Source organism: Camellia sinensis, chromosome 5, assembly GCF_055761805.1.
Source record: "Camellia sinensis isolate YWXY chromosome 5, ASM5576180v1, whole genome shotgun sequence".
NCBI lineage: Eukaryota > Viridiplantae > Streptophyta > Magnoliopsida > Ericales > Theaceae > Camellia > Camellia sinensis.
In genome coordinates this window covers 15,736,568-15,880,746 of record NC_138965.1, presented here as the reverse complement: position 1 = coordinate 15,880,746, position 144,179 = coordinate 15,736,568, and the positions used below count along the sequence as shown (strand labels likewise).

The window sequence follows — 144,179 nt, the reverse complement described above, 5'->3', positions numbered from 1 at the left end:
GCCGGCCAGTAAGTCAACTTGACCCTTTTGACCCCCTCTTTCCGAGCCATTGTTGAACCCCTTGGGCCCACTTTCTTGGAATTTCAATTACATGGTTGTGTTGTACACACATAGGGCTACCTCCCCAATATCTGGCCGGCCAGAAAAGCTCGTTGACCCTTTTGACCCCTAGCCGGCCGGCTAGGGGGTGTGGCCGGCCGGCCACCTCCAGCAAAAGTATGAGGCCGGCCGTATTCTCCTCACTGTACCCTTTCCAGCTGTTGGGCAATATCCCCCAGATATTTTCTGTATCCGGGGGATATTTTGGGAGAGAGTTATGCTCTCCAATTCACCCCCCTTTTACACCCCTTTCTTGACCTTATAACCAGCTGGTGGCCTCCTTTGTTGGGGTTAGAAAAATTATTCTTAAAAGCTCCATAGCCAACTCCATCTTCTTCCCTCTCAATTCTTCAAAAAACCCTAAGTCCCTAACCTTCATTCCTTCTACACCACCAAGCTCTACCACCACCACATCACTTCCAGCAGCAAGGAAGGTTTCTAGAAGGCAAAAGAAGCTGCAAATCCATCCAAGAAGCAACAAAAGCTTGAATCTTCAAGGGTAAGTTACACTTTTACCCTTTTGACCCTTTTTCTTGATCTATTTCTAAGCCCCACTTCTTTTTGGTTTCAAGCTCCGGCCCTAACTGAAAAGGGCCATATTTTGAGCTCATCTTCACTTCTCATTAAGGGCTCAACCCTGTTTGAGCCCTCCATAATACACTTGTTTCATTGACCCTCTTGTATGTCATGATTTTGCATGCTATTTTTGGCCCATGAGAAATTTATTTTCGAGCATGTTGTAAACTGAAATAAGGCTTATTTTGAGCCCCTCTTCAACATTGGAGAAGGGCTCAACATTGTTTGGTGTCTCTATGTGTCACTTGTAGTTATATCCCTTATTTGGCCCCATTTTTGCATAAATTAGTAGCCCTCTTTGCTTCTGTTTTTGGACCTTGGTCCGAACTGAAAGTGGCCTTGTTTTGGCCTATAATTCATGTTTCATTCACACTTTTTTTCTGTTTGGTGATTATTTTGTATACTTCATGTTTTAGCACCTTTTGAGCCTCATTTTGCATCATATTTTTAGCATGTTTGTATACTGATTTTGAGGCTGCCATATACTGTAAATGTTCATATTTTTGGTCCATCTTCAGTGTTGTAGAAGGAAATTTTTCAGTTTGGGTTTTGCTCATACCACTTGCTTCATTACCCCTCTCTTGGCCCCTATTCTTGCATGCTATTTTTCCCCTACCTATGCTTGCTGTTTGGCCATGTTTATAACTGTAAAAGTGCATCTTTTGGGACTGTCTAGCTTCTGTCTTTGCATTGCATATCCATATTGTGCATGTTTGGCATAGCTATAGGTCATTTCGGGTGCCTAATGTTGCATTTCGGGACATTTCCTTGCATTTCATGTCATTTCGCCTCCTTTCGGGACTGTTTTCCCCCATATTTTAGTGCTGAAAGTCCATTGGCATGCTTGCATATCATTTTTGCCACATTTCATCACATTTTATCATTGCCTCGGTTTGCGTGCCCGTGTGCACGCATTTCGAGGCACTCCGTTTTTATCCGTCGGCATCTTATGTGAGTGTGGCTGAGGCTCTCTCATGTTAGTATAAGTCCATTTGTCAGTTTCCATGTCATTTGCATTGCGTATGCATTACCTCGGTTTGCGTGCCCGTGTGCACGCATTTCGAGGCACTTCATTTTCTGCCATCGGCATCTTATGTGAGTGCGGCTGAGGCTCTCTCATGTTAGTATAAGTCCATACTTCATTTTCCATGTCATTTGCATTGCGTATGCATTGCCTCGATTTGCGTGCCCGTGTGCACGCATTTCGAGGCACTTCATTTTCACCCGTCGGCATCCTATGTGAGTGTGGCTGAGGCTCACTCATGCTGGTATAAGCCCATTTGTCATTTCCATGTCATTTCATCATATTTTACCATTGCCTCGGTTTGCGTGCCCGTGTGCACGCATTTCGAGGCACCTCATTTTCATAGCATTTACCATTGCCTCGGTTTGCGTGCCTGTGTGCACGCATTTTGAGGCACCTCATTTTCATAGCATTTACCATTGCCTCGGTTTGCGTGCCCGTGTGCACGCACTTCGAGGCATCTCATTTTCATTGCATACCATTGCCTCGGTTTGCGTGCCCGTATGCACGCATTTCGAGGCATCTCGTACTTCATAGCACATATCATTGCCTCGATTTACGTACCCGCGTGCACGTACTTCGAGACACATATCATTGCCTCGGTTTGCGTGCCCGCGTGCCCGTACTTCGAGACACATATCATCGTCTCGGTTTGCGCGCTCGCATGCACATATTTCGAGACACATATCATCGTCTCGGTTTGCGTGCCCTTGTGCACGCATTTCGAGGCACCGCATTTTCATAGCATTCTGTATTTTCTCGGTTTGCGTGCCTGCGTGCACGTATTTCGAGGCATTTCATTCCATAGCATAATATATACTAGGTTGTATCTTAATTGCATTTCATGCATATCATGCATATTGCATCGTGTCCGGAATATGAGTTAGCCCGGGCACGGGAAACGAGGTATGTTTCGTACTCCGAGTGACGGAATGTGTCTCAATTCCCCAGTCACCGACACTCCGGATTATCCATGATGGAGTTAGGTTTTAGCTGTAGTTTCATCTGCATTCATCCTATATTGAGTTGCGCATTTCGGCTCCTCGGCCATCATGCCTCGGTATGCGTGATTGGTGGCACGAGGATCGAGACATGCATATATTTGTGCAAATACATTGCTATGCCCCTTTCCTGCTCTCTGTTGCAGCAAAACGCAGAATCAGCAACTTTTCGAGGCTTGGCACGCATTTCAAGAAACAAGTGTAAACAGAGGCCAATTGGGGCATTCCGGTGGATTTCCGCGCAAGACAATCCGGACATGCATCATCCATCAGAAACAAGGCAGTCCCTGGCCTGCACGCCAGTTTTATTTGCTTTCTTAGTTAATTCTTTAATTAATTAGAATTCTGTAATATTTTGGACTGTAATATTCTTTTATTTTGGGGACTGTAATATTTGGACTGTATTATTTATTCGGACCCTCCGAGTGAGGGCACAACTGTAATAAGTGTGCGTGAGTGTGATGTATGTCTTACAACCCCACGTCTTTCTCCCTTTTATTTATCCGCTTATGATGGTTAGATTAGGGCATGTTTAAATTAGCATACAGTATGACAGCATGTTTGCATCATTCATCTGTTTTGCATGCACCGGGCTCGGCGCATCATACTAACTGCATTGTATTTTCAATTCCAAGTTGAATACATGTTAGTTGTAGCATTTCATATGCCATCTTAGAATAGCCGAGCCTACTATAGTTGCATTTTGCATGTGTTGCATTAAGCATTTTTGTATACTTAGGATCATGCATGATTTCTAATGTAGTTCCTATTTTGGCTTGGAGTACTCGGTAAGTTCTATGCTTTAGCATCCTCGCATGCGTGTGAGTGACTGCCATGAATAGCATGCTTACCATGAGGCTATGTGCTTATGTGATATATCTGCCTGAATGCCTGTGGGTGAAGGTTGAGTTGTTTAGATTGGAATAAATCATCGACTGTTTGTTTTAAGCCCACTAGATAGTGGCAAAACCATCTTTTCTAAACCCACCTGCAGGTGGTAAAATCTGCATTTTAAGCCTACTTGCGAGTAGCAAATCATCTTTCAAATAAACAAGCATGAAATGTTTTGTTCCAATTCGGGCGATCCAGTCTATACTTATATGCTGTGTGCATCACATAGTAACCTAGGCTAATAACCGGAATAAGAACTCACAATGTTTTCAAAAATTGATATCATGGTTAGTAGAGGCCGGCCTATGACCGGGCGAGCGGGGGTGCTCACGAAGTGACCTTCCCCAATCGTACCCAAGTTCCCGAGCCGAGGCAACTTTGGTGATGACGGACACGTGGCCTTTTGGCACCGAGTCAGGGTTTCCTAAATTTCCCAAAATAAAATATTTAGGTGGCGACTCTGTATCTGGCAAAGCAGTCCATGTTTGGCACTTCTTTCAAAAATCAGTTTTCCTAAAATGATTTGCCGGATTTGGACTCTTTGGTTCAGATTTAGAACCGTGACTGCGAAAAGTCGAGTCCGAGCTGTAGCGAGGTCCCCCGCGGGCTTGTTATGGAGCTCGGTTGGGTGGACACTGGGACTCGTTATGCAGCCCGGTTGTGTGAAGCCGAGGTGATGTCGCCGGGCTGCCAAGTTCCCGGTAATGTTATCTGGCGGTTTGGTTAGGTGGTGTTCGTTGGATTTGTGCTGACAGATAGGAGAGCAGCTCCACGTGTCAAGAGACCAATGAGTGCAGAGTTGAGCACAGAAAGTATATAAGCATGACTGCGGCCCCCATGCTGGGGATGGAACATCATTTGGTGAGATAGACTTACATTCATTGAGTTTTTTTTTTTTCTCTCTCTCTCTCTCTTTCTTTGAGTGTGTGCTAACTTGGCCTTCGGAGGGGTTTCTGGCAACACACCACCGGGTAGCTCACCGCCGTTGTGCTTTCAAGTTGATCGGATAGACACGGAGCTTGGACGAAAGGAGTACGGACAACGACGAATATTTGCTACCCGTACAATTGGCGCCGTCTGTGGGAATATTTACTACCCGTATAATTTGCTACGAATATTTGCACAACTCAAAAGGTTTAGCCGAGATGCTTTACCCCGGCTAAAATAATTGACATTTTGTTAAAGGTTTTTGCCGAGATGATGAAACACAGTGCAACATGCAGTACAAAAGTTAACGAAATCAAAACTTTTCATTGATGTAAAACCGAATTACATAAGGAGGGGCAGGCAGCCTGGTCACATTGTTAAAAAAAAAAAAAAAAAAACTAAACTAAAGGGGACTGGTCGGCGAAGTCATCCCCGGTTGCAGTTGCCTCCAAGTCGACCGTGATTGTGGTTTTTTTGACGCCGATCTCAACTTGCCCGGCCTGGTTATCTCCCTCGACAGTTTCCTCGGCCTCCTCTGCACCTTCTTTTTCCTCAGCCTTAGCCTGCAATGCGCTGAAGACGTCGTTGGCATATGGCACCGTATATGTCGGCAGAAAGGCAATGGGGGGAGAGGCAAACACGTCGGTCCCAAATCCTTGGCCGAGCTGTTCACAAGCAGCTTTCCCCCCGAACTTGAAGAAAATGTCCTTGGTGGCCTCCACTTGCTTGGTGTAGTTTTCCTTGGCCTCATTGAACCCTTCGTTGTTTGCCTTGTCCAGTTCGTCCTTCCTCAATTGCTTCAATGCTTCCAGCTCGGCCCGAAGAGCGTCCCTTTCTTTCTCGGCGGCTCCCAGTTAGCCGAGCAATTTGGAGTTGTTTGTGTTGGTAATCTCCAAAGAGGTCTTTGACCGTCCCAGCTCCCTCTTCAGATGCTCGACCTGGCTGGCAGAGTCGGTCGCCTTTTGCCGGAGTCTGTGAATCCGCTCCATTACAAGGTGTTGTTTTTGGATGGCCTGCAAGAAGAGAGTTTGATTAGAGAGAGGAAACTGAGCAAACACTTGAAAAAATTTGAATAAAGCATGCAAAACTCTTACCCGGGTCATAGACTTGACCGAGGACTTCACCAGTCAGGTGTCGGGCACGTGGCCGCTGCCGATCACGTTGCTCGGCAGTAGGAGGGCTTTTGTCAGGTCGAAGGCTAGGAGGTGTTCCTTGTCGCCTTTGACCGAAGTAGTTGTCGGGATCTCCTTACCCCAGTACTTCAACTGGGGCCTCCAAGGTGGTGTTAGCTTGGTTGTGACTGCGGGTTGCTCGGTGTTCAGCTCCACGACGAGCTCAGCTGAGGGATCGGTGGTTCGATGGCTTTTCCTAGTTTGGCGGGTGTCCTTGTTGGCCTGTGCTGGGAGGGTTGATGCCAAGGCAATAACAGCCTCAGATGTTTGTCCGGCTCTTGAAGTGCGAGGTGGGATGCTTGGTAGCTTGGTGGATGTGGCGGTGATGAGATTTTTGATGCGGTTTCATTTTGCCATCTCATCTTCTTTGGTCAATCGGATTAGGGGCACGTCCGGTAGTGTTGGGTCAGGTGGTGGAGACGGTGCGCGAAGAAAGTTGGTTACTCTACTTCAACGGGGAACAGAGTATCTGTAGGTCGGTACGTAGCACTCGGTTTGGGTACCGGAGCACGGTTCTGATGGCTGCTTCGTTGGGGTTATAGTAGTTGGCTTGCAAAGCTTCGATGGCTGCAAAGGGGAAAAGAAAAAAAGATATTAAGTACAGAATAGCGGAGAAAAGTAATTTGACCGAGTAGTTAGCACAGCTTACATGTTGAGCTGAAGTTCTTACTGATATACCAGCCCGGTACGTCGACTGTTTCATAATTACCGAACACCCAGAAAAAGTCGTCGTCATGCATGTCTTTGTCTGGGGTGCCGGTCATTATCTTCTCTTTGCCCGGTCTGATCTTTAAATAATAGGCAAGGTCGTCGCCTGTACGCCCGAGGGTATACTGGCGGAGTATCTCGGCTAATCCTAGGTTGGTTCCTAGCCGGTTGTTCAGCTCGGCTATCCCATTAATTATCCTATAGGTGTTGGTTGAGACTTGCGTCTGTGCTAGCCCAGTGCGCCTCAAGAACTCACACATGAGGGGATTGACCGGGAAGCGAAGGCCGCCTTCGATAATGGAAAGAACGGTGAAAGGGCATTAATAAAGTTTGACCCAAGGGGCTGTGTCCTCCTCACCGAGCTCGAGGTGTACGTCAGCAGGGACACCATATTCTTCCTAAAACGCGGCTAATACGACTGGCGTATCAACCAGGAAGAGGTAGCGCCCCATGGTAGTCGGCTGTTTTTAGCACGATTGTGTTGGTTTGTCAAAAACTCTCGTTTGATGGCTGCTCGGTCTTTGAGAGCCTCAGTGTTCGTGTGTGGTCCCCTTGGACTCTGTAGGAAAAGGAGAGTAAGTGTAAGTGGGAGCGCGGTCGCGCAAAACGAGCTTGACTTTAGCCTGATCAGATGGAGTGTCAGATCACCTCGGTCATGGAGGTAAATCAAGAAGCTCGGCCGCTCAAGGGGACCAGATGTTAGCCCGGTCGAGCGGTCAAGTCCACTGCCTACCTTGGTTCCTACAGGAGTTTTTGCAAACTCACAATTTGCTCGGTTTAGGTGTTTTCTGGGATCAAAAAAAGACCTGGAGCCCGATCCGCTCCAGATCTTCGTGTGTTCATCACTGGAGTTGAAGAACAGCAGAGAGAGCAGGGCCTAAGAGGTTTTTAGGGGGTTATATCCTAAAACCAATGGTTTTTGTGCCCTAGAATGTGAAATACGAAATCTAAAAACAATAAAAAGACTCGTAGAACTTACCAGAAGGAGGCAAAGGTTGAATCTTCGAAGAGCAAGAAGGGTGCTTGATAATGGGGAGAGCCCTGCAGCTTTGGGTCGTTTGGAACGAGTAAGAGACAGTAAGAAGAAAATGTCAAGGGATAGGTGGTGTATTTAAAGGAGAAGAACCGCCAAAATTTGAATATGAAGGGATGGCTGGGTTGGCTGCTCGAGGCCAATCAATGATCGACGCGTGTCCATAATGGCGGCGGCGTTAGTACTGAAGGGACACGATGGCAAGTTGAGGCGTCGACCAAGAAAGTCTAGAAACTGAGCGTGGGGATTAGCGTGGCTGACGCCTTGCGAACTAAGGACCAAGGGAGGATCTACCCCGGTCAGATCGTGTAATCCCAGTCACGCTTGCGCGGACGGAATTAAGGGGCAATTGAGAGGGAGATTTATAATCTGGCTTTGGGTCGTAGTAGAAGCCGAATAGAAGATGGCCAAGCACGTTTGGGCCGAGCTAACTTGGGCCTATTTAGAGGTGGTTTTGCTCGGTCGAGGTCCAGGACCGAGTTGGGGCCGAGCTACTTGGGCTTGTCTGTGTCCAGAATTAGTCTTGATCGGCCGAGGGTCAAGCCCCATGTATGGGCCGAGCTTACTTGGTCGAGTTGGTCACCTGCCAACCCGGGTTCCATGGTTCACACGTTTAGCTCGACGGAAAGGCTTTCTGTTTGCCAGCTCGACCTATCTGGAACTCTGCTCTACTAGAATACTACTGAGCTCGGTTGTTATAGAGCTCGGCGAGTGGACACTGGGACTCGTTATGCAACCCGGTTGTGTGAAGCCGAGGTGATGCCGCCGGGCTACCGAGTTTCCGGTAATGTTGTCTGGCAGTTTGGTTAGGTGGTGTTCGCTGGATTTGTGCTGACAGATGGGAAAGCAGCTCCACGTGCCAAGAGACCAATGGGTGCAGAGTTGAGCGCAGAAAGTATATAAGCATGACTGCGCCCCCCATGCTGGGGATGGAACATCATTTGGTGAGATAGACATACATTCATTGAGTTTCTCTCTCTCTCTCTCTCTCTCTGAGTGTGTGCTAACTTGACCGTCGGAGGGGTTTCTGGCAACACACCGCCGGGTAACTCACCGCCGTTGTGCTTTCAGGTTGATCGGATAGACACGGAGCTTGGACGAAAGGAGTACGGACGGCGACGAATATTTGTGTAGACACCCCATTTTTGACCGATCTTAAGACTCAGATGTCACCGATTGAGCGCTCGGTGATAATGCATATTGTGCTGGTTCTGAAGTTGCGGAGTCTCGGCTGAGAGCCTTACCTCCGGACTTTAGGGCTCTTTTGTGTTTTGTCTCGGTTTGCGAACCAGGTCCTGTTTTCTCTGTTTTTCTCTTCCCAAAGGGAGGGAGAGGTCTCGTGGACCATGTCTTAGTGGCCGTAGGCTACGTTTCGTGGTCGTAGACCACTTTTCCCGTTTGGAGACTAGTTTTCAGTTTTCAGAGCCGTCGGCCGCGCGCCTCGGTTCGGGACCACTTAACTACCTCCGTTTGCTCCGGTTTTCGGCACACACCTTGTTTCCTCTCCCTAGAGGGACACTGTGGCCCGGGAGACCACCTTCGGGGTCCCACGCCACTTCCGGTGCTTAACAGTCAGTTTTCGGGGCCCCCGGCTGTGCGTTTTGGCCCCCGAACCCTCGTTTTGCATCGGTCAGGGTTCATTTTTGGCATGGACCTTATTTTCATTGTTAGAAAGGTAGTACAAGGGTGGGAGACCACCTTTTCTTCTTGGAAACCAGCTTTCTCCTCGGAGACCACTTTTCTCTCTCCTCTAGCCAGTTTTATTGTTGGGAAACTGGTCTACCTCACTTTTGGGCCATAATTTCTGGTCTCCCATACCACCATTGTGTTGCATTCATCTGGGAGGCCACTTATTTGGTATGGCCGACCACCTTTGGTGATTGACCCTTTTGAACCTTATTTGAAAGCTGGTTTTTCTTACTTTTGAGCCACATTTTCTGGTCTCCCATACCACCACTATGTTGCACTCATTTGGAAGGCTACCAATCCGATATGGCCGACCACCTTTTCAACTTGACCCTTTTGACCCCTGGTCGGCCGACCAGGGGGAGTGGTTGGCCGACCACCTTGGCTGGTCGGCTAGCCATCTGCTTTTTGCCCTTCCTGAGTGCAACACAGCTGTGCCAGCTGGGAAGCATTCGACCCATCCTCCGAGATTTAACCCTATTGTTTGTCTTCTTAAAGAAGCTTTGGCCCTTTTTGCTTAGCTTCTAAGGGAAGCTTGACCTTTTGTCAAGCTTCTTGAGGAAGCTTGACCCCTTTGGTCTAGCTTCCTCAAGAAGCTTTGACCCTTTTGGTTAAGCTTCTTTTAGAAGCTTTGACCCTTTGTTGAAGCTTCTTAGAGAAGCCTTGGCCCTTTGTATTTTATAAGAGAGGGTCTCCTCTCCTTTGGCAGAGGTTGAACATTTTAGCCAAGGCCTCCATAGCTCTCTACTTCAAGCTTCAAACTCTATTGTTCTTGCACCCATTGCACTACACCTCCTAGCACAACACCTCCACCATCCACCCAAGCATCTTGGAGCTGATTTTTAAAGGTTGAAGACTCACTTTCTTGGTCCAGAGCTTGCTGCATTGCTGTGCTACAAGGGTAAGTCTCTATTTCTCCCATTTTGACATTGTTTTGCTCCATAGTTTAGCTCTATTTGCAAGCATTTTTGGACTTCGACATAAACTGAAAAAAGTTTTATTTTGAGCTTATAAACATGTTTGCTTAAGGTCATTTTTCTGTTGGGGGTCATCTACCCCTTTGCATGCTTCATTTCCTCATGTTTTGAGCCATGCATTAGAGCATTTGTGTTGGTCTTGGTTTGGCCCTTTAGCCACTAAAATATAGTGGATTTTCAGTGGCTAACAGGTGTTTTTGAGCCTCAAAATCAGAGAGGAGTGACCCTCTCACTCATTGTTTTGTTTACTAGTTTTATTGGCCTTACAAAGGAGCTCCATTTTTCATGTTTTGAAGCCATGTTTCAGGCCCTATTTGGTGAGTTTTAAGGTCTGTATAAGCTCTGTCCAGAGCCCTTTTGGCCATTTTGAATGTCTATTATGCATGTGTAGAACAATCATATTCAAGGCCTTTCAAAGGGACTTTCACTTGCATGTTTCCTAGACTAATTTCAGGGCCTTTTGGGTGGGTTTTAGGACCCTCATAACCTCTGTCCAGGGGTGGTTTTTCCATTTTTGATGTCTATCTTGCATGTGTAGAACAACTCCTTGCATGGCCTTCCAAAGGAGCACTTCATTCTTGCATGTGTTGACTGAGTTTCAGTGAGTTTTTGGGCATATTTTGGCATGGCATACTTCTGTTTTTGGCTGGTTTGGTGACCTCTCTTGTGCTTCATATACATGTAGTGTAAACCATGCTTACTAGCCTATGTTGCATGTTGTTTTGGCCCTTCATGTTAGCACTTTTTGGCCATGCCTTAAACTGATTTTGTGCATATTTTGGACTTCCCTAGCTCTGTTTTTGGGTCTCATGGTCGAATGATACTTGTTTTGCATACTTGTAGTTCAATGTCCATCTCTAGCTTTGAGATTTGAGGTGTATTGCATGCATATACTGAGGTGTTTTCATGCTTTGGGGTCATTTTGCATCATATTTCAGAGCCTATATGAATGCCATATTCTCATGTTTTCTACTCCTTAAGTGTGCTTGAGAGTTGTCCATGAATGCCTTGTTTTCGGACCATTAAATGAGCTTCATTTCTTTGCATGTTGAGCCTTCATTTTAGACTATTTTCCCACTGTTTCAGACCTGCCTAGGGTCTGTTTGGGGTTGGTTTTGCCATTTGTGCATTGCTTTGGGTTCCTCTGGTGTAACGCACTTCACTAGTTTCGGTACTCGGGCCATCTAGCATGCATTGGGTGACATATTTGCATGTTTCGGGACCATCTTTTATGCCATTTCAGAGCAGTATCATGTGCCATTCTATGCCACATTTCATCCTTTGCCATGCTTAGTTAGAGTTGCATGTTGTGCCTTAGGATCGGTCCTTTGCATTCGTGCATATTTGCATGTATCTCGGTTGTCTCATTTTCATCACATGGCCACTGATTTGAGTGTGGCTGAGGTCCACTCATATTGGTTTAAGTCCACCTTGCATTGTGTATGCCATTTGGTTCATGTTGTTGCATGTTTGACCATCGCATTGTGTATGCTTTGATTATGACTTTGTGCATGTCCATCTTCGTGTGTGCATTGCGTATGTTAGGTTGTTAGTCGCATTGTGTATGCCATATAGTTTATAGCATTGTGTATGCTAGTAGCATGTTTGCGTCTCATCCTTGCATGTTTGCATGGTTAGGTCGCATTGCATTAGGATTGCATGCTAGTTGCATTTGTGCATGTCATGCATATTGCATTGTGTTTGGAGTATGAGTTAGTCCAAACACGGGAAACGAGGGACGTTTCATACTCCAAGTGATGAAATGTGCCTCGATCCCCGGTCGTCGGTATTCTTGAATACCCATGATAGAATTGTTGGCTTCATGTGTTCATACTTGCATTCATTCCATTGAGTCGTGCAATTCGACTCCTCGGCCATTATGTATCGAGATGCGTGATTGGTGGCACAAGGATCGAGGTCTACACTCCCTTGAGCTTGTGCAAGGATGGAGATAGTGGTCTTGCACACATATGTTGAAAATACCTTGCTTTCTCTCCCTTTTGCCTTTGTTGCAGAAAAACCAGAATCTAGGGGCAGAAAGTGGTCAGCTGACCAGGTTTTCTGGCAGGCCGACCACTTTTTTTGGTTTCCACCACAAAGGGTGGTCGGTAGGTGTTTTCCAAGCCAATAACTGGTCGGCAGCCTTCCCAGGGTGGAGTTTCAGCCTCTTGGAGCCTTGTGCAAATTTCTAAAATCAGTTGCAAACAAAGGCGAGACGAGGCATCGCGATGGAATTTCCTGACGAGGCAACTCGAGCATGCAAGCATCCATCATCACCCAAAACAGAACCGAGGCAGTCACATTCATGTAGTTTACATGCTTACTTAGTTAGTTTGTTAATTAGTTAATGTTGTGTAATAATTAGCTGTAACTGTTATTTATTCGGACTGTATTATTTATTCGGACCCTCCGAGGAGGGCAATTTTGTAATAAGTGTGCGTGCATGTGATGTATGTCTTCCAACCCCACGTCTTTCTCCCTTTTATTTACCAGCTTATGATGGTTAGTTTAGGGCATGTTTCAATTAGCATACTTATGCTCGCATGTTTGCATTCATTCATCTGTCTTGCATGCATCGAGCTCAGCTCATTATACTAACTGCATTGTATTTCAATTCCAAGTTGAATACTTGTTAGTTGTAGCATTTTACATGCCATCCTTAGAATAGCCGAGCCTACTATAGTTGCATTTTGCATGTGTTGCATTAGGCATTTCTGTATGGTTAGGATCATGCACGGATTTCTAACATAGCTTTTGTTTTGGCTTGGAGTACTCGGAAAGTGTTTATGTTTCAGCATCCTTGCATGTGTGTGAGTGACCGCCATGATAGCATGCTTACCATAAGGCTATGTGCTTATGTGATATATCTGCTTGAATGCCTGTGGGTGAAGGTTGGGTTATTTGAATTGGAATAATGCATTGACTGTGAGTTTTAAGCCCACTTGAGAGTGACAAATCATCATCTTTTCTAAGCCCACCGGAGGGTGGCAAAATCTACATTTTTAGCCTACTTGCGAGTAGCAAACCGCTTTAAAAAACAAACATGAAATGTTTTGTTCCAATTCAGGCGATCCAGTCTATACTTGTATGTTGTGCGCATCACATAGTAAATCTAGGCTAATAACCGGTTAAGAACGCATAATGTTTTCAAAACTAGATATCATGGTTAGTAGAGGTCGATCTTTGATCGGGCGAGCGGGGGTGCTCACGAAGTGACCTTCCCCAATCGTACCCAAGTTCCCGAGCCGAGGCAACTTTGGTGATGACAGACACGTGGCCTTAGGCATGAGTCAGGGTTTCCTAAATTCCCCAAAAATAAAATATTTAGATGGCGACTCTGTATCTGGCAAAGCAGTCCATGTTTGGCACTTCTTTCAAAAAAATCTGTTTTCAAAAATGATTTGCCGGATTTGGACTATTTGATGATTCATCGGTCTTGCATTGCACTCTGCGAAATTAGATACAGGATCGTGACATTGAGTCCTGAATTGTAGAAAGCCCAAATGAACAAAACGGGGGTTCCCTCCCGGGACGTTCGGGGACGTCTACAATTTGCTACCCGTACATTATGTATTATGGTATTATTATGATGTTATGTATTATGATATTATTTTCAAATTATGGTATTATTTGAAAACTAATCTGATGATTATATATTTATAGTTTGATATTTTAGCCTCATATCATGTCTCTAATTAAGGCTTATTTATTACACATGTGCTAACTTATGTATTTAGAAATGAATTCAGGGAGCATGACTTGAGGGGGAGCTTTTCTTACTCCCAAATCAAATCAAAATATCATTGTGTGCCATCATCAAAAAGGGAGAGATTGTTAGACTTATTTATTTTGATGATTTATTTAATTATATTTTAAATTTATTTGGAAGAGAAAAATATAATCAAAATTTATTTTGATGATTTATTTGAAAGAGAAAAATAGAATCAAAATTTATTTTGTCCAATTATTTCTCACCTAAACCTTTATCCTAAATGTTGCTAGAATGTATATTCAAATTAGTAATGATGGAGTACAACAACTATAAACGGCTATAAATTTAAATGAATACAATGACTATAAATTCAAATGAATACAATGGCTATAAACGGTTATAAACGGCTATAAGTTTCATTATATATACCAAAGCCTCTAACGTAAACAAGTAACAAAAAAAACCAGAAAATATTCTTTGATCTATAATCACTCACATCTATTCTTTGAAATATTTTCTGAGAAGTGTTCTTTAATTTTTGTTTACATCATCTCTAAGAAATTATACACTGAGCCTTATAGCATTAAGCTCATCTTTCCTGTGTGAGGTTTACAGAAAATCTAGAGCTTCATTTTTATATCTATCTTTGAGAGATAATTCTTGTAGCTTTTTGTGAAAGTAAAAATGCCTTCTTTTCAACCTTGTAAGAGTGTAGTACACTCAATGTTCTTGACTTAGAAAGTCTGTGTAAAATCTGTGGAGGATTGCTCCATCTTTGAAAAGGTTGCTAGCATCCTGTGAAGATAGAGTATAGTGGAAAATCTCAAGTGAAGGTTGAGGAGTGGACGTAGGCCGAGTTGAAGCTAAACCACTATAAATTTGTTTGCCTTTCTCTCCCTTATCTCTTTATTTTATTTAAATTGCCATAACTATATTTCACATTTTTACTGTACTAAAATCATTAACTGACATAGTTGTTAGAACACTTATTTTAATTATTTTTATTTCATTAACTATATTTATCTATTGTGCTAGTCATAATTTTTATTAGGGTATTATTATTTTTATTTGTAAAAACCTAATTCACTCCCCTCTTAGGTTGTCTTTTAGGTAACACAATCGAATATATCACTCATACATGATTGGAATTCGAGAGCTAGTCTGTATTGACATCACAATCTATAAGAGTTTCATTCTAACATTGTTAAAATAAAAAATACAAGTTTAGGTCACTTCGCTAGGAGTGACTAGTCGCCTCCTTTCCTCCTCCAAAAGATGATCAACCAGAAGCGACGAATGAGGGCTAGGGAAGGCCGACGACTACATGAAGGGGAAAATTGTCATAGAAGCTTTGTCCCATGCTTTAGAGAGATTGTTATGAACTAACTAAATGTCTAGATTCTCCGGGAACACTAGCTAAGCTAATAGTCTTAGTTGCCTTTAATTAAAAAGAAAAGCTTTTTGATTGCGGCGCCCTCATTTTTAGAACCCATTGAGGGGGGGCATTGGCCTGAGAAGGGGAGACTCTTGTTCTAAGGTGCAAAGAAGACCAACTTCATTGAGAATGCAAAAAGGATTGCATTCTCAACTAACTATCTGAACTCACACTACAAGAAAAATGGGCTTAAAAGACGGAAGCATTTGCTACGACACACTTATTGTCTCAAAAAAATGACTTTTTGCAACGGCACAACTTGTTGTCGCGAAAAAGGTGAATTTTTGCGACGGCACAATTTGCTGTCATGAAAAAATAGAGTATTTGTGTCAGCAGAAAATGCTGTCGCACGAACAAATAGAGTTTTTGCAACAACACCAGCTATAGTTGCAAAAAAAAAAAAAAGAGTTTTTTGCGACTGTAATAAGTACCGTTGCAAAAAAAATAAAAAAAAATAAAAAAAACATATTGTAGCTTTGAGATGGCTTCACATATATACAGTTATAAAATGGTTTGAATAAATGCAACGGTATTTTTTTGTCGTAAAAAAAATTTAAAAAAATGACGTCGTCTTACTCTTTTGATATAACATTTCTCTTTTTACCCATTTTTTCATCTTCATGTCTCTCTGTCTCTGTCTCTCTTTCACTCTCTTCTCTTTCTTTCTCTTAGTCATCACTCTTCTCTATCTATCTGTCTGTCTGTCTCTCGCTCATCTCTTTTCTCTCTATCTCTTTCTATCTGTCTCTCTCGCTCATCTCTCTTCTCTCTCTTTTTCTATGTCTCTATCTCGTTCGTCTCTTTTCGCTGTCTTTCTCTCTCTCTTTGTCTATCTCTTACTCATCTCTCGTTTCTTTCTCTTTTTTTGTCTCTCTCTCTCTCTCTCTCTCTTTTTGTTTGTCTCTCTCTATCTCACACATCTCTCTTTCTCTCTTTGTTTGCTTGTCTATTTGTCTGTCTGTCTCTTTCTCCCCCACTGTGTTTGCCTTACTCACTCTCTTCCTTCCCTTTTCTCTATATACGGAGCTCTCTCTCGATTCATCGATCCACTACAAGAAAATGCACTTTTAGCGACCACTTTGTCTCTCTCTCGCTCATCACTCTGTTTCTGTGTCTGTGTCTGTCTCTGTCTCTATCTCTCTCTCTTCTCTATCTGTATCTCATTCATCTCTCTCTCTCACTACCCATCTTTTCTACCACCTTCACCACTATTGCAAATGCCATTCCATTACCACCACTACTACCACTATTGCCACTCCACCTCTACGACTACCATTACTACCACCATCGCCACCACTTCACTACCATCACCACCACTACTGCCACTACTGCTACCGTGGCCTCTCCTCTACCACCGCCACTCCATCTCCTCTACCACTACCATAATTTCACCACTAATCTCCTTCTATCACCATCACCACCATCACCTCTTATCCACCACATTCACCACTACTGTCGCTCCCTCTCCTCTACTACAAAAAATTAGTTCATGATTTTTAGTAACTAAAAAAAATGGGCTACATGAAAATATTTTTTATTGACCCCAAAAAATTAACTTTATTTTAACAAAAAATATTTTTCATTAAAATATTTCCCCTACTTTTACCATATAAAAAATAATAATTTTTTTTTTCATTAAAATAAAAATGAAACAAATAAATTTTCAACCTTAGTAACTAAAAAAAAAAAAATCAAAAATGAAAAAAATTGCATTAACTACAAAAAAATAAATTCATTTTAACAAAAAATAAATAAAACGACATCATTTACACCGCCTATCCTAACTCTTCTCTTCTTTTCTTCTTTTTCTTTTCGTTTTCCCGCTCTTTCTATCCGAATTCCCCCATTTCTTCCCCCCATTTTGTTTCTCACCATCTCAAATCCCCAATCCCTTAAACAAAAAAATCCCCAATTTCAAAAATCCCTAAAATACTCTCTCTCTCTCTCTCTCTCTCTCATGACTGCAAGCAGTGGCAGTGGCAACAATAGCAATGAGGGACGACAGCAAACAGTGAGCAGCGAGCAACGAGCAACGACGGTGAGCAGTGAGTGACGACGGCTAGTAACGGCAGCGGCGGTGCGGCGTCTCAGATATCTTTGCCAATACCTTTGTTGTTGGGTCGTTCGCCGTGGTCGATATTTTTTTTTTGTTCTTCTCTTTGGTAAGCCTTCTTCTCTCATGATATACAGAGTTTGGTGGCATTGTTCTCTAATTTTGATTTGCACAATATATCACAATGGGACGTCATTTGGGGTTTGATTTGGGATTGATTCTAGGGGTTGATTTGGGGTTATCTCTTTTTATTCTTGCTTGATTTTTTTTCCCTCTGTATTTTTATCAAGTAATGCTCATTGATTTGGGGTTTGTCTCCGATACCATGGGGCTTGAATGTATCACAATGGGGCCTGATTTTGGGACTGATTTGGGATTGAATTTTTGGGTTTGATTTGGGGTTTGCTAGCCTGTATTTTTATTCAAAAAGCCCAATTTGAAAGCCCTAATTTGTTTGTCTCTTATGCAAGTTGCTCATGATGATCTTGTTTGCAACTTGAGTGCCAAGTTAGCATGAGTTATGTGTACGGTGTTACTGTACTTATGCTTTTCCTTTGGTATTAGCTTTTTGACGCATATTTCTTTGTTGAGACAAATGTTACCTATATTGATTTGTAAACAGTGAAATATTTTCCATTTTGACCCTGCCTAATTAGTTTTATTTTCTGCTTTTGTTTTTCAATATTTTGGTAATGGAATGGTCACATGGTTATCTTTTACAGACAATTGGCAAGAACTTGTGGCATTAAAGCCTGGAACTCTTATTGAAGATGTGTATCCACTGGTAAGAATTTTCCCTAGTCGTTGTTCTTTTAAGTTCTCAAGTTTTGCTATTTACCTGGTATTTTTCCTTTAATGAAGTGGAGTTAAACTGAAGTATTTAAACTAAAGATTATTTGACACATGTGTTGGAAAGTAGAAACAAAATGCATGCTTCTGTAATGGAGTAAAGTTACACCATAATTAAAATAAAAATTGTTTGATACCTTACATTTGGCACTTATTTTCTCTTTCCTAGTCCACAGCTTGATGGTGAAAATCCTGTGGAAATGGTTATTGTGATGACTGTGGAACCTGGATTTGGTGGACAGAAGTTCATGTTAGAAATGATGGATAAGGTGCGTGAACCATCTTTATTTATATTGATGTTGTTATTCCATCATTCTCATTTCCATAGTCCATAAATGTAGTTTTCAAGTACACGCACTCAGAAAGAAGTACCCGTCACTTGATATAGAGGTAAGCCCATTTCTAACTGTGATGCTTTAGTTATCTTATATGTGCTTGTATTCATTATCCATGTTGCTGTTTCTCTACTCTGCACCAAAGTTACCCAAAACTCTTTTTCCAAACAACAAATGTAATTTAGGATTTTTTACCCTAAATGTTATTGGCAAACATCTAGGGATGGATTCTTGAAACCCATAAGAGATGTTTTGGAAACACTTGACACATTGTGTTGCTGTTACAATTTTTATGAATCCAGAAAAAACGTTATGAAGTTGTTCATAAGGAGAAAAGACCTATCTCAATACATGAAGGCGAGTTTCAACTAGATTTTATTATATATGCTATATGAAATAGTTCAAGGATTTAAAGTTTAAGATTCATAATTACATTGGAGATTGTAACATCTCTTGATCTTAATTAAGACGTCGCTGCATTCAAGAAACTTAAAATTCGAGATGTTGACGCCCTAAAATCACCAAACGATATTGGATTACCACGAAACCTGGCAGACAAGACCGCCTAGGGACGAGAGACTTGTGGGAGAAGACAACACTCGAATTGGGTTTCCATTTTGGGAGTTAGAACTAGATTTCGGTCTAAGCAAACTAGTTTCTTAAGAAACTTAAAATTCGAGGTGTTGACGCCCCAAAATACCAAACGGCGTCAGATTAGCACGAAACTTGGCATACATGACCGCCTTGGCATAAGAGACTTGTGAGAGAATAGACGGGACTCGAATTGGGTTCCTAGTTTGGGAGTTAGAGCCGGATTTCGGTCTATGTAAAATTATTTACTTAATTATTTTTGTAATTGTATAGTAGTTAAATTTTTATTTTTTTTGTAATTAACATATTAACACATAATTATATTGTCATTAATTATTTTTATTTTTTGTTTTCAGATATTTTCCGAGTAGGAGTTTGCTTCTTGTGGAATGCATGCCCGTGAAGAATGCGACTAACTTTTTTTTTTTTACTCATGGAGAATGATGAGGAAAACTTTTTTTTGTTTGTTTTTGTTTATGTTATTTTGAATTATGAACAACATTATGTATTTAAACATTATATATGTATTATGGAACATTATGTAGTGAGGTAATTTTGCTGATGTGTATGCAAGAATATTTTTATTATTGAGAAATTGTTATTTCTATACCGAAATTTTTATATTATTATGCAATTATTGGTTTCTTTTTCAATTTTTTTTCATTTAATACAAGTAATTTTAATATTTTTAATAATTTTATTACAGTTTTTTTTTTTTTTAGCAACGGCACTACACCGTCGCAAAAAAACATTAGAACTAAAATGTATTTTTTTTGGCGAAATAGGCAATGTCGTCTTAAAAGAAATTAGCGACAAAGGTCATGCCGTCACAACAAAAAACATTTCGCAACAGCATTTTTTTGTCATCTCAAATAAAACTTTTAGCGATGGTACAACATTGCCGTCGCAAAATATCTCAATTTTTTATATATTATAGGTGATAGTAAAATGTCGCCGCAAAATACAACATTTGCCGTCGTAAAAAAAAGTCGACGGCATCATACCTTCGCTAAAATGTTTTAACAATGCCCTCTGTTATGACTTCGTTTATCATCACTAATTTTTTTTTGAGACGGCATTAAAAATCCGTGGGCAAAAATTAAAATTTTTGTAGGCTTATTAACCGGATTCCTATGAAACTACCTCGGTCCTTCTTTAGCTAATGATATCACAATTTTCTAGTAGTTTGCGTGAACGCGTGAGTTGATAGTTGATGTGCATTGTAAAAACTTTGAAGTTAATTCAATATAATTCAGTAGAAAAATCAATACTATACTAATGTCATACGTGGTACAAAAAATACTATTGTACAAAGAAATATACTACATAATTACTCACTTTTACCAAATTCATTTTTTTATCAACAGGCACAAAGTAATGAATTTTGCTTAGTTAGGGGCGAATTCAGTGTAGCAAAAAATGACCTTTTTGAAAATGATAATTACTTAGACAAGCATTATTAAAAAATTACTAAGAAAAATTAATAAATGTATGTCAATCATTTCTTAATAGTTATCTCTCAATTATTTCATACAATTTTGGGGCTATAATACAATTAGTATTTAGTGTATAATTTATTAGATTGTTATTTTAAAAATATTTTATTGATAAATATAAAAAATGAATGACCTACTTAGGAAGGAGAGTCCATCCACACAAAAAGATGTGTTGAGAGTATTTATGAGTACAATAATATACAAACAGAATTTGTATACAAAAAGTGTCGCATTTATATCTATTAATTGAAGTCAAAATGGCAATCATTGTGATTCATAATTGTAAATATTATTATTACATCATTACCATAAATTATGTCTCAAAATCACATTCTTATATATAAAGTTATCTTTATGTAACAACTTAAACTTTTAAATAAATTGATAATTTACAATTTAATATTAAAGTAATGCTACAATGATGACAATTTTTTTTATCACATTTCGTCTAGTATTTGATGTGACACACATACATGAGTTAGTTATTAATGATAATAATATACCTAAATCAAATATTGAGAGTGCAATTTATCTTTCAATCCACAATCAGACTAAAGAGGTGTAATTTGGCCTATTGTGGGATCACATAGAGCCCGCCTCAACGATCTAAACCATTAATCTTGTAAGGCTCATTGAGTATATTATTCATATCAAAAAATTATATTAATTAAACATTAATAATCACTTAACTACATCACATCTGTTTGACAAATGTAATCTATCTTCAAAATCACATGGTCTGTCTCTAGTATTTATTTATTTATATTTTTGATTAAATGTTATTTAGAACTAGGCATCACGATCTTCATTTAAGTATATATATATATATATATTCAAGACAACTAGATCCATAAATAATTTAAGAGGGAGATGAGGAAAAGGACGAAGGTGGAGAAGATATTTTTTTATATGATTGTCTAAGACTGTGTTTGTTTTGCTGGATAAAGGAAGGGGATATTGGACTAAAAAATATATGTCGATGACACTGACATGACAATGTCATATATGATATTTTTACATCTCAACTTCTCATCCACATTTCATATTTGTTTTTTTATATTATTATTATTACTCTTTTTTTTTTGGCCAAAGAAAAAAGAGGAGTTTTATTCATTAAATGGAGAAGAAGTGCCTAACGGCCCAATGTCAAACTGATAGGAACGTAAACACTAGGCTGGGAAACAAATATATATCAAGGGTGCAACTTTTTCTTTACAAAGAAAATACAGCAAAAATTACATCCCACCTTTTAACAGATAATTTTTAGTCTTTCCATTATTTTGTAATTTCTTCAAACAAAAAGAGGCAAACCAATGCTTTAATAGGAAGAGAAGACCAGCTCACCAAGGGCTCTCTTTGGCTCTCTTGTAGTATGGTTCCCCAATATTTTAAAAAGCTGGTACTTCTTCAAAGATTACATAAATATAAAGTTGGGTGCATGGCTATTATGGTGAAAAAAAATGATTTTATTTGTTTTTTTTATTGTGACTTGTGAGAGTACACGAGTGTGAATGTTATGGAATCGGAAAAAAAAAATAAAAATTGTGCTAAAGAATATGACTCATAACATATAGTAAAAAGAATCAATAAATAAATTAAAATTTAGTCAAAAAATAAAGAAAAAAAAATGTGCATTTGTATTCATTCTGGATGTGACTAGTAAATTTACACACACTCAATAGTAAGAAGAACTAATTACATATAAGAAAGGCACGGCCCACAAATTACAAGAGTCGACTAAATTACTTACGTTGACAGCTCACACGAATTTTACTATACTAAAAGAATAAAAGAGTATAATATAATTGTTTGTGTAGAAAAACAATATATATGTTAAAGGTTACATCAACGAATTACTTTAAAACAATTGACCTCTAGGCCCCACCTTCAAGCAAGGTTAAGTGTATGGTATTAGTGAGGATTCACACTTTCATTTTTAACTCACTTTTCAAACAATTTTTTTTTCTTAATTAATAATGCTACACTTATAACATTTTTATAATTATATGTTACATTTATTACTTACTTGTCAACACAATATTAGTGTAATGAATCCCACTACTAATGACGAAGAGAGGGAAGGACCAAGGGTGGCTATGGCCTTTCTAAGTTTGGCTTGTTCTGGCAAAGAGATTAAAAGTTACTTTTTGACTTTTAATCTCTTTTAGGTCACATCACTACTCTAGTTTTTTTTTTTTTACAATTTTTTTTTAAAAAAAAGTTAAAAAAATCAAAAAGTTAGCTTTCAACATACTTCTCAAAAAAACCAAAAATTGTATTGATACCCCTATTATTTATGGAGATTTTTATTATGTATATAGAATGGTCCTCTAAATTTTTAAAAAAATCTTAAATTTATTCTTTATTTTATAAGTATTTGTGACATAACCTCTAACTGTTTCATACATTATGTAATAGTATCAATTATATTGATTTGATTATACAAATTATATCAACGGATAAAATCATTTACACTGACAGTCTAACAAGTTTTATACAAATTATATCAGCAGATAAAATCATTTATAATTACAATCTATTGAGAATCTCATAACTCTTTTTCATTAATCAAAACTGTAGCTTAGTCTAACCAATTATATAACAAACTATCTAACCACCACAACTGATTCCATTGTAGCATGCCATCTTAACACTATTATTATAGGCCTGTGATGAACAAGCTATATATAAAAGAAAAAGGCTGCTGCTCAGGTTTGCTATGAGATGGTGATGGAGGCTGCAGCTCAAGTTTGCTGTGAGATGATGATGATGAGATAACTTCTTCATCCCTCCTCAAGCTGATAGAGCAAGGAAGCACTAATAGCTTGTCACGAAGATAATAAAATTGAGAAGGGGAAAGAGGTTTAGTGAAAATATCAGCCATCTGATCAATTGTAGGAATATATTTAAGCTCAATCTATCTGGCAACCACTTTTTCTCGAATAAAATGGCAATCGATCTCGATGTGCTTGGATAGAGAATGAAACACAGGGTTGGACGCTAAAGCCATAGCAGACAAACTATCACACCAAATAACAGGAATAGCAGAAGAGGAAACACATAAATCCTTGAGAAACTGCTGAATCCAAGTGAGCTCAGCCGTGGCATGAGCTAAGGCTCGATATTCAGCTTCAGTGGATGACCGAGAGATAGTAGCTTGCTTTTTAGCTGACCAAGAAATCAATTTTGAGCCAAGATAAACACAATAGCCAGAGGTAGATCTTCGATCAAAACTGTCACTAGCCTAATTAGAGTCTAAAAAAGCATAAAGAGAAAAAGGCCTAGGTATGAAAAAGAGACCATGAGACAAAATCCCCTTAACATACCTAAGAAGCCTCTTAACTGCTTGAAAATGAGCATTGGTGAGAAGATGCATAAACTGACAAGCCTGATTGACAGCAAATGAGAGATCATGTCTAGTGATAGTCAAATATTGCAAACCACCTACTAAACTTCTATGCAGAGAAGGCTGAGAAAATGGCAGAGAATCAGCTGCAGAAGGCACTGTGTTAACAACCATAAAAGAAAAGCATGGTTTGCAGTCTTTCAAACTTGATTTGTGCAATAAGGCAGCTACATACTTGCCTTGAGATAAGAAATAACCATGCTCATGAATATGAACTCAAAATTCCCAGAAAATAGGACAGAGAACCAAGCTCTTTCATTGAAAAAGCCTTGTGCATTTGCTGAAGAAGTTAAGCAACTAGAGCAAAATCATTACCAGTTAGTAAGATATCATCAACATACACCAAGAGAATGGTAAGACTAGTAGAAGATTTCCTGATAAAGAGAGAAATATTAGACAGACTGTTTGTGAACCCCTGAGAGAGCAAGAAGACTGGGCTTCCTTGAGACCATATAAAGTCATCTTGAGTTTGCAAACATGAGTAGAAGATTGCACTGGAGGCTGCAGCATATAGACCTCTTCTTGAAGGATGCCATGAAGAAAGGCATTGGAAATATTAAGTTGTTTGATAGGCCATTGAAATTGAAGAGCAATACTTAGGAATATCCTGATTGTGGGTTGTTTAGCCACCAAACCAAAAGTCTCATAAAAATCAATTCCTTCTTGTTGCAAAAACCCCTTTGCCACCAATCTAGCCTTATAACGAGCAATTGTACCATTGGAATCTATTTTAATGCAAAAAACCCATTTGCACCCAATGACAATCTTATGAGGTGGAAGGTCAACAAGGTCCCAAGTGCCTTGTTGTTGAAGAGCCTGATATTCTTTCTTCATGGCTTGAAGCCACACAGGAGATTGAAAAGCAACCTAAACAGAGGTAGGTTCAGTGTCAAGAAGAGAGGCAGTAGCAGAAAGGCACTGAGGAAGTTTGTGTTTGGATCTAGTAAACATAGGATGTGTGTTAGAGACAGAAGTGAGAAATGAAGAAGGTGGTAAGTCAATGGTAATAGAAGAAATAGGAATAGGTTAAGCAAGAGAAGCAGAAGCAAGAGGAGAAGAAGAAGGCTCAGAATGAGCAGTAGATGTCATAGAATGAGAAGGAATAGAAGAAGAAGAAGAAGAAGAAGAAGAAGAAGAAGAAGAAGAAGAAAAAGGCTTAGAATGAAACATGGATGAAGAAATGGATGAAGAAGGCCAAAAAAATGAAGTAAGAGCAGAAAAATCCGAAGATGAAGGAGAATGAACTAAGGACTGCTGAGAGAAAGGAAAACAGGATTCATTAAAGACTACATACCTAGAAATGTAGACTTTGCCAGAAAGAGGATCTAGACACCTATAACCCTTAATAGTAGGATGGTAGCCCAAGAAAACACAAGAAATGGATTTAGGTGCCAGCTTATGAGGAGTATAGGGCTTTAACCAAGGGAAACATTGGCAACCAAACACTTTGAAAAATGAAAAATCAGGTAAGGTACGGAACAACATTTTAAAAGTCTTTTGATGTAAAACACTAGAGGACATTATGTTAATAAGAAAAGTAGTTATGACAATGGCATCAAACCAAAAAGTAATTGGAACAAAAGAGTGATGAAGCAATATTATTGGAGTTTCAGTAATATGTCTATGTTTGCGTTCAGCTATGCCATTTTGAGCTTGAGTATAGGGACAACTACTTTGATGAACAATGCCATGAGAAGACAACAAAGTATCAACTCTTTTATTAACAAATTCAATACCACAATCAGTCCTAAAGATCTTAAGAGAAGTTTGAAACTGAGTTTCAATATAGGCTTTGAGTACAAGCAATTTATCATATACATACTCTTGTAATTCCAAGGATAAACCCAAGTGAATCTACTACAATCATCCACTAACAAAACATAGAAATGAAATGGGGCATTAGCCACTGTAAAAGGACCTCACACATCACTATGAACCAAGGCAAATGGACAATTAATAGAAGTATTGGACAATTTGAAAGGAAGCCTATGAACTTTAGACACATTACAATCAATACAAGACAAGTCCTTATTCAATGAAAGTTTATTTGGTAAAAGAGCAGCCATATGTTGAAACTTTAAAGAAAATGGATGGCCTAATCTGTGATGCCAAAGCATATCAGACACAGGAGCAGTAGTGCTAGACTGAAAAACTTGGAGAGAGAATTGCTCAGAAGATGGAATGAACTAGTAAGGGCCATTGACATTAACACCTTTATGTAGAACCTTGTTCGTGCATTTGTCCTGAATGACAAAAGTATTAGCATCAAAAATAACAAGACAATTATGATCTTTGGTAAGTTGATGCCCAAATAAGAGATTTGAAGAGATAGTAGGTACATGAAGAAGATTTGAGAGGTGAAAAGAATAATGTGGAGTAGGCAAGAGACCTTTATCTATGTGACTGACTGGTAAAGAGGAGCCATTACCAACTTGAACCTATTCATGACCTTGATAAGGCTGAAACTGTTGAAGATTAGTCAAGTCATTTGTCAGATGGTTGGTGGCAACAGAGTCAACATACCAAGGAGATATGGGAAGATCGGAGGAAGGCTGGGGCACTGAAGCAGCATAGGCCTTTGACTGAGATAGAGAGGACTGTGAGGAATTGTTGTGAGAAGAAGATTTGAGAGGTGAAAAGAATAATGTGGAGTAGGCAAGAGACCTTTACGTATGTGACTAATTGGCAAAGAGGAGCCATTACCAACTTGAACCTATTCATGACCTTAATAAGGCTGAAACTGTTGAAGATTAGTCAAGTCATTTGTCAGATGGTTGGTGGCAACAGAGTCAACATACCAAGGAGATATGGGAGGATCGGAGGAAGGCTGGGGCACTGAACAGCATAGGCCTTTGACTGAGATAGAGAGGACTGTGAGGAATTATTGTAAGAGGAAGGCTGAAAATTAAGATCCAGTCGATGCCAACATTCAAAAGCAGTATGACTCAGACCTCCACAAATCTGACATCCAGAGTTAGAATAAAATGTGCCTTTGGGTCTATTATTGTTGAGCCTATTACTAGATTTGCCTCCTCGAAAATTATTATATCTGTCTCCTTTAGAACCTCGATATTGACCTCGGCCTTTTGCAGAATGAAAACCTCGATATTGACCTCGGCCTTTTGCAGAATGAAAACCTCGATTAGAAGAACTTGAAGATTCATAACTAGACTGAGAGGAATATGATGATCCTCGTGAAGCAGAGTAAGCAACATGAAGATCAGTTCCAGTGGAATGTTTAAATTTTTGTTCAATATGAATGGCCTCTGAACATAACAAGGACCACAAATTTTCCATTTTGACAGTCTCAAATTGAGCATGAATAGAGGTTTTAAAAGCATCGTATTCTTCTGGTAAACCATTCAAGGTTAGAAATTCCAGATCCTTGTCGTCAACTTTTGCAGAGGCTAAAGCCAGTTGATCTGCAAGTTCTTTGATTTGAGACAGGTAAACCTCCATTAAAGATGATTTCTTACAGAGTGTTTGGAGTTTGGTTTTCAATTGATGGATATAAGAATGTGAAACAGAAGTAAACTACTTCTCCAAAAATTGCCATACATGATCACTGTGAGTCAGATGAAGAGCAAAAGAATAAATAGATGAAGATAGAGTTGTAGTCAGACAAGTGAGCAAATGTGTATCAATCAGTTGCTATTTTGCATAACTTGGATTTGGAATAGATTTTCAGATGCATCAATGAGTTCCAAAGATGGACATGGATTTGATCCATTTACATAATCAAGAAATCTAGTTGCTCTAAGCACATTTGTCATTTGTGACTTCCATATGAGAAAATTATTGGATTCGAGCTTCACTGTGATGAGAGAATTGAAATTTGAAATCAGTAAACTGAGATTTGGTGGTAGAGAAGAATCTGTCATTGAAAGGCTATGGATCTTGCTCACGAGAGCTCAAAGCTCTGATACCATATTGAGAGTCTCACAACTCTTTTTCATTAATCAAAACTATAGCTTACACTTGTATTTATATTGTAAACAAAGAGGTTGTTTGGGATGACCTAAATAAGTGCACTTTTTGTCTTTTTACGAAAAGATGTGCAGAAAAGTGGAGAGGTGATGTGATGGAAAAAAGATAAAAAAATAAAAAGATGGATTATTTCTAACTTCCCAAACTTGGCCAAAATATCTAATCCTAACTAACTCTCTTTAACCATATGTTTAGTCTAACCAACTATATAACAAACTATCTAACCACCACAACTGATTCCATTGTAGTACGCCATCTTAACACTATTATTATAGGCCCGTGATGAACAAGCTATAACAGGCAAAGGCTGCAGCTTAGGTTTGCTGTGACATGGTGATAGAGGCTGCAGCTCAGTACTGTGAGATGATGATGATGAGGAGATAACTTCTTCACAATCTAACAAGTTTTAAGTTTTACACTAAGATCCTAATTATATATCTCAAAATTGTGTATAATAATTGAGTTAATTATTACAAAAACTACTAATATAAATATATTGACTCTTCTGCTAATTTTTCATGATGTTTATGTAAGAAATTATGATTGCGTTTGGTAGAGTTTTTTAAATATGATTTGAGAATAGAGTTGTATTTTGAGTTTGTGAGTTTTGGAATTATGATTTGAGTGTGAAAAATTTGTTTGGTAAATGAGTTTTGAAAAGAGTATAGAATTGAGTGGGAAATTTTTGATGTGGCATATGATATTTGATATAAAAACTTACAACTCATAACCAAACACATAACTCAAAATTCTATTCAAAACTCATAAAAAATTTTAAAAATTTTGGAAAATATTTTTTATTGAATATATAAAAATTAACATGTTCAATTGCACACAAAAAAAAAGAAAAAAAAATATGCACTGTTCCGGTCAACCGATGGGACGACCGGTTAGCTCAAATTTTTCCGCCTTAAACCGAGTTTTCAAAAGTGAGTGCGAAATTAATTTTTGAACGCCACAATCAAACAACATGCAAACTAAGAGCTGGAATCACAATTTCAAAGCACTTCCACATAGAGTCTATAATTTTTGAATTACTTTTCTTCTTCTCTTTTCCTCAATACTTACCTTGTCCCCCAACAGAAAAATTTCTAATTTTGTCCCTTGATTACTACTAATGTATATTTTTAATACAATACTGACAATAAAATTAACATATCAAATAATAAGAGAAGATGATAAAAATAAATGATGATTTTTATTCTTTTTCTAAACTTTCATAACTTTTTGAGAGAGAAGGAGAGAGTCGCATGCATCTTGCAACCTAGGCAGAGGTTTGTTATTTCCTTCTGAATCCGAAAAGTATATTTAGCTTTTAACTGTTCCACTTAGGAATGCAGAGAGAGAGAGAGAGAGAGAGAGATAGATGAAAGGCTATTACAATAACCAACTTATTTTGATGATGATGCTCCTTTGTTTCACTTTCCCCAATTCATTCTAATCGTTCGATCATTGCATGGTTGATGAGAGATTTGGTCCATAGGACTCTTGCCCACTATTTCCATCAACTAACTTCTCACTAGTTTTCCGTTTAAAAAAAACTTCATACTATTTTGACAACTCAATATTCAATTTATAAAATCGATTAATTTGAGATACCAATCATATTGATCACTTACAGATATTCCAAATTTTAAGAGACCAATCACATTGACCACTTGCAGATGTTCCAATTAAAGCCAACGCACAACTCTGTATAAACGGACTCCAAAAAATTATTTACACCTATGAGATTTTGAAGCTAAAACCTTAGAGGGAGTACAAACCCTATAAGCAGCAAATGGGCGGATATGAAAGGATTTGGAAGGATCAAAACAGGTTATATATCTAAAACAATTCATCCCAAACCAAACCAAACCAAACCATTTAATAAATGAGCTTAAATGGGTTGGACAAATAAACCTAACCAATTCATTTATTTCATCTCTCTCTCTCTCTCTCTCTCAAAAATATTTATTTTTATTTTAAAAATATTTTTTATTTAAAAAAAATTATTTTCATCATTTATTTTTAAAAAATATTTTTATTTTTTAAAAAATATATTGTTATTTATTTTTATTTTTTAGAAATATATTTTTTCTATATTTTTTTATTTTTTTGTAAAATTATTATTATTATTTTAAATATATTATATTATTTTTTTATTTAAAAAATATTAATTTTTAATTTAGTTTTATGTTTTATTTTTTAAACAAAAATAATATAAAAGGGGGAATTACTTAACATTGGGACAAGAAAAAAAAATTACAAAAACATTGGGGTGCAAGTGATTCTGTGATGATGTGCAAGTAAAAAACTATGGAGGTGCAAGTGATTCCATGTTTGGGTTTTTATTTTTTATTTTTTATCTGTCCAACTCGTAAGTAATTCCCCCTATAAAAAAAATTAAGAATTGATATTAGAAGTGGTGCCCATTTAGACGGACTTAAATGAGTATCCATGTCCAACTCATGTAAATCTAATTTTGATTGGATTGACAATGAGTAGCCCATTTAAGCCCATTTGTTGATTTCGGTGGTTTAATATGAGTTTTAAATGGGTATGATTGAGAGGGTTCATGGATTTGGGTTGGGTTTGCCACCTCTACCCAAGCCAACCCTTTGAGGTTAATAAGTTATCACCGTAAATAAATTACGCAAGATTTTCTATTTCTAAATATCATTGTTCATCTGTCTCAATAATATACTTTCAATCATTGAATTAAGCAGCGAAATTCTTTATATCTTCAATTTTTCACATAATTTTATGAATGACAGTACTTCAAGACATAAACAAATGATCTTTAACCTAATTAAATAAATTGAATCAATAACTCTACATACTTAGAAAAAAAAATGTCTACAAAAATATTCAGAATTTGAAACATATGAATCAAATTTATTTTAAATATGCTCCAAACTCACAAAATTTCAATATACTATACATTCAAAATTTAAATATTTTTCTGAGTGGATAGCATTCGTTTGGTTCCAGTTAATCAGTGGGGATCAAGAACGCAACTGAATGAAAATATGGTTCCATGCATGCAATCAACTTAGTTTATTAATTGACTTTATTCCTTAAGAAGACAATATGGTACACTGTCGGTGACGTTATACAAGGAATTGTGTTATTTAAATAAATAATGTTTAAAATTATGAGTGAAAAACATACAATTATCTAATCTCACATTTTAAACATAATTACACTATTTTTTTTTTAATAATGTTAAAGTGAGTAAAACTAATGTAAATGGCAGGTAAAAAAAAATGTTTTTTCAACCATTCCACCAACGAATTGGTGATGAAATGACTTAATTGTTATATAAATTAAAATCTTAAAAAATATCTACTTGCATTTTTTCCTAGCCCCAAGAGAGGTAAGTGTGATTTATCCTGAAATTATTATACAAATATCATATCGTCTACTGCTTTCATTATTTTGAAAACATAAAAAGCTGGTTATATAAAATTTCTCATTGTTTAGCATGTTTTCTTATAGTGTAATCATTGGTGTCTCACCTCACCTTGGCTTGAATGGCTCGAATTTTTATTTACTGGTCGTCCGACAAAAAGGCTGACAGCTGCGGTTGTCACTTTGTCGACCGCGGCTGTCATACTTTTTGTCGGACAATTGGCCAGATGATCAGTCAAACGACCGATGAACAAAAATTCGAGCCATTCGAACCAAGGTGAATTCGAGGCAGGTAACATTGCTCTTTCTTATATCATATGACATTCTTAATTATACTTCTTTAAAAAAAAAAATGACAGTGTTACATATGGTACTAATGATGGAATAAATGCTTACAAATTTAACATGATTAAACGTACGGCACAACGGTGTGGTACACATTGGAAGCCTTATCATGTTGCCATATATAGAGGGAGGATATGATTGAGACAATAATACCAACAACAACAGCCCTTCGATTATACTTGGCAGATTGAAATTTTACATTTCCATGATTATCTGTACAATACTTGTATATTCTTTTACGCGTACAGAATTCGATAAATGTCCTACATATCTGATAAAATAGAATTTATGTGATGTGACTGAATTTTGTACATTTAATATTTAAAAATATACGTATATATTATACCTATACCAGTTTTGCACCTTTTTTTTTTTTTTTTTTGCTGCATATAGAGAGCAAGGAATTAGACTCAAGTATACTCATTAAGAGCAATGTTTTATAAAGTTTAATTTTTTATATAAAATTTTTTTTTTTTTTTTTTGTTACTTCTAAACACAGAATAAAGGAGTCCATAAGTTACACTAATAGTAAAAAATTAAAAAAAATTACTAAAAAACCAAAAAAACTAAAAAACTATACAAAAGAATTCTAAACCCTAAGCCTTAAAAAAGTCAAATTAAGACTTGGTTTTCTCTCTATTTTTGTACTTTTTTTCGTAAAAAATTAAAAAAATCATCCTAATTATATTAATTTTTGTCACCTTATATTTTAATTAAAAAATTAAAAAGTTCCTAAATAACTTATTTCCAAGCCAACCTAAGTGAAAAAAATAAGTAAAAAATAAAATTAGATGTAATTTTTTCATTGATTAATGTGAACTTCATTGCCAAAGTGTCCATTTATGTACACTACTCCTCCTTTTTCTATTTGATATTTTTCCATCACAGGTTTCAAACCAAAAAACGAAAAAGTTCCAAGCAATCAATAGGTCTAACAATTCTTTTTTTTTTTCTCAGTCAAAAGAACATAAAGGGGGTGTTTGTTTCAACTTTTCAGGGTCAACTTATGACTTTTAGTTTTGAAAAAGTTATTTTGGACTGTTTGGTTAAACTTATTTCAAACAGCTTCTGATTCTAACAGATTATTTTAACTCAAAAAAGTTGATTCTGAGAAGCTGCTCACCCCTTGCTTCTGATTATCAGCTTCTGCTGTGGATATGTTAATTTATGGTTATACTCTTAAATTTTTTTTTATTATTTTTTAAAAATAGAAAAAGACTCAAATGGATTATAGGTTATTATTATTATTTTTTATGAGAAATATAGACAAACAAAAAATAAAAATTAATTAAAAAAGCTACTTCACAGCTTATTTAACAAACACTACTCAGCAACTTAAATCTATAATCCAACAGCTACACCAAACAGGTTAACAACTTCTAATTAAAGTCATAATCTATAATCTGTTAAATTATAATCTATAAACTATTATAACAATTACACCAAACGGGGCCAAACATTATTAATACGCCAAAAAGAGTTACACTGACAAAGGGGAAGAAGGCAAGGCATAGAAAATGCACCATAGCAAAGATAGCTCATCCAACTAGGTTGGTACTAGAAGAATTTACACCGATTTAACAACTTATTACTTAATTTCACACAAGACAGCAAGAAAAAGAGAGAGAGAGAGAGAGAGAGAGAGTAAAAAGAGGCTAATCACCCCAGCTTCAACATTAAGCTCTCTCACAAGGTGTGTAACACTGTAACTACACCTCTGTGAGGAAAATCTCAAATTTTTCTACAACTCCAACCCATAAAAATATATTCATGAATTTTGGGTTAAAAAAAAAAAAAAAAACCTACAATAATAAAGAAAGATGTTAAAAAAAAGAGAAGCAGTAATTCAACAGCTTCATCTTAGCCATCTCTCTCTCTCTCTGCGCAAACAATTTATCAAACAAGAACACAATCTCTCTCATCTGAGCATTGAAGTTAGAGATCGAAAAACCACTTCTTCACAAGGAATAGTGAGACCCATATCATGATCAAAGCCAAACTCTTCTTCGGCACAGCGAAGAAGGCACTGGAACTCAGGGTGAGTCAAGAATGAGATTGGGACTATGTATCTGCTTCTGTTCTCTCCAACATACACTGCAAAATGGCCTTTTGGCACGTCGAGAGGAAGCCCGGTGACACTGTTGTCGTCGTCGTAGATGTGTTTCTTTCCCAAGCTTGAGCATCTTCTGAGGATTTGTTTGAGAACTGTTGGTTGAGGTAGTTTGTTTGGTTTTCTGATGGCCATTTCTAGGGGTTTTTTTTTTTTTTTTTTTTTGGGAGTTTTAGACAAGTTGTGGGTTTTGCGACTAGGAAGGTACAAAAAAAGGGAGTTTGAGATGGACCAGTGAGGGAGGAGTGGAGGTGGTGGTGGTGGTGGTGGTGGTGGTGGTGATGAAGGGGTAGAGGGGTGTGTGAAGGGTATTTATGAAGAAAGTTGAAAGAGAGAGAGGGGTCCTGTGGGGGTGTGGCATCTGTGGGGGAAGAACAGAGCAGGGGTGTTTTAGGGGTTGTGTTTAGGGGGGACAAACGTCGGACTCAGTCCGTATTACATAATAATGTTTTGAAAAGTTAATAAAAAAGTTAATTTTTTAACATATTTTATTTTATTTTATTTTTTTTTAAATAAAAAATGTAAGATGTGATGGAATTTAAGATAGGTAAAAAATTAAAAGTTGATTTTTTTATTTTAACTTTTCAAAAAGCTAAATAATAAGAGATCTTATATCTGTTTAAATTTAATTTGGTTCTATCCAAATTCGGTTTAGAAAATAATTATAAATTCTAAGCTCGTTCATCAAGTTATATATTTAAAAAAATTAAAATATTCTATAATTAAATTTAATTACATATTATATTTTTTAAAATAAATATATTGACATCAATATAAATTGAAAGATTTTGCTTATGAATTGAATGATTTCTTAAATAAATTCAATCACATTTCACTATAAATGTGAGTTTTAATAAAATCAATAGGGATAAAATTTAAATTCTAATTAAAATATATATATATATATTTTAATGTATTATAAATAATTAATTAATTAATTAATTTAATAATAAGCCGAGTTCAGAAAGTATAAATTATCAACCCAACCCATTAATATTTCGACCGAAAATATTAATCTAGCCCGACTTAAGTGGTGTTTTATAAAGTTGATAAAAAATTAATTTTTTAATTTTTTTAATAATTTTTTTTGATAAAAAAAAACTGAATTAATTTAGATAAAAGGCTAAATTTTTTAATTAAAAAAATTAAAAAACTAAAAAATTGATTTTTTTTTTTTTTTTTTTTTTTACCCGGTTGCCAAAACGGCCCTCTATAAACCAAAACAACTTTCTCCGATTCTAAAAAAAAACACCAAGGATCCTCTAGAGTGAAATTTCCTTAAAGTTTTCTAGAGTGTTATATTGTGTGGTTGAGATTTATTGGCAAGTCATATCAGAAAAATTGATGTGACTTGCCAGTAAATCTCAACCATACACTGTAGCACTTTAGGAAACTTTAGGAAAAAATCACTCTAGAGGATCCTTACTCCTAAAAAAATCAACAATGATTCATCCTACTAAAAATATCACCACTAATAGCACTAATGCATTAAAAAAGTAAAAAAAAAAAAAATACAACTCCAAAATTAAAATATCATATCATTAATGACGGGACCCACTGCCACATAATTAGTGGGAGCACTAATTAGTGCTCCCAAGCATTTTTTTAAAAAAATAAGATTGAATCGATGTGACCATTGTGGTGTTTGTGTGCAGGGACATGGTGGGGCCAAACCTATTGGGTTACCCTTCCTTTGTAGGCCCGCCAAATGACAACACGGACCACTTAGCTTTGATATCTCTCTATCAATTTAATGTTCTCTAAACAAGTGTGAAAGAAAAATAATAATACGCATATATGCACTATATAATACACAAAAATATTAGGTTGCTTGAATTTGATTAGTGTTCAATTTTTAAAAAAATTATTTAAAATTACTTTATTAAGTAAACAAATTAAATTTAAATACATTTTGAAACTTATTAAATTTTATTCAACTTAACTCGTTTACGACTCAAATATTTGATGTAATTTCAAATTTTTTAGAGACCATGAACGAAATATTTAAAATTAGGCAAAAAATTAATTTTATTTTAACGAAAAATATTTTTCATTAAAATATTACCCCTACATCTACCAAATAAAAAAATATATAATTTTTTTTCATTAAAATAAAAATGAAACAAATAAATTTTCAACCTTAGTAACTAAAAAAAAAAAATCAAAAATCAAAAAAAAAATTGCATTAACTACAAAAAAATAAATTCATTTTAACAATAAATAAATAAAACGACATCGTTCACACCGCCTATCCTAACTCTCCTCTTCTTTTCTTCTTTTTCTTTTCTGGCTCTTTCTATCCGAATTGCCCTCTTTCTTTCCCCCTTTTTATTTCTCACAATCTCAAATCCCCAATCCCTTAAACAAAAAACTCTCCAATTTCAAAAATCCCTAAAATACTCTCTCTCTCTCTCTCTCTCTCTCTCTCTCATGACTGCAAGCAGTGGCAGTGGCAGTGGCAGTGGCAGTGGCAGTGGCAGTGGCAGCAATAGCAAGAAAGGACGACAGCGAGCAACGACGGTGAGCAGCGAGTGACGACAGCTAGTAGCGGCAGCGGCGGTGCGGCGTCTCAGATATCTTTGCCGATACCTTTGTCGTTGGGTCGTTCGCCGTGGTCGATATTGGGCCTTCCTCACTGCTTTGCGAGTGTTTTTTTTTTTTTTTTTTTGGTGCTTGTTCTTCTCTTTGGTAAGCTTTCATCTCTCATGATATACAGAGTTTGGTGGCGTTGTTCCGTAATTTTGCTTTGCACAATATATCACAATGGGACATCATTTGGGGTTTGATTTGGGATTGATTCTGGGGTTGTCTTTTTTTATTCTTGCTTGATTTTTTTTCCCTCTGTATTTTTATCAAGTAATGCTCATTGATTTGGGGTTTGTCTCCGATACCATGGGGCTTGAATGTATCACAATGGGGCTTGATTTTGGGGATTGATTTGGGATTGAATTTTTTGTTTTGATTTGGGGTTTGCTGGCTTGTGTTTTTATTTAAAAACCCCAATTTGAAAACCCTAATTTGTTTGTTTCTTATGCAAGTTGCTCATGATGATCTTGTTTGCAACTTGAGTGCCAAGTTAGCATGAGTTATGTGTACAGTGTTATTGTACTTATGCTTTTCCTTTGGTATTAGCTTTTTGACACATATTTCTTTGTTGAAACAATTGTTACTTATATTGATTTGTAAACAGTGAAATATTTTCCATTTTGACACCGCCTAATTAGTTTTATTTTCTACTTTTATTTTTCAATATTTTGGTAATGGAATGGTCACATGGTTATCTTTTACAGACAGTTGGCAAGAACTTGTCCAGCAGATTAAGTCAAAGGGCATAAGGCTTGGTGTGGCATTAAAGCCTGGAACTCTTATTGAAGATGTGTATCCACTGGTAAGCATTTACCCTATTTATTGTTCTTTTAAGTTCTCAAGTTTTGCTATTTACCTGGCATTTTCCCTTTAATGAAGTGGAGTTAAACTGAAGTATTTAAACTAAAGATTATTTGACACATGTGTTGGAAAGTAGAAACAAAAAGCATGTTTCTGTAACGGAGTAAAGTTACACCATAATAAAGATTGTTTGATACCTTACATTTAGCACTTATTTTCTCTTTCCTAGTCCGCAGCTTGACAATGAAAATCCTGTGGAAATGGTTATTGTGATGATTGTGGAACCTGGATTTGGTGGACAGAAGTTCATGTCAGAAATGATAGATAAGGTGCGTAAACCATCGTTATTTGTATTGATGTTGTTATTCCATCCTTCTCATTTCCACAGTCCATAAATGTGGTTTTTAGGCACACACACTCAAAAAGAAGTACCCATCACTTGATATAAAGGTAAGCCCATTTCTAACTGTGATGCTTTAGTCATCTTATATCTGCTTGTATTCATTATCCATGTTGCTGTTTCTCTAGTCTACACCAAAGTTACCCAAAACTCTCTTTCCAAAACAACAAATGCAATTTAGGATTTTTTACCCTAAATGTTATTGGCAAACATCTAGGGATGAATTCTTGAAACCCATAAGAGATATTTTGGAAACACTTGACACATTGTGTTGCTGTTATAATTTTTACGAATTCAGAAAAAACATTATGAAGTTGTTTATAAGGAGAAAAGACCTATCTCAATACATGAAGGCGGGTTTCAACTAGATTTTCTTATATATGCTATAGGAAATAGTTCAAGGATTTAAAGTTTAAGATTCATAATTACATTGGAGATTGTAACGTCTCTTGATCTTAATTAAGATGTCACTGCATTCAAGAAATTTAGAATTCGAGATGTTGACGCCCCAAAATCACCAAACGATGTTGGATTACCATAAAACTTGGCAAACATGACCGCCTAGGAACAAAAGACTTGTGGGAGAAGACAACACTCGAATTGGGTTCCCGGTTTGGGAGTTAGAGTTGGATTTCGGTCTAGGAAAACTAGTTCCTTAAGAAACTTAGAATTCGAGATGTTGACACCCCAAAATCACCAAACGGTGTCGGATTAGCATGAAACTTGGCACACATGACTGCCTTGGCACGAGAGACTTGTGGGAGAAGACAGGACTCGAATCGGGTTCCCAGTTTAGGAGTTAGAGCCAGATTTCGGTCTAAGCAAACTAATTCCTTAAGAAACTTAGAATCACTACAAGAAATTAGTTTTTTAGAGACTAATATTTAGGGACTAGTTAGATTTGGCCCCTAAAAATAATCTTTTGGAGACAAATCTAAACTTATGGTAATTTACTTATAAAAATACAAAAATGACTTCCCTGTTATGCTGTGTAACTTTTTGAGACTAATAATTTTGGTTGTCAATACATATTATTGATTTTTTAGGGACCAAATAATGAAAAATTACAAAATCTCACCTGATGCAAATACACGCTCTTATGCTTTACAAAACACGATGCGTAAAAACTTCTCTTTCTATATGTCAAGCTCCATCGCAAGCTTCATTGTAGCTTGCAGCTTCATTGTAGGTCTCTCTATATGTCAAGCTTCATTGTAGATCTCCATTGTAGATCAGTTTGAGATCTACAAGCTTAATTATTCATCTTCACATTTTCTGAACCTCGATTATACAGAGATCAGTTTGAGATCTACCTTGTTCTTCGCATTTTTTGTATATTTGGTGCGTCTCTCTCTCTCTCTCTATATATATATATATATTGTAGATCTATGAAGAACATAATAAGTAGTTCACATTTTTGTTTGACTGGCCTGCACATTGTCATGGATGCAGTTTTTCTATAGGTTGATTCTTCATATTCTTCTTCATTTTTTGCAGATTTCTGCTACTTGGAAGACATCAATTGGTTAATTCACTCTCAATCAAGGTATTTCTTGATCCTTTAACTAGTATTGAGTTTTTAATACAAATTGTAGCCAAAAATTAGTTTTAATGTTCAATTAATAAAATTAATTTAACTCATCCTGTTTAATTTTTGTTTACTTCATCCTTTTGATGTGAATTTTAATTATAGGTATTTTTCGACCCTTTTGATGTGAATTTTAATTTAACTCAGGTTTGTTAAGGGAACCAGACCATATATGTTCCTTGTTCTATGTTGGCCGGAACATCTTTTGTGTGCAAAAAATGATTGTTCTGTGTTCCCTGTTTTGTGTTAGCTGGAACATCTTTTGGCTGGAACATTTTTTTCAACTCCTGCATGGTAAGATTGTTGTTAGAATTCTAGGGGGGGAGGGGGAATGTGCTACTGGAACAAGTGGAGAACCCAATTGATAGACACAAAGCTAAAAAAAATGTTTTAAGTCTCTTGATAGTAATAATTAGTCTCTTTGGAGACCAATCAAAGAGTGCTTTGTTCACAAACTAGTGAACAAATTTAAATTTGTAAAACTATTACATTAAGCCATACATATATAGGCATACGTACTATTTAATTAGGAAACTAAGAAATAGGAAACAACTAATATAGAAATAAAATCCCGTTCAAACCTAATAAAATAAGAAAAAATATAGCCATTACACTTGGACTTAACATTGCCAAACCTTAAAACATTTAAAAATTCTTGTCCTTTCCATCTAGGGAGGTGCTGAGGCAGGGTGAAATCAGATTTGAAGCAGGTCCCAGTAGGTAAGAAGAATAAACCATCTTGCTGTTTGAATAACATGAACTCCTGATCTCAACTATGCTTTTCTCAGTAGACTACATACTTATATCTTTTGATTTATTCTCTACTTCTATTATCTACGATTGGCCTATGAGTGTGTTTGTTTTTGGCTGAAGGCTTGGATGATTTGGGTTTATGAGTTTCTGTTTTTGCCAACATAGCAATGTTGTTTCAAATTCTTTAAAATGAACTATGGAACCTTTGAGTCACATACCAATGTATTACATATACATGCACGAAAATGAAGGTGACTCTGTTCAGGTTTACTACATAATACAGGTGACTCTCTTCACAAGAGGAAAAGCTCCCATCACCCAACAATTGCCTGGTGAATCAGAGAAGGATTGTGCTGATTTTTCTTCCAAGGTTATTAATTATGACATATACACTGGAAAATTCTATTTGCCTTTTTGATCAATTTCATATTTTTCTTTGTTGAGGAATGAAATATTGTATTCTAAGTGTAGATCTTGCACTTGAAAGGAGACATGACGAACATTGAATTTGTGAAAGCCAGTCTCTCAGCCGAAGGCTTTGATGTTGTTTATGATATTAATGGTATGCATTGCAATAACTTTTTGCTCCTTATACAATCCACACAATGTGTCCTATCTATGTGTTTATTTTAGACTTGTTAATTATGTTCTAGTTTTTGTTATAAATTTGGAGTGTTTATATTGTTTCAATTGTTCTAGTTAATTACTTTGATAGCCTTCTTAATATCATATATGGAGTTTGTGGTGTTACGTTAATTGGGTATTGTCATTCATGTCTTGTTCATCATCTATGGCCAGCATTTTACCTTTTAATCTTGGAAAAGTAAATTACTAAAGTTAAAATTTGTGTGTGATAATTCTTTCAAGATATGGCTTGCGACACATTCTTGAAAACTGTTCAAAAGTACAAGCGTAAATTTGTTATTGTACAGGTAGCATTATTTTAATCTTGTTGGTCAAATGTCAATTTTCTATATTGGATATAACGTTGAATGTGTCATTCTTTTCTTCTATTGTTTCCAGATTGGAGAAAGCAAACCATTTGTATATGAGTTTCTAACAAGCCTTCCTACAATTATAGCTGATCTTGAGGCCCATCAGATTCATTCATTTTATGAATCAGTAATTTTGGTGGAGTTTTCTATGAACTATAACATTGTTGGAGCATTCTCAACATGTAGAATGCTGATTTCAGTAAAGTATTTTTAGATCTATAAGGTTACCCAGTTTTAATAATACTTTGATAGGTTGGAATTTGTAGAAGTTTGAATTGCTTTCTTCTTGCAGGAACTCATAGACATCAAAGGTGATGGAATGGCTGACATGGTATTTCGTTGTATTCAGGAAATGGACATTAATAATCGGATGATGGTATGTAGGTCATTTTGTAAGCAATAATTCTTATAGTTTTTTACTTAAAAGCATTTAGTATTATCAATCTTAATAGTTATAACAATGACATATATATCCTACAACTTTGATGAAGATACACTTGTCTTGCGATATAGATTTTTTCTGTACCATGTGACCACTTCATGCATTGTACAATATACACTTTGTAATGTATTTGAATTTATTTTCAAGTATTTTTTAACCCCTAATTTGTTTTGTTTTTCGTAGCTCTACCAGCACATAGTTTTAAGTGGAGGGAGTACTATGTATCTTGGATTGCCTAGTCGGTAATAAATTTAAATCATTTTTGCATAAATTAAAATCATTATGTTGCTTTCTTCTTGGTGATATCATGAAACCATGTTAATTTTGGAGTCAGCCCTCGTAAACCCACATGAAGAATATCGACAAAGAGGTTTGGCGATACCTGTGTCAATTATGGGATGATAAGGCGTACCAGTTAATGTTTTAAATTTTAAATATTAAAGTATAAAACACATGCTGAAATTGATAATAGAAGTTAATACCTTTGCATATGCTACAAATTAGATTTAATTGTTGAATACACTTGTAATGCAATCGCACACACTTGTGTTGAGGCTGCAACTCTTGTGTAGGCTGCTTGTACTTGGGCTGCTGATAATGCTACACTTGTAATAGAAGTCAAATATTTTTTTTTTTAAAAATTTTCTTTCAATTTGCCCCAAAATCTGAGCTTTTATTTGCTTCAAATGCCTTAGTTAAGTTCTTCAAGGTTGATATCTATTTTTGGATTTCATCTACATCTCTTTTACATTTTTTAACTTTGTTTACACTTTTGATTATGATCATGTGTGCAGGATTTTCATCCTTTCTCTATGACTATAGACGGTGATAAGCTTTTGTGGTCGTGGAACAATTAATTGTTTAGGGCATGTTGCTCTTGTAACTGAACTTGTGAAGAGGTGGTGCGAGAGAAAGACAAAGTTGAAGTCGTCATAGAGTTCTAACTCATACAATATTGAACTATTTTGATCTTGTTTTGGGATTTAACTCATATAATGAACTATGTTGAAGTGAATTTGGATACTTAGAGTTTTGATTTTTGTAATTTGCTTTTTGTATATACAAGAATAGATTTGATCTTGTGCAAGATTTGATCTTGTTTTTTTTCTATATACAGAGATAGATTTGGGTTGTGGATGTCAATTTGTAGCTATGAAATTGAATGTTTTCAAAATGTTATTTCAAACCTTTAGCGACCAAATATATTTGTTGTTAAAAGGGTCACTATTTTGCTTTTTGCAACCAAATGGAGACATTTTGTGACAAAGTATTAGCGACAAATTATTTTAGTTTTGTAAAATCAAACATTTTGTGACAATATAAAATTGGTCGCTAATTGTCATTTTCAGTGACATTTTCAAAAATTCGTCGCTAAAGACTTTTCTAGACGCACTTTTAGTGACGTTTTTAGTAACGAATTAATTTTGTCACAAAAACCATTTAAAGACCGAAATAATGGTTTTAGGGACCAAAATAATTGGTCACCAAAAGTCTTATATGTTGTAGTGAATTCAAGGTGTTGACTCCCCAAAATCACCAAACAGCGTCGGATTAGCACAAAACTTGGCACACACAACCACTTAGGAACGAGAGACTTGTGGGAGAAGACGGAGACTCGAATCGGGTTCTCGGTTTGGGAGTTAGAGCCGGATTTCGGTCTAGGCAAACTAATTCCTTAAGAAACTTAGAATTCAAGGTGTTGACGCTCTAAAATCACCAAACGGCATCGGATTAGCACAAAACTTGCCACACAAGATCGCCTAGACACGAGAGACTTGTGGGAGAAGACGGGACTCGAATCGAGTTCCCGATTTGGGAGTTAGAGCTAGATTTCGATCTAGGCAGACTAGTTCCTTAAGAAACTTAGAATTTGAGGGGTTGACGCCCCAAAATCACTAAACGGCGTCGGATTAGCATGAAACTTGGCACACACGACCGTCTTGGCACGAGAGACTTGTGGGAGAAGACGAGATTCGAATCGGGTTCCCGATTTGGGAGTTAGAGCCGGATTTCGGTCTAGGCAAAATTATTTACTTAATTATCTTTGTAATTGTATAGTAGTTAAATTTTTATTTGTATTTTTGCAATTAACATATTAATACATAATTATATTGTCATTAATTATTTTTGTTTTTTGTTTTCAGATATTTCCCAAGCAGGAGTTTGATTCTTGTAGAATGCATGCCTGTAAAGAATGCGACTAACTTTTGTTTTTTTTACCCATGGAGAATGATGAGAAAAAAAAAATTTGTTTTTGTTTATGTTATTTTGAATTGTGAATAACATTATGTATTTAAACATTATGTATGTATTATGGAACATTATGTAGTGGGGTAATTTTGTTGATGTGTAATTATGAATGTAAGAATATTTTTATTATGGAGAAATTGTTATTTCTATACAGGAATTTTTATATTATTATGCAATTATTGGTTTCTTTTTCAATTTTTTTTCATTTAATACAAATAATTTTAATATTTTTAATAATTTTATTGCTTTTTTTTTTTTTGGCAACGGCACCATACCGTCGCAAAAAACATTAGAACTAAAATGTATTTTTTTGACAAAATAGGTAATGCCATCGCAAAAGAAATTAGCGACAGAGGTCATGCCGTCGTAACAAAAAACATTTCACAACAATATTTTTTTACCGCCTCAAATAAAACTTTTAGCGACGGTACAATATTGTCGTTGCAAAATATCTTAATTTTTTTACATATTATAGGCGAGACAACATTTGTCGTCGCAAAAAAAAAGGCGACAGCATAATACCTTTGCTAAAATGTTTTAACAATGCTCTATGTCATGACTTCCATTTATCGTCGCTAAAAATTTTTGAGACCGTGGTGGCAAAAAACTAAAATTTTTGCAAGCTTGTTAACCGGATTCCTATGAAACTACCTCCACTACAAAAAAATTGACTTTTTGCGACGGTAAAATACCGTCGCTAATACTCCTAATGCCGTCGCTAATACTTTTTGCGACGACAAAATAACTTTTTGCGCCGGCAAGAGGGGGGTCGCAACTGCAGGGGTTGCAAAAGAGTTTTTGCGACGGTAAGTGCCGTCGCTAATGTTTTGCGACGGCATTTTTGCCTTTTTGCGACGGTACCATGCAGTCGCTAATAACGTTTGAAATTTCTTGACTTTTTTGCGACGGCCCTATTTTACCGTCGCTAAAAACGTTATTTGAGACGGCAAAAAATACCGCCGCCAATAGTCTTTTTTTAAAAAAAAAAAACACTGTTTTTTGCGACGGGTGGTGCCGTCGCAGAAAGTATAAAAAAATGAAATTTTCTATTTTTTGCGACAGTGTAATGCCGTCGCAAAAAATATTAAAAAAATAAAATTTCTAGTTTTTGCGACAGTATAATGTCGTCGCAAAAAGTAAACCCTGTAACAAAATTAATAAAAATATTAAAATTTTCTATTTTCTATTAACAACTGATGAATATTCAACTAAATTAGCAACATTATTAGCAGCATTTAAATCTTCTGATCCAATTAAAATATCATCACCAAATTAATTAAACCTAAGATCAAAAACATAATGCAACCAATTGTGTAATGGATCATGATATTTTTAATTGCCAAATTAAAACAGAGAGTACCAAGTCAGCAACAAAGCATATTCTTAAGAATAAAAGAAGGACCAGATGTAACATAAGATAGATAAGGAGACAGGTGAAGGGAAACGTCATAGTCCTAGAAAGGCATGTAAACCTCTTGTTCTTCTCCCTCCATGGTTCTTCTATATTGATGAACATTTATTTTTTATGTCTTTTAGTGACATGGTATCAAAGCAGGTTGATCCTTGATCCATAGCAGATAATATTTCCCCCATTGATCGATGAGACTCGCTACCAGGTACAATACTAGGACTGTCCATCTCATTTACGCTTGGATTCTGTTGGCCTTGTTGCTCATTTAATTGAATGTCAGACTCTCTAAGTGACTGAGAATCTACAGGAGGATTTGATTTTGCTGTTGCTGTGAGATTAATCCTGGGGGATCCAACATCTGAATCATCACCTCCAAAAGCCTAAATGAACAAAAAAACAAACATAATAATGAGGAAATAACAATGTCAGACATGGTTAAATGTCTAAATAATAAAGAACAAATCACATTTTTTAAAGAAATAAACGAATGTTAAAAACAAATTATTACATTTTAAATAATTGTTGTTTCTATTCTTTGATCTGTGAAACTATTCAGCTAATCATTCAGCTCATATAATCTCTAAAGTGAGCACTAAATCCCTAGTCTTCCTCTTATTTAGTTTCTCAACCAAACCTGATCTTAAGGTACTGTTCTGAAGGCACTGTTCACAGCATCCCAAAGGACCCAAACAGTCCTTTCCTTCTTTGTTCAATTAATTCTCCAACCCTTGACCTTATGATATACTCTTAACCCCCACCCACCCCACCCCCCAACATCCCTTCAAATATATTTCTTAAGAAATCATCATTCTCTTATTTTCTTTTCTTATTTTTATTTTTATGTTTTCAATCTATGTAAAGGACGTCAAAAAAAGGTTTCTTAATTTAAAGAGAGAGTTTTTAACTTACAGATGAAAAGAGAATCTATTAACAACACAATCTGCTTAAAGGATTAAGACTTGCCTTAGAACAGAAAACCTCAATCCATATCCATTCAAAGCTTCATGGGTTTCAGATCACAAGTCTCAGAGCACATAAGGAAGTACAGAAATGAATATAAAAAAGCAATCTGAGAACATTTCCTTGGGTGACTTTGTGTTTCATAGTTTTCAGTATATTATAAACTAAAGTAACATTTATTCTCTATCTCACTGTGTATGTGTGACAAGCACATGTGGCTGGGCTATGTCCAAGTGAATCCAAAATGTTGCCCCCTTTATCCTTGATTAATGATTGGGTAATGAAATAAACATAGAGTTTAACTTTTCATCATTTAATTTTTCTTCAGCTCTACCCAATTATTTATTACTTGTTCTGTTTGGACTCTTGAGGTTCCTCACTAAATAGGAGCACCATAAAATTTTTACTTCTTGAGGTTCCTCACTATAAAAGTATAGGTTATGGTTCAATTTGCACCAACTTCACAAAGTGTCTTTCTCATTCTCTTTCAAGCCTCTTTCCAAATAAGACACTTTCGCATGTTCTACCATTGATTTCCATTTGTCTCCACTAACTTTTTCAACAACATCATATTTAATATTTTGATGATCTCCGTCAACTGCCTCATAAAAATGAAAATTAAGAAGGCACAAACAAGCTTCTTAATTTCCAGATTTTTCCATCTAGCTCCTCTTTTATCTACATCAAAGTTGATTTTTGCACCTTCAACCACACCAATAGATGTTCAGCATGACAACCAAAAATTCTAAATGAATCGTGACTTGCAGCGAACACTTTGGCAACTTCCAAAATTATAACTAAAAAAAAAAATAAAACTATAAACAGCATTATAAGCTACACCAAACGACACATATATCTCATATAAAATGGGACTAGTGAGAAAATGGACACATGCACATGCCCCAAGACCCATGATGTATGAAATAGAAATAGAAATCACAAAGAAGGTATTTAAACAGCTGCACCTTTATTAAAAAAAATAAAAAATCACATTAAGAGCAACTTACATCAAAAATGTTCTCATACTCCTCCAAAAGTGTTGTGATGATGGCTTGAGCATTATTAGCAGCATTTGCGGCTGCAAGAAGCTGGGCAGAATTATCACCGTTGACATCAAAATCATCCTCCAATTCACATTCACCAGCTAAAAGAGGGCACAACAGCAATGGTGCCATAGAAATTGAAGGTAGAGGCTAAGGATTTGGGTTTCAAATGTTAAGAATGATAGTAGAATTGAGATTTAAGGATGGTGTTCAAATTAGGGCTAGCAGGGTTGGCTTGGACGGGTTGAGGAGTGGCAAAAAATGTGGGGAAGGGACTGCCAAAAGTGAAAGTAAGTGCTAGGATTAGGGTTTCAAATGTTAGAGATAATGATAGAATTGAGATTAAGGTCGGTGTTCAAAGTAAAAGACAAATTTTTTAAATTTTGAGGTGACAGTTCAAAGAACATAACGGTCCAAGGTTTAAATATAGACAAACATGTATTAACCAATTCAAAATACGATTAACATCAAATCAATGGTAGTGGAAAGTTGGTACATGAAAATAGTTGTTACAGGTCAATGGTAGTGGAAAGTTGAAAACTGTGTAGTTAAGGTTGCTTTCAAGATTTTGTGAAGCTTCAAGTTGCATACATGTAAACAGAGACGACGAAGAAAAAAAAAAAGAATACAAAAGAAAAAGTGCACCAATTGTACTTCATTATATTATATGTACAGTCATTTATATTGAGTGAGGTGGGTTTGGACAGGTCAAAATTGATTATGTATTAAAATAATTTAACTTAAATTCTTGCTTATTTAACTAATAAATGGGTTAAGTTCAATTGTGTAGCTCGACTAACCCATTTATTTTATCGATTTCTCTTTCCAGGTTTTTGTATTTGTAATTTTGGTTAAGTTTATCACCTTTAGTTGAGCATGTACGTTACTATTCAATCTAATAAAATTAGAGAAATTTTTAATCCTATCACTAATAATGTAAAACAAATATATGATTGGAATTATATATCTCTGTATCCATTGCAAAGTAAAACATGAACAAGAGGGGATTGTTTATTCCACCAATCAAGTTGGATAACTAATCTTATCTATTGTTAATTCTCTCACTATTAATTCCAATAATCAAACAGAACCAAAGAGCTTTACAAAGAGGAAGAGTAAGGCAGTCATGAGGGGAAGTATTAGCAAGAGATATATTGCCTTCTTTACCTTGCCATTGAAGGCTGCATCATACAAACCAATCTTGTCCATTACAGTCAGCACAACAGCCATCATTTTCTGGCATAAAGAGACAAGAGAAGAAAATCCATTAAAACCAGTTGATCGTAATACGATTTCTCCAACAAACCTGTAATTTAAACTTCCGGCTCACCAATCGAAGGGGTTCAATGTGAAGAAGTGGTTCCATGAACATCTCAACATTCCTGAATCATTTCATGTATCAAAGTAATAAAATAAAAAATAAATAAATAGTATAGGAAATTACTTTGCTATTAATATTTACTATGTGCGTGCATGCGATGATCAAATCTTTTTTATTCTGCAAATTAATTGTTCACTAACCTTATCACTACCTTCCCTTGGTAGATATGGCATGTGTAGAAGCCGAAGCCCTTTCCCAGAAGTACATTAGGTGTGTTCCATTCTGCACCAATAAACAAATAAATAATAAAAAAAGAAAAAAGATGCCAAATGGAGTGGAGCAGGCCATGCAAGAATATCACTTGGAGGCAAGGAGGAGAAGGAACAAACCTAATCTCCAAGCAACACTAACATTCATTCCATCATTCCATGTTGGTTGCACCACAAACTGAATGTTGTTTCCCAAGCATTTCATCAAGGTAGGGAAGAAATCCACTACTTGCTGCAATAGCAATCCAATGCAAATTAGACAAGATCATATCCACATTCAAGGTAGAGAAGAAATCCACTACTTGCTGCAACACTTTCTTTTTTATTTTTGCAGTTAATGATATTTTAAAAAGGAAAAAATTATAGTAAACTCCCTTCAACTATGGCATGTTTTTAAGTTACCAAATCTCTGAATTTCTAATAAGATGATCTCCTTTACCAAATACTGTTATGGTAAACTCCCTTCAACTTTCTTCTTTTAAGTTACCAATCCACTCAATACTATTATAATGCAACTAATAAGAATTCTTCTTCTAATACAGCTATTTAAAAATTTGATTCTAAAGAAATAATTTCTAATGTACCTTTCGGATATGGAGCGCTTCTCGAACTCTATCATTGTTATTCCAAAAATAGGAAAGTTTGTACGCATTGATCTACAATCAAGGATGGCAAACAAATAGTCATAAGATGATCTCCTTATCAAACCAAACTCGTGGGATCATTGGGATAAAATCAGTGCAATTTCAAATGCTATATTAGAGCATCCACAATGTTGAATGTCATTGTCAAATTTTAGCTATGCCATAATACAAAAATGTAAAAGTTTGGCAACCTTGCTCCAAACATGTGGCATGGTGAAAGGTTTCCATTGGGGTTTGCCCTTCTGTTCTTCTCTAAAATTTAGCATGCTTATCAATTAACAATCAGAATCAATTTTCAGATCAAACAAAACAAATTCATATTTCAGATTCAGATTTAGATTTCAGAATTAATAAAATTAACATACAGATTTCAGATTTCACAACTAAGATCAGCATTACACAGTGTGAGACACAACTAAGATCAGATTTCAGATTACACAGTGTGATCAACTAAGATCAACATTTCAGATTTAGATTAACATACAGACATTACAGACATCATTGAATGAGGGAGACATTACACACACAGATTCGATCGGTGCAGTGCAGAGATGAGAGATCAGGGAGAGAGAGAGAGAGAGAGGCTTATCTGTGAGACAGTATGAGTCTATCGGGGCGATAGAGGGAGGGACAGAGATGAGACTGATTTGATGAGATGAGAGAGTGAGGGAGACAGATTAGATCAGAGATATATCTGATATATATATATATCATGTTTCTAACTGCTTTGCTACTTCTGGTCAATATATATATGAAGGAAGATGGATTACGAAATCAAAATAAGAACATCAGATAAGAACTAAGCACTGGAATGGGAAAATCAGCATATATGTTTAATCACAAAACATTTTTAATATCAAAACATTTTTAATAACAGAAAATAACTTACAATTACAATTGTAGCAACTGCAAGGATCTTAAACATTTTTAATATCAAAACATTTTTAATAACAGAAAATAACTTACAATTACAATTGTAGCAACTGCAAGGATCTTAACTAGGTGCAAAGGGAAAATCGGAAGGAGCACTCAGCACACTCTGGTTTTTCTTACAACAATGAAGGGGAAGAAAATTTTCGAATGCCTGAATGCTTACAATTGACTACAATATAAAGGAATAAAAAGCAGAACAGTGAGCATGTGACTTCTGAAAGCAGCTGGCAGATCATGCAGCAAAGGAGATGCTGTCGGATGCTTTCGGTGGAGTGATTGCACAGCTAAGCAGCCTTTAGCAAAAGTTGATTGGGTGAATAGTGACGGTGAACAGTAACTTTTACTATTCACTACTTTAGGTGGAACATGTGAATAAAGGAATCAATATAAATATAAATTAGCAGCTTTTCTCAAAAGAGTATTGATTGAAGCTAATTTGTATTTATAGGGAATCCTATGTTGATTATGCAAATGGGTCCTGCGCATCTTGAAACTCTGGGCCTGAATACTGATTAGTTGACTCTTCAGAAGAATGTATGCTGGTTGAACCTTCTTCTGACTGGTCTGAACTGGAAGTAGATTGGGCTTCAGCTTGATCTGTAATTTGTCGTGCTAATTGGAGCAGTTCATCTCTGGATAACTTGGGCTTGACCTTTGATTTAGCTTTGGGCTGAGCAGGAGGTGAAATGGGCTTAGCCGTAGCTTTGGATTTTGATTTGGATTTGGACTGGTCTTTGGGCTGGGCCGGAGCTGTAGAAGCTTTGGTCTTAGCCGTTGATTTTGAATGTGTTGATTGAACTGTGTTGGATTTGGGCTTGGAACCACTGGATGAGGGGCTTCCAAGATTGATTGGAGGAAGGCTAGGCTGATTTCTTTGACTGATTGCAGCAGTTGGGATCTGCTGGGCTTTGACCATTGCAGGGGTTGGAGCACATGGAAATTCTTCATGAACAATTTCAAATATGCGGGGCAAATTGAATTTAGCCCACCATTTGACTGAGTGATGTCGGATAATTATGTTACCATCAATCCCATAATGCCATTTAAATATCCAAGGGATTTTATACTTGGCTATAAAAATTAACAATAGTGGGAATGATCTCTGATGAGTGGTGAATGGGTAAACAACAGCAAAATAGTTGATTAATTCAAGCAGATTATCAGGGAGGATATCTGAAATGGCACCATAGTGATTTCACCATCTCAGAAACCAGGAAGGTAATTTAGACTTGAATTTTTGATCAAATGAAATGAACCAAGAATGGCTAAAAGTTTCATTTTGGTACAAGAAAATCTTGAACCAGGCATCAATGTAATCATGGTAATTATACTGAATAGAATGACCAGGCAAATCACGAAGCTGGTATGGAGGACCCCATTCAGCTAAGGAAACAATGTTGTGAATGTAAATGGAATGGTACAGAATCTTATAAGCATAAGTGCGATCTTGGATTGGTTTGATCAGGATTGATTGATGATGAAGCAAAATATCTTTGTAATAGGAGAGTGTTTTCTCTGGATGTGAAAGGGTGAAATGGCATCCAGGACCAAAATAGGATTTAGCAATGTCATTAAGGATTTGGCTCTTTGGATGACTGGGTTCTTTAAAGAATAAGTTGGTAATATGTGATTTGGTGTATTCAGTTTTGGATGACCGGACTGGGTTAGCTGGGAATGGAGTGACTGAAATTGATTGACTAGGAACAAAAGGATCAGAAGCCAATGCAGTAGAGTAATCAGGGCGACAAAAGTTACCAAGAGCTTGGTAACGATTAGCCATATCAAGTGAATAGGATGGGGTGATTGACTCCAAAGGAGAAGGGACAATAAGTTGATTTGGTTTGCTGGAAGATGGGACCAAAGCCTTGGAAGGAGGCTTTGGACGAGACATCTGTGAAATAATAAACAGTGATTAGCAACCAGAAAGAAGATCTAAATAATCTTGATGATGATGTAAACAATTGTAGTTGTGAGCAAGTAAATTGCGGCGAGCTTGAATCTGTTGGTAATTGATGTATTGGGCTCTTTTGGTAGTTGGTCGAGCTAATTTGAGGCGGTGAATGCGATGAGTAAGTTGTTTAATGAGGGTTTTGAAATAGGTGATTCGGGATTTATGGTAAGCAGTAAATGGTGTAGTCATCCCTTACCCCTCTGTAAAAATTCCCGGGTAAGAAAATCAGGTAGGGAATTTTGACAACCAGGTATATAGGTAATATCAAAATCAAAAATACTTAAAATAGCTTGCCAACGAGCAAAAATTTGTTTACTAGCAAGATTTTGAACATCTTTTTCAAGAACATATTTAGCAGATTTGCAATCAACACGAAGTAAGAATTTTTGATTTAAAATATCATCTTGAAATTTTTGAATACATAAAACAGTAGATAAAATTTCTTTTTTAATAGTACTATAATTGAATTGTGCTTTATTCCAGACACCAGAATGATAGCGAACAATTTGTTCAGATGATTGAGGAGTAAGTTGCTGAAGGAGAATGCCACCATAACCAATATCGAAGGCATCAGTTTGAATAATTTTGAATGAATTTTCAGTGGGAATACCAAGACAAGGAAGGGACTTGACATATTGTTTGACTTGTTGGACAATAGAAGTATGAACAGAAGACCAAGGAGGAGGATTATCCTTTAACCTATCAAATAGAGGTTGACAAATTTTCCTAAGGTCTTTATAGAATTCAGCAATGTAATTGAGGGAACCCTAAGAACCTTTGTAATTGAGTTTTATCAAGAATTTCATCAGGAAATTTGGATGCAAATTCAATGGATCGACTAATGGGTAGGATAGTATTATGATGAATATCATATCCTAAAAAGCGAATTTTAGTTTGAAATAATTTAATTTTAGGAGCAGAAATAACAAGACCATGACTTTTAATTGTGTAAAAGAATGCAGTTAAATGTTTCCAATGTTCACTAAGTGATTTTGAAAAAATTAATATATCATCAATGTAAACAGAAAAATGACTAAAAGGGTTGAATATGTCATTCATGATATGTTGAAATTCGCTAGGAGCATTTTTTAAACCAAATGGCATGACATTCCATTCATATTGACCAAAGGATGTGTTGAATGCAGTTTTATATCTATCTTTAGGATGAAATTGTATTTGCCAAAAACCACTTTTTAAATCGAACTTACTAAAAATAACGGCTTGACTAAGTCGTTTAATTAAATCTTTTTTATTAGGAATAGGATACCGAATTCATTCTAAAACATCATTCAAAGGTTTATAATTGATAACTAGGCGAGGAACACCGCATTCTAATTCAGCATTTTTATTAACATAAAAAGCAGAGCAAGACCATGGTGATTTACTTGGACTAATGATTCGATTTTGTAGTAAGTCATTAATTTCTTGTTTGCACATTTCAAGTAATTCATGATTCATTTGAATTGGTCTAGATTTAGTAGGGATATGTCTTTCATCAAAATTTTTAATATATGGTAAGGTAACTACATGTTTTTTCCTATGCCAAAATGCAGTAGGTAAAGTGGAGCAAACAGTTGATTCAAGTTTTAATTTAAAATCATTGATTTGGGAAACAAGAACTGGATTAGTTAATTGTTGGTCAATGCGTTTGTGATTTCTTTCTTCTTTAAGAAATTTTAAATGTCGAGTCAGGCGGCTAATTTGATGAGAAATAGAACAATCTTTTAATTGGTTTAAGTGTAATAGTTCAGGAGGAGATAAAAATTTGAACGTAACAGGTTGTCCTAAAACATGCGTAGTGATTCCTGTACTAGATGTAGTAAAAGGATATAATAAATAGATAAATGGAGATCCTAAAATAATTTTATCAGTCATATTGGTAACTAGAACAAAAGAGGTTTTAAAACATACATTGTCTTGGCAAACATGTACTTTTGGTAATTTATATTTGATATGCATTTTTAGCAGAAGTTAATTTTTCTTGACATTTTTCATAATATGTAGTAGGAAGTAATCCTTCCTATATGCAATTTAAATCAGCACCAGTATCAATTAAAGCAATTAATTCTAATTCAAAATCATTAACAATTATTTTGATTTTAGAATACCACTTTTGAATGTAAAGTTTGTTGATTAGACTTAATCGTTTTTCTTCAGGATTATTGGATTGAGATTGACGTGATTGGTTATCAAATATTAAGTTATCTGGATTAGGATCAGAATCATGTTCAGATTCATGTGGAGATTCCTGATTATTAGGTTGGAAATTATCTAAACTTTTATTAATTTTTAAAGTAATAATTTCATCTTCTAGTTTTTTATCTTTATGTTGTAATTCTTTGATTGTTTGTTTAATGTGATTGATTTCTTGTTGTAAATCTTTTAATGTTGCTTCTTTTTGTTTAGTTTTAAATCTTTCTAAAGTTTTGGATAGACTGATTATTGGTTTATCAAACTTTGGTTTGGTATCCGAATGGATTAATAGGGATTTTAATTTATCAGTATATTTTTGTTTTAACTTGGGATCGTCTAATTTACTAATTAGATCGATTAGAGCGGATTCTTCTTGAGTACTTTTGGTGAGAACAGTAATTTGTTTAACCGGTTTACAACAAACATCATTACAACCTATTTTAATATCATTATCGGAATCATCACTAGGTGATTGGGAATTAGATGAGGTATCTGGATGATCAGAAGAAGAACTACTAATAGTTTGATTTAATTGAAAGATTTCATATAATTGATTTTTGGAAGTATCATCAATTTGGAGTTGATTAACTTTGTCTTTTAATTTTTGTTTGTCTTTACATTTATTTGAATAATGTCCTTTTTGACCACAATTATAACAAGTAACATCTTTAGTTGATTTAGATTTTGGATGGGATTTGGATTTATAATATTTCTTTTTGGGTTTAGTATAGAATTTATCAGTGGATTTGGAAGGTGTATAGTTCTTCTTATATTTATATTTATTGGAATGTTTGTATGATGATTTATGTTTGGAGTATTTGTGTGATTTCCTACGAGAGGGTGCAACAGGAGGTAAACCATATTGTTCACAAAAATTGCCTAATTCATATTTAGCTTTATGTTTATCTTGATTAGCTTTGTGAGTAAGTTTAAGATCAATACACATTTTTAAACCTTCTTTTTGTATAGTGCTAATGATATCACCATATGTTAAATTATCATATTCAATAATACCAGTACGTTGACTAAGAACATCTCTAATTTTGTGAGCAAATAAGCTAGGTAATCCATTAATAAATTTCTCTTTCCAGAAGGGTTTAGTACAGTCGTCTCTTAACATAACTCTAGAGGTGAATACATCTTTATACCATCTAAAATCACTTAAGGTTGGACAGTTAAGATTACTTAGTTGATCATGGATTCGAGAATAAATATTCGTAGGTGTACCAATAAAATGTCGAACTATTGTATATATTAGTTGATTAATACCATCAGGGTGACAACATCCTATAGATTCATCAAAGATGGGTAGACCATTTTCATCAGTTTGATTAGCATAGATGATTGTATCACGTTGTTCTTCAGTAAGGTATTTTTCCCACCAAGATTTGAGCATACCAGTAAAGCCAGAGGTGAGTAAGGAAACAATTTCAGGTTGAGAATATTGAGGATAATTACTAAGATAACTATTTGCTACCATAGATAAATGATTTAATTTTTGCAGGATTTGATCTTCACTTTGACCATCAATATTCCATTCATATAATCGTTTAGCAGAAACAGAAAATTGATTACTAATGTTAGTTTCTTCAAATTGGAGGTCAGGTGGAGTAGGTCGAGAATACCAATTTTTAGTAGTTTGAGGATTAACTGTGGGATAATGAATTTTATTAAGATTAGAAGGTTGGAACTGTTGGGCTAATTGATTTATTTCATTATCAGTAGTGTCAGTTTCGGAGTGATCAGAAACAGTGTTGGTAATAGGTTGTTGATTTAAAACAGTAAGACCTTTATCTTTAGATGTAGAAGTATCATTGGAAGTTAATTTAGTAAATAATTGTTCAATAGCTTTGACGGTAGACTGATCATTAGTAACTAGGCTGGTTCGTTTAGAACGATGACTGGGAAGATTTAGTAAAGGTTGATCTAAGGTTTTAGTAGTTTTAGCAGATTGTTGTTCCTCTAAATTAATTTCTAGTTTATCTAATTGCTTACCAATTGTTGTTAAATATTGATTAGTATAATTATTTTGTTCAATAACTTTTTTCATTTCAGAATCAGTACCAGGTAATTTAAAAGGAGAGGCTGGAACTTCAGAACCCTGATGATCAATAATTATAGTTGCCAATGGAGGATGATTGGAGCTAACCGAAGTATTAGGAGAAGTTTTCCATTTATGTTTGGTGATTGTGTTAATCTTTTTGTAATATTGATCCATATAATCAAAGAAGGATAATTCAAAACCATATTGAACCACAAAATCATACCATTCTCTAGTTATTCTGGATTGCTGAGCAGAATTATATTTAGCACGGTAAGCATGTCGTTTAGTTCTGTTTTCTTTAGATCTAAATTCAATAAGTAATTTATCTAAATTAGGTTGAAAATCCTTTTTAATTGTCATTAACTGGGGATTCACAGGTGGTATCAATTCTTCGAAATCAGTTTGAGTTGGGGAATTATTTGAGGCTATTTCTTCTTCAGGAAAATGTGTAGTCGTAGTATAAACAGGTTTACTAATCTGAGAAGTGGTAGAATTATCAATGCCTTTGAGTTTATTGTGGGAAGTTTGAGTGGTTTGACCTTGATGGATTTGACTATTTTTTCGAAATAAAGGAGTATTAAATATTTCATCTTCAGTTGTAATTTCAGAAGGAACACTAGATGTACTATGCCTAGAGGATTGACTCCGATTAAATTTGATTCGAACAGAACCATCATTATATTGTTGAATATCTTGGACATCTTGAATTGAAGATTGTTGTTGACTATGTTTATAATTTTCATTAGTTGTAAGCCATTGATCGGGAAGAGTAATGTTTTTCCATTCAATCATTTGGGGAACATTAATATGTGATTCATTATTACTACTTTGAATTAACAGAGTTTTATCTTTTGGACTTTTGTGTAAGGCCTGAACATTTAAATTCGTTTTCATGCATTTATAATGAACACGATAAATGAGAGCAATATTATGAACTTTTTCTAACATATTAGTAAATGAACCATTTAATTGAATATTTAAAGTTAATGCTTTCAAAATATGTGGATCACGTAAACTAAGTGTGAAATCAGGAAAACAATCAAAATGAACTGGACCTTTATGTAGACCAGTTTCCATCATTCCCATTAAACTATCATTGTAATCAATAAAATGAGCATCTCTTAAACATAGTAAAACAGAAGCATCTTTTCCTTGTGGGGTTAATGGCTTAACACCGACTTGGATTAATCCGAGATGAATGAAATTCTTACCATTTTTTAAATGTCTTTTGATTAGATTAGAATCAAATAATTGACAGGTTTCTCTAGGTTTTGCTAAGGCATAAACTTGTTCAATGGTTTTAACATGCAAATTAACATGAAAAGTATTCTGCAAAAAAGTAGTTTTATAAATTTCTTTAATTGGTAATTTTGGGATGTTCCAGTTTAAATTAATGTTATCATTTTGTATTTCAACATCTTCTTCATTAATGACTAACCCTTGATTAGGTATGGAGGGCAAAGTTGTTGACCTAGAACTTACTGATGAGTTACTTCGAAATAATCGACTCATTGTTGTGTTTAATTAATCAGTTTTACAGATATCTTAATACATACCCTATTCTTGTCAGTTTTACCTCATACCTAGTATACATACATACCCTATTCGGAAGACCCCTAAGTCCGACACGGCCTAATTCTAAGGACTTACTCAGGACAGGGACGAAAGTGGGTGACTTAAACTAGGTGGATAAAACAGACTGATCTTGTGGGTGATTAAGATGAACTGAAAACAAGATTAATCAAATAAACAATAGAGAAGATTGACCAGAAGTAGCAAAGCAGTTAGAAACAGGATACAACATAACTTGGCTCTGATACCAAAAGGCAGGAGCAACATTAAAAGGCGGGAGCAACATATATATATGAAGGAAGATGGATTACGAAATCAAAATAAGAGCATCAGATAAGAACTAAGCACTGGAATGGGAAAATCAGCATATATGTTTAATCACAAAACATTTTTAATATCAAAACATTTTTAATAACAGAAAATAACTTATTATATATATATATATAAAACAACCATCGGGCCGAGAGAGAGAGAGACAGAGATTGAGAGAGAGAGTTTACCTGTGAGTAGATCGGCGGTGCGATGATCGGTGCGAATCGATGAGATGAACAACGAGAGAGTGAGAGAGTGAGAGAGTAATCGGTGCAGAGATGAACGAGATCTGTGCAGAGATAAACGAGAGGGTGAGAGAGAGAGAGAGAGAGAGAGAGAGAGAGAGACGACTGAGAGAGTGATGTAAGGGAGACGATTAGATTTAGGGTTTTTTTTGGTTCTAAAGAGATTGGGGATTTTGGGGCGCGAGAATGAAAAAAATGAGGGGAACCGAGCGGGCGGGATGAGAAAAAAAAAATTCATCATAAATAAATATTTAAATAATAAAAATAAATAAATAATAACTTTTTATTTTCTTTCCGTTATTAAGGTTGATTTGTTTCATATATATTTTAATGAAAAATATTTTCACTAAAATAAAAGTTAATTTTCTGTAGTCAATGAAAAATATTTTTCTGCGGCCTATTTTTTTTTATTACTAAAAATTATGAACTAATTTTTTGTGGTAGAGGAAAAGGAGCGGCAGCAGTAGTGAAGGTGGTGGATAAGAGATGATGGTGGTGGTGGTGGTGGTGGTGGTGGTGATGGCGAAAGAGATTAGTGGTGAAGTTGTGGTAGTGGTAGTGTAAATGGAGTGGCAGGGGTGAAAGAGAGGTAATGGTAGTAGTAGTGGTAGTGTTGGTAGTGGAGTGGTGGCGATAGTAGTAGTAATGGTAGTGGTAGAGGTGAAGTGGCTACAGTAGAAGTAATGGTGGTGGTGGAATGGTGTTTGCAGTAGTGGTGAAGGTGGTACAAGAGATGGGTGGTGAGAGAGAGAAATGAGTGAGAGACAGATAGAGGAGAGAGAGAAAGACAGAGTGATGAGCGAGAGAGAGATAAAGAGAGAAAGAGATATAGAGAGAGACAGAGAGAGAAATAGATAGAGAGACATATAGAAAAATAGAGATAAACAAGAGATGAGAGAGACATATAGAAAGAGAGCGAAAAGAGATGAACGATAGAGACAATAGAAAAATAGAGAGATGGAGAGAAGAGAGATGAGCGAGAAAGCAGAGAGAGAAAAGAGATGAGAGAGATAGAGAGAAGAGAGATGAGCGAGGGAGACATAGAGATAAGACAAATGAGAGAGATAGAGAGAAGAAAGATGAACGAAAGACACACAGACAAACAGATAGATAGACAAACAGACAGAGAAATAAGAGTGATGAGTGAAAGAGAGAAAGAGAAGAGTGGTGGTAGTTGAATGGCATTTGCAGTGGTGGTAAATGTGGTAGAGAAGATGGGTAGTGAGAGAGAAAGATGAGTGAGAGACGAATAGAGAAAAGAGATAGAGAGACAGAGTGATGAGCGAGAAAAAGACAAAATGGTCGCTAAATGTGCATTTTCTTGTAGTGGATCAATAAATCGATAGGGAGCTCAATAAATAAAGAAGACAGATAATTCAAAACTCTGTTCAAAACTTAATTCAAATCAATTTTTTAAATATTTTAAATATTTAAATATTTTAAAAATATTTTAATTTTGTGAGAGACAGATAAAGAAGAGAGATAGAGAGAGAGACACAGAGATAGAGTGATAAGCGAGAGAGAGAGAGATAGACAAAGTGGTTGCTAAAAGTGTATTTTCTTATAGTGGATCGATAAATCGAGAAGGAGCTCGATAAATAGAGAAGATAGGAGTAAGAGAGTGAGCAAGGCGAACATAGTGAGGGAGAAATAGACAAATAGACAAGTAGACACAGAGAGAGAGAAGAGTGATGAGTGAGAGAGAGACAGGGAGAGAGAGATAGACAGAAAAAGAGATAGAGAGAGAAAGAAAGAGAGAGATGGAAAGATAGAAAAAGAGAGAGAAATAAGAGATGAGCGAGAGATAGACAAAAAAAGAGAGAAATAGAGCAAAAAGAGATGAGCGAGAGAGAGAGAGACACAGAAAAAGAGAGAGACAGAAAGAGAAGAGAAATGAGCGAGAGAGATAGAGAGAGATAGAAAGATAAGAGAAAGAGAGAGAAAAAAAAAGAAATGAGAGAGATAGATAGAGATAAGAGAGATGAGCGAGAGAGACAGAGAGAGAAAACAGATGAGAGAGATAGAGAGAAGAGAGATAGGCGAGAGACACAGAGAGAAAATGAGAGAGAGAGAAACAAGCAGACATAGAAAGAGAGAGAGATGGAGATAGAGAGAAATGAATGAAAAGAGATAAAGAGAAGAGAGAGAGATAGAGACAGAGAGACAGGAAGATGAAAAAATGAATGAAAAGACAAATGTTATATCAAAAGAGTAAGACGACATTGTTTTTTTTAATTTTTTTTGCGACAGAAAAATACCGTTGAATTTATTCAAACCATTTTGTGACTGTATATATATGAAGCTATCTCAAAACCACAATCACCAAAATCTTTTAAAAATTCACTAAATACCAAAAATACAAAAAAAATACCATAATTCAATACATTTTTTTTGTATTTTTATGTATTTATTAATTTTTAAAAATATTTTTTCATATTTTTTTTATTTTTTAAATACATCTAAGTAAGGTACATCTAAAAAAAATATTTAAAATTTTAAAAATATTCACTAAAAAAAAAAACACGAAAGCCACTTTTTGTGACGGCAGAAAATGTCGTCTCAAAAAAACAGAGTATTTGCGACGGCACCATTTGCCGTCTCAAAAAAGTAGAGCATTTGCGACGGCACTATTTGCCATCTCAAAAAATGAGAGTATTTGCGACGGCAGAAAATACCATCGCAAATACTCCCATTTTTTGAGACGGCAAATAGTGCCGTCACAAATGCTCTGCTTTTTTGAGACGGCAAATGGTGCCGTCGCAAATACTCTGCTTTTTTGAGACGGTATTTTCTGCTGTCACAAAAAGTAACTTTTTGAGACGACAAGTGTGCATCGTAAATAATTCCGTCTCATATACCCAGTTTTCTTGTAGTGCTCGGTCCTTCTTTAGCTAATGATCTCACCATTTTCTAGTAGTTTGCGTGAACGCGTGAGTGACTATCCTTTCTCTCACATGTGCCTGCTTTCAACTCAAGTTGATAGATAGTTAGTTGCTGTGCATTGTAAAAACTTCGAAGTTAATTCAATATAATTCAGTAGAAAAATCAATAATATACTAATGTGATACGTGGTATAAAAAATACTAATGTACAAAGAAATATACTACATAATTACTCACTTTTACCAAATTCATTTTTTTATCAACAGGCACAAAGTAATGAATTTTGCTTAGTTAGGGGCGAATTAAGTGTAGCAAAAAATGACCTTTTTGAAAATGATAATTACTTAGACAAGCATTATTAAAAAATTACTAAGAAAAATTAATAAATGTATGTCAATCATTTCTTAATAGTTATCTCTCAATTATTTCATACAATTTTGGGGCTATAATACAATTAGTATTTAGTGTATAATTTATTAGATTGCTATTTTAAAAATATTTTATTGATAAATAAAATAAATAAATGACCTACTTAGGAAGTAGAGTCTATTCACACATGAAGAAATATGTTGAGAATATTTATGAGTACAATTATATACAAACAGAATTTGTATGTAAAAAGTGTCGCATTTATATCTATGACAATCATTGTGATTCATAATTGTAAATGTTATTATCACATCGTTATCTTAAATTATATCTCAATATCACATTCTTATATATAAAGTTATCTTTATGTAACAATTTAAACTTCTAAATAAATTGATAATTTACAATTTAATATTAAAGTAATGCTACAACGAGACAATTTTTTTTATCACATTTCATCTATTATTTGATGTGACACACATACATTAGTTAGTTATTAATGATAGCAATATACCAACGTCAAATATTGAGAGTGCAATTTATCTTTCAATCCATAATCGGATTAAAGAGGTCTAGTTTGACCTATTGTGGGCTCACATAGAGCCCGTCTCAATGATCTAAATCATTTATCTTGTAGGGTTCATTGAGTATATTATTCATATCAAAAAATTATATTGATTAAACATTAATAATCACTTAACCACATCATATCTGTTTGACAATATAATCTATCTTCAAAATCACATGGTATGTCTCTAGTATTTATTTATTTATATTTTTTAAAAAATATTATTTAGAACTAGGCATCACGTTCTTCATTTATGTATATATATATATATATATTCAAGACAACTAGGTCCATAGTAAATAATTCAAGGGGGAGATGAAGAAAGGGGCCAAGGTGGAGAAGATATTTTTTATATTATATGATTGTCTAAGGCTGTGTTTGTTTTGCTGGATGAAGGAAGGGGATATTGGACTAAAAATATATGTTGATGACACTGACGTGACAATGTCATATACTATATACTTACATCTCAACTTCTCATCCATATTTCATAAATATGTTTTTCTATATTATTATTATTACTTTTTTTTCTTTTTTCTTTCCTTTCCCATATTTTTTTTTTTTTTTTTTTTTACAAAGAAAAAAGAGGAGTTTTATTCATTAAACAAAGAAGAAGTACCTAACGGCCCAATATCAAATTGATGAGAATGTAAACATTAGGATGGGAAACAAATATATATTAAGGCCTCGTTTGAAAAGCGATCGGTTCAGTCAAAAGGTTATTAAAAAAGTTAAAAAGTCAACAACTCATACCAAAAAGTTAAAAATTCTCCTTTCTCTCTACTTTTTACACATCTTTTTGTAAAAAGTCAAAGTCATCCTAAATATACTAGTTTTTTTAAGTTCATATTTTAGCCAAATAACAAAAAAGTTACTAAATTAGCATGTTCTCAAACGAGGCCTAAGGGTGTAACTTTTTCTTTAAAAAGAAACTACAGTAAATACACTACGCCAAAATTGGGCTTTAGCGGCGGTTTTTTACCGCCGTTAAAGAATGTAAAACCACTGTTAAAGCCTTTAACGGGGGTAATTTAGGACCGTCGTTTATACTCGTGTCGGAAAAGATACAACCGTCGTAAAAGGGTAAATTACCGTTGTTAAAAGTCGACCAAAAACGACAGTAATGTAGGACAAAAAACGGCGATTCTTTACCGCCGTAAACAAGTTCAAATTTAAAAAAAAATAATTTTCTCTTCTTGCAGCCCCCAAGTCTTGAACCCTTGACCTCTAATCTATGTACGCCAACCACTCCACCATAGCCACTCTATATGAAATATATTCCCTAAATAAATATTTAAACATTACTTTTGCTTTATTGTAGATGGTCATGTTCAACCTCTAGCCGCGCGTGGTCACCACTCGCCGGAGTTTCGCCGAAGCTCTGCCGGCAAAGACCACCGTCATCAACGGCAGTAATGAGAGGGCTTTAGCGGCGGTTTCATTACCGCCGTTAAAAGAAGGCTTTAGTGGCAGTTTTTTTAACGGCGGTTTCATTACTGCCGTTAAAGATACTTTAGGGGCGATTTTTTAACGGCAGTAACGAAACTGCCGTTAAAAATACATTAACGGCGGTATTAACAGCGGTTTCGTTACCGCCATTAATAGTATCTTTAACGGCGGTAACGAAAACTTCTGTTAAAAAAACCGTCGTTAATGCCCTGTTTTGGCGTAGTGATATTACATCCCACCTAGGGATGGAAATTTGAACGCAACTCGACGGGGACTTGCCCTCCGACCCTGATTATAGTGGTTTTTCCCCCAAAAAATATCCCTGACGGACAAGGGATAGTATTCGAAAATGAATCCCCGATGATTTTCGGGTCAAAGATGGTGATACGTTTTCCAACCCCGTCCCTGGCCTCGATCCCCGCTCTTTTTTTCCCTGAAGTAAAATTATTGTTTTAGCCCTGTCTATATATATATATATATATGTATGTGTGTGTGTGTGTGTGTGTCTTTATTTTGTTGATAGACACTCACACAACTGCTCCCTCACACTTACACACGGTTAATTCGCGTGAGAAAAATGGAGAGGGAGAAAGAGAGAGAAAGAGAGCAGAGAGCCAATCCTCCGCCAGACCAGCGATCTCCTCTGCCGAGAAAAGAGAGTCGTCCTCTTCATAGCGCCGATCTCCTTCGCTTCTCTACCGACTCTTTCTATCTCTCTCTATTTCTCTCTCTTTCTCTATTTTATACACACACACACACACACACACATATATATATATATATATTATAGATTGCAGCTCAGATCTGTGAGATCTATGATGATGATAATATGTTGTTGTTGATCTGTTGCTTTTTTTTTTTTTGATCTGTTGTTTTGTTATTTTTTATTTATTTATTTTGATCTGTTGTTGATAATGATCTATGATGATGATGATCGGTTGTTGTTGATCTCTCTCTTTCGCCATGTGTAAAATAGTTTTCAAAAAAAAAAGGTTCTAGGGATCAGGGACGGGGGTGGGGGTAGTGCTGGGTTCCCTGTCGGGGATCGAGGGCAGGGGCGGGAACAGGAAATTTTATATCTTCAAGGATGGGAAGTGTGATCCCCGAACCCATCTCGGCCCATTGCCATTCTTAATCTCACCCTTTAATAGGTAATTTTTAGTCTTTCCATTATTTGTAATTTCTCCAAACACAAAGAGGCAAGCCAATGCTTTAATAGGAAGAGAAGACCAGCTCACCAAGGGCTCTCCTTGCCTCTCTTGTAGTATGGTTCCCCAATATTTTAAAAAGCTGGTACTTCTTCAAAGATTACATAAATATACAATTGGGTGCATGGCTATTATGGTAAAAAAATTGATGTTATTTGTTTTTTTTTATCAGTGGTGATTAGGACCTCTAATAGTAGAGCTCTAACAAGAGCTTTTATTGATGTGGCAACCTCAAAAAAAAAAAAAAAAAAAAAAAAAACAAAGGTTAAAATATCAAATCACCCAGTGAGACTCACAATTTAAAGCTTTCCTATAGCTCACAATTTAGAGGTCTGAAATATTTTTCTTTTTTTATTGTGACTTGTGAGAGTAATCAAGAAAAAAAAATAAAAATTATGCTAATGAAAATGGCTCATAACATATAGTAAAAAGAATCAATAAAAAAAATGTGCCATTATATTCACATTGATAAGAGTATAAAATTGGCCATCGGCCCAGGGCCGGCCCGACCCGACCCGTTGACAATGTGAATATTCACATTGACATATTAACATTCACATTAATAGGAGTATAAAATTGGCCAGCGACCTAGGGCGGGCCCGACCCGGCCCCGTTGACAATGTGAATATTCACATTGACATGTTAACATTCACATTGATAAGAGTATAAAATTGGCCAGCGGCCCAGGGTGGGCCCGACCCGGCCCGGCCCGTTGACAACGTGAATATTCACATTGACATGTTAACATTCACATTGATAGGAGTGTAAAATTAGCCCGTGCCTCGTGGCTGTCTGAAACCCACCCACAGCCCATAGGCGGGCCCGGCCCGGCCCGGCCTGGCCTGTTGACAATGTGAATATTCATATTGATATGTTAACATTCACATTGATAAGAGTATAAACTTGGCCCGCGGCCCATGGGCTGCCCAAAAGCCCACCCGCCGTCTAGGACGGGCCCGGCCCGGCCCGTTGACAATGTGAATATTCACATTGACATGTTAACATTCACATTGATAGGAGTGTAAAATTAGCCCGCGCCTCGTGGCTGCCCGAAACCCGCCCACGGCCCATGGACGGCCCGGAGCGGGCCCGACCCAGCCTGTTGACAATATAAACATTCACATTGACATGTAAACATTCACATTGATAAGAATATAAAATTGGCCAACGGCCCAAGGCGGGCCCGACCCGGCCTGTTGACAATGTGAATATTCACGTTGACATGTTAACATTCACATTGATAAGAGTGTAAAATTGGCCCGCAGCCCCTGGGCGGCCCGAAGCCCGACCGCAGCCCGAGGCGGGCTTGGCCCGACCCGTGACAATGTGAATATTCACATTGACATGTTAACATTAACATTGATAGGAGTGTAAAATTTGACCGCTGCCCGAAGCTTGCCTGCGGCCCGGGGTAGGCCCGGCCCGGCCCGTTGATAATGCGAATATTCGCATTGACATATTAAAATGCACATTGATAGGAGTGTAGAATTGGCCCGCGGCCCGTAGGCTGCCCGAAGCCCGCCCATGGCCCGGGGCAGGCTTGTTTCGGTTCAGGCCCGAGCATGTCTGAGACCCCAGGTTAGGGCCTAAGTCATCACTTTGAAGTCTGGCCCGGCCCATCGGCCCGCTTAAGGCCCATTCAAGGCTCGGTCCGAGGCACAGCCCGCCCGAGGCACAATGTATTGTTTTGTCGAAAATAATAAAATTTTGGTAGAAAAAATTAAAAAGAATTAAAAAAAATGGCTAGGCCCGCCCAAGCTCGAGGCTAGGCCCAGGCCCACCGACCCTACCCGAGGCTCGATCCATCGGTCCGTTCAAAACCCGAATACCCTTGTGTCAGGGCTAGGGCCTGGGCCTGATTTTTGGCCCGTGGGCCAGCCCGACCCGGACCGGGAAAGGCTCGTTTGGGCCTAGGCTTGAGCCTAGTTCGAGACCCTAGGCTAGGGCTTGGGCCATCACTTTGAAGCCTGCCCCCACCTATCGGCCCGGTTAAGGCCCATTCAAGGCTCGGTCCGAGGCGTAGCCCGCGCCGAGGCCTAGTGTCTTTTTGTGAAAAATAATAAAATTTTGGTAGAAAAAATTAAAAAGAATTTAAAAAAAATGGCCAGGCCCGCCCCGTGGCCGCCCACGGGCCGTGGGCAGGTTTTGGGTAGCCACGAGACACGAGCTAATTTTACACTCCTATCAATGTGAATGTTAACATGTCAATGTGAATATTTACATTGTCAACGGGTTGGGCCAGGCCCGCCCTGGGCCGCTGGCTAATTTTATACTCTTATCAATATGAATATTAACATGTCCATGTAAATATTTACATTGTCAACAGGCCGAGCCGGGCCCGCCCGAGGCGCGGACTAATTTTACACTGCTATCAATGTGAATGTTAACATGTCAATGTAAATTAAAAAAATTACTAATTTTACACTAATAGTAAAAAATTTAAAAAATTACTAAAAAGCCAAAAAATTAAAAAACTAAACAAAAAAAATTCTAAATCCTAAGTCTTAAAAAAGTCAAAGACTTGGTTTTCTCTCTATTTTTGTACTTTTTTTTCGTAAAAAATTAAAAAAATCATCCTAATTATATTAATTTTTTTCACCTTATATTTTAATTAAAAAATTAAAAAGTTGCTAAATGAACTTATTTCCAAGCCAACCTAAGTGAAAAAAATAAGTAAAAAATAAAATTAGATGTAATTTTTTCATTGATTAATGTGAACTTCATTGCCAAAAAGAAGTTCCAAGCAATCAACAGATCTAACAACTCTTTTTTTTTTTCATCAGTCAAAAGAAGATAAACATTATTAATGCGCCAAAAAGAGTTACACTAACAAAGGGGAAGAAGGCAAGGCATAGAAAATGCACCATAGCAAAGATAGCTCATCCAACTAGGTTGGTACTAGAAGAATCTACACCGATTTAACAACTTATTACTTAATTTCACACAAGACAGCAAGAAAAAGAAAGAGAGAGAGAGAGAGTAAAAAGAGGCTAATCACCCCAGCTTCAACATTAAGCTCTCTCACAAGGTGTGTAACACTGTAACTACACCTCTGTGAGGAAAATCTCAAATTTTTCTACAACTCCAACCCATAAAAATATATTCATGAATTTTGGGTTAGAGTGAAAAAAAAAAAAAAAAAAAAAAAACCTACAATAATGAAGAAAGATGTTAAAAAAAAGAGAAGCAGTACTTCAACAGCTTCATCTTAGCCATCTCTCTCTCTCTCTCTCTCTCTCTCTCTGCAAACAATTTATCAAACACAAACATAATCTCTCATCTGAGCATTGAAGTTAGAGATCGAAAAACCACTTCTTCACAAGGAATAGTGAGACCCATATCATGATCAAAGCCAAACTCTTCTTCGGCACGGCGAAGAAGGCACTGGAACTCAGGGTGAGTCAAGAATGAGATTGGGACTATGTATCTGCTTCTGTTCTCTCCAACATACACTGCAAAATGGCCTTTTGGCACGTCGAGAGGAAGCCCGGTGACACTGTTGTCGTCGTCGTAGATGTGTTTCTTTCCCAAGCTTGAGCATCTTCTGAGGATTTGTTTGAGAACTGTTGGTGGAGGTAGTTTGTTTGGTTTTCTGATGGCCATTTCTAGGGGTTTTTTTTTTTTTTTTTTTGGGAGTTTGAGACAAGTTGTGGGTTTTGCGACTAGGAAGGTACAAAAAAAGGGAGTTTGAGATGGACCAGTGAGGGAGGAGTGGAGGTGGTGGTGGTGGTGGTGGTGGTGAAGGGGTAGAGGGGTGTGTGAAGGGTATTTATGAAGAAAGTTGAAAGAGAGAGAGGGGTCCTGTGGGGGTGTGGCATCTGTGGGGGAAGAACAGAGCAGGGGTGTTTTAGGGGTTGTGTTTAGGGGGGACAAACGTCGGACTCAGTCCGTATTACATAATAATGTTTTGAAAAGTTAATAAAAAAGTTAATTTTTTAACATATTTTATTTTATTTTGTTTTTTTTTTAATAAAAAATGTAAGATGTGATGGAATTTAAGATGGGTAAAAAGTTAAAAGTTGATTTTTTTATTTTAACTTTTCAAAAGGCCAAATAATAAATTCGGTTTAGAAAATAATTATATCTTATATCTGTTTAAATTTAATTTGGTTCTATCCAAATTCGGTTTAGAAAATAATTATAAATTCCAAGCTCGTTCATCAAGTTATATGTTAAAAAAAATTAAAACATTCTACAATTAAATTTAGTTACATATTATATTTTTTAAAATAAATATATTGACATCAATATAAATTGAAAGATTTTGCTTATGAATTGAATGATTTCTTAAATAAATTCAATCACATTTCACTATAAATGTGAGTTTTAATAAAATCAATAGGGATAAAATTTAAATTCTAATTAAAAAATATATATATATTTTAATGTATTATAAATAATTAATTAATTAATTAATTTAATAATAAGCCGAGTTCAGAAAGTATAAATTATCAACCCAACCCATTAATATTTCGACCGAAAATATTAATCTAGCCCGACTTAAGTGGTGTTTTAGAAAGTTGATAAAAAATTAATTTTTTGATTTTTTAATTTTTTTAATAATTTTTTTTGATAAAAAAAAACTGAATTAATTTAGATAAAAGGCTAAATTTTTTAATTAAAAAAATTAAAAAACTAAAAAATTGACTTTTTTTTTTTTTTTTTACCCTGTTGCCAAAACGCCCTCTATAAACTAAAACAACTTTCTCCGATTCTAAAAAAATACTAAGGATCCTCTAGAGTGAAATTTTCCTAAAGTTTTCTAGAGTGCTATATTGTGTGGTTGAGATTTATTAGCAAGTCACATCAATTCTGATGTGACTTGCCAATAAATCTCAACCATACACTGTAACACTTTAAGAAACTTTAGAGAAAAATAAAGATGGAGGATCTTTGCTCCTAAAAAAATAAGATTGAATCGATGTGACCATTGTGGTGTTTGTGTGCAGGGACATGGTGGGGCCAAACCTATTGGGTTACCCTTCCTTTGTAGGCCCGCCAAATGACAACATGGACCACTTAGCTTTGATATCTCTCTATCAATTTAATGTTCTCTAAACAAGTGTGAAAGAAAAATAACAATACGCATATATGCACTATATAATACACTAAAATATTAAGTTGCTTGAATTTGATTAGTGTTCAATTTTTAAAAAAATTATTTAAAATTACTTTATTAAGTAAACAAATTAAATTTAAATACATTTTGAAACTTATTAAATTTTATTCAACTTAACTCGTTTACGACTCAAATATTTGATGTAATTTCAAATTTTTTAGAGACCATGAACGAAATATTTAAAATTAGGCAAAAAATTAACTTTATTTTAACGAAAAATATTTTTTATTAAAATATTACCCCTACATCTACCAAATAAAAAAATATATAATTTTTTTCATTAAAATAAAAATGAAACAAATAAATTTTCAACCTTAGTAACTAAAAAAAAAAAAATCAAAAATCAAAAAAAAAATTGCATTAACTACAAAAAAATAAATTCATTTTAACAATAAATAAATAAAACGACATCGTTCACACCGCCTATCCTAACTCTCCTCTTCTTTTCTTCTTTTTCTTTTCTGGCTCTTTCTATCCGAATTGCCCTATTTCTTTCCCCCTTTTTATTTCTCACCATCTCAAATCCCCAATCCCTTAAACAAAAAACTCCCCAATTTCAAAAATCCCTAAAATACTCTCTCTCTCTCTCTCTCTCTCTCTCTCTCTCTCTCTCTCATGACTGCAAGCAGTGGCAGTGGCAGTGGCAGTGGCAGTGGCAGCAATAGCAAGAAAGGACGACAGCGAGCAACGACGGTGAGCAGCGAGTGACGACAGCTAGTAGCGGTTGCGGCGGTGCGGCGTCTCAGATATCTTTGCCGATACCTTTGTCGTTGGGTCGTTCGCCGTGGTCGATATTGGGCCTTCCTCACTGCTTTGCGAGTGTTTTTTTTTTTTTTTTTTGGTGCTTGTTCTTCTCTTTGGAAAGCTTTCATCTCCCATGATATACAGAGTTTGGTGGCGTTGTTCCGTAATTTTGCTTTGCACAATATATCACAATGGGACATCATTTGGGGTTTGATTTGGGATTGATTCTGGCGTTGTCTTTTTTTATTCTTGCTTGATTTTTTTTCCCTCTGTATTTTTATCAAGTAATGCTCATTGATTTGGGGTTTGTCTCCGATACCATGGGGCTTGAATATATCACAATGGGGCTTGATTTTGGGGATTGATTTGGGATTGAATTTTGGGTTTTGATTTGGGGTTTGCTGGCTTGTGTTTTTATTTAAAAACCCCAATTTGAAAACCCTAATTTGTTTGTTTCTTATGCAAGTTGCTCATGATGATCTTGTTTGCAACTTGAGTGCCAAGTTAGCATGAGTTATGTGTACAGTGTTATTGTACTTATGCTTTTCCTTTGGTATTAGCTTTTTGACACATATTTCTTTGTTGAAACAATTGTTACTTATATTGATTTGTAAACAGTGAAATATTTTCCATTTTGACACCGCCTAATTAGTTTTATTTTCTACTTTTATTTTTCAATATTTTGGTAATGGAATGGTCACATGGTTATCTTTTACAGACAGTTGGCAAGAACTTGTCCAGCAGATTAAGTCAAAGGGCATAAGGCTTGGTGTGGCATTAAAGCCTGGAACTCTTATTGAAGATGTGTATCCACTCGTAAGCATTTACCCTATTTATTGTTCTTTTAAGTTCTCAAGTTTTGCTATTTACCTGGCATTTTCCCTTTAATGAAGTGGAGTTAAACTGAAGTATTTAAACTAAAGATTATTTGACACATGTGTTGGAAAGTAGAAACAAAAAGCATGTTTCTGTAACGGAGTAAAGTTACACCATAATTAAAACAAAGATTGTTTGATACCTTACATTTAGCACTTATTTTCTCTTTCCTAGTTCGCAGCTTGACAATGAAAATCCTGTGGAAATGGTTATTGTGATGATTGTGGAACCTGGATTTGGTGGACAGAAGTTCATGTCAGAAATGATAGATAAGGTGCGTAAACCATCGTTATTTGTATTGATGTTGTTATTCCATCCTTCTCATTTCCACAGTCCATAAATGTGGTTTTTAGGCACACACACTCAAAAAGAAGTACCCATCACTTGATATAGAGGTAAGCCCATTTCTAACTGTGATGCTTTAGTCATCTTATATCTGCTTGTATTCATTATCCATGTTGCTGTTTCTCTAGTCTACACCAAAGTTACCCAAAACTCTCTTTCCAAAACAACAAATGCAATTTAGGATTTTTTACCCTAAATGTTATTGGCAAACATCTAGGGATGAATTCTTGAAACCCATAAGAGATATTTTGGAAACACTTGACACATTGTGTTGCTGTTATAATTTTTACGAATTCAGAAAAAACATTATGAAGTTGTTTATAAGGAGAAAAGACCTATCTCAATACATGAAGGCGGGTTTCAACTAGATTTTCTTATATATGCTATAGGAAATAGTTCAAGGATTTAAAGTTTAAGATTCATAATTACATTGGAGATTGTAACATCTCTTGATCTTAATTAAGATGTCACTGCATTCAAGAAATTTAGAATTCGAGATGTTGACGCCCCAAAATCACCAAACGATGTTGGATTACCATAAAACTTGGCAAACACGACCGCCTAGGAACAAAAGACTTGTGGGAGAAGACAACACTCGAATTGGGTTCCCGGTTTAGGAGTTAGAGTTGGATTTCGGTCTAGGAAAACTAGTTCCTTAAGAAACTTAGAATTCGAGATGTTGACACCCCAAAATCACCAAACGGTGTCGGATTAGCATGAAACTTGGCACACATGACTGCCTTGGCACGAGAGACTTGTGGGAGAAGACAGGACTCGAATCGGGTTCCCAGTTTAGGAGTTAGAGCCAGATTTCGGTCTAAGCAAACTAATTCCTTAAGAAACTTAGAATCACTACAAGAAATTAGTTTTTTAGAGACTAATATTTAGGGACTAGTTAGATTTGGCCCCTAAAAATAATCTTTTGGAGACAAATCTAAACTTATGGTAATTTACTTATAAAAATACAAAAATGACTTCCCTGTTATGCTATGTAACTTTTTGAGACTAATAATTTTGGTTGTCAATACATATTATTGATTTTTTAGGGACCAAATAATGAAAAATTACAAAATCTCACCTGATGCAAATACACGCTCTTATGCTTTGCAAAACACGATGCGTAAAAACTTCTCTTTCTATATGTCAAGCTCCATCGCAAGCTTCATTGTAGCTTGCAGCTTCATTGTAGGTCTCTCTATATGTCAAGCTTCATTGTAGATCTCCATTGCAGATCAGTTTGAGATCTACAAGCTTAATTATTCATCTTCACATTTTCTGAACCTCGATTATACAGAGATCAGTTTGAGATCTACCTTGTTCTTCGCATTTTTTGTAGATTTGGTGCGTCTCTCTCTCTCTCTCTCTCTATATATACATATATATATATTGTAGATCTATGAAGAACACAATAAGTAGTTCACATTTTTGTTTGACTGGCCTGCACATTGTCATGGATGCAATTTTTCTATAGGTTGATTCTTCATATTCTTCTTCATTTTTTGCAGATTTCTGCTACTTTGAAGACATCAATTGGTTAATTCACTTTCAATCAAGGTATTTCTTGATCCTTTAAGTAGTATTGAGTTTTTAATACAAATTGTAGCCAAAAATTAGTTTTAATGTTTAATTAATAAAATTAATTTAACTCATCCTGTTTAATTTTTGTTTACTTCATCCTTTTGATGTGAATTTTAATTATAGGTATTTTTCGATCCTTTTGATGTGAATTTTAATTTAACTTAGGTTTGTTAAGGGAACCAGACCATATATGTTCCTTGTTCTATGTTGGCTGGAACATCTTTTGTGTGCAAAAAATGATTGTTCTGTATTCCCTGTTTTGTGTTGGCTGGAACATCTTTTGGCTGGAACATTTTTTTCAACTCCTGCATGGTAAGATTGTTGTTAGAATTCTAGGGGGGGAGGGGGAATGTGCTACTGGAACAAGTAGAGAACCCAATTGATAGACACAAGGCTAAAAAAAATGTTTTAAGTCTCTTGATAGTAATAATTAGTCTCTTTGGAGACCAATCAAAGAGTGCTTTGTTCACAAACTAGTGAACAAATTTAAATTTGTAAAACTATTACATTAAGCCATACATATATAGGCATACGTACTATTTAATTAGGAAACTAAGAAATAGGAAACAACTAATATAGAAATAAAATCACGTTCAAACCTAATAAAATAAGAAAAAATATAGCCATTACACTTGGACTTAACATTGCCAAACCTTAAAACATTTAAAAATCCTTGTCCTTTCCATCTAGGGAGGTGCTGAGGCAGGGTGAAATCAGATTTGAAGCAGGTCCCAGTAGGTAAGAAGAATAAACCATCTTGTTGTTTGAATAACATGAACTCCTGATCTCAACTATGCTTTTCTCAGTAGACTACATACTTATATCTTTTGATTTATTCTCTACTTCTATTATCTACGATTGGCCTATGCGTGTGTTTGTTTTTGGCTGAAGGCTTGGATGATTTGGGTTTATGAGTTTCTGTTTTTGCCAACATAGCAATGTTGTTTCAAATTCTTTAAAATGAACTATGGAACCTTTGAGTCACATACCAATGTATTACATATACATGCACGAAAATGAAGGTGACTCTGTTCAGGTTTACTACATAATACAGGTGACTCTCTTCACAAGAGGAAAAGCTCCCATCACCCAACAATTGCCTGGTGAATCAGAGAAGGATTGTGCTGATTTTTCTTCCAAGGTTATTAATTATGACATATACACTGGAAAATTCTATTTGCCTTTTTGATCAATTTCATATTTTTCTTTGTTGAGGAATGAAATATTGTATTCTAAGTGTAGATCTTGCACTTGAAAGGAGACATGACGAACATTGAATTTGTGAAAGCCAGTCTCTCAGCCGAAGGCTTTGATGTTGTTTATGATATTAATGGTATGCATTGCAATAACTTTTTGCTCCTTATACAATCCACACAATGTGTCCTATCTATGTGTTTATTTTAGACTTGTTAATTATGTTCTAGTTTTTGTTATAAATTTGGAGTGTTTATATTGTTTCAATTGTTCTAGTTAATTACTTTGATAGCCTTCTTAATATCATATATGGAGTTTGTGGTGTTACGTTAATTGGGTATTGTCATTCATGTCTTGTTCATCATCTATGGCCAGCATTTTACCTTTTAATCTTGGAAAAGTAAATTACTAAAGTTAAAATTTGTGTGTGATAATTCTTTCAAGATATGGCTTGCGACACATTCTTGAAAACTGTTCAAAAGTACAAGCGTAAATTTGTTATTGTACAGGTAGCATTATTTTAATCTTGTTGGTCAAATGTCAATTTTCTATATTGGATATAACGTTGAATGTGTCATTCTTTTCTTCTATTGTTTCCAGATTGGAGAAAGCAAACCATTTGTATATGAGTTTCTAACAAGCCTTCCTACAATTATAGCTGATCTTGAGGCCCATCAGATTCATTCATTTTATGAATCAGTAATTTTGGTGGAGTTTTCTATGAACTATAACATTGTTGGAGCATTCTCAACATGTAGAATGCTGATTTCAGTAAAGTATTTTTAGATCTATAAGGTTACCCAGTTTAATAATACTTTGATAGGTTGGAATTTGTAGAAGTTTGAATTGCTTTCTTCTTGCAGGAACTCATAGACATCAAAGGTGATGGAATGGCTGACATGGTATTTCGTTGTATTCAGGAAATGGACATTAATAATCGGATGATGGTATGTAGGTCATTTTGTAAGCAATAATTCTTATAGTTTTTTTACTTAAAAGCATTTAGTATTATCAATCTTAATAGTTATAACAATGACATATATATCCTACAACTTTGATGAAGATACACTTGTCTTGCGATATAGATTTTTTCTGTACCATGTGACCACTTCATGCATTGTACAATATACACTTTGTAATGTATTTGAATTTATTTTCAAGTATTTTTTAACCCCTAATTTGTTTTGTTTTTCGTAGCTCTACCAGCACATAGTTTTAAGTGGAGGGAGTACTATGTATCTTGGATTGCCTAGTCGGTAATAAATTTAAATCATTTTTGCATAAATTAAAATCATTATGTTGCTTTCTTCTTGGTGATATCATGAAACCATGTTAATTTTGGAGTCAGCCCTTGTAAACCCACATGAAGAATATCGAAAAAGAGGTTTGGCGATACCTGTGTCAATTATGGGATGATAAGACGTACCAGGTAATGTTTTAAATTTTAAATATTAAAATATAAAATACATGCTGAAATTGATAATAGAAGTTAATACCTTTGCATATGCTACAAATTAGATTTAATTGTTGAATACACTTGTAATGCAATCGCACACACTTGTGTTGAGGCTGCAACTCTTGTGTAGGCTGCTTGTACTTGGGCTGCTGATAATGCTACACTTGTAATAGAAGTCAAATATTTTTTTTTAAAAATTTTTCTTTCAATTTGCCCCAAAAATCTGAGCTTTTATTTGCTTCAAATGCCTTAGTTAAGTTCTTCAAGGTTGATATCTATTTTTGGATTTCATCTACATCTCTTTTACATTTTTTAACTTTGTTTACACTTTTGATTATGATCATGTGTGCAGGATTTTCATCCTTTCTCTATGACTATAGACGGTGATAAGCTTTTGTGGTCGTGGAACAATTAATTGTTTAGGGCATGTTGCTCTTGTAACTGAACTTGTGAAGAGGTGGTGCGAGAGAAAAACAAAGTTGAAGTCGTCATAGAGTTCTAACTCATACAATATTGAACTATTTTGATCTTGTTTTGGAATTTAACTCATATAATGAACTATGTTGAAATGAATTTGGATACTTAGAGTTTTGATTTTTGTAATTTGCTTTTTGTATATACAAGAATAGATTTGATCTTGTGTGCAAGATTTGATCTTGTTTTTTTTCTATATACAGAGATAGATTTGGGTTGTGGATGTCAATTTGTAGCTATGAAATTGAATGTTTTCAAAATGTTATTTCAAACCTTTAGCGACCAAATATATTTGTTGTTAAAAGGGTCACTATTTTGCTTTTTGCAACCAAATGGAGACATTTTGTGACAAAGTATTAGCGACAAATTATTTTAGTTTTGTAAAATCAAACATTTTGTGACAATATAAAATTGGTCGCTAATTGTCATTTTCAGTGACATTTTCAAAAATTCGTCGCTAAAGACTTTTCTAGACTCACTTTTAGTGACATTTTTAGTAACGAATTTAATTTTGTCACAAAAACCATTTAAAGACCGAAATAATGGTTTTAGGGACCAAAATAATTGGTCACCAAAAGTCTTATATGTTGTAGTGAATTCAAGGTGTTGACTCCCCAAAATCACCAAACAGCGTCGGATTAGCACAAAACTTGGCACACACAACCACTTAGGAACGAAAGACTTGTGGGAGAAGATGGAGACTCGAATCGGGTACTCGGTTTGGGAGTTAGAGCCGGATTTCGGTCTAGGCAAACTAATTCCTTAAGAAACTTAGAATTCAAGGTGTTGACGCTCTAAAATCACCAAACGGCATCGGATTAGCACAAAACTTGCCACACAAGACCGCCTAGACACGAGAGACTTATGGGAGAAGACGGGACTCGAATCGAGTTCCCGATTTGGGAGTTAGAGCTAGATTTCAATCTAGGCAGACTAGTTCCTTAAGAAACTTAGAATTTGAGGGGTTGACGCCCCAAAATCACTAAACGGCGTCGGATTAGCATGAAACTTGGCACACACGACCGTCTTGGCACGAGAGACTTGTGGGAGAAGACGAGATTCAAATCGGGTTCCCGATTTGGGAGTTAGAGCCGGATTTCGGTCTAGGCAAAATTATTTACTTAATTATCTTTGTAATTGTATAGTAGTTAAATTTTTATTTGTATTTTTGCAATTAACATATTAATACATAATTATATTGTCATTAATTATTTTTGTTTTTTGTTTTCAGATATTTCCCAAGCAGGAGTTTGATTCTTGTAGAATGCATGCCTGTAAAGAATGCGACTAACTTTTGTTTTTTTTACCCATGGAGAATGATGAGAAGAAAAAAAAAATTGTTTTTGTTTATGTTATTTTGAATTGTGAATAACATTATGTATTTAAACATTATGTATGTATTATGGGACATTATGTAGTGGGGTAATTTTGCTGATGTGTAGTTATGAATGTAAGAATATTTTTATTATGGAGAAATTGTTATTTCTATACAGGAATTTTTATATTATTATGCAATTATTGGTTTCTTTTTCAATTTTTTTTCATTTAATACAAATAATTTTAATATTTTTAATAATTTTATTGCCTTTTTTTTTTGGCAACGGCACCATACCGTCGCAAAAAACATTAGAACTAAAATGTATTTTTTTGACAAAATAGGTAATGCCATCGCAAAAGAAATTAGCGACAGAGGTCATGCCGTCGTAACAAAAAACATTTCACAACAATATTTTTTTACCGCCTCAAATAAAACTTTTAGCGACGGTACAATATTGTCGTTGCAAAATATCTTAATTTTTTTACATATTATAGGCGAGACAACATTTGTCGTCGCAAAAAAAAGGCGACAGCATAATACCTTTGCTAAAATGTTTTAACAATGCTCTATGTTATGACTTCCATTTATCGTCGCTAAAAATTTTTGAAACCGCGGTGGCAAAAAACTAAAATTTTTGCAAGCTTGTTAACCGGATTCCTATGAAACTACCTCCACTACAAAAAAATTAACTTTTTGCGACGGTAAAATACCGTCGCTAATACTCCTAATGCCGTCGCTAATACTTTTTGCGACGGCAAAATAACTTTTTGCGCCGGCAAGAGGGGGGTCGCAACTACAGGGGTTGCAAAAGAGTTTTTGCGACGGTAAGTGCCGTCGCTAATGTTTTGCGACGGCATTTTTGCCTTTTTGCGACGGTACCATGCAGTCGCTAATAACGTTTGAAATTTCTTGACTTTTTTGCGACGGCCCTATTTTACCGTCGCTAAAAACGTTATTTGAGACGGCAAAAAATACCGCCGCCAATAGTCTTTTTTTTTAAAAAAAAACACTGTTTTTTGCGACGGGTGGTGCCGTCGCAAAAAGTATAAAAAAATGAAATTTTCTATTTTTTGCGACAGTGTAATGCCGTCGCAAAAAATATTAAAAAATAATAAAATTTCTATTTTTTGCGACAGTATAATGTCGTCGCAAAAAGTAAACCCTGTAACAAAATTAATAAAAATATTAAAATTTTCTATTTTCTATTAACAACCGATGAATATTCAACTAAATTAGCAGCATTATTAGCAGCATTTAAATCTTCTGATCCAATTAAAATATCATCACCAAATTAATTAAACCTAAGATCAAAAACATAATGCAACCAATTGTGTAATGGATCATGATATTTTTAATTGCCAAATTAAAACAGAGAGTACCAAGTCAGCAACAAAGCATATTCTTAAGAATAAAAAAAGGACCAGATGTAACATAAGATAGATAAGGAGACAGGTGAAGGGAAACGTCATAGTCCTAGAAAGGCATGTAAACCTCTTGTTCTTCTCCCTCCATGGTTCTTCTATATTGATGAACATTTATTTTTTATGTCTTTTAGTGACATGGTATCAAAGCAGGTTGATCCTTGATCCATAGCAGATAATATTTCCCCCATTGATCGATGAGACTCGCTACCAGGTACAATACTAGGACTGTCCATCTCATTTACGCTTGGATTCTATTGGCCTTGTTGCTCATTTAATTGAATGTCAGACTCTCTAAGTGACTGAGAATCTACAGGAGGATTTGATTTTGCTGTTGCTGTGAGATTAATCCTGGGGGATCCAACATCTGAATCATCACCTCCAAAAGCCTAAATGAACAAAAAAACAAACATAATAATGAGGAAATAACAATGTCAGACCTGGTTAAATGTCTAAATAATAAAGAACAAATCACATTTTTTAAAGAAATAAACGAATGTTAAAAACAAATTATTACATTTTAAATAATTGTTGTTTCTATTCTTTGATCTGTGAAACTATTCAGCTAATCATTCAGCTCATATAATCTCTAAAGTGAGCACTAAATCCCTAGTCTTCCTCTTATTTAGTTTCTCAACCAAACCTGATCTTAAGGTACTGTTCTGAAGGCAGTGTTCACAGCATCCCAAAGGACCCAAACAGTCCTTTCCTTCTTTGTTCAATTAATTCTCCAACCCTTGACCTTATGATATACTCTTAACCCCCACCCACCCCACCCCCCAACATCCCTTCAAATATATTCCTTAAGAAATCATCATTCTCTTATTTTCTTTTCTTCTTTTCTTATTTTTATTTTTATGTTTTCAATCTATGTAAAGGACGTCAAAAAAAGGTTTCTTAATTTAAAGAGAGAGTTTTTAACTTACAGATGAAAAGAGAATCTATTAACAACACAATCTGCTTAAAGGATTAAGACTTGCCTTAGAACAGAAAACCTCAATCCATATCCATTCAAAGCTTCATGGGTTTCAGATCACAAGTCTCAGAGCACATAAGGAAGTACAGAAATGAATATAAAAAAGCAATCTAAGAACATTTCCTTGGGTGACTTTGTGTTTCATAGTTTTCAGTATATTATAAACTAAAGTAACATTTATTCTCTATCTCACTGTGTATGTGTGACAAGCACATGTGGCTGGGCTATGTCCAAGTGAATCCAAAATGTTGCCCCCTTTATCCTTGATTAATGATTGGGTAATGAAATAAACATAGAATTTAACTTTTCATCATTTAATTTTTCTTCAGCTCTACCCAATTATTTATTACTTGTTCTGTTTGGACTCTTGAGGTTCCTCACTGAATAGGAGCACCATAAAATTTTTACTTCTTGAGGTTCCTCACTATAAAAGTATAGGTTATGGTTCAATTTGCACCAACTTCACAAAAGTGTCTTTCTCATTCTCTTTCAAGCCTCTTTCCAAATAAGACACTTTCGCATGTTCTACCATTGATTTCCATTTGTCTCCACTAACTTTTTCAACAACATCATATTTAATATTTTGATGATCTCCGTCAACTGCCTCATAAAAATGAAAATGAAGAAGGCACAAACAACCTTCTTAATTTCCAGATTTTTCCATCTAGCTCCTCTTTTATCTACATCAAAGTTGATTTTTGCACCTTCAACCACACCAATAGATGTTCAGCATGACAACCAAAAATTCTAAATGAATCGTGACTTGCACCGAACACTTTGGCAACTTCCAAAATTATAACTAAAAGAAAAATAAAACTATAAACAGCATTATAAGCTACACCAAACGACACATATATCTCATATAAAATGGGACTAGTGAGAAAATGGACACATGCACATGCCCCAAGACCCATGATGTATGAAATAGAAATAGAAATCACAAAGAAGGTATTTAAACAGCTGCACCTTTATTAAACAAAATAAAAAATCACATTAAGAGCAACTTACATCAAAAATGTTCTCATACTCCTCCAAAAGTGTTGTGATGATGGCTTGAGCATTATTAGCAGCATTTGCGGCTGCAAGAAGCTGGGCGGAATTATCACCGTTGACATCAAAATCATTCTCCAATTCACATTCACCAGCTAAAAGAGGGCACAACAGCAATGGTGCCATAGAAATTGAAGGTAGAGGCTAAGGATTTGGGTTTCAAATGTTAAGAATGATAGTAGAATTGAGATTTAAGGATGGTGTTCAAATTAGGGCTAGCAGGGTTGGCTTGGACGGGTTGAGGAGTGGCAAAAAATGTGGGGGAGGGACTGCCAAAAGTGAAAGTAAGTGCTAGGATTAGGGTTTCAAATGTTAGAGATAATGATAGAATTGAGATTAAGGTCGGTGTTCAAAGTAAAAGACAAATTTTTTAAATTTTGAGGTGACAGTTCAAAGAACATAACGGTCCAAGGTTTAAATATAGACAAGCATGTATTAACCAATTCAAAATACGATTAACATCAAATCAATGGTAGTGGAAAGTTGGTACATGAAAATAGTTGTTACAGGTCAATGGTTGTGGAAAGTTGAAAATTGTGTAGTTAAGGTTGCTTTCAAGATTTTGTGAAGCTTCAAGTTGCATACATGTAAACAGAGACGACGAAGAAAAAAAAAAGAATACAAAAGAAAAAGTGCACCAATTGTACTTCATTATATTATATGTACAGTCATTTATATTGAGTGAGGTGGGTTTGGACAGGTCAAAATTGATTATGTATTAAAATAATTTAACTTAAATTCTTGCTTATTTAACTAATAAATGGGTTAAGTTCAATTGTGTAGCTCGACTAACCCATTTATTTTATCGATTTCTCTTTCCAGGTTTTTGTATTTGTAATTTTGGTTAAGTTTATCACCTTTAGTTGAGCATGTACGTTACTATTCAATCTAATAAAATTGGAGAAATTTTTAATCCTATCACTAATAATGTAAAACAAATATATGATTGGAATTATATATCTCCGTATCCATTGCAAAGTAAAACATGAACAAGAGGGGATTGTTTATTCCACCAATCAAGTTGGATAACTAATCTTATCTATTGTTAATTCTCTCACTATTAATTCCAATAATCAAACAGAACCAAAGAGCTTTACAAAGAGGAAGAGTAAGGCAGTCATGAGGGGAAGTATTAGCAAGAGATATATTGCCTTCTTTACCTTGCCATTGAAGGCTGCATCATACAAACCAATCTTGTCCATTACAGTCAGCACAACACCCATCATTTTCTGGCATAAAGAGACAAGAGAAGAAAATCCATTAAAACCAGTTGATCGTAATACGATTTCTCCAACAAAACTGTAATTTAAACTTCCGGCTCACCAATCGAAGGGGTTCAATGTGAAGAAGTGGTTCCATGAACATCTCAACATTCCTGAATCATTTCATGTATCAAAGTAATAAAATAAAAAAAAATAAAAAGTAGTATAGGAAATTACTTTGCTATTAATATTTACTACGTGCGTGCATGCGATGATCAAATCTTTTTTATTCTGCAAATTAATTGTTCACTAACCTTATCACTGCCTTCCCTTGGTAGATATGGCATGTGTAGAAGCCGAAGCCCTTTCCCAGAAGTACATTAGGTGTGTTCCATTCTGCACCAATAAACAAATAAATAATAAAAAAAGAAAAAAGATGCCAAATGGAGTGGAGCAGGCCATGCAAGAATATCACTTGGGGGCAAGGAGGAGAAGGAACAAACCTAATCTCCAAGCAACACTAACATTCATTCCATCATTCAATGTTGGTTGCACCACAAACTGAATGTTGTTTCCCAAGCATTTCATCAAGGTAGAGAAGAAATCCACTACTTGCTGCAATAGCAATCCAATGCAAATTAGACAAGATCATATCCACATTCAAGGTAGAGAAGAAATCCACTACTTGCTGCAACACTTTCTTTTTTATTTTTGCAGTTAATGATATTTTAAAAAGGAAAAAATTATAGTAAACTCCCTTCAACTATGGCATGTTTTTAAGTTACCAAATCTCTGAATTTCTAATAAGATGATCTCCTTTACCAAATACTGTTATAGTAAACTCCCTTCAACTTTCTTCTTTTAAGTTACCAATCCACTCAATACTATTATATTGCAACTAATAAGAATTCTTCTTCTAATACAGCTATTTAAAAATTTGATTCTAAAGAAATAATTTCTAATGTACCTTTCGGATATGGAGCGCTTCTCGAACTCTATCATTGTTATTCCAAAAATAGGAAAGTCTGTACGCATTGATCTACAATCAAGGATGGCAAACAAATAGTCATAAGATGATCTCCTTATTAAACCAAACTCGTGGGATCATTGGGATAAAATCAGTGCAATTTCAAATGCTATATTAGAGCATCCACAATGTTGAATGTCATTGTCAAATTTTAGCTATGCCATAATACAAAAATGTAAAAGTTTGGCAACCTTGCTCCAAACATGTTGCATGGTGAAAGGTTTCCGTTGGGGTTTGCCCTTCTGTTCTTCTCTAAAATTTAGCATGCTTATCAATTAACAATCAGAATCAATTTTCAGATCAAACAAAACAAATTCATATTTCAGATTCAGATTTAGATTTCAGAATTAATAAAATTAACATACAGATTTCAGATTTCACAACTAAGATCAGCATTACACAGTGTGAGACACAACTAAGATCATATTTCAGATTACATAGTGTGATCAACTAAGATCAACATTTCAGATTCAGATTAACATACAGACATTACAGACATCACTGAATGAGGGAGACATTACACACACAGATTCGATCGATGCAGTGCAGAGATGAGAGATCAGGGAGAGAGAGAGAGAGAGAAAGAGAGAGAGAGAGGCTTATCTGTGAGACAGTGTGAGTCTATCGGGGCGAGAGAGGGAGGGACAGAGATGAGACTGATCTGATGAGATGAGAGAGTGAGGGAGACAGATTAGATCAGAGATATATCTGATATATATATATATCTCAGATATATATATATATATAACAACCATCGGGCCGAGAGAGAGAGAGACAGAGATTGAGAGAGAGAGTTTACCTGTGAGTAGATCGGCGGTGCGATGATCGGTGCGAATCGATGAGATGAACAACGAGACAGTGAGAGAGTGAGAGAGTGAGAGAGTAATCGGTGCAGAGATGAACGAGATCTGTGTAGAGATAAACGAGAGGGTGAGAGAGAGAGAGAGAGAGAGACGACTGAGAGAGTGATGTAAGGGAGACGATTAGATTTAGGGTTTTTTTTGGTTCTAAAGAGATTGGGGATTTTGGGGCGCGGGAATGAAAAAAATGAGGGGAACCGAGCGGGCGGGATGAGAAAAAAAAATAAATAAATAAATAAATTCATCATAAATAAATATTTAAATAATAAAAATAAATAAATAATAACTTTTTATTTTCTTTCCGTTATTAAGGTTGATTTGTTTCATATATATTTTAATGAAAAATATTTTCACTAAAATAAAAGTTAATTTTCTGTAATCAATGAAAAATATTTTTCTGCGGCCTATTTTTTTTTATTACTAAAAATTATGAACTAATTTTTTGTGGTAGAGGAAAAGGAGCGGCAGCAGTAGTGAAGGTGGTGGATAAGAGATGATGGTGGTGGTGGTGGTGGTGGTGGTGGCGAAAGAGATTAGTGGTGAAGTTGTGGTAGTGGTAGTGCAAATGGAGTGGCAGGGGTGAAAGAGAGGTAATGGTAGTAGTAGTGGTAGTGGTGGTAGTGGAGTGGTGGCGATAGTAGTAGTAATGGTAGTGGTAGAGGTGAAGTGGCTACAGTAGAAGTAATGGTGGTGGTGGAATGGTGTTTGCAGTAGTGGTGAAGGTGGTACAAGAGGTGGGTGGTGAGAGAGAGAAATGAGTGAGAGACAGATAGAAGAGAGAGAGAAAGACAGAGTGATGAGGGAGAGAGAGATAAAGAGAGAAAGAGATATAGAGAGAAATAGATAGAGAGAGACATATAGAAAAATAGAGATAAACAAGAGATGAGAGAGACATATAGAAAGAGAGCGAAAAGAGATGAACGATAGAGAGAATAGAAAAATAGAGAGATGGAGAGAAGAGAGATAAGCGAGAAAGCAGAGAGAGAAAAGAGATTAGAGAGATAGAGAGAAGAGAGATGAGCGAGGGAGACATAGAGATAAGACAAATGAGAGAGATAGAGAGAAGAAAGATGAACGAAAGACACACAGACAAACAGATAGATAAACAAACAGACAGAGAAATAAGAGTGATGAGTGAAAGAGAGAAAGAGAAGAGTGGTGGTAGTTGAATGGCATTTGCAGTGGTGGTAAATGTAGTAGAGAAGATGGGTAGTGAGAGAGAAAGATGAGTGAGAGACGAATAGAGAAAAGAGATAGAGAGACAGAGTGATGAGCGAGAAAGAGACAAAGTGGTCGCTAAAAGTGCATTTTCTTGTAGTGGATCGATAAATCGATAGGGAGCTCAATAAATAAAGAAGACAGATAATTCAAAACTCTGTTCAAAACTTAATTCAAATCAATTTTTTAAATATTTTAAATATTTAAATATTTTAAAAATATTTTAAATATTTAAATATTTTAAAAATATTTTAATTTTGTGAGAGACAGATAAAGAAGAGAGATAGAGAGAGAGACACAGAGATAGAGTGATGAGCGAGAAAGAGAGATAGACAAAGTGGTTGCTAAAAGTGTATTTTCTTATAGTGGATCGATAAATCGAGAAGGAGCTCGATAAATAGAGAAGATAGGAGTAAGAGAGTGAGCAAGGCGAACATAGTGAGGGAGAAATAGACAAATAGACAAGTAGACACAGAGAGAGAGAAGAGTGATGAGTGAGAGAGAGACAGGGAGAGAGAGATAGACAGAAAAAGAGATAGAGAGAGAAAGAAAGAGAGAGATGGAAAGATAGAAAAAGAGAGAGAAATAAGAGATGAGCGAGAGATAGACAAAAAAAGAGAGAAATAGAGCAAAAAGAGATGAGCGAGAGAGAGACACAGAAAAAGAGAGAGACAGAAAGAGAAGAGAAATGAGCGAGAGAGATAGAGAGAGATAGAAAGATAAGAGAAAGAGAGAGAAAAAAAAAGAAATGAGAGAGATAGATAGAGATAAGAGAGATGAGCGAGAGAGACAGAGAGAGAAAACAGATGAGAGAGATAGAGAGAAGAGAGATAGGCGAGAGACACAGAGAGAAAATGAGAGAGAGAGAAACAAGCAGACATAGAAAGAGAGAGAGATAGAGATAGAGAGAAATGAATGAAAAGAGATAAAGAGAAGAGAGAGAGATAGAGACAGAGAGACAGGAAGATGAAAAAATGAATGAAAAGATAAATGTTATATCAAAAGAGTAAGACGACATTGTTTTTTTTAATTTTTTTTGCGACAGAAAAATACCGTTGAATTTATTCAAACCATTTTGTGACTGTATATATATGAAGCTATCTCAAAACCACAATCACCAAAATCTTTTAAAAATTCACTAAATACCAAAAATACAAAAAAAAAATACCATAATTCAATACATTTTTTTTGTATTTTTATGTATTTATTAATTTTTAAAAATATTTTTTCATATTTTTTTTATTTTTTAGATACATCTAAATAAGGTACATCTAAAAAAAATATTTAAAATTTTAAAAATATTCACTAAAAAAAAAAACACGAAAGCCACTTTTTGTGACGGCAGAAAATGCCGTCTTAAAAAAACAGAGTATTTGCGACGGCACCATTTGCCGTCTCAAAAAAGTAGAGCATTTGCGACGGCACTATTTGCCGTCTCAAAAAATGAGAGTATTTGCGACGGCAGAAAATACCATCGCAAATACTCCCATTTTTGAGACGGCAAATAGTGCCGTCGCAAATGCTCTGTTTTTTTTAGACGGCAAATGGTGCCGTCGCAAATACTCTGCTTTTTTGAGACGGCATTTTCTGCTGTCACAAAAAGTGACTTTTTGAGACGGCAAGTGTGCCGTCGCAAATAATTCCGTCTCATATATCTAATTTTCTTGTAGTGCTCGGTCCTTCTTTAGCTAATGATCTCACCATTTTCTAGTAGTTTGCGTGAACGCGTGAGTGACTATCCTTTCTCTCACATGTGCCTGCTTTCAACTCAAGTTGATAGATAGTTAGTTGTTGTGCATTGTAAAAACTTCGAAGTTTTGGCAAGTGGGTTGGGGCTAAAATAGCCACAAAAGACAAAACAGGCTATTTTAGCCACAACAAACAAAACATCACATCCAACCCATAATCATTACACTCTTCTCTCACAAAAAAAAAGCCAAAAAGCCAAAAAGCCAAAAAGCCCTTCCCAAACCAAGCTTTTTAGTCCAGGCTAAAATAGCCAAAAAAACCAAAAAGCCAAAAAGCCAACCCACTTCCCAAACGGAGGCTCAGTAGAAAAATCAATAATATACTAATGTGATACGTGGTATAAAAAATACTAATGTACAAAGAAATATACTACATAATTACTCACTTTTACCAAATTCATTTTTTTATCAACAGGCACAAAGTAATGAATTTTGCTTAGTTAGGGGCGAATTAAGTGTAGCAAAAAATGACCTTTTTGAAAATGATAATTACTTAGACAAGCATTATTAAAAAATTACTAAGAAAAATTAATAAATGTATGCCAATCATTTCTTAATAGTTATCTCTCAATTATTTCATACAATTTTGGGGCTATAATACAATTAGTATTTAGTGTATAATTTATTAGATTGTTATTTTAAAAATATTTTATTGATAAATAAAATAAATAAATGACCTACTTAGGAAGTAGAGTCTATTCACATATGAAGAAATATGTTGAGAATATTTATGAGTACAATTATATACAAACAGAATTTGTATATAAAAAGTGTCGCATTTATATCTATGACAATCATTGTGATTCATAATTGTAAATGTTATTATCACATCGTTATCTTAAATTATATCTCAATATCACATTCTTATATATAAAGTTATCTTTATGTAACAATTTAAACTTCTAAATAAATTGATAATTTACAATTTAATATTAAAGTAATGCTACAACGAGACAATTTTTTTTATCACATTTCATCTACTATTTGATGTGACACACATACATTAGTTAGTTATTAATGATAGCAATATACCAACGTCGTCAAATATTGAGAGTGCAATTTATCTTTCAATCCATAATCGGATTAAAGAGGTCTAGTTTGACCTATTGTGGGCTCACATAGAGCCCGTCTCAATGATCTAAATCATTTATCTTGTAGGGCTCATTGTGTACATTATTCATATCAAAAAATTATATTGATTAAACATTAATAATCACTTAACCACATCATATCTGTTTGACAATATAATCTATCTTCAAAATCACATGGTATGTCTCTAGTATTTATTTATTTATATTTTTTAAAAAATATTATTTAGAACTAGGCATCACGTTCTTCATTTATGTATATATATATATATATATTCAAGACAACTAGGTCCATAGTAAATAATTCAAGGGGGAGATGAAGAAAGGGGCCAAGGTGGAGAAGATATTTTTTATATGATTGTCTAAGGCTGTGTTTGTTTTGCTGGATGAAGGAAGGGGATATTGAACTAAAAATATATGTTGATGACACTGACGTGACAATGTCATATACTATATACTTACATCTCAACTTCTCATCCATATTTCGTAAATATGTTTTTCTATATTATTATTATTATTATTATTATTATTATTATTATTATTACTTTTTTTTCTTTTTCTTTCCTTTCCCATTTTTTTTTTTTTTTTTTTTTTTTTACAAAGAAAAAAGAGGAGTTTTATTCATTAAACAAAGAAGAAGTACCTAACGGCCCAATATCAAATTGATGAGAATGTAAACATTAGGATGGGAAACAAATATATATTAAGGCCTCGTTTGAAAAGCGATCGGTTCAGTCAAAAGGTTATTAAAAAAGTTAAAAAGTCAACAACTCATACCAAAAAGTTAAAAATTCTCTTTTCTCTCTACTTTTTACACATCTTTTTGTAAAAAGTCAAAATCATCCTAAATATACTAGTTTTTTTTAGTTCATATTTTAGCCAAATAACAAAAAAGTTACTAAATTAGCATATTCTCAAACGAGGCCTAAGGGTGTAACTTTTTCTTTAAAAAGAAACTACAGTAAATACACTACGCCAAAATTGGGCTTTAGCGGCGGTTTTTTACCGCCGTTAAAGAATGTAAAACCGCTGTTAAAGCCTTTAACGGGGGTAATTTAGGACCGTCGTTTATACTCGTGTCGGAAAAGATACAACCGTCGTAAAAGGGTAAATTACCGTTGTTAAAAGTCGACCAAAAACGACAGTAATGTAGGACAAAAAACGGCGATTCTTTACCGCCGTAAACAAGTTCAAATTTTAAAAAAAAATAATTTTCTCTTCTTGCAGCCCCCAAGTCTTGAACCCTTGACCTCTAATCTATGTACGCCAACCACTCCACCATAGCCACTCTATATGAAATATATTCCCTAAATAAATATTTAAACATTACTTTTGCTTTATTGTAGATGGTCATGTTCAACCTCTAGCCGCGCATGGTCACCACTCGTCGGAGTTTCGCCGAAGCTCTGCCGACAAAGACCACCGTCATCAACGGCAGTAATGAGAGGGCTTTAGCGGCGGTTTCATTACCGCCGTTAAAAGAAGGCTTTAGTGGCAGTTTTTTTAACGGCGGTTTCATTACCGCCGTTAAAGATACTTTAGGGGCGATTTTTTAACGGCAGTAACGAAACTGCCGTTAAAAATACATTAACGGCGGTATTAACGGCGGTTTCGTTACCGCCATTAATAGTATCTTTAACGGCGGTAACGAAAACTTCTGTTAAAAAAACCGTCGTTAATGCCCTGTTTTGGCGTAGTGATATTACATCCCACCTAGGGATGGAAATTTGAACGCAACTCGACGGGGACTTGCCCTCCGACCCTGATTATAGTGGTTTTTCCCCCAAAAAATATCCCTGACGGACAGGGGATAGTATTCGAAAATGAATCCCCGATGATTTTCGGGTCAAAGATGGTGATACGTTTTCCAACCCCGTCCCTGGCCTCGATCCCCGCCCTTTTTTTCCCTGAAGTAAAATTATTGTTTTAGCCCTGTCTATATATATATATATATATGTATGTGTGTGTGTGTATGTCTTTATTTTGTTGATAGACACTCACACAACTGCTCCCTCACACTTACACACGGTTAATTCGCGTGAGAAAAATGAAGAGGGAGAAAGAGAGAGAAAGAGAGCAGAGAGCCAATCCTCTGCCAGACCAGCGATCTCCTCTGCCGAGAAAAGAGAGTCGTCCTCTTCATAGCGCCGATCTCCTTCGCTTCTCTACTGACTCTTTCTATCTCTCTCTATTTCTCTCTCTTTCTCTATTCTATACACACACACACACACACACATATATATATATATATATATTATAGATTGCAGCTCAGATCTGTGAGATCTATGATGATGATAATCTGTTGTTGTTGATCTGTTGCTTTTTTTTTTTTTTGATCTGTTGTTTTGTTATTTTTTATTTATTTATTTTGATCTGTTGTTGATAATGATCTATGATGATGATGATCGGTTGTTGTTGATCTCTCTCTTTCGCCATGTGTAAAATAGTTTTCAAAAAAAAAAGGTTCTAGGGATCAGGGACGGGGGTGGGGATGGTGATGGGTTCCCTGTCGGGGATCGAGGGCAGGGGCGGGAACAGGAAATTTTATATCTTCAAGGATGGGAAGTGTGATCCCCGACCCCATCTCGGCCCATTGCCATTCTTAATCTCACCCTTTAATAGGTAATTTTTAGTCTTTCCATTATTTGTAATTTCTCCAAACAAAAAGAGGCAAGCCAATGCTTTAATAGGAAGAGAAGACCAGCTCACCAAGGGCTCTCCTTGCCTCTCTTGTAGTATGGTTCCCCAATATTTTAAAAAGCTGGTACTTCTTCAAAGATTACATAAATATACAATTGGGTGCATGGCTATTATGGTAAAAAAATTGATGTTATTTGTTTTTTTTATCAGTGGTGATTAGGACCTCTAATAGTAGAGCTCTAACAAGAGCTTTTATTGATGTGGCAACCTCAAAAAAAAAAAAAAAAAACAAAGGTTAAAATATCAAATCACCCAGTGAGACTCACAATTTAAAGCTTTCCTATAGCTCACAATTTAGAGGTCTGAAATATTTTTCTTTTTTTATTGTGACTTGTGAGAGTAATCAAGAAAAAAAAATAAAAATTATGCTAATGAAAATGGCTCATAACATATAGTAAAAAGAATCAATAAAAAAAATGTGCCATTATATTCACATTGATAAGAGTATAAAATTGGCCATCGGCCCAGGGCCGGCCCGACCCGACCCGTTGACAATGTGAATATTCACATTGACATATTAACATTCACATTAATAGGAGTATAAAATTGGCCAGCGACCTAGGGCGGGCCCGACCCGGCCCCGTTGACAATGTGAATATTCACATTGACATGTTAACATTCACATTGATAAGAGTATAAAATTGGCCAGCGGCCCAGGGTGGGCCCGACCCGGCCCGTTGACAACGTGAATATTCACATTGACATGTTAACATTCACATTGATAGGAGTGTAAAATTAGCCCGTGCCTCGTGGCTGTCTGAAACCCACCCACAGCCCATAGGCGGCCCAGGGCGGGCCCGGCCCGGCCCAGCCTGGCCTGTTGACAATGTGAATATTCATATTGATATGTTAACATTCACATTGATAAGAGTATAAACTTGGCCCGCGGCCCATGGGCTGCCAAAAGCCCACCCGCCGTCTGGGACGGGCCCGGCCCGGCCCGTTGACAATGTGAATATTCACATTGACATGTTAACATTCACATTGATAGGAGTGTAAAATTAGCCCACGCCTCGTGGCTGCCCAAAACCCGCCCACGGCCCATGGACGGCCCGGAGCGGGCCCAACCCAGCCTGTTGACAATATAAACATTCACATTGACATGTAAACATTCACATTGATAAGAATATAAAATTGGCCAACGGCCCAAGGCGGACCCGACCCGGCCTGTTGACAATGTGAATATTCACGTTGACATGTTAACATTCACATTGATAAGAGTGTAAAATTGGCCCACAGCCCCTGGGCGGCCCGAAGCCCGACCGCAGCCCGAGGCGGGCTTGGCCCGACCCGTGACAATGTGAATATTCACATTGACATGTTAACATTAACATTGATAGGAGTGTAAAATTTGCACGCTGCCCGAAGCTTGCCCGCGGCCCGGGGTAGGCCCGGCCCCGCCCGGCCCGTTGACAATGCGAATATTCGCATTGACATATTAAAATGCACATTGATAGGAGTGTAGAATTGGCCCGCGGCCCGTGGGCTGCCCGAAGCCCGCCCATGGCCCGGGGCAGGCTTGTTTCGGTTCAGGCCCGAGCATGTCCGAGACCCCAGGTTAGGGCCTAAGTCATCACTTTGAAGTCTGGCCCGGCCCATCGGCCCGCTTAAGGCCCATTCAAGGCTCGGTCCGAGGCCCAGCCCGCCCGAGGCACAATGTATTGTTTTGTCGAAAATAATAAAATTTTGGTAGAAAAAATTAAAAAGAATTAAAAAAAATGGCTAGGCCCGCCCAAGCTCGAGGCTAGGCCCAGGCCCACCGACCCTACCCGAGGCTCGATCCATCGGTCCGTTCAAAACCCGAATACCCTTGTGTCAGGGCTAGGGCCTGGGCCTAATTTTTGGCCCGTGGGCCAGCCCGACCCGGCCCGGGAAAGGCTCGTTTGGGCCTAGGCTTGAGCCTAGTTCGAGACCCTAGGCTAGGGCTTGGGCCATCACTTTGAAGCCCGCCCCCACCCATCGGCCCGGTTAAGGCCCATTCAAGGCTCGGTCCGAGGCCTAGCCCGCGCCGAGGCCTAGTGTCTTTTTTTGTGAAAAATAATAAAATTTTGGTAGAAAAAATTAAAAAGAATTTAAAAAAAATGGCCAGGCCCGCCCCGTGGCCGCCCACGGGCCGTGGGCAGGTTTTGGGTAGCCACGAGACACGAGCTAATTTTACACTCCTATCAATATGAATGTTAACATGTCAATGTGAATATTTACATTGTCAACGGGCTAGGCCAGGCCCGCCCTGGGCCGCTGGCTAATTTTATACTCTTATCAATATGAATATTAACATGTCCATGTAAATATTTACATTGTCAACAGGCCGAGCCGGGCCCGCCCGAGGCGTGGGCTAATTTTACACTACTATCAATGTGAATGTTAACATATCAATGTGAATTAAAAAAATTACTAATTTTATACTAATAGTAAAAAATTTAAAAAATTACTAAAAAGCCAAAAAATTAAAAAACTAAACAAAAAAAATTCTAAATCCTAAGTCTTAAAAAAGTCAAAGACTTGGTTTTCTCTCTATTTTTTTGTAATTTTTTTTGTAAACAATTAAAAAAATCATCCTAATTATATTAATTTTTTTCACCTTATATTTTAATTAAAAAATTAAAAAATTACTAAAATAATTTATTCTCAAACCAACTAACGTGAAAAAAATAAGTAAAAAATAAAATTAGATGTAATTTTTTTCATTGATTAATGTGAACTTCATTGCCAAAGTGTCCATTTATGTACACTACTCTTCCTTTTTCTATTTGATATTTTTCCATCACAGGTTTCAAACCAAAAAACGAAAAAGTTCCAAACAATCAATAGATCTAACAAATTTTTTTTTTTTTTAATCAGGCAAAAGAAGATAAACATTATTAGGGGTTGTTTGGGATGATCTAAATAAGTATACTTTTTAACTTTTTATAAAATATGAGTTGGGTTTGGGTTGAATTTAAAGTGATGTGTTAGAGAGGTGATGTGACTTAAATAAAATAATATAATTTAGATAAGATAGTGATTTTTTAACTTTTTCAAGATATGTCAAACTTGACATTAATGCGCCAAAAAGGGTTACACTAACAAAGGGGAAGAAGGCATAGAAAATGCACCATAGCAAAGATAGCTCATCCAACTAGGCTGGTACTAGAAGAATTTACACCGATTATAACAACTTATTACTTAATTTCACACAAGACAGCAAGAAAAAGAAAGAGAGAGAGAGAGAGAGAGAGAGAGAGTAAAAAGAGGCCAATCACCCCAGCTTCAACATTAAGCTCTCTCACAAGGTGTGTAACACTGTAACTACACCTCTGTGAGGAAAATCTCAAATTTTTCTACAACTCCAACCCATAAAAATATATTCATGAATTTTGGGTTAAAAAAAAAAAAAAAAACCTACAATAATAAAGAAAGATGTTAAAAAAAAGAGAAGCAGTAATTCAACAGCTTCATCTTAGCCATCTCTCTCTCTCTCTGCGCAAACAATTTATCAAACAAGAACACAATCTCTCTCATCTGAGCATTGAAGTTAGAGATCGAAAAACCACTTCTTCACAAGGAATAGTGAGACCCATATCATGATCAAAGCCAAACTCTTCTTCGGCACAGCGAAGAAGGCACTGGAACTCAGGGTGAGTCAAGAATGAGATTGGGACTATGTATCTGCTTCTGTTCTCTCCAACATACACTGCAAAATGGCCTTTTGGCACGTCGAGAGGAAGCCCGGTGACACTGTTGTCGTCGTCGTAGATGTGTTTCTTTCCCAAGCTTGAGCATCTTCTGAGGATTTGTTTGAGAACTGTTGGTTGAGGTAGTTTGTTTGGTTTTCTGATGGCCATTTCTAGGGGTTTTTTTTTTTTTTTTTTTTTTTTGGGAGTTTTAGACAAGTTGTGGGTTTTGTGACTAGGAAGGTACAAAAAAAGGGAGTTTGAGATGGACCAGTGAGGGAGGAGTGGGGGTGGTGGTGGTGATGATGAAGGGGTAGAGGGGGGGTATTTATGAAGAAAGTTGAAAGAGAGAGAGGGGTCATGTGGGGGTGTGGCATCTGTGGGGGAAGAACAGAGCAGGAGGTGTTTTAGGGGTTGGGTTTAGGGGTGAACAAACGTCGGACTCAGTCCGTATTATAAAATAATGTATTGCTAATATTTTAATATATTTTATTTTCTTTTATTTTTTTGTGAGTAAAAAATGTGAGAGTTGGTAGAATTTAAAATGCAACAATGATTCATCCCACTAAAAACATCACCACTAATAGCACTAATACATTAAAAAAGTAATTAAAAAAAAAACCACAACTTTAAGATCAAAATATCACATCATTTATGGCGGGACCCACTGCCACCTAATTAGTGGGAGCACTAATTAGTGGGAGCAAGCATTTTTCTTTAAAATGTGTAAAAAGTTAAAAGTGAACTTTTTTTTTTGCTTTCCAAAAGGCCAAATAATAAGAGATTTTATATCTGTTTAAATTTAGGGGTTGTTTGGGATGACCTAAATAAGTGTACTTTTTACCTTTTTACGAAAAGATGTGCAGAAAAGTAGAGAGATGATGTGATAGAAAAAAGATAAAAAAATAAAAAGTGCGTACTTATTTAGAATAGCCAAACTTGGCATTAGTCTGGTTCTAACATTAATTCTCTATATCTATCTAAATTCGGTTTAAAAAATAATTATAAATTGCAAGCTCGTTCATCAAGTTATATGTTAAATAAAATTAAAACATTCTACAATTAAATTTAATTACACATTATATTTTTTAAAATAAATATATTGATATCAATATAAATTAAAAGATTTTGCTTATGAATTGATGATTTCTTAAATAAATTCAATCACATTTCACTGCAAATGTGAGTTTCAATAAAATCAATAGAGATAAAATCTAAATCCTAATTAAAAAAATATATATTTTTTAATGTATTATAAATAATTAATTAATTAATTAATTTAATAATAAGCCGAGTTCAGTTCAAAGTATAAAATTATCAACCAAGCCCATTGATATTTCGACTGAAAATATTAATCTAGCAAGGTTTAAGGTCAAGTTTGGCATATACAAAATAATTTATCTTTTTATCTTTTTATTTTTTTTCATTACATCACCTCTCTACGTTTTTGCACATCTTTTCGTAAAAAGATAAAAGTACATTTATTTAAAGCATCCCAAACAACCCCTGAGAAATTGATAAAAAATTAATTTTTTAATAAAAAACTGAATTATTTTAAATAAAAAAATAATTTTTTTAATTAAAAAAAGTTAAAAAACTAAGGCTCTGTTTGGTTGTGCTCTGTAATCAATTTTCTACCCGCGTGTTGAAGCATGATGTTTGGTTTCGTTTTCAAATCAATTTTCTACACTCTGCAGAGAGAACTCTGATGCACAGGTGTCTTTTTTGTCCACCCGGTTGTCCACCCGGTAGACCACCCGGATGACCACCCGGTAGACCACCCGGATGTCCGGCTGATTTCCAGATTTTTTTTTTTTTTTTTTTTTTTTGCAATTGATTTACATAATCGGGACAAATATTTTCTGAAAATTTTTAAATTTTTTATGTGCTTTAAAATAATTTTGAATTGTATGTTTAGTTATGAGTTGTAAATTTTTGTATCACATATCAAATGTCACATCAATAATTCCCCACTCAAATCAAACCTCTTTTCCAAAACTATTTTCAAAACTCTTTACCAAATAAATTTTCTATACTCAAATCATAATTCCACAACACACAAACTCAAAATACAACTCATACTTTCAAATCACATTTACAAAACACAACCAAACGCTACCTAACTATTTTGACATGTCGCCAAAACGCCCCCCTATAAACTTAGGACTTTTCTTAAGCGTGCAACTTACGCCTTCCATTTACGCCTTTTCTGTTGCTGTCCTGTTTAATGTTTATATCTTCCATTTACACTTTTTGTGTTAGTGACATATGGTGTGCAACCTTAAATACAGGACCCATAAACTTAAAACAACTCTCTCCAATTCTAAAAAATAAGATTGAATCGATGTGACCCATGTGGTGTTTGCGTGCAGGGACATGGTGGGGCCAAACCCATTGCGTTACCCTTCCTTTGTAGGCCCGCCAGATGACAACATGGACCACTTAATTTTGATATCTCTCTGTCAATCTAGCGTTCACTAAACAAGTGTGAAAGAAAAATAATAATACGCATATATGCACTATATAATACACTAAAATATTAAGGGATAAAGATTGATAACTCGAAAATCGTGGCTTGAAATCGGCTCGAATTACAAAATGACGTCATTTTACAATTCGATTTTTTTTTCTTTTTCTTTTTCTTTCTTCCTTTTCTTCTTCTTTTTCTTCGTTGAAACCAGAAGAAGAATAGAGGGGAAGAGGAGAGAGGGAGCCTCCGTCACCTCCGCCTGCCGTCCTCGTCGCGAGGAGCTCGTCGCCTCCGCCGCCTTCGCCCGTCGCAGAAGCTCCGATCGTCGTAGCCCCGCCGCAGCTCGTCGCAGCCCCGCACAGCCCCACCTCCGGCCCCGACTCCTCCTCCAGCCATTTTTATGGCCCCCTCCCCTCCTCCTCCTCCTCCTCCTCCTCCTCCTCCTGCTGAAAACAAAAATCGAACCACTCTCGAACCACAAGATTCGAGTTACGAATCACTGCCGAATATTAAGTTGCTTGAATTTGATTAGTGTTTAATTTTTTTAAAATTTATTTAAAATTACTTTATTAAGTAAACAAATTAAATTTAAATATATTTTAAAACTCATTAAATTTTATTCAACTTAAGCTGTTTACGACTCAAATATTTGATGTAATTTCAAATTTTTTAGAGACCATGAACGAAATATTTAGAAGTAGGCAAACTTATTTGTTTTTTTTGGTGGCTATATAGCCTCTCTGTCAGCACAGGCCCTGGTTGTTGCCAAAAAAATTTTGCATGCATGTGTTTAAGGATATTATTATGTGAACTAAAAGAATTATTCCTAATAAAGATTATTCCCATATTATTTCGGGGTATTTACACACCAGTGAATTTTGAAAAAAAAAAATTACATACAAAAAAAATTATAATTATAATTATTAATATTTATTAAGTTTCTTGCTAGTTTGTAATTATTTTTTAAAAATTTTACTGATGTGATATTTCCTCTATTATGTTTATCAATCCACAAAAAATTTTGTCATTCCCGTGTAAATTTAATTTTTAAATGTCGAAGCCCACATATAAAGTGGTGATTCAATTATTAAATCACTTAATCTATCACCTACGACATATTAAGAAAATTATAAAAAGATTTCTTGATGTCAAAAGCCTCTATTTTCAAAGACATTGTACCTAGAAAAAAAAAATTCTCATATTTTGATATTTTGCCAGAGATCTCAGAAAACTTTGAGGCCCTTCTGACTTGAGATAAATTTGAAGGATAAATTACGAATATGATTTTTAAAATATACTTTTTGTGTCACTTTAACCCTTCAAGTTTTAATTTTGTCAATTTTATTTTTAAAATTGTCAATTTTGTCCAATTTTAAACAAGCCGTCTAAATAATTAACAAAATGATAACAAAATACGTACAGTCCCTAAAGTATATGTTTTGTGTCATTTTCTTTAAAAATTTTAATCTTGTCAATTTCATCCTGGAATATTGATAAAAAAAGATGAAACATTACGGGTTGGTTTGAAAAGTGGGTTGGCTTTTTAATTTTTTTAACTTTTTTAGCCTGGGCTAAAAAGCTTGGTTTGAGAATGACTTTTTGGCTTTTTGACTTTTTTAACTTTTTTTGTAAGAGAAGAGTGTAATGATTATGGATTGGATGTGATGTTTTGTTTTTTGTGGCTAAAATAGCCTATTTTGTCTTTTGTGGCTAAAATAATAAAAAAAAAAGCCCAATCTAGCTCTTCCCAAACGGAGCCGAACTTACAAGTTATAATATTCAAGGACATAATTGATAAAATTAAAACTTTACGAACAAGAATGAAAATGACATGGATACGTTAGGAACAATAATTGAAATTTGTAATAATTTGATTAATGATTTAACAGTCGTCTAAAATAATACCAATTTTAACTTCAGTTGAAGATTTTAAAGATAAAATTGACAAAATTAAAATTTGAAAAATTAAAATGACATAAAAGGCATATTTTAAAGACCATTTGTGCATTTTATCCTAAATTTAAATCACGCACTATTTTTTTTTTTTAAAACTATTTTGTCTGCTTGATCATATTGACTATTCGCCTACTCAGTAACAAGGGACTATATGTATTTATATAATTCAAAGAATAAAAACACCGACAGATAAATCATGAAACACAACACACATCCACGGAACCCATATAATAATTTCTGAATAAAATATTTTCTCTTACTTTTTTTTTCATTTTATTTTTAATGATAGCATTTTAACCATATATGAAAAAATATTTAGGTCAAGTTTGGGCACTTCAAAAAAAGTCAAAAAGTTACTCAAAAAGTTACTCAAAAAGTTAAAAAGTTAACACTATTCACCAAAAGTCAACAATTACGGCTGCACAACTCCCAATTCAAATTTTTCCCTACAAATCAATTTTTACAATTTTTTATTACACATTTTTCAATAAAAAGTCAAAAAGTTAACCCAAACATCCATATTTTCAACCTCAATTTTTTAGTCCAAAAAGACAAAAAGTGCACTTTTTTAGTCTTCCCAAACTTGGCCTTAGTAACTTGAATTTGTGTGGTTCAAATAGTTCGAATGTATTAAAAAAAGAAAAATGTTTGGTGGCCACAATATTCGCGGCTCAAATGGCAAAACGACGTCGTTTTGTGTTGTTTTGTGTCCAAAACGACGTCGTTTTGGTCAATTCGAACCATTCGAGCATGAAAAATTCAGACCCTCTATCATTGCTTTTAAAAAAATATGATTTTATTTCTAAAATAACGTTATTTAAAACATTCAAATTATTTGTACCATGAAAACTTAGGTTATGTAGGGACAGAAATCCCTGGCCACAAAATTCAGCACAGCATCACGGGGGGGAGTTTTTAACTGTAATAACCGTACTGAAGGACTATTGTTTGTGTCTGGTTTTATTTTATGGGGCTTCCTTGTGATTCTGCAAATTGATGAGTGGATGGTTGTCAGGTGTGCCAAAAGAACACAACACTTTTACCAAAAAAAAACCACACCACACCACGCCACACCACAGTCACACTTTGAATTCATATTAAAAAAAAAAAAAAAAACTGCAAAACCAACATGTGCCACATACAGTTAGCTTTTGCAGGTTTGACCCTTAACCATACACCTTTTACTTCACCTTTCCTATGGCAATTGTCTGCCCAAGGCAAACACACACATACACATATATTCACATGATCTCCCTTTTGATACAATTAAATAGATTAAAACTAATAAAAATGATGCAAAAACACAAAATAAACAACATAAAATATATATTTTATATAAAAATAAATAAAAAATCCATATTTATTGATAAAAAGTAACATAAAATATATATTTTATATAAAAATAAAAAATAAAAAATCCATATAACTATTATTGATAAAGAGTGAATTAAGTGTTTTATGTTAAAATTGTGACTGTATTTTATTCAAATATCATGGGAGATTAGTATAATTTACCTTGTATATATTTGTATATATTAATGATGGGTGTAAATGTAATATATTTGTAACTCATATTAAAATTTTTGAATGATTTGTATGTAGAAATGATGATTGTAACTGTAATTTGAAGGGGAAAAAAATTAAAATTTGAAATAAAAAAATCTAGACAAATGCACAAGTCTGATAAAATAAGTGTCATGATTTCAAAACATATTTAGCTTGTTTGGTTATAACTTTCAGAAAACAATTTTCAAAAAGTATATAAATACACACCTAACATAAATATATTTAAAAAGTATAACATAAATATACTTAAAAAGTATAATATTTAAATACACACCTAACATAAATATACTTAAAAAGTATAAATCCATATAACAATTTTCGAATAGTCAATTTTAAAAAATTCTACTTTTTTATTTTTCGTATTTTAATATTTTCAATGAATTTTTTTAATATTCTAAGTAATTTTTTAAAATTTTTAGACACACCAAACATAAATATACTTAAAAAGTATAATATTTGAGAATTTTTAAAAAAAAATACACTAAATACCAAAAAATATGAAATTCAGTACATTTTTCATATTTTTGTGTATTTATTAATTTTTTAAAATATTTTACTATTTAGATACATCTAAGTAAAGTACATCTAAAAAAAAAATTCTCAAAATTTAAAAAATATTCACTAAAAACACAAAAAACACAAAAAATAAAAAACTTAATTTTTAAAAAACTGAATTCAGAAAACTAAAACCAAACACAGTAATTATGAGTTGGTACTATATATAATATAAAATAGATAAGAAAAATGCTAAAACCAATCATAAGGGTGATTTGTTAATATTGAAAAAATGTGTAAAACATATATTGAAATGTGTAAAACATTTTAATATCTGTAAAAATATATTGAGATTATAAATATTTTAATATTTTATCTTTATTGACAATCCTTAAGCTTGTTATTAATAGGACGGATAAATAAATATATTATAATCATATAAATCAATGTATTTTATAGTATTCTTAAATTACGAGTACATGTGTGTACTTTCCATACAGAATCAAGCATTCGTATAGTACATACCGAATACCGATGCTATGTATTTTGGGTATCTCATCTTTTTGGTCTTCACTTGTGTAGTACATTTGTCCTCATACTTTTAGCGGCTACAATTACATGTCATGAGCAATGGATCTAGAACCATTGGATCAGAACCTTTGTCGTACATATTTTTTAAATAATTTTATTGTGGTAATTCAATGAACTAAATTTTTTTATTTTAGAGTATGATGTACAAAAAATTAGGAGAAATTTAAAAAAGGAAAGGAAAAAATTAAGTGAAATATGAATAAAATATACTTATATTTTACCTAATTTCACACACATTTTTTCTTTTTCTTTTTCTAATCCCTTCTCAAATCTCCCAACCAAATACGACGTAAGTTGCTCATTTTATATTATTTTTATTGTTTGGTAAAAGACGATGAAATTATGAATTACCTTTTTTATATTAATCAAGTTTGGGTGATCTAAGTAGACAATATGAGACAAGTCTCCGATACTCTCATGCACATGAGGCCTAATTGCATGTGGATGTGACACAGAAATGCAAGAGAAATAAACCTGGAGCAGACATTACCCAAAACCGATTAACAGTAAGTGGAGAGACTTATCCTATATTAGTTAAACTTGAATGGTTTAAAGAGATGATGTCGAACAAATCTCTACCATTATCAATTTATGCAGAATACATGTGCTTCAACAACACATGAGAGAGAGAGAGAGAGAGAGAGAGAGAGAGATAAGAACAAAGTAAATTTGCCATGTGTGAGAATGGTTGATAGAGTGAACAAACAAGTGAAGCAATTAAGCCCTTGGTTTAAAACCTTAAACCTACCAGTTCAGTGTTAGATACTATTACTAACTAAAAAACAGCAAAATGTTTTCCACAATAAAGGGCTGCCTCTCATTGTGTCCTCCTCTGGTGGCAACCACCACCCCCGCCGCTGCTGCCACCACCACCAAACTGAAGAGGTAAAATCAATTCAGGACACTAATTGAAGGCCACTCAAAATGAACACCACACAACACAAAGCTCCGTAGCCTTCTGGGCTCCATATCAGGAAAAAGCTATGTTTATCTCCATGTTCTAAGGCTCACAAAGCACTCACCAAAAGCTAAAAGGTACAATGAGCTTTTGTATGAAAAATTAAATTATTGGTTGGTCCTAAAACACCACGTGATCATGCCCCAGACCAATCACAAACCTTCATGTCCTCTCATGTTCCCCAATCACTCAACACAAAATCGTAAGCCCCACCCCCTCCACCAAATGCATGTGGAGCGTCACGTGGTGCTACCCCTGGACCAACTAATAACTTCTCCTTTTGTTCAGCCATGTCCTGTACTTTTCTGTCTTCTCTTTTTGTTCTACTCGTCGGGACACTGAAATGTCCTTTACAGTACATTTGCAAATTGCATTACATCTCCACAAGCTTTACAGCCATACATGTTTCCCTCAAGGAATGTAATGTAATGGAGTTTTTTACAAGTACTTAGAAACACCGTTGGAGGTGTGTGTATACACACTTCTATTACTAACATATGGTGTTTCGAAGTACTTGTACAAAACTCCATTCAATGCAACTATGTCTATCCACAGCTATACTTTTCAAACCAACTTGCATTACTATTGTCTACTCATGGTTTAACATTAATAGTTTCACTAGCAAAATGCTCACAAGTCTTGTTAACACGTATTAAAGAGCGACTCAGTGTTCAAAACTTCTATTAAATTATAATCTCAAAAGGACACAAGTGTGCATAAAGAGTGTTTTTGTGACTTGAACTTAAATGAAAAATTTTACCTTTGAGTTAAACCGCTCTTGGACTTCGCAAGTATTACTCAAGATAAACTGTACTTTGCAACCTTAAGGTATTGCTTAATTCTTATTTTGGCTATTAAACTACAAATTTTCTAAATTTGGTTCTTTAACTATTGGATTCTCATTAATATGATCCAATTGGTTATTGTTGCCCAGTTTTCTAACAAAAAGCACCACATAATATTGATATACTTTTTTTTTTTTTTTCTTCTTCCCCGTTTTGCATTCTTAATGCTGTATTTGAATATTAAATTTTTAAAGAGAAAAAAGCAAGAAAGAGATTTGTTAAAATATATATTATCTACTTTTTCCATTTTGCATCCTTATTGTTGTATTTGAATCTCAAATTAATGAAGAGAAAAAAAATGGAAGAGAATTGTTTAATATATATATATTCATTTTTTTCTCTTTTTTTCTTTTTCCCTTCATAAATCTCTCACTAAATTTGCAATCCAAACACAAGTATTACACATTCCTACTTTGACCTTGTAAACATTACACTTTTCCCATTGTTTTCCGCTAGAGAACTTGATAACAGTAGTCAATTGGATGCATTGACTAAATTCAAATAATTTAAGGGCCAAATTAAAAAAATTAAAAGTTCAAGGACCTATTAACTTAAAAACTATATACCTAGGGGCCAAATTAAAAAAATTAAAAGTTCAAGGACCTATTAACTTAAAAACTATATACCTAAGGGCCAAATAAAAAAAAATTAAAAGTTCGAGGACCTATTAACCATACCTAACAAAAAAAATTGAGTTACCAGTAAAACGACCTCTTTGGGGTGGGGGAATAATACCTGATATTCTGTAAATAAGACGAGCAATGCTTGGTAGCCCGAATATGAGGTTGGCTCAAATGGCTCGAAATTCACCTTGCCGGTTGTCCGGGCAGACATCCGGCCAGTCGTCGCGGCTAACAACCGCGGCCAACAAAGGTGATAACCGCGGTAGACAATCTTTCACCCGGTCGTCTGGGCGGACGTGTAGCCAACACCCATTCGGGCCATTCAAACCCCCTCCAATTCGAGCTACCATGCTTTTTCCAAACAAGAATTGTTGTTAGAATAAAAGGAAAAAACATGAGCATAAAAGAGTGGCCTACATACCCCATGCATTCTCAATGAAATGCATGACTGATGGTGACCCTACCCTAACCTACCCTACCCCCAGCCCTTCGTAGGGCACATGAACTCCATGTTACCTCTTGCCCCCAAACCCTCCTGTAAAATGACATATCATAGCAAGGACTTGTCAGATCATTTCCAACTACTTAAAAACCAAAACCTGACACTACTTATCCAACTATCATCTCTCAAAAAACAACCAACTACTAGAGTTAAAAACTTGTTTAAATTCTAACAATCCAAACTTTACATATTTTAAAATTCGTTAAGTTTTCAAGTTAAATTTGAACAATTTACTATTCGACTCGATTATATGCACAATAAAAACCAAACTACTAGCTCGATTTAAGCCCATTTGAGATTAGCTTGAAAAGTAAACAAGCCAAGTTTAAATAAATTTTGAATCACGTTAATATTTTAACCCAAATTTAAACAACTTGCTACTTAGCTTGTTTACTGTCCTATGTCCATCTTTTGTTATTGCATTTTCCTAAGTTACCAGCTTTGTCCAGTGTGCTGTGTAGTCACACTTGCTCAAAACAAGACTGCTTATCCAACCATCAGCACTCAAAAAAGTGTAACTAGGGACAAGGAACCTGTAACTACCTACAAGTTACCACTTACCTGTTCGGAATCTGTTTCGTTTCCTATTTTCTATTTTCATTTTGCAGAAAAACACAAATTTAAACTGGTTTGGAAAACTGTTTTGAGATTTTTTTTGAAAACAACATAGTTTTGAAGAAACACCAAAAAGTGGTTTTCAAAAAACAATTTTCACGCAAAAATGAAAACAATATGAAAAGGACGACTGAGTTTTTTAACTTTTCATTGTTTTTGTTTTGGAAAGCACAAAAAACAAGAACAAAAGCAAATGCCAAACAGACAAGGCTACCGGCTTTGTCCTGCGTCATCACACTTGCTCAAAACATATTTATAGTTATCTACACACTATAATATTATTAATAAAGCAGCAGAAGTCAGATGAGATTTACTGATGGTGATCTCACTCGGGATTTAAATCAGCAAAACTGGCTATTCCTGTGGGTGCTAAGGAAAATGGTCAACAAAAAAGCCTAAAAAATATGTAAAGATGATATCAAGATAAACAGCCAGTAATTTCAAGATGAAGAAACGAGAAACAGCTAAAAACACAGGTGTGCAAATATTGATAGTATAAGAGGCGTAGATAGAGATAAAGACATCATGCTGTTGGAGATGACATGATATTGTTTAATCCCCTGGACCCGCTTCAAAAAAATATAGTTCAGAGACTTAAGGATTGTGATTCAAACCTGGTGCAGCGCAAACAAAACCACGAGCTAGAGACAGGGAAATAATGGTTGAGATGACAGCAGAGAGCACATGGAGGACCCATCAGAGGGCCAAGTTGAGGACCACATTCCTTGTCACCTCCTATTTCTGGAGCATCAAAGGACAAGGTACCTGAGAATGACTTCTAGCTTTATTCACATGTAGAGCATATGTAGTGTAACAGATATTGCTGTGAAGCATATACTTCCGACAAATCAAGTAATTATAGTGTTGAAAAACACATACTGATTAGGAGTGTCCAACTTCAGTTGCTGGTGCATTCAAGCCAAGTTGAAATGAAAAGAGAACTATTAATTCACAAGCCCAAGTCAACAAGACAGTTCACAGAACTAATAATGTGAGATATTATCAAAGAAGATTATATTAAGGTGGAACTTCCCACTACCAACTTTTAAGCAACCATATGAATTGAATGAAAAGTAAACTATGAATTAAAAAGCTCGAGTATACATGACAGTCATGAATTAATATTGAAAATTGTATTTTAAAGCAAACTCATGAATTGTACTTAAAGAAAATTGTAATTTAAAGTAAACCCATGAATTACTATTGAATGAAAGGAAAACTATGAATTAACAAACTCAAGTATAAATGACAATGCACAGAACTAATAATGTGATACTATCAAAGAGTCTATTAAGGTAGAACCTTTTGAATACCAACTTTACAGTAAATCCATGAATTGAACTGATGCATCTGGCGATGCACCCACCCACACACCCTCCCATAAATACATTACATAAAAGAGACCAGTAGAGTGTAAAATGGAAAGTGAATCATCGTGAAAGGTAATTCAAAGAATGTAATTATCTCTTTGAGGCTTTGGATGCCGATTAGAGCAATTTTAACTGATGCCAGAATTGGACGTTGTAGATATGGCTCATATTTAGAGAACCAAATAAATTAGCAACAGATTGGTATCTTAAGTTGCTGAGAAGTACAGATCTTTTGCTGAATACTTTCCTTCTTACAGAAGGAGAAATCAACTAAAACCAAGTTACATCTAACCTGTTGAAATTGTTCCTCTACATATTCAAAACACAATCACACAACTCTGCAACATCCCAACCAACCAGAACAGTTGAAGTGACATCTAACCTTTACCATGTGACATAAGCTAAAACCCTATTTCAGTCCTAATGTGGATCGTGCATCACAGATCAGCAAGGGAGTTCTTCCAAGTCACTAGTTACATCACTGCTCGGGTGTGGTGAAAAATAAGCAAGGGTTCCCACACTTTAAAAAGAGAATTAATATTATTTGTTTACAAGAAACTAAATGGGTAAGAAAAAATCTAACGAATTTGAAAGAACATGATATAAAATTTGGTATGTTGAAAAAGAAAAACATATGAATGGAGTAGGGATAATTGTAGACAAAAATGTAGCAAGTGGTAGAGGTTAATAAAACAAAAGGAGATACAATAATATTTGTGAAATTAGTGTTAGGTGAAGAAACACCAAATATAATTAGTGCTCATTGACTCTAAACAGGATTAGATGAATCTATTACAAACAATTTTGGAAAGTTTTGGGTAATCTCGAATTGGATCCCAAATTGACAGGTTAGTGTGAGCTTATCCATGCAGTTATGCACTCTTCGAATAGGAATCTATTTTCTGAAAGATTTTGGCTTTCGTGCTTTGGTGGGTCTCTTCGATGACCTATGTTTGTTGAAGGGATATCTATATAATCTGCTCGATTGCGTAAAGCCCGCGGTAGCAACAGAACCAGGAAAAGGATACAGAAAAGACAGTTCTTTTCTATTACAAAGGATACCAAGCATAGAGAGTTTTTTATGGGAAGTGATCTTAATGGGCATGTAAGAAGATGCAAAGGAAGATATGAATGAGTACATGGGGGTTTTGATTTGGAGAAAGAAACAATGAATTAATGTTTTCCTAGAGTTACAATGTCATATGACTTTCTAATAGCAAACATATGCAGGATGAACACGTAAAACATTAAAAGGTGAGTCAATATTAGTGTCATCCTAAATTACAGTCCAACTCCATTAATGGAAGCCATGTAGCCCATGTTTATCCCAAAAATATACAGTGCAATTTCACAGGTGCTCATCGCGCAAAAATCAAATCATCCAACCCAATATTTGGAAAGTATATATTTTTCTGTTTCCTTTAATAAATCGATAAGAAGAAAAAACATATTTTAGTTCTTCAATCATAGTCTTTTTTTCCCCCAACTTTAATGACGATTACCCAGACACATACTGTATCAAATGCTGTAAGACAGACAAGAGTAAGTATCATTAATGCTTTTGGGACCTGATGGCATCCTCGTCCAACTAGAATTGTTTTTTTCGAACACATAATGCATTCTGAAATATCTTTATCTAGTTCTAGGAAACCAAACCAAAGTAAATATTGTATTCCAGCAGACCATTCATTCAAATCATAAAACTAATAAATCAATTTGTTTTACATTCCTATTTCCTCTTGTTCAGTACAAATAAACTGTCAATTAACTCTTCTGAAAAGAATTACAACAAAAAGGACATATGTAAGGAGAAGGTACAGATCTCTAGAGTAAACAAATCAGTATAATTATACTCTTACACCATTACAACACACAATGATTCTGCCATAAAATCATTTTAACAAAAAAAAAAAAAAAAAATCATAGCTTATGGGAGAAATAGTGTACATTCACAGGTCAGAGGAAGTTTTCAACTGCTGATGCTGCCCGTCCACAACACTCAACTGCCTTCTGAGTCTAGCAATATGGGCTTGCACCTATCACATTTAAAATAAAAGGTCAAAATTTTCAGTTTATGCTGTAAAGATTGAAACACTCTGTTTGTACCAAGAAATACCTAAACAAATAGTAAAAATCCATGATGTATTATGAAAAGTTCCAAGGTGTGAAGGTTTCCATGTCACCAAAATGGGGACATCCCAATCTAGAAAACAAAAAAGTTCAGCACCTACTTCACCCACTTAAACCTACTCCACTAAACCTAACCCACTACACCACTACCACCTCACCTACTCCACTAAACCTAACCCACTACACCACTACCACCTCCACTTCACCTACTCCACCTACCACCTACTCTTCTATATATAGGAATCATTGTAACATTCAATAAATCAAAAAACATCAATCAATAATACTTGAATTTTATCATAGTATCAGAGCTTTGTTAAGAACCTCGTATTTTCGCTTCACCGGCGGGCGGCAGCCTCGCCTTGGCCGCCCGCCGGACCTCTCATCTTCCAACTAATACAACCCCACAACACACAAGCTTCCTCTCTCTCTCTGCGCAAGTCTTCACCACTTCGTGCGGAGTCTTCATCGTCTGTATCGGTACTCGAATCTCTATGGCCGAAGAAGCCCCACCATCACAGACCCAATCGGGTTCGGATCCTGATCCGTTACAGTACTGGTGCTACCACTGCAACAAACGGGTCTCCATCGAAACCCTCCCCGACGTGGTCTGTCACGAGTGCAAGAACGGCTTCGTCGAGTCCATCGCCGCCGCGAACCCCTCCCCTCCGCCGTCCCGAACCTCCGATCTCGTCGACGAACCTTACTTCGGCTCCCGGTTCCTGTTGATGGCTCCAGCTTCAAGAAATCGAGAAAATATATAGGCTGGAATATACAAAAAATCACTGATCTCTCTCCCTTCATGGCTCCAGCTTCAGGAACATACTGTTCTTTTGATTATACAATCACTGATCTCTCTCCCGCCGGTTTACATCTCTCTCTCTGGTGAATGGGGTGAGTGGTGTTCATGTGGGTAGAAGATACAGATTGTTTTTGATATACAATTCAACACAGAGGGCACATGAGGATGAACATCACAAAAAATCTCACTCTCCCTCTGCAACACCACCGAAATTCCATCATCCCCACTTTTTGCACACACCCATACTTCTTTTTTTTAATTTTTAAACTAATCTTCATCTTTTTCTTTTCATTCACTTTACTTCTTTTTTTTCACCACCACACACTATCCGCGCACATGCTTTCCATTCATATATTTTTATTATTATTATTATTATTCTTATATAAAAAAAAATAAAAAAACATCAATTTTGCCTGGAAGAACAGACAATGAGATAAAGAACTACCTCCACTTTACCTTTATTTATTTTATTTTATCTTCTCTTTTTCTTTATCTGCAGCTGCTCCCACACGGCACATGCTTTCACTATTACTATATATTATTATTATTATTATTATTATTATTATTATTATTATTATTATTATTCTTACACAATCAAACCATTAATATATTATTATTATATAGTTTTCAAGCCCACGGTTTTCCATTATTATTATTATTCTTATTATTATTTTTTTATTATTATTATTCTTATTGTTGTTAAAAAAAAAAAAAAAAAAACAAACAAACAGGCAGAAGACGAACTGCATTCATACCCACTTATCTCTGCTGATCCCACTTTTCACAAAGCACGAAGAGGCAGAACTGCACACCAAACTCATTTTATTCATGTCGGGACTCACCCCGATCACCATTTTACACCACAAAAAAAAAAAAAAAAAACAAACAAACAAACAAACAACCAACACCACAACGGCTTTGTTTTCTTTTCTGCAGACGGCCACACGCCGACATCCCTTCTCTACTCTGCCGCCGGTCTCTTCTTTTTGCCTCCGTCCTGGGCGGCCATTGCCGGTGTTGCCTCCGTGTTTCCCACTCCACTGGGCATGATCACTACTCCCTGCTCCTCCACTGCAGAATATGGCGGACCTCCAAAACGGAACATCACGGTGGCCTTCCGCTTCAGCTCCTTATTTTCCGCCTTTAGCACACTTATCTCTGCTCGCGCATCCTTATACATGCGTTGGAGCAGAGCCAGCTGGGAGTTTAATTGCTGCACCTCATTTGCCCTACTCTGCAGCCGGTTCGACAAGTTTGTAACCGCAGTCATGGTTTCCACACATGACTTCATTGTATACTGATTGGCTTCCACATCCGACTGCACTGCCATTCTTTGCTCCACAGACCGCATCGGAAAGTTCAACGGAGCAAACTCCGGGGCGCTTGGTTGAGGTTCCAGTGCCACCGCACCAGTTCTCTCTCTTGTTGACTCGTTGAGGTCGGGAAAGAGGGTGAGCAGACCGCGGGACGACGAAGCCATTTTCTGGGCAACAGCGTGTTACAGAATATTACCGAGTTTCTCTCTCCGACAACGAAGAGTTTGTTTTTCAGAGTTTTTTCTCAGTTTCTTGTCTCAGCCTCTGCCTCGGCCTCCGCCTCCGTCTTGGTTAAATAGCCGGGGCAGCCACGCGTATCGCGCGCCACTTGACGCCAGACGACAAACGGGCGCGCCAGCCAAGGCACTCACGTGTCTCGCCATCATGTCCGGCACATCTTTTTATGACTTGGGCTCGCCTTTTGATGGCACGCCTTTTTATGGATTGGGCACGCCTTTTGATGGCACGCCTTTTGAAAAATTGGGCACACCTTTTGAGAGTGCGACTTTTTAAGGGTCCGACAAGACTCTGTAAACTGTCCCGACATTGATTCCGGTTAGCTCCTTCATGGGTCCGACAAGACTCTGTAAACTGTCCCGACACTGATTCCGGTTAGCTCCTTCAGGGGTCCGACAAGACTCTGTAAACTGTCCCGACATTGATTCCGGTTAGCTCCTTCATGGGTCCGACAAGACTTTGTAAACTGTCCCGACATTGATTCCGGTTAGTTTCTACAAGGGTCCGACAAGACTCTGTAAACTGTCCCGACATTGATTCCGGTTAGCTCCTTCATGGGTCCGACAAGACTCTGTAAACTGTCCCGACATTGATTTCGGTTAGTTTCTACAAGGGTCCAGCAAGACTCCGTAAACTGTCACAACAACTGTCACAACATTGTCTGCTACAACGGTCCGACATGACCCCATAAACTGTCTTCTACATCGGTCTGACACAACCATCCAGTGTCCTCTACAACGTTATGACACCACCATACAGTGTCTTCACCATCGGTCTGATACGACCATACAGTGTCTCCTATCCTCTTTTCTTTTATGTATTCGTCTATTTTCTTGTTTTGTTACTCTCTCCAAACTCAAGTTGGCTCGTTCCTATCCCCCTTGAGTTTGCGGGGGCTGTTAAAACCTATCACCTACTTCACCCACTTAAACCTACTCCACTAAACCTAACCCACTACACCACTACCACCTCACCTACTCCACTAAACCTAACCCACTATACCACTACCACCTCCACTTCACCTACTCCACCTACCACCTACTCTTCTATATATAGGAATCATTGTAACATTCAATAAATCAAAAAACATCAATCAATAATACTTGAATTTTATCAGTGGTCGTTCCCAATCAAATTTTCCAAGGGCATGAACCTTTTCTGAAATACAAAAATATAAGACAATAAATAAATATAATAAAGGAGCTAAGGTGATGTGTTTTGATAAACAAGCAAACACATAAAGCTCATTTGCCTGCATGCAATTCATTAGGTCCGACACCCCAGTCACTATAAAGGAGGCACCATCAGCATAACCATGAATGCCCAATTATTTGGGTTATTGAGCTAGTCCAGTTCGTCCATTTCAGTCCACTAATTCCTTGTCCTAACCCAAATAAATGATCTTCCCTATGTCAAATTGAAAAAATTCCAATCTTTTGATCAAGTTTTCAGATGTCCAGAGTGAATCTCATTCGAAATTTACTAATAAAAAGAAATTATCAAAATGAGAGAAAATTCGTCAAGGGCTCCTAGATCAAGAACAAATACCCGGAACGTGGTTATGCTGTGCTGAAAGGAACCATATACTGGTAAGTTTTATAATGGTTCACAATGCAATAATTTTGACAAATACTCTGCATGAATGTAAAACAACAATGAACCCACAAAAAATCATCCAACCTTTTCACGAAGTCCTAAATAATGATACAGTCATCTTATGCGCCATGGCTTATTGTACCATACGAAAGACGTGTACATGTAGCTAACAATGACAAATTTGAATTACCACACCGTTAAGCATCAACTTATTCTAGTTCTGTTTTTTACCATGTTTTGTTGTCATTGTTTAAGCATCATCTTATTCTAGTTCTGTTTTTTACCATGTTTTGTTGTCATAGTTTAAAGAAAGAGTGTTATGAGAGACTACTGCATGATCTGCATATACTCACATCAAAACCACTGGCAAAACCATTATAGATTAGACTTTATTGCCTCTAGATATATAGGCAATACTACGATGGAAGGAGGATGCAATGTCAGTCTTCAACAGTTCAAGTATGCTTATACCCCAACCTTCAAAGGAAGTAGGATCCAACCCTCATGAATTTCCTCGTTCTAAGTTAATTTACCATTTGATTGTGTTTTCATTTTCTGTTTGAAAAAACACAGCATACTTGTTTGCCAAACTATTTCGGAAAACTGTTTGCGAGAAAATTTTCTGAAAACAATCCACTTTCTAGAAAACATAAAAAAGTTGTTTTCACATAAAAATAAAAGCAAAGTGTTTTCAACAAAAACAATGAAAATTAAAACACAACAAAACAGGCCCGAGATTTCTTCCCAGGTTTGAGATTTCACACATAACAAAACTTCCTTATTCCAAGTTAATGTACAGAAAATCACCATATTGCAAACTTCCTTATTCCTTGAGATATATTTTATTTTCCTTTGAATAAGTAAATTAGGTATCTAAATTTTGTTTAGTTTCATCCATGGCTTCCTTTTTACTTGTAGTGATCTTCTCATCAGTTGAGGGTACCTCTAGAATCTCTACCATATTGCAAACACATGATTCTAACACATCAAATATATTTGATGAGGATGAACAAGAGGACATAAACGGCACCTCAAGCTTTTTCTCTAGGGGAGCATGCACAACACCATTTCCATTACTCTTCTTCACCTTCACCTCTTTCCATGCACTAGGTTGCGTGACTTGTGTCCTGTTTATTCACTTCACTTGCTTAGTAGCAGACATGGGCTTTTGTTTATAAGGACAAGAGTTATTTGAATAACCAAAAACCTTGCGCTCATCACATTTTGGGGCTTCCATGGCATTTCAACATTAACTTCATAAGGATCCCCATAACCTAAACTAAGTATGAAAGAACTTGGAATCCCATTATTTGCTTGAATTTCAACACACACTTTGGCAAAAGGAATTCTACTATGGAAAAAGCAAGTTACTATTCTCAAAGAGCTATAATATTTTGGTGTTATGCTGTTGGTTCTTGTTATTATTCTAAAGTTGTACATCATGAACACATTAACAGCCAAGCATTGTCTGGGTAAAAACTCGATTTTCTCCGTAATTCAGTACATAATACCAAACCCCAAATGGATGAATGCATTTTCCCTCATTTGTAGCAAGTATAGCAAACATTCAAGATTTTTCATATGATTTGACAAAAATGGAAAGTATATCATTCACGCTGACCTGCTGACGAGCTGCTGCAAGCTTTAAGAGCTCATCAGCCTCAGAAAAATTTGTGAACCACTGGTTTAAGGGATTATCTTTGGTGTCACCTCTCTTCCTTCTATCCACATCTTCAATTGGTACTACAGAAACACATATACAACTTGATAACTCAAAGCATAATAAGAAGCAAAATCTATAGACAATGCAGCAAAAACAAAATCCCACCAGGAGGAGGTAGACTAAAACCAGGAGGTAGCCTAGGCACGATTACAGCAGGATGATTCTGCACACGAGCAAAGAAACCCTCTGACGGTTCAGTAAAAACAATCTCATCGTATGATTCCACAACTACAGGCTTCTTAATGGACATGGGACCAGATTCATCCTCCGGATACAACTTTAAATGGTGAAATCTGTAAATAGTTTAAAACGTCATAAAAAAAATGTGAAGTACATTTATAGATTTCACAATTTAGCCTATTTAAACATGATTTTGTTGACAATGAAAATTCCAAACATGGCTCAAAGTCTCAGCTGATACTGCCTCATAATGGCTGATTCATCTCGAGAATGATAGGAACAGCTCCAATATCGTGACACGATATTTGAAAGTCACAATAAACCATTGACTCAGAATGTATATCAGCCTATTGGGGTTGTATCGGACAATTTTTAATATAATAGGAGTTAATGCAGCGAGTTGTCGCAGTATCACACGACAACTCAGTGAGATTAAGAAAAAATTATGGATCCTAATTGAAAATGATTTAAAAAACTGCCACACTAATCTTCTCTCTTTTTTGACACCTACAGGCTACATCCACATGATGTAGAAATATTTTTAATTGAACTGAATTTTTTTAATTTATAATTTTTGCAAAGGAAAGAAAACAAAGAAATTTTATAATATAAAATAAAGTTATGTAGCAGTTCCAAAAAAACCATGTTATGTATGTTCCCATTTAAAAATGAATCATGTATGTACTATGTATATGCCGTTCAAGTAAAATGGATGAAGCTAGTTCTACATGGACAAATATTATGGGTCCATAATGTTCTTTTATTTTTGAAGACTAATTCTAGATCGAGTTGAGTATGCATTATACAACTATTTAAAGTAAACTAAACTCGGTAACATTTACATTGAAGTTCTAGACAATATCTACTAATCCTATGGCCACATTGTGTTGATTGCACTTTTACAAAAAATTCCAATAATTTTTTATTCTTGAATCTGGCAAATCATCGTGCATCACCCGACACTGTGATGCAAGATTGTGAATGCGTCAAATTTGAGATAACATCAACACCATGACCTTGAATCATGTTACCAAACCAGAAGATTGGTTCAAGCACAATTATGTTCACAGTGAAAATTTCAAGACCAGTTTATTCAAACACGACTTCATTCACAGTGAAAATATCCAAGTCAGAAAGTTCATCCAATATTTTGTCACACAGTGGTTCTAGCATACTTTCAAAACTCCAAAAAATACTAAAAACAAAATTGGCAAGCACATGGTTGCCAAGCAAGTGCAGCACAAACCAGAACCATGTAATGAGCAAAGCAACTCACAAGTGCAACGGCTTATCACAAACATCACTGTGGAAATGAAGGGTGATGGCGATTTCAAATTCACCCCATCCAGACTCAGACAACTCGAACGGTGGGGACTCCATAACCCTCGTTGGATTATTGAAACTGGCATGTAATTGAAAGACAGCACGCTTAACCACCACACCAAGATCCTCATTCGTTGCGCCGCGAACATAAACAGTCCATTTATGAGACTGGAACCTAATCAACATTGACAAAACTCAAATAAGCATTAGTTCAAACAGGTAAAAGACATTTCATAAACAGTCAATTCCCAAGACAGGGAACCTAATTAACATTGACAAACTCAAATTGGCATTTGCTCAAACATGTGAAAGACAATTCATAAACAGTTCATTTCTGAGACTGGAACCTAATCAACAACATTGACAAAACTCAAATTGGCATCTACTCAAGCAGATAAAAGACAATTCATAACCTTTCCATTTCTGAGACTGGAACCTAATCAACATTGACAAAGCCAAACAGGCATTTGCTCAAACAGGTAAAAGGAAATTCATAAACAACCCATTTATGATACTGGAACCTAATCAACACTGAAAAACTCAAACAGGCATTTACTCAAACAGGTGAAAGACAATTCAAGAAGTGATATACTTTCACCGATACTTACTCGCTTGCCTTTTTACCTAGCCAGAATGCAGCGCTACCGTACACTACAGGAACGCTAATTTCAACATCTTTGAGCTGTTTCTTCAAGCTCTGCACAAAGCCCATTAACAATAAACAAATCAAGGTCACATTTTTATACAAATATAACTTATTTTGCGATCATGGGTTGCGTAATTCGGGTGATTCGAGTACTGGGTAATCGTTGAAATATGAATTGAAACCTCACTTTACCTTCTTCTCAGAATCATCTGTAGATTTCATCATTTTGGTGCGCAGTGATTTTGGGGTGGGACCAGCAACGTCCGGCTGCTCTGAACCGTGTTTTTTCGCCGATGAACTTTGAGGCATTCTACGAAATAGAGACGATGGTGATGATGATACTCGTTCGAAGTGAACTCAGAAATAAAATTAGGGTTTTTTTTATCGTACCAGAGAGAGTACGGACTCGTCTGTCAGGGGTTTGAAGAGAGATTACCTACGACGGGGGTCTAAATAGGGTTTTTTGGGAAACCAATGATAGAGAACCGCGTCGTGCTGAGTCAGCACAGAAAATATGTGTGCAATGCCTCTGCACTGGATAACTTCCTGCAACACTGCTACATGGCCCGAAATTTTCAAGCTTGAATTTGTCCCGAATTCAAAACGACGTCGTTTTAGATTATCTTACCGGTAAGAGAATTGTAATATATCTTAGACCAATGGTAGAGGGCCCAAATTCTGTGGCTCAAATGGCCAAAACGACGTCGTTTTGAGTACAAAACAACATCAAAATGGCCAAAACGACGTCGTTTTGGCCATTTGAGCCACATTTGAGCCACAGAATTAGGGCCCCCAAACATTTTTCTATATCTTATTGGTAAGAAAACTTTATTACATGTTACCGGTAAGAAAACTCAAAACGACGTCATTTTGAGTTTCGAGCCAATTTCGAGTCAAACGATTTTGGCCCTCAAACATTTTTCTAACTTCCTGGTATGTGTACCTAAAAATAAAAAGAATACTTGGTGTTTTTTTTTTTTTTTTGCTTTTTGTTTTTTTTATAAATTATATTGGTCACTTTAATGTTCTTTTTAAATATAATATGTACATGAATTTGACATAATTATATTAAGTATTATACAGATTAAATTTTGGATTTTTTTGAGGAATTTGATCAAAATTCCTTTTATAAAAAAATTCTAATGCATTAAGAATAAGTATCAAAAAAAAAAAATTCTTGAAAAATTTAATATTATCAAAATATTTTTAGTAACTAATTTAATATTTTAAATTTTCAAATTATATAACTTTTGATTTAAATGTTGATTTTTTATAAAATTAGTATTTTTAAGAATCCTCTCATTAAAATTTATTAAAAATGATTCCTCTTGACTATGAAATTCTTTTTTTAAAAAAAATACCGTCATAATTGAAGTAAACGGTAAAATTTTATTCTATTTCACCGTAAATGTTGACGTTAGTTTCAACATAAAAAAATTATGATTTTTTTTTAAAAAAAATAATTTCGTAGTCAATGTAATGAGTATCTCTATTTACACACCACTATTCAAGGTACACCTTTAGTAATTTAATAAATACAAATTTTCTCAATACACACCACAATCTTTTATCTTTATCCTTACTCACACACCCCACCTACAATCTTTCATCTCCTCTTCCATTCTATGTTTCATCAAAAATGCCAGTGGTGAAGACCCATTCTCCTCCATTCTCTATTTCATCAAAGATGCCGATGGAAACAACTCCATATTAAAGCTACAGTAAGTAAGAATTCTCATTTTGCTTAGATTTGAGGATTTTATGTATGTTTTTGCATTGCCATGAGCATTGTATATAAATGTTTGATTTTGCGAACCAATGGCATTGCATATGAAAGTTTGATTTTGCGAACCGTTCGACACTGGTTTGTCGAATATTAATCTTTTGTCCGGAATGTTTCTGTCGAACAAATTCAATATGTTCGACAGTTTAGTATCGAACTTAATTAAACTATTCAGACTTAGTCTGTCGAACAAGTTCAATATGTTCGAAATTTGAGTGTCGAGCAAAATTGAATAGTTTGGCTCTATACTTCCGAACGGGCTTATCCTTCACTGTTTTTTGTTTCATTTTCAGAAAATGGATGACCCTTTGCGTATTCCATCCACTGCCTCAAAGAGACGATGTTGTGCATTAACAAATCCTGCTCGTGGGCGAGTTCGAGTTCGAGTTCGAGTTTGAGGTCAAGGTTGAGATCGAGGTCGAAGTCAAGGTGATGAGGGCTTTTGGTTTTTGTCTCAGGGTTTTTGGATTCTTGAGAGAGAATAAGATACGTAAATAACTTTTGAGATACTTGGTGTGTATTGTATTCATTATTATCCTTTATGGTAATTTTACACAAGTGTGTATTATAGTCATTTGTCCTTTGTGGTCATTTTACATAAGGTTAATATTGTAATAAGAATTAAACCAATTAATGGTGTGCCTTGAGAGGAAAAGTGGTGTATAAATAGAGGCACCCCAATGTAATAGATATTGACGAGAGGATTCTAAAACTACTAATTTTCTTAAAAACCAATATATAGATCAAAAGTTACATAATTTTAAAGTTTGAAATATAAAAGTAGTTACTAAGGCCTCGTTTGTTTAACAGATTAAGTTGGATGTGATTATGATTACAGTAAGATTGAGTGAGAAGATTATTAGTGTGATGGTATTAGGTTGGAAATGTAAGATAAAGTATGTTTGTTTAAATATATAAAATTACCTAAAAATCCTTCTCACATATAATATAATTTTATTGATTTTGTAAAATGGAAGGCAAAATGATAATTTAGTCATCAAATTATGTGAGGGGACTAGTATCCTAACCCTTCCATGGGAATGCTAATCCCACCATAGGAGGAGGATTCATACTCTCATGAGATTAGTAATCCTATAACATTTTGATGCACATAAACATAGATTTGGTAGGTTTTACGGATTGGTAAACCAATCATCTCTCCCAAACCTCTAATCAAACATGGTCTGAGGGTAAGATTGTCTATAAAAAAAATAAAAACAAATTTATTTATGAGTGATTCTACTTGTACCACACTTTCAACTGTTTACATCCATTTAGTTTTATTTTTTTATTACATTTTTATTTTTATCTAAAATTACCAAAAACACTTTCCACTTTCAACCTTTTCATTACACATTCATTCCATCACTACTACCTCCATCGGTCTACCCGCCATCGCGAAACCCCCTTCCTCTACCTAACCTCTCTCCGAAAAACCATCACCTCCAGTCGCTGCTGCCGCATCTCCGACGACCATTTTCTAGTTTCTAGCAGTCCTCTACTATGGTCTCTAACCCCAAACTCCTCTTTTATCGGCGATCTCCTCTACCGCCACTACGTTTCAACCACTGCTAATCACTGCTAAACCTTCTCCGCCTTACCCGCCACGCCCAACCCTTCTTCGACAACCCCAAACCCAGAACGTCGCCTCATCGCTTCCATATTCCTTCTCTTTTCAAATCTGAATCTGTATGTCTATCTCTCACACACTCACTCTCTCTCTCTCTCTCTCTTCCTCTCTTTGTTTCTCTTGCTCTTTCTCAAGTATAGGGTTACAAAACAACAATGGCGTCAGCCACAAGTGGGTTGCGAAGGCGATCGTGGGTAGGTCGCGAAAAAGAAGAAGACGTTGCAATGGTGGTAGATTGCGGTGTTAGAAAACGTAGATTTGAAAGTTTGAAAAAATGAGTGATGGCTATGACGATGAGGTGGTTGTGACAACAAAGGGTTGCGGCAGTGAGTAGTAGTGGTGGCTACAACTGTGACTATATGGAGTGAAGGGTGGCTGCGACAACAAATGGTTGTAACGGCAAAGATGTTGGTCAGAGGTAATGGTATGAGAGAATTACGGTTAGGGTTAAGGTTTTTTTAGATTTTGAGTGTAAGGAGAAAGAGAAAGGTTAGGGAGGAGAGTAATAAAGGAATTAAAAAAATTATATAAAATAAAATAAATAGTGAGGGGAGCATCAATATTAGGCTAAAGCTATTGTAGAGAGAAACATCAACAATATGGGCTCCATCAGACTCGGTATAGGTTCAGTTATTTTGTTAATACTACAGTATCTCACTACAAGTGAGGTATTGTTCATTGCTACAATAGGCGGAGTTATGTGTTGCTGGACGTCCGCTCGAAGTACGGCTGGACGTTTGGCCGGTCAACAGCAATTTTTTTATTTTTATTTTTTACATTTCCTCCAGTTTTACATTTTGTAAAACATAAGAATTGTTTGGTTGATAGCTCATCAATTTAATTATAAAAAAAAATAACAAATATTTTAATAGAATTGAGTTAAAATAGAGAGCTTAATGCAGTGAGGTGACTAGCTAAAATAGAAAAATAATTTTTTAAGTTATAATTTGACTAAAATTTTAAAAAGTTTGATACTGATGCTCTAAAAAGTTAAATTGGTAATATGTGTTTCTTCTCTAAGCGACTTACAAATTAAAAAAATTTGGACCGTCATTTTGACTTTAAAGATGATCAATGAAGAATTTTTGGCCAAATATCCCTACTTTTTTAAGAAGACTATTTGAAAAGAAAAAAGAAAATTTTATAGAAAAATGCTTGGGAGCACTAATTAGTGCTCTCACTAATTAGGTGGCAGTGGGTCCCGCCATTAATGATGTGATGTTTTGGTCTTGGAGTTGTGTTTTTTTTTTTTACTTTTTTAATGCATTAGTGCTATTAGTGGTGATGTTTTTAGTGGGATGAATCATTGTTGAATTTTATAATACGTATGCCCCAAATGACTCGGTCATGACATTTGGCTTTCTTTGGTTTACATTTTCATAAATTATTTTTAAACGAATTTTCAATTGTTTTATTGAATTTTTTTTCTTCATATTTTAGCTTTATTTTAAATAAAAAAAACTTTTTAGATGCATTAAGATTAAATGCATCTAAAAAATAAAATAGTTTAACTAAAATATTAAAAAAAGTTCACTAAAAACAAATGAAAATTTGAACAAAAATACACACAGATTTTTGTTCTAATTTTTGCTTGTTTTTAGTGATTTTTCTTAATATTTCAGTTAATTTATTTTACCTTTTAGATGCATCTTCGATAGATATATCCAAAAAGTATAAAAAATGATTAAAATATTTTAAAGATTCAATAAAAATAACAAAAACTTGTCTAAAAATAGTTTTTGAATATTCAAACCAAATATACAAATATTTGGTTATGATGTATTGTATTATTAGTTAGGGTCATGCTTAAGTGTGCAACCCCCTTAAGGTTGCACACCATATGCAACCCAATTGTTAGCCGTTAGATTACAATAATTGATCAAGACCATTGAATTGTTTAATCCTGAAAAAGTTGAAACCGGGGCAACCGGTTAATGCTTGTATTTGCATGATTGCATCCCACTCACTCTCTGTATTTCGTCTCTATCTCTCTCTGTTCTCCTCTGTGTGTAAGGTTGAGTCAGTGTAACCGTTGATTTCCATTACAGGGAGAAGCCCCTGTTGGGTTCGTTCCATTGACGAAGCTCTGTAGGGAACAGTATAACGGGCGATTTCCAACAACAACGTAACTAGAAGGCTGTGTTGGTTCCATTGCTGAAGTGAAGCCCTTCTCTCGAACTAGATATGAGGTATGGAGCTGTGTCCCTCTCTCTGTCTCCCTCTCTGTCTCTCTGGCCCGTTCACTTCAGCTATTTTCCCTCAACTAAACCCCCATCCTAACTTCAACCGCTCTACGCTTCGCTCCAACGGAAACCCCTCCATTGGCAGCTAACCTTTCTCTTTCTGTTTCTCAAGCGAGTGTTTGTGTTTGCACAAACAGGTAACCCGTGTGAAAATGTCATGTTTGTGTTTGTGTTAACAATTTTCGGTCATCAAGTAATTGTTGGTAGTAATGTCATGTGCAGTATGGCCCCAGCGGAAGTTAAAAGGGAAGGTGATGGTTATGACATTCCAAATGAAGCAGATGACATCCGTTTGATGAATGAAAGTCGGGCAGAACCTGATCATGGTTGCGAAGCTGGTCCGAGCAATGAAGAAGCAACCAACATGAACGTTGAAGATGGCGGAGCCGATGTGAAAAAAGAAATGGTTGACGATGCTCATCGCAATGACATGGTTGGTGATGTTGAACGTGCTATTCTGGAACAGAAATTTGATTCGGTCGAAGATGGAGAAGATTTCTACAATGCGTATGCTAAAGCGAAGGGATTTAGTATACGAAAATCCAGATTTAACACAAATAAAGAGGGAAAGGTCGTTAGTAGGCTGTGGTTGTGTTCAAGGGAAGGTCAGAGATTACCAAAATACTTGGACCGTGTTGCTGAGAAGAGTAGAGCTCCCAAGGCACTAACAAGAGTAGGTTGCAAAGCCCAATTTCGCATACGGTACGATGCGGATGCTGGTGAAGGGGGAAAGTATGTTGTGACTCACTTCGTCGCAGACCACAACCATGAATTGGCGGAACAACACTGTGTGATGTATCTGAGGTCACATCGCAGTTTAAACAGCGGTGACAAAGCTCAAGCAATGGCTATGCGCAATGTCGGTGTGAAGACTAGCCAAATCATGGACTATATGGTAAATCAGTCCGGGTCTTATGAGAATGTTGGTTTCATCCGCACGGATCTGCACAACCATATTCAAGCCGAACGTAGAGCAGAAGTTGAGGATGGTGATGCGCAGGGTGCGTTGGTTTACCTATGCGCAAAACTTGATGTTGATGCACGTTTTTTTTACAAGTATGATGTGTGTAACGATAACAAGTTACAAAATCTGTTCTGGGCAGATTCGAAATCGCGGGCCGACTACGCAAAGTTTGGTGATGTGTTGATATTTGACTCAACTTACAGAACCAATGCATACAAGAAACCGTTTGTCATGTTGGCTGGTGTGACTAGCCACTTTAGGACCACGATATTTGCATGTGTTTTGCTAGCTAATGAGACAATTGAGACATACACATGGGTTTTGGAAACATTTATGGAGGCGATGGGCAATAAAGCACCTGTGTCCGTACTGACAGATGGGGATAAGTCGATGCGAGAGGCAATCAGAAGAGTATTTCCAGATGCAAGACATCGATTATGTAATTGGCATCTTGGGAAAAATGCTGTTTCAAATGTTCACATAAGTGGCTTTGCACATGCTTTCAAGCAGTGCATGGACATGGAAACGGATGAGACAAAGTTTGAGCATGGCTGGACGACAATGGTCGAAGAATTTGGACTTCAAACCAACAGTTGGGTGTTGGAGACATATGAGAAGCGTCATATGTGGGCTGAGGCATATATGCGTGGACATTTCTTTGCTGGGATGAAGAGCACTCAGCGCTCGGAGTGTATGAATGCTTATTTCAATCCCTTCCTCCAACACAAATTGAAGCTATATGAATTTGTTAGGCACTATGATCGGGCTCTTGCAAGGATAAGGTATAACGAGGCTGGAGATGATGCTGAAACAAATAACACTTTTCCGGTATTGATTACTCCATTGCGAGATATAGAGAGACATGGAGCTGAGCTATTCACCCGAAATATATTTAGAATGTTCCGTGATGAAATCTTAGAAGAGGGGAAGTTGAATGTGAAGGATGTGTTCCCTTTGCCGGATGGTCAGAAATGCTACTATATTCATAAGTACAGAGTGAAGGACAGATCATGGATAGTAACACACAGTCCAATGGATGCTGCAATGAGATGTTCTTGCATGAAGTTTGAGTCGTTGGGGCTACCTTGCTGCCACATGATATGTGTTATGAAAGCTGAAAATTTAACGCAAATTCCCCCAACTTGTGTGCTGCATAGATGGACAAGGGCTGCAAGCAAGGATGGCCAGCAATGGCCTCAACCCTCAATTGATAGCACTACAACACAGACGGCCCGGTATGGGATATTGTGTTCTTCCTACAACGAAATGTGTTTCTATGCCTCGCAATCAACGGAAGGTTTCAAGGATGCTAGGGATGCATGTCTTCCGATGACGACCCGGATGAAGGAGTTATATGAGAGGAATTTGAACGGTGGGAATGGAGACAAAGGGAAACATTCATTCCGTCGACAATTTGGAGTAGAAGATCCTGATGTTGTGAAGACAAAAGGGAACCCAGGACGGGCCTCGTCCAACTGTCGAAGACCAAGAAAATGTGGGAATTGCAAATGCTTTGGGCACACAAAGCGAACGTGTCCTAAGGTTCGGTTTAGCCGAACAGTGGGTAATAACTCAGATGCAGATACACCCCACATAACTGACCGTGAGTACAATGCGGAGTCATTGCCCGTTCGCTGCAAAACTGGGTTGGTGGATCCAAGTACACCGCACATTAAGCAACGGCGACTATTTTTTGATGTTTCTCCTGATTCCAAGCAGCCTGTGGGCCAATACGGTAGTGTTGAAGCAGCAGTGTGGAAAAATGATTCGAACACAATTGATGAGGTGAATCAGGTAATTGTATAATTTGTATGATTTACTTATTCCCTTAGCTATTGAAAACACATGGAAATAATGTATGTAGTTTTCATTTTGCACGGATTGCTGTACGTAACGTGTAAATAATTGGTTATGTACAATGCCAGGAAATGGCACAACGTTACTTATGTACAGGGCCACGAGTTGTAAATTTCCCATATTGTTTAGAGTGATGTTGTCATTTGTGTTTGCAGTGACTTGTCATTTTCAAAACTAACTGAAGGTGAGGTGAGATATATATGGGTTGTCTGTGTGTTGTTTTGGGTGGGAAATTGGCTTATGTCTGTATTCCAAGATTCCTATTGCGGGTTGCTTGTTTCTGTTCCATATTTGGTTGGATCTAACTGAAGGGTTTTTTTGCGGTGTGGTTTATCAACTAACGATGTGTTTCGCTTCGTATTGATTTGTTATGACTTGTGTCTGTAAATTAGTATTATATTTCGAGTAAAATACGAATTTTGTCCAAGTGGGTTTGCAAAATTACATACCAGCACATGCATTTTGTATATAATCCAAGTGGCAGTTAATTTTGGGTGTTACTTGGAGAAAGTAACCCAACGAACTCGTTACTTTATCTCCATGCCGATCGGTATATGAATTACGAGTTACGAACAGGAGTTGTGAAATTATTTAATGTTTACTATGGGTTTATTGTTAGTAAAATTATGGTGGGCCTATATGGACAGCAACGAAGCAGTAATTTAAAGTTGACAAGTTCAAGAAGAAAATCAAGCAATTGTGGTATTGGTTCAAATGCCTGAAATGGATGAAGACTTCTTTCGATGAAGTGATGGTAACAAAGTAGAAAGTAACAAAGTAGAAAGTAGAAAGTAGAAAGTAAGTTGTTGTTTTGTTGTGTTGTTTGTAACAAAGTAGAAAGTAGAAGGGAAAAAACTACACAGAAGTTACAATGTAGAAAGTAAGTTGCCACCTGTCGAAGTGCATATAATTGAAGTTACCACCTGTGCCCAGGTCCTTTTAGCCTTTCCTCGACAGATACAGACTCCCAATTCGTTCATGTTTCCTGTTGGAGGGTGGCCACTAAATCCATGAGCACTGCCAGTAACTGCTCCAGCGTGTAAGTCAGGTGGCATGCAAGATTCAATGTTAGTTGAATGGAGCAGCTGTTGGGAGGATGTGGGAAAAATAGGTGCAAAGAGGAATTTTTAATCTAATATCCAATCAGAATGTAGGTGAAAATATGAGTGAACTTTTTTTTAAAAAAAAGTAGTTCCCATTTTTTGGATTATAAACCCGAGATGTATATTTTGTTTTTGATATAAACAAGTTGTGTATTTTCGTTACGTAAAATGTAGGACAACAATTGTGTTTAAGTCATTACAATACAGAAAAAGGTTATTTCAAACGTATTTTCAAGTTTACCGACATTGAATATATTTTGATTAAATTACAGGGAAAATTCAATATTTGGCAGAGTTTGATGATTCATAGTCAGGGGCAGTAACTGTGAGTGGCCAAGTGTTGCGGTTCATTGACCCAGTTTGCAAGGACTGTGGTTGTGTTTAGTGGACAATATTCTGTCGATTTTTGTCTCATAATGATGAGGGACATGCCCCACAATGGTGAAAAGGAAGGTCGACAGGGAAGAGTCAATATTTGGCAGAGTGGACTTGAAGATTCGAAGTCGGGGCAGTTACAGTGGCAGTTATGGTGTAGACGTGTAGGATCATGCAATGATGGGCCACAAAAACAGTATACGGATATCAATACTAAACCTCCACTTCTATCTGTCGAGCTCCCTTTTCTTGTGTTTATTTCATGGCCACCAACTATTTTAAACTTCTGTCGACAGAGCAAGGCTCCTGCTTTGTCTCATGCTTCCTCGTGAAAGTGTGCCCGCTAACTCCGTGACTGGTGGTAAAAACTTCCCCTATCACTTCTAGGTGACCCACATGCAGAGAGCCCACTTTCAGGTCGTGGACATTCCTTCAGACTTGGCCACATGCCCTCGATTAAGTGGACCATCTGTCGACAGAGACTGGCAAAACTTGGTGCAAACAATGGCCCCCATGTTCAAGTTAAATATTGCGGAAGTGATTGAGACCCCCCCAATCACCACCACCCCCCCCCACACACACACACACGTGGGGGCTGCTGTTTGGAGAAGGAAAAAAAATAAGAAATTGAAAAAAAAAAAAAAAAGTGGCCAATCAGAGAGAGAGGGGGTCATGGGGGTCCAAGTCATATGATATTTAACTTCAACGAGGGGGCCATTGTTTGGGCCCAAAACAAGCATAAAGTACAGCCCAATATAAGAGCTTTTAAATATACTGGCCCCATCATAAGCTATAAAAGACCCACCCTTTCAACTTCAAACCACTTCATTTCCCTCTGATTCGAACTCCCCAGACTGTACTCCTTCTTCTCAACCATTGCCGTTCAAAACCAGAGCACCACAAAACCCTAAGCCATGGCACCGAAAAAATCTCAACCATCTCCATCTGAGGAGAACAATGAAGACCTACTCCGCTTCCCGGACCCTATCAGAGCACTTATCGCTCCTCTAAAATTTGCTGCAACCCTATTGCCCAGCCCAAGCTCTGTCGCTAAGGCTACTCTAGGCCCTACCTTCGCGTCTTACTTCCCAGACGAGCTAGCTCCATACTATCCCCTTGGTAATGGTGAGAACCTTCTTCTCAACCAAGCTGGACTCAAGTGGACTAACTGGAATGTCAGCAAAAACCCACTCAGAGGGTGGAGGTCACCAGACTCTGATTGGCGAAGCTGGGCCAGGAGAATTGAAGGTCACGACGCCGAAGTATGGAAGCACCAGGGCATTGCTGAAGCAATTAGACTGTCGACTAAAATTTATGACGTGGAGAAAGGGCTGATTGCTGCTGCTGCATGCTTTTGGTCGCAGTCTAGTAACTCCCTACTCCTCAATTTTGGTATGATTTCCCCTACCATCTTAGATGTAGCTCACTTGACTGGTCTGCCAATCTTGGGCAATCCAATTCATGCTCTCCTTGAGCCTCCAAAAGTGACATTTACTTTAAACACTGACATGTGCTATACAGAATTTGCCAAAAAATACCAAGGCAAGCATGGTTCCCCTGTCGATGACAAAGAAAGAACTGCTTTTTACTTACTTTGGCTTTGTGAGTTTCTTTTTTGTGTCCCTGGGTACAAGATCACGAAAGAATACCTCCCCCTTGCCTTGTGTATGCAAGACGGCCAACTTATGGCTTTAGCCCCTTATCTTCTTGCCACCCTTTACAAGGCCCTATTTTCCTTTGTCGACAAGAAGATTTCTGGCAACTGTGGTGGCCCCTTCTGGCTCTTCCAGGCCTGGTTGTATGCCTATTTCCCTGAGGCACGACCCCCACCACCTAACACCTTGAAACCTGTTTGCCACTCCTATGCTGAGCAACTGCTCACTTATAACAGCCATTCAAAACTCACTTTCACAAATCATCTTACCATGTTTTACAACCTTCCTTCCCAGAGACCTTCCAACCTGTACATGCCATTTCAAAACTTTGAATTCTCCTCCAGTAGACTTCGCTTCCTCTTCACAGACCCTTCTGATTTACACAATGAGCAAGTCCAAGAACAAAATGAGAGTTGGAGACACATTCTCACCTGTAGACATGTCTTGGTTGGCTGTTCCATATCCTCCGCCAAGCTATCCAGCTGCAGTTTTGAGACATACTGTCCCAATCAATGGTCCAGGCAATTTGGTCTTTCCCAGGCTATCCCTTATCCTTATTTCCACCCAACCATCCATGAGGAGATTGGATCCAGAATCCACTTGAAAGATCCTACACAAGCTGAATCCATTCTGACAGAGAACACCAAACTTTTCCAAGATTTTGGCCCCTTCTTCTTCAAACCTGCTTCGGACTGCTCGGCTGCTTTTGACCATTGGTGGGGACTTATGACTGCCATTATTTTCTGCAAGCCACTTGAAAGCTGCCTTAACGATACTTGTATTCATATTCAGGGCCGCATATCCTCGCCTTCCAAGCTTAAGGCTACAGGTATCCTTCCTTCATATACTTCATATCCCTGACTGTGTCATGCAATTTGTTTTGTTTTTTTCTCTACAACACTAACTTGTTTAACCCTTGACAGCCAAAATTGTGCCTGCTGCTGAACCATTGGTTAGGGACCAACGTAAAGGCAAGGATCCAATGGATGCAACTACTCAGACAAACACCCCCTCAGTTCCGAAATTAATGGCAGACTCTTTCGCAGCCGCGCAGACACAAGCACAGAGAGGAGCTACCACCCGTACCCCTGCTGAGACAGAGGTCACGGCGAAGAAGAGAGAAGAGCCTTCCACTGCTCCTGCTCTAAGCACAGACCTAAGTGAGTGGGATATCCCTCTCAGCCAAATGGTTGGCGAAACAACATCAAATCCTTCAGGGCAGCTCTACCAAGTAAGCCTTCACTTTACATATTTACAGCATCTGAATTTGCATTCACGCCCGACTGATCACTTACTTTTGTGCAGAGAAAAAGAAGGAGATTACTCCTTGCTGCTGCTGATGATGACGATGCTTCCACTTCTCCTCAACACATTCATCAAATTCCCAGTCCAATCAGTAATGTACCCACAGAACCCACTGTACAACCAACTCCACCACCACCTGAAGCATCGCAACAAACTCCCTTACAACCTGCTTCACAGTCTTTGCCACAGCAATCCACACAGTCTGCATCACAACATCCTTTCACTTCTCCTCAACACATTGTCCCTTCTGTCTCTAGCCCTCAACCATCACCATCCAACCCCTCCAATTCCCAAACGTCAAACAAAGAATCTCAGAGGATTGAATTTGACATTTCAATCAACAGCCAATCCTCTCCAACAGATGACAACACAAAATCCCCTCAACCAGAAGTTCACCACAACCAAGGTAAATAGAAATACAAATGTTACTGTTCGTTTGGGAAAAAAAAACTTCTCTTTAAGTAACTGGTATTGTTCTCCAATTTACAGGGATGGACATAATACAGGACTCATCTCCACGACCAATGGGCGAGACAGAACTTGAAGGTCCTCATGACTTTCCCCTGCTAGCAGAACCAGAGAAACACCCTCAAGGCGCTGATGCTGCCATCTCATCAGTACCAGAAACAACTCGTCCTCATGCGACAACCACAGCTGAACAAGGCCAACCGTCTGCGTGCACGTTATCAGGACAGGTACTACCATTTCCAACCTCATCCTATTTACTCTTTATTACTTGCAAGCATATATTCTCACCAAACTATTAATGTTCACAGGCCGTCGGTCCATGCCAGGATATTTGGGCCGAAGTTTCTATTCTTCAACAAGATCTAGACGAAATATCCCCATTGCCTCAAAGGCTACATCTGTTTGATGCTGAAACTCAACAAACCTTAACCACCTTCATCAACCTCATTAACACCCCAGTTGAAGAAATCATTCTCCACAAACCTGATGAAACCTTGGCCTGTCTTTCTGCTGTTGTAAACCTCTCCCCTAATCCTTTCAACCCCATTCAACTAAAGCAATTGGCCAAGATCATCACAGAATGGCCAACCCTTTCAGAGATGGTTCAGACTTGCTCGAAGGATATTCAAACCAATAAGGATTTCCTAAACGAAGCCCACACCATATCTACTTCACTCAAACTCAGCCAGCAGACCTCTGCAGCCATTCTTCAGCAACACTCAGCACTTGAACTTGAGGAAGCCAAACTCATGGCAGAACTTGCCTCTGTCCGGCAAAGAAAGGCTCATCTGCAGCAGCAACACGACCAGCTTAATCAAGAAGCAAGGATGATGCTCTCCCAAATTAGACATCGTTCTGCATCCATTCAGACAACTAAAGCTGAGTTGGACCAAGCCCAAGCCATGCTGGCAGATGCTCAATCAGAGTGGGGTGTTCTAGGCGTTCTGTTCCCCAAATCCTAGGCTAGTTTATATATGTATTCTTTTGTATTGCACACCTAGGAATGATTTGGAAAGGTAGGAATGATTGCCTTTTTAATGATAAGATTGTTGATGGCCCTGAATTGGCTGAGATGGTGAAAGTGAGGGTTGCACTTTGCTGTAAGCAAAGTTATAGAGGCCTACAGTATTCAGTGGACGACATATATTGTATTCTGGATAGTATCAAAGTCTCATTTAGGGGGTGGTGTTTGGTGTTTTTTGAAACTGGGGTGCAGGAGTTTGGTCAAGCTGTGGTATGCAGGATTTTGGTCAGTCTGTGGTATTACCATATCTTCTTGGTGGCTACTTTTGCTCTGCTGTGCTTCAATGTTGCTATGCTTTGCCTTATTTTTGGCTTGTTGCTCTGGCTTAGTTTATGGGGTCAAGCATGCTCATTTCTGGTTGCTGCTCTGCTGTGCTTCAAATTTGCTCTGCTATATATGTACTCTGCTGCTGCTATATGGGATCAACGAATAGGCTTCAGTCTGCTGCTGCATATTGGCCTTTTTGCAATTGTTTGAATGATGTTTTGGTGTGCTGTATTGGAAGTCTGCTGTTGGATTGGGGAAAGTTATTGGAGGTCTGCTGCGGGCCTTGTTGTAATTGTTGGTCTGCTGCTGTACTAATTTTTTTTTTTGGAGGTTGAAGGATCAGGCTCAAGTCTCAATGGAGGTTGAAGGTTCAGGCTCAAGTCTCAATGGTGGCTGTATGGTCTGAAGTTTGTTCATGCTGCCTTGGAGTTTCATCTGGTTGCCCTATTATGTGGTTTTGTGAGGATGGGCTTGGAGTTACATTGTTATTGTTTTCCTTCTGTTTTTGTTTCTCTTCGTTGGTCTCCAACCTCCTCTTTGTTGATGTATCATTGACACCTTGTATGTGCTTTTCCATCAATACAGTTTTTTGTTTTGCTGAACAAAAAAAAAAATTGAATATCAATAATCTGTGTTTTTAATGGTCTGTTGTATGGTTGTTTTTATTTTTTGTGCAATTTTTCACCGTTTGTGCATTTTTATGAAGTAATCAATTCCCCTTCAAAGTGCATTATAGTCACCGCCATTTGTTTCTTCTGTGGGCTTTTTTTTGCTTTGTTTTGGACAAAATCATGGCATTAAAAAAAATCGAACAAACATAATTCATGTGGTAAAAGCGAACAAACATTACTACTTTCAACTTGCATTGTTTGTTGGACAAATATCACATTGCACTGGACAAACATTACTATAGTCATTTGGGCAAATATGACATTGCATTGTTTGTTCTGTACTGTACCCATAACATTGGAATTATGTGTATCACATTACGTACAGGCCACGATAAAACCAAACAAACATGACTACTTTCCCTCGTTTGTTCGAGTCCCAAACATTGGAATTATGTGTACAATCAATACGCGTGGGAAATTAGTATTATCACAGCTGCGACCTAAAAAGTTGTCACGACAAGCTGATGCAGTAATCCAGTTGTGGTTGGGCATCGAAATTACACTCGTACTGGCAGGCCATGATAAAATCGCTGCACTATTTGTTGTAATTGCAATCAATCACATGCACGAACGATACTCGCCCATCTTTGTATTGTTCACATCCATAACGAAGTCAAGCACCAACTTCCGGCGCACAGAAGGATGAAACTATGTACAGAAAGCGAATAACACAAATCAGGTACGGTTACAGCGGTAGGGAATAAACGGATTTATTTCGCAATTGGAAATTAAGCGGTACAATGTACCTTGTGTGGACCGCTGGGTATATCAGGCCGCTGCATGTACTTGATCACAAACATCCCACAGTCGAAAGTGCTACAAATGAAATGTAACATTCAGTCTCTCGTAAAATATAAGCAGGTTCGTTAAATGAGTGATTCAAGAGTGAAGTCAATGTGACGCAGGGTTTGTGGATTACTCGTCCAGCTGTTGTAATGGCCTTTGTTCTAACATGCGCACCTCAAAGGTACGCATGTCTACAGCATATTCATTTCCAAACTGTAGTTGCAGTAAGGCATGCATTGTTTGAACCTGTTGCAGAATGAGACCGTTAGTTTATGTGAAGGATGTGACAGTGTGGAAGTAGATTTGTGAAATTCAGCACGACATACCAACATTTTTGCTGTGTTCAGCTTGTTGGTGTCCAGTGTGGCGGATGCCAATGAGTCAAATAGGTACGCCACACGGTCTACCATATCTATTTTTAGGCACACCCAATGTACTCCTCCATAATTGAAAGGCATGTAAATCTACACATAAACATAAACACAAGCGAAGACATTGTTTAGAGGGCATGCGAACATGTACGCACTTTCATATTTACATTGACATTCAAGTAAATGGGATCGACATTCATATTACCGACGTCCATATTAAATCTACTCGCTTCAATGGGATGGACATTCGTATTACCTTCTCACATGCATCAAGCACCCCAGTATATCTGTCATGTCCAAAATATGATTTGACCATATTTTCATGGTTCAGAGGTTGAGTTTTTTGATTTAGTATCAAAGTCTGCATGTTTAGTGTGTAAAGTTCAGTCAGCCAAAGTTTTCTGAAAATATGTCTTCTGCAATACACAACCGACCTAAAACACTTACTTACCGACAAATATACTGGAAAGAACCACGCAGTATGCCTACCGTCTTTGTGTACTTGCCGCTGTCCGTTAGTCAATTGAACCGCGACCAAGTTGATTGGCTGGAACATTGTAACAGACCAGGCAACTTGCGAAATAAGGTTTGCCATTTGTTTAAATGTAATACGAAATAACAATGTCCCTACATGGATATGTCCATCATGCAAATATAGTGGAAATAACATTGTCAGATGCCACGACTTACAGTGTCGGATAGCCATGCCCCTGGTTTCAGCGTGCGCATGTCACGTCGCGTAGCACATTCGCAAGGCATTTCATGCAGATTCATAGACACGACAATGTCCCTACATAAAACGTATACATCAATCAGTAAGAAGCAACCTACAGCCTAGTAAAACTTAAACGTATCTGGCTTAACTCTACAACATAAGATTAGTTTTTCCTGTTGTACAACTATGGCAGATATTCCTGATTCTACTAGGCTCCAATCCAATGAAGATTAGTTTTAAGTTTTTAAAAAACAAAATGAAAAGACAAAGTTTTAGATATTACAACTCATGACATGTCCAATAGTATTTGCTAAAATAATATGTGAAAATTGAAATGCTCATTTACAGGTCAGCAAGTTAAAAAAAAAGAAACACGTTTTTTACAAACTGGAGCCAACAATATCCCAAAATGATCAAAATGGAAAATGTAAGCAGAGTAGAAGAAAATAGGTAGGGAAAATTGCACTTCATTATAAGTTCTCAAAAAAATTTGCAAATCATTGGTAAACTTTATTAAGTTTCATAATTAAAATTATAAAGGTTTCCATGAATGTGTAAATATTTTTGTGAAAATATCAGTGGTTTGCAATTTTCCCAATAGGTACATGTGTGCAGGATAAGACCAAAAGAAGAAAACTTCAGACAGGAAATTTAGCCACTGATCTTTCCGTAGCCCACTGCATTAAATTCAAAGAGAATCCTACATACGACATGGATAAACCCATCATAAACCCATCATAAACCCATCAAAATCATAGAGAATGCAAAATTAAAGAACTGATACCTACAAGAATCAAATAAACATAGCACGACACATGAAAATTGTGGAATTCAAACTTATTTCACAAATACTACGGAACAGGTTAATTGCGAGTACTAAACTCATCCGTACCTTTCATTGTTTCTGTCGTCAAGTACAGAGTCAACAACTTCGTCTTGGGCCGCTGATAAAACCTCTCTGCTCTCCAGTGTTATCAAGTCCTTCTATCAATATAAACAATCAAGTAACATCAACTCCTCCTATTAATATAAACAATTAACTAACTCACCACTGTTCAGAAATGTGATTTGCAAAGTACATAACACATCCTTATGCATCTAAAATTGGTGAAGCGATGTCTAACCTCTGAACGGAACCGCTTGTCCAACCTGTGCAGTTTGGACAGGAGTTTGTCCGAAATCTGTAAGACAATTGTACAACATTTGTTACTGCAAACTTGCAGTAGAATGACAAATATTAAAATACAACACAAATAATGGTTCTATTATGATCAGTAATGCTGTCGGCATCAATTGGTAATGAAACATACGAAAGGTGAAGTGATGTGGCGACTTGGGAATTTTTCGGCAGTAAGTCGAGTACTTATTTTGCTATCGTTGCACGAATGCATATCCCCTACGTCTGTCGCTTCAACACCTCTTCCTCTTCCTCTTCCTCTTCCTCTTCCTCTTCCTCTTCCTCTTCCTCTTCCCTTTCGTGTGGCTGTTACAATTTGTCCCGCTCCCAATGTTTGGGCAACCTTACCAGCAGAAGGATGCACATTGTCTGCTTCTCCTCGCATTGGTGGCAAGGTTTGCAAATCATCAAACGAAGATAAACTCTGTTTTGCAACGTTCCTCATGGACAGAAACTGAACTGAAAGAGATTTGCTTTCTTCGCTTGCGTATGTTTCCTCCAACGCAAGGCGACGGTTGTTGTGCATGTCCCCAACTTCTTGGACGGTACGCAACTGTCCAACGTGCATATCAATTATCTCATTGGACAACATTCCATTCACATAATTGTCCTCCCAATCCACCCCCTGTAAATCTTGAACATTACCCTCATTTGGGCTACCATAATAATTTGGGAAGACCACGCCGCCATCATGCAACTCGACTCCCATGGTAGGGTCAACACCCTTTTCCTCTGAGCGAGCCAATTGTGCTGTTTCCGATAAACCTGCCAGCACTTGCTGCATCATTTGCTTCATTTCAGCAATGTGTGTCTGTTCAGTAAACGGTTGTTTCCCAGACAATATAGCTGCAACCAGTTCGTTCAGCATTCCTTTCAGTTCACCAATGCTGGAGGATATGTTAATGTTACAATTTCTTTCAGTGGACTCCACCTAATCACACAAACACATACATTAACCTGGTACGATATTTCATCTTCAAGTAACCTCTGTGAACTGTGTGAAGCATGTGTACTGATTGCTTTTGCTTACCTTTGCATTGTGAACAGCTTCCTTCCCTCGGAAATTGAGCAACATCTCCCTTATTTCCGCATTGCTGTGAAGCACTTGCTTCATGGTTTCCTTCAGTTCACCAATGTCAGTCTCAACCTTGCTCAAACGAACATCATCAATCCGTGGTTTCTGTTTGTTATTGACATGGTGTGTGTCAATTGCGTCATCAATGTCGTTGCTTTCCGCTTTTGTTGGATGAAACTCCACCTAACATAGTTGTCAAATCGGGATTCAAATCATAAATGAAAATGGTAATGCACTGAATCGTTAATCGAGCTCAACTGTGAATCGTAAAGTTTCCGTCTGCTTTCTTAAGTTGCACACAACATATGTGTACATACACACTTTACATATTAAATATATCTAATAAAAATTAATTACTCCATTCGTCTGAAATGGAAAAAAAATGTTGTTGTAAATGATGCTCATCTGGTGTGGATAAAAACTTCACAGTCGATCCCATGTTTACCACTTTACCTTTTCCCAATTACATAAACAAAGAGAAACTTTCAATTACAAACTAACTAACAATAACTGAACGACAATGTTTTGACCTTTTTACAAGGTTAAAAAACCAAAATCTTCAAGCTTTTCCAAAAATCTGACTTCAGGGCTTAACGAAAATTCATTTCGTAACAGAAGTAGTACATAAAATTGAATTTGTAAGGCTACAACATCGTCCACATGGAAACTTCATGTTTTCCCCCCAAAAGTTCGAGTATTTCAGAGTAAATAGGGAGGGACAAACTGAAAATATGACGTACGCTAAGGAATGGGTCACTGTTTGTCGGTGCTTGTCACCTAGTCATAGGAACACATATTCTGTCTGTCACCGTTATCCATAACACAGGTGGGGCAATGCTGTCAAATGTGCAGAACGAATGGGTTGATTACCTCATGTTGCTGCAACATTTGCTTCCTTCCCATAAGTCGCCTCGTCTCCCGTATTTCGGCATCACCCCAATCATTTAGCCGAGGGATGGAGCGTGTAGTAGCCGACGTACTCTTGCAGGGAGGGGCAAAACGATCCAAGTAAAATAGCTGCATTGTAAGGGGGAAAAGATATTTACTATACACTTCCGAGCAAAGTAATCCGTATTCGCTAACAATGCATACAACTTACAACACAATCATATGTATGTGTTTATGTGTCTCGATGGCAGAATCCCCATGCAGCTTTCCGGTTCAAAAGATAAGCTTTTCGTGGTTACAAAAAATGTGGCCCGTACAGGTATATTTGTCATGCTGTTCAATAACAGGTAAGTTTGTATTTCGCAACGACTGCCATTTTATTGAACCATATGCACAGCAATGGATGAAATATGTAATCGGCATGGTACAAACAAACAACGGTCGATTACGTTACCATTAGAAGGAAAACACATCCAGTTGCCTGGCGCTGAAGTTTCATCTTATACTTCCGAACACCTTTCACAAGGAATTGCAGTGTCACCTTTGCCCAATTACATGCCCCCATACCGGTCACGTCCTTCACGGCATGAACGAACGACAGGCTCAACGCGGTCGTTGTGGTAGGACACAACATGGCCCCCAACACGTACAGCGCAAACTTCCGCCGAAACTCGTCATCCGCACCATCACTCTCAGTCAGATAAACTCTCAACTGGTTCAAAGGAATGATTCCTTTAACAGCTCCAACCTCTTCGTAGATATTGGGATATGCGTCTATTGAACCAGTGAACTGCACGTCATTGCCTTCTGACCGTATACCCAATAAGACATGCACTTCCTCACAGGTGAGCCTCAGGTGACGGCCATGAACAGTCAACGAACACGTGTCGGGATCGAAGTTTTGTACCAACCATTGGCACATGTTGTGATCTATACGGGTACACTTTAACCCCAGGAGGCCACCGAACCCAATATCAATGACTGCCTGCTTTTGTGCTTCGTTACACCGGTTCACGATATCAAAAATTGCCTTCAATGATATGCGGACTTGCATTTTACTCTGCAATGTGATTAACGTGAACATTAATACAAAAAAGTAACCAACATTGTGTCGATAGCAGGTCCTCCCCAAATGCAGTTACGAAAACACTAAGCACGTAAGTACCTTTGCAGATTTCTTTGCAACTTCTTCGCCCAGTTCCTTGGCACTTGCCTTAGCCATGTCCTGAAACCTCTTCTTCTCATCACAGGGGAGTTCCTTCCACCTTTCCCCAATATCCTTTCGGCTCTGTAAGTGTTACACCAACGTGACGCACATACAGGACAAATAGGAGCTGTAAGTCCAAAATAATTGTCAGCAAAAGTTGTATCACTCGCAATGTGTGCACATTTTCTGGTATTGACATATGTTTGCACATACAAATTACTATTTCGCACACAGTTGAAATAAAAACGGACATGGAATTTTACAAATAATCGGAGTTTATAAGAACATGCAATATGGCTTCTATGACTGCTGGAAATCGCTGAATGCGACACAATGGAAGCACATGACTGGTGCGCGCATGGAATAGAAGTCCATACTTTGCTATCACAGCAGTCACGTGTTTCCATCACGGTACTCTACTTACTACATGTCTGCACACTAACCATATTCGGTCCGGGGTTGTCTGCTTCTCGTCTTTCCTTGAATTGTTCCTGGCTGCAACCATTGTCAATTTCGGCGCAAGTAAATGTTAGATATGGATGGATATATATACATATACGTACACAATTTGTGACACAAACAAATTTGGTCCCAACTACATAATAATGCATCCGTAATGTCCAATTTTGGTTGCTAAAAATATAATAACCACATCATTTCTGCAACAAAAATTATAAATGGTCCAAATTATTTTGGCCCTTACTTTTGGTCTCTAAAATCTTAATTTCTTGTGAGTACAAACTGAAATCTGCACAGGCGCAAGCTATGAGTTCAAAATATGTAATGCAGAATTGTGCAAAAATACTGTCACATGTTTCTGACGAGAGGGATTCGTACTGTGAGCCGCTTTGAAGGACACGGATCGAACCTGTAAAAAATAAATGGCCCAAGTGGCCGCTTTCGACGAGGGGGCTCGGTAATGTCAACCCTTTCCATTCCTGAACCTTTGCCACTTGCCTTCAATGTTTTCCTTTGCCTGTAACAAATATCAGCGTAAATGAAATTTTGTTGAAGGCCAAATTACATCGGTGGTATGTACGTTTTGTGCATCCTATCATCTTCGTCGGTTAACTTTCAAGTTAGTCAATCTTGCCTTCCCATTTCAAAAGTTGTGCCATTTTCGTGAAATTGGTAACGTCGTTTTCCGTTGTCACCGAAAATGATGAACCGAATTGGTTTAGTATAACTCAGTGAATTATGGATTTCACAAATGCTCTCCACAGAATACGCGACATGTGCCGTATGTGCACATATTCTGGTAAGAAATCGACACAGTTTTAATCCATTACACGAAATTCATGGTGCAATTTGAGGCTATCGCAAATGTGTCAAACTCAAATCGCACAACCTCCTGATGGCAGTACATAACGGCACAATATGCCATACACGAACAGACCGTGGTATTTAGTAGGTACAGGAAACATAACCTTGCAAACCTAAATGTATCAAATACTGAACGACATAAACTCACAGTTGCTTCGCATTGTCTGACATGTCGCCCATATCCAATTACGATAATTCCTGCAAAGAATTGCATGCAATATTCATAAGGATGCAGAAAGAACGTTAGTCCCACATTGTAACAAAACGAAATTGACTGTTAACAACTTACAATCAACGGACCATTGAGTCGTACGTGCATTGTACGAGTGGTACTTTTCGTTTATTTTCAACTACGATATGTTGTCGTTAATTTATGCAGATATGGCATGCCACTGTTTTACGAAAATTAATTGGCCATATGTTGTACTCGTTTTATAGTATTTACGACTTGAAGCCCGAATCAACAACCAATGCGCACACTTGAAACAGGGCCACATCGGACATTCAACCCAACAGCACCCATACGCAACTTACCTTCATGCAGAGAAATAAAAACCCGACTACACTGCTCAACGAAGACCGTCTGTCAGTTTGGAACTCCTCAATGGCAATATCAGTTTGTCACCCGTGTAGTTTGTATACCTAATCGTACGTATGGTTTCAATTACCTAAGGAGGAACAGTTTCATAGTTCATAAATGGTAATGTCGTGCGAGTGGAACACAGTAGGTCATAATAATAATGTGCTCCGAAATAAAAAATAGACAGACTCACACATGCCGGAGAAAATGGTGACTGTTACCGTCGGCGACCTGGCGCAGTCGAAATGGAGACACAGAGAGAGAGTGTGTTACTGGAGGTGGACAGCAAAACCGAAATGGAGAGAGAAGGAGGGACAGCAAAGTAGCCGAAATTTGTATGGGAAATGGAAATGAGTTGGTGAGATTAGAAAGGCTACGGCATGTGTGTCATCATGAAAAGTACTGCGTCTGTGGGATTTCAAAAGCGCTGTCTGCCGACTTTGGTTTTTGTTCCAAATTTGGGAGGGAAACGGAAACGTACGTGACACTACATATTAAGGCCAAGTTTGGCAAGTTGGGAAAAAAAATCAAAAAGTCAAAAAGTTATTACTATTCACAGGAAGTCAAAAATTAGGCCTACACAATTCCGAATTCTAATTTTGCTTTACACATTAATTTATACAATTTTTTAATACACATTTTTTTATAAAAGTCAAAAAGTTAACCCAAACATCCACATTTTTTTCATCCACAAAGACAAAAATTGCACTTTTTTAGTCCAATTTTTTTCCTCACTTTTTAAATATAAATAAATGTATTTTTTCACTTTTTGTGAAATATGAGTTCCGTTTGGGTTAGGGGTTGAAATGATGTGTGTGACAGGTGATGTGACTTAAAATAATGTGATCAAAGTAAAAATATTGACTTTTTGACTTTTGGCTTTTTGTAAACATGCCAAACCAGCCCTAAAAGGTGGTTAGGAAGTTGCTATTTTTATGTTATTTTAGTATTTTCATATTTTTTAAATTTAATTTTTTGTGTTTTGAAAGTAATAGATTTTGTTGTACTTGGATATGATGTTTGTGACAGGAAATTTGCAGTGATTATGTGTTAATGTTGTTCGTCCCAGTGTATGGATCAGACAGGTCTAAGCTCCTCCAGGCCGTGTCCAAATGATCAAGCCCACCAGATAACCTGCAGGCAAGTTCAACGGGGAACGTAGTAGTCCCCCAGCGAACTCTCGGACGAGCAAGTTGTTGGAAAGAAGCAGAGTATATGGGAGAGGATTCCAAATAGAGAACTTAACCTTTTTCTTGTCTACAACATTTGCTTATATCCTTTTCTCATCATTTCGTTGTCCCTTCCGACCTGCTCTCCTTGCCGAAAGCCTATGTTGTACCTTACCTTGCTCAGGGTAAGGGGGTCCTGTTCCGACGGAGAGGTGTTGTCGTAATAAATGCTTGCCTCAAAGGTCATGGAAGTGGTGCCAGTGGCGGCGGCGATCGCCGTAGGGGGCGCAAAGGTCGTCCCCGAAAGGCAAGTGGAGGATGAGGCTGTTGGCCCTGGGCCAAGGAGGGAGGGACAGCCTCAGGGGGGTCTTCTACCTCAAGAAGGAGGAGTCGGTAGGACCGCAGGGCGGCTGGAGGGAGAAGAAGGCCCAGCCAAAGCAGGGGCAGATCGCCTTGTAGGGATTGTAGAAGAGGCAGCCTTGCGCTCGGCCTCCAGATTCAACGAGGCTGAGCTGCTAAGGGGGTTATACTTCGCTCAAATGGAGGTAACCACCTTAGCAGGGGCCCTGCTGAGGAAGGCGGGGGGTGGCAAACTCAAGGCAGATGAAGCCAAGGCCCAGCTTGCAAAGTTGAAGGAGAAGAGTGCAAGTTGGGAGAGTGTCCACACTGAGCTGCAAACGGTTCAGGCGGAGCTGGAGGACACACGCCGCCAGGTTGTGTCGCTCGAGTTCCAACTTGCTGGCGAGCAGAAGAAGATCGACGAGGCCGAAAGAGCCTGTGCCGCCGCGGTCGAGCGACATGAAGATGCTATGAGCAATAATGAGGAGCTGGTCAGGCAGAAGGACGAGGTGGATAGCAGAGTAGGCGATCTGTAGAGGGAATTGGAGGGCGAGCGCGCCAAGGCAGGGAAGAGAAAGGGAGGCTCCATAGGGACTTGGAAGCAGAGAGAGTGAATATAGCGATCTCGGTTTCCCTTTTCTTTACTTGTTATATATAGACTTAGGTTCTGTGGAGCTGATTGTTGAGAGTATGTTGTTTGCACCCTTTAATCCTTATTTTCAGTCTTGGGTTGTGTTGGGAAGATTTGGAGTAGGTTGGTTGAGCTTAGGAACCCAGTCTGGTTGCCCAGATTTTGGCTTGTCCGCTCGAGCGGGGGTTTGGACGCTCAAGCGGGGAATACACCCATCCAGTATGTCCTGTGTAGTGTTGGCCGCTCGAGTGGGGGATTACACGCTCGAGCGGGAAGTCGTGAATAACGCTCGAGCGGGGAGTTGGGAGCTCGAGCGGGGACATGTCTGCAAAAACTTCTGCGAGTGTGCATTCGCCGCTCGAGCGGGAGTTTGGCCGCTCGAGCGGGAGTCTGTGAGTGGCGCTCGAGCGGGGCGACTGGTATAAAAATCCGAGATCCGACTTTCTGGATCATTTTTCATCTCCTTTTTTATTTTAAAACCCTAGAACCGTCTTCTCCCTCTCCCTACACACCTTCTCTCTTAGGTTTGATCTACTTAGAGTGTATTTCTACCCTAAGTCCTTTGTTAAAAAGATAGAGAGGGTCAAGGGCTTCCGTTTAATCTGAACAATAGTGGGTTTGGAGCACCTTGGTTTTCGTCATCTTTTTCATTCCAGTTCTTTTCTTCAAGGGTAGGGATTTCCTACTCCATCTTATAAGTTTTGTTCTAAGTTTTGGTATTTTGATATGTTGGAAATGCTTTGGTAATTTTGGGAAAAACCCTAGTTGTAATAATAAATTAATTTGTATAATTAATTTCAGGAGATTGGGGAATTTTGTTAAATTCATGAAATTGAGGAATTCATTGATTAAATGGAGTATTTGTGTAATTTAAATCACTCACCTATTGAATTGTTGATATTGATATATTTATTTGCAGTCTAGAAATAACTGTTTTGGGCTATCGGTGGAGGATAGTCGTGATTGTTGTAGACATTGCATGTGGATTAGGAATAACTGAAACTAATCACATTGGTTAAGTCATTAATTTTTGACTATTGCATTGATACAGAAAATACGTGTATTGATTGAGCATTGCATTTGCATACATTGTTTTGTGTGGGAGGAGATAGGGGATGTACTCCACGGTTTAGGGGAAGATAGGGGATGGACCTCTAAACCGGATTTTGTTTGGGAGGAGATAGGGGATGGACTCCATTAGCATCACTTTTATGTGTGCTTATTTATATAGAAGTGTTTTATTGATACAACACTAAAATGTGTATCAATCTGGAAGTATGAAGTGTTTTGATTTGAGCTTGAGTCTCATTTGTTTGTTGATATTGGAAGAATGTGAATATGATATATATAATTCACTGTTGTAAGTTTGGCCAGGTTCTGAGCCATGTTGATAAAGTTGGAAAGTAAAACGTATCTTAGACAATAGTGTCATGAGACTGTAAAATGAAGTAATTGATTATCTTGGTTAACCATCTGTTGAACGCTATTGCTTTATTCATTGCTTATATGTGGTTTAGTATATTTCTACTGGGCTGTGGCTCACCCTTTATGGGAACATCATTTTCAGGTTCAGGTGATAAGCTACCT

The 144,179-nt window shown here is 36.4% G+C and overlaps 4 protein-coding genes and 3 long non-coding RNA genes across 11 annotated transcripts; 5 read left to right on the top strand and 2 right to left on the bottom strand.

The window, feature by feature from the left end:
• The first annotated feature begins 32,544 nt into the window (after positions 1-32,544).
• On the top strand, positions 32,545-68,650 carry LOC145790449 (uncharacterized). Its single transcript, XR_014329164.1, has 2 exons — positions 32,545-32,625; positions 67,750-68,650. It is a non-coding gene; the product is annotated as an uncharacterized LOC145790449 (long non-coding RNA).
• Positions 36,283-42,416, top strand: LOC145790048 (uncharacterized). Its single transcript, XR_014328681.1, has 7 exons — positions 36,283-37,194; positions 37,423-37,522; positions 39,091-39,139; positions 40,218-40,304; positions 40,406-40,496; positions 40,802-40,866; positions 42,166-42,416. It is a non-coding gene; the product is annotated as an uncharacterized LOC145790048 (long non-coding RNA).
• A 3,257-nt stretch (positions 68,651-71,907) lies between the features above and the next one.
• On the top strand, positions 71,908-77,053 carry LOC114293669 (uncharacterized). 2 transcript variants are annotated; one of them, XR_014328680.1, is made up of 8 exons: positions 71,908-72,008; positions 73,585-73,633; positions 74,712-74,798; positions 74,900-74,990; positions 75,715-75,798; positions 76,049-76,107; positions 76,200-76,280; positions 76,660-77,053. It is a non-coding gene; the product is annotated as an uncharacterized LOC114293669 (long non-coding RNA). The 2 variants fall into 2 exon arrangements; XR_014328679.1 differs by lacking the exon at positions 71,908-72,008 and adding an exon at positions 72,979-73,420.
• A 2,462-nt stretch (positions 77,054-79,515) lies between these two features.
• On the bottom strand, positions 79,516-95,213 carry LOC114303365 (uncharacterized). The gene is made up of 8 exons (XM_082871572.1): positions 94,920-95,213; positions 83,716-83,787; positions 83,252-83,363; positions 83,063-83,144; positions 82,870-82,921; positions 82,707-82,775; positions 81,505-81,585; positions 79,516-79,909 (listed from the first exon to the last, which is right to left on the bottom strand). The coding sequence occupies exons 1-8, from the start codon at positions 95,211-95,213 to the stop codon at positions 79,775-79,777; spliced, it is 897 nt and encodes a 298-aa protein (XP_082727698.1). The 3' UTR covers positions 79,516-79,774.
• A 10,868-nt stretch (positions 95,214-106,081) lies between these two features.
• Positions 106,082-117,424, bottom strand: LOC114303153 (transcription initiation factor TFIID subunit 14b). 4 transcript variants are annotated; one of them, XM_028248370.2, is made up of 8 exons: positions 117,179-117,424; positions 116,949-117,037; positions 116,294-116,515; positions 114,943-115,130; positions 114,736-114,857; positions 108,981-109,069; positions 106,543-106,568; positions 106,082-106,428 (listed from the first exon to the last, which is right to left on the bottom strand). In XM_028248370.2, exons 1-6 carry the CDS (start codon positions 117,293-117,295, stop codon positions 108,983-108,985), a joined length of 825 nt encoding a protein of 274 aa, XP_028104171.1. In that variant the 5' UTR covers positions 117,296-117,424; the 3' UTR covers positions 106,082-106,428; positions 106,543-106,568; positions 108,981-108,982. The 4 variants fall into 4 exon arrangements, 3 of the variants coding, with proteins under 3 accessions (XP_028104171.1, XP_028104125.1, XP_028104223.1); XM_028248324.2 differs by lacking the exon at positions 106,543-106,568; XM_028248422.2 differs by lacking the exon at positions 106,543-106,568 and having other exon boundaries at positions 106,082-106,404.
• Positions 117,425-122,229: 4,805 nt separating this feature from the next.
• Positions 122,230-125,772, top strand: LOC145791242 (protein FAR1-RELATED SEQUENCE 5-like). The gene is made up of 3 exons (XM_082871571.1): positions 122,230-122,588; positions 122,865-125,153; positions 125,619-125,772. The coding sequence occupies exons 1-3, from the start codon at positions 122,584-122,586 to the stop codon at positions 125,770-125,772; spliced, it is 2,448 nt and encodes an 815-aa protein (XP_082727697.1). The 5' UTR covers positions 122,230-122,583.
• Positions 125,773-127,578: 1,806 nt separating this feature from the next.
• On the top strand, positions 127,579-132,508 carry LOC145790448 (uncharacterized). Its single transcript, XM_082868285.1, has 5 exons — positions 127,579-129,425; positions 129,520-129,827; positions 129,902-130,307; positions 130,391-130,596; positions 130,678-132,508. The coding sequence occupies exons 1-5, from the start codon at positions 127,856-127,858 to the stop codon at positions 131,329-131,331; spliced, it is 3,144 nt and encodes a 1,047-aa protein (XP_082724411.1). The 5' UTR covers positions 127,579-127,855; the 3' UTR covers positions 131,332-132,508.
• The last annotated feature ends 11,671 nt before the right edge of the window (positions 132,509-144,179 follow it).

Excerpts from the sequence above, each read along its gene's own strand:
- LOC114303365 (XM_082871572.1), bottom strand. The coding sequence starts at position 95,213 with ATGGCCATCAGAAAACCAAACAAACTACCTCAACCAACAGTTCTCAAA. Across the intron at positions 83,364-83,715 it reads AAGCGCTCCATATCCGAAAG|CAAGTAGTGGATTTCTTCTC; the intron begins GTACATTAGAAA and ends TTGCTATTGCAG. Across the intron at positions 81,586-82,706 it reads ATGCAGCCTTCAATGGCAAG|CTTCTTGCAGCCGCAAATGC; the intron begins GTAAAGAAGGCA and ends AATTCCGCCCAG.
- LOC114303153 (XM_028248370.2), bottom strand. The coding sequence starts at position 117,295 with ATGCCTCAAAGTTCATCGGCGAAAAAACACGGTTCAGAGCAGCCGGAC. Across the intron at positions 117,038-117,178 it reads CAGATGATTCTGAGAAGAAG|AGCTTGAAGAAACAGCTCAA; the intron begins GTAAAGTGAGGT and ends GGCTTTGTGCAG. Across the intron at positions 116,516-116,948 it reads CTAGGTAAAAAGGCAAGCGA|GTTCCAGTCTCATAAATGGA; the intron begins GTAAGTATCGGT and ends AATGTTGATTAG.
- LOC145791242 (XM_082871571.1), top strand. Across the intron at positions 125,154-125,618 it reads CGAACGTGTCCTAAGGTTCG|TGACTTGTCATTTTCAAAAC; the intron begins GTTTAGCCGAAC and ends TTGTGTTTGCAG.
- LOC145790448 (XM_082868285.1), top strand. The coding sequence starts at position 127,856 with ATGGCACCGAAAAAATCTCAACCATCTCCATCTGAGGAGAACAATGAA. Across the intron at positions 129,828-129,901 it reads CTTCAGGGCAGCTCTACCAA|AGAAAAAGAAGGAGATTACT; the intron begins GTAAGCCTTCAC and ends ACTTTTGTGCAG. Across the intron at positions 130,597-130,677 it reads CGTGCACGTTATCAGGACAG|GCCGTCGGTCCATGCCAGGA; the intron begins GTACTACCATTT and ends TAATGTTCACAG.